This window comes from Coregonus lavaretus (assembly GCF_964263955.1).
Source record: "Coregonus lavaretus genome assembly, chromosome: 1".
Taxonomy (NCBI): Eukaryota; Metazoa; Chordata; class Actinopteri; order Salmoniformes; family Salmonidae; genus Coregonus; species Coregonus lavaretus.
Window position 1 is genome coordinate 9,931,713 of NC_139988.1, and position 142,327 is coordinate 10,074,039.

The window sequence follows — 142,327 nt, forward strand, 5'->3', positions numbered from 1 at the left end:
AAAAAACAGAAGGTGATATTGATATGAAAAATGGTATGACTTGAATCTCTTGAAAACAATCATGTTTAAAGCAAATTCATAAAGGTTTGCGTGTCCAAAACGGAATAAGCCTGTAATAAAATCACTTCTCCATCACCATGCCCTTTGACAACCCACGGGGTCACCCAACCATAATAATATGTACGGATTTACTCCCACACTTTAAACCAGTCCTTGTGGCATGCTCAAGGACATGGACAGCTTTTTATGGTTAATTTATTTTTCCCAAGTACGGCTTTATGGTGTCTAAGAGCTTATGCATTCAAATGAGTCTGTCTCCTCTTTCTCTAACTCTGGCCACAGGCAGCTGGGTAGTGGACAAACTGGGTGCTGAGTCTGTCTCCTCTTTCTCTAACTCTGGCCACAGGCAGCTGGCTAGTGGACAAACTGGGTGCTCTAGCTATTCATCTTTGTTTTATAGCTATTTCAGCCCAGGCAACGGTTGTTTAGGCTTCAATAAGGAGGTGATGGGACACTAGGACTCTTGTATCAGTTTGAGGGAGCATTCAAAAACACATGACCAACATCAATCACTGATGAATTGTAGGCCTGCTACAACAATGAAGGATTGTCACTGGTGCTGTGAAATTCTGTATGTTTCATTATCTTATTCAATCCATGTTATTTCCCTCATCAACAGGATCTTTCAGTCCACAACAAGGACGCCATATTGCCAGAGGGACATCCATCATTGCGTGGAAAGGTGGCTTTTATTTTAGTGTGGCACTTAAAATTCTGCTTGATTCTTCTGGTTCAGCTCCTCACGTGCAGACAGTCGTTCTTTCTAGGCGACTGCTGAGGTCATACTGTCCTGGGAAATTTAAGTTATCCATTTAAATCAACAAATGATCGCGACCTCTTCTGAGTATATGAATGTGCCCGGTGGCAGATGGCAGCGTTCCATAACCCATAGACTTAGAGCACTAACCCCCAAGGGGGATCATGCATCCCCGGGTCATCAGTTGGTCACACCAAGGAAGAGGGAGAGAGTGAGAGAGAAAGGAAGGGGAGGGTGGAAGAATGAGATAGAGGTGACTCTTGTTCGCCCTTAATCCCCCAAATTGAGCAAATACATTTTAGAGTTCTGCATATGCAAACAGGGGGATTTAAGACTCTCCCCAACCCTAATTAGGCCTCTATCTTATCAGCTGCCGGGGATAGGGATTCTCATGAATAATTACGGACAGCCAAGTAGACTTATTTTACCCACTTGTCTTTTTGACAGCTGCCGGCAGTATTTTGTATTTAAATTTGACCAGGCAAGTCAATTAAGACGGCTCTTTGGAAGATTATCCCAAAAAATCAAGACAGCTAAGTCTATCCTATCCCAAATAAACAAGATAGCTAAATCTATCCTATCCCAAATAAACAAGACAGCTAAATCTATCCTATCCCAAATAAACAAGACAGCTAAATCTATTCTATCCCAAATAAACAAGACAGCTAAATCTATCATATCCCAAATAAACAAGACAGCTAAGTCTATCCTATCCCAAATAAACAAGACAGCTAAGTCTATCCTATCCCAAATAAACAAGACAGCTAAATCTATCCTATCCCAAATAAACAAGACAGCTAAATCTATCCTATCCCAAATAAACAAGACAGCTAAATATATCCTATCCCAAATTAACAAGATAGCTAAGTCTATCCTATCCCAAATAAACAAGACAGCTAATTCTATCCTATCCCAAATAAACAAGACAGCTAATTCTATCCTATCCCAAATAAACAAGACAGCTAAGTCTATCCTATCCCAAATAAACAAGACAGCTAAATCAAGGCAACCAATAGTGGTGCATCAATGTCATCATTTTAAACAGATTGTCACACTCCATTTATGGCTTCTTTTCCCATGGAGGTGGCACATTGTTGTCTGACACTCGTAACATGTAGGAGCCAGTGGTGTAATGGGGGGTTAATGCAAGTAAACACATTTTACCCACACATTTTTTACCCACCTTTTGGGGGAAAATGCATTACTTTATTCACTCTGACCGGCGATCAGAGTTTACCCAGCTATTCCTTTACCACTACATCACTGGTAGGAGCCGTGTGTGTGTTGATACACATCAGCTGCTGTCTCAATTCAATCCAGATATCTGAGAGAGAGAGAGAGAGAGAGAGAGAGAGAGAGAGAGAGAGAGAGAGAGAGAGAGAGAGAGAGAGAGAGAGAGAGGGAGAGAGAGAGAGAGAGAGAGAGAGAGAGAGAGAGAGAGAGAGAGAGAGAGAGAGAGGAGAGAGAGAGAGAGAGAGAGAGAGAGAGGAGAGAGAGGAGAGAGAGAAGAGAGGAGAGAGAGAGAGAGAGAGATGAGAGAGAGGATGAGAGAGAGGAGAGAGAGGAGAGAGAGAGAGAGAGGAGAGAGAGAGGAGAGACACTAATCAACAAAAACACAGAGCAAACTAGAATGCTATTTGGCCCTAAACAGAGAGTACACCAGTGGCAGAATACCTGACCACTGTGACTGTATCCAAAATTAAGGAAAGCTTTGACTATGTACAGACTCAGTGAGCATAGCCTTGCTATTGAGAGAGGCCGCCGTAGGCAGACCTGGCTCTCAAGAGAAGACAGGCTATGTGCACACTGCCCACAAAATGGAGGTGGAAAACTGAGCTGCACTTCCTAACCTCTTGCCAAATGTATGACCATGTTAGAGACACATTTCCCTCAGATTACACAGACCCATAAAGAATTTGAAAAACAAACCCAATTTTGATAAACTCCCATATCTAATGGGTGAAATACCACAGTGTTCAATCACAGCAGCAAAATGTGTGACCTGTTGCCACAAGAAAAGGGTAACCAGTGAAGAACAAACACCATTGTAAATACAACCCATATTTATGTTTATTTATTTTCCCTTTTGTACTTTAACTATTTGCACATCGTTACAACACAATATATACAGTGGTGTGAAAAAGTGTTTGCCCCCTTCCTGATTTCTTATTTGTTTGCATGTTTGTCACACTTAAATGTTTCAGATCAAACAAATTTAAATATTAGTCAAAGAGAACACAAGTAAACACAAAATGCAGTTTTGAAATGAAGGTTGTTATTATTAAGGGAAAACAAAATCCAAACCCACATGGCCCTGTGTGAAAAAGTGATTGCCCCCTACAACCTAATAACTGGTTGGGCCACCCTTAGCAGCAACAACTGCAATCAAGCGTTTGCGATAACTTGCAATGAGTCTTTTACAGCGCTGTGGAGGAATTTTGGCCCACTCATCTTTGCAGAATTGTTGTAATTCATCCACATTGGAGGGTTTTCGAGCATGAACTGCCTTTTTAAGGTCATGCCACAGCATCTCAATAGGATTCAGGTCAGGACTTTGACTAGGCCACTCCAAAGTCTTCATTTTGTTTTTCTTCAGCCATTCAAGTTAGCTAGCTGAATAAACTAAGTTAGTCTATTCCTAGAAAACATTGAACCGCTGTAGTTTACAACAATTATAGTTTCTGAGGTGGAAGTTGGGAGAGTTATATTTGGGTGTTTCAGTGAAACGTAAGTGAGGGAGGCCCCGCTCTCTCGCTTTCCCAAATGTTTAGTTCATTTCATTCCGATCTCCTTTGCATTATTGTAGCCATTTTCTGTAGCCTGTCAACTATGCGTCTGTCTATCCCTGTTCTCTCCTCTCCGCACAGGCTATACAAACTCCTCACACCACGTGGCTGCTGCCACTCTAACCTGGTGGTCCCTGCACGCATGACCCACGTGGAGTTCCAGGTCTCCGGCAGCCTCTGGAACTGCCTTTCTGCGGCCAACAAGGCAGAGTTCATCTCAGCCTATGCTACCCTCCAGTCCCTCGACTTCTTGGCGCTGACGGAAACATGGATTACCACTGAAAACACTGCTACTCCTACTGCTCTCTCCTCGTCTGACCATGTGTTCTCGCATACCCCGAGAGCATCTGGTCAGCGGGGTGGTGGCACAGGAATCCTCATCTCTCCCAAGTGGACATTCTCTCTTTTTCCCCTGACCCATCTATCTATCTCCTCATTTGAATTCCATGCTGTCACAGTCACTAGCCCATTCAAGCTTAACATCCTTATCATTTATCGCCCTCCAGGTTCCCTTGGAGAGTTCATCAATGAGCTTGACAAGTTCCTTTCCTGAGGATGGCTCACCCCTCACAGTTCTGGGTGACTTTAACCTCCCTACGTCTACCTTTGACTAATTTCTCTCTGCCTCCTTCTTTCCACTCCTCTCCTCTTTTGACCTCACCCTCTCACCGTCCCCCCCTACTCACAAGGCAGGCAATACGCTTGACCTCATCTTTACTAGTTGCTGTTCTTCTACTAATCTCACTGCAACTCCCCTCCATGTCTCCGACCACTACTTTGTATCCTTTTCTCTCTCACTCTCCTCCAACACTACTCACTCTGCCCCTACTCAGATGGTAATGCGCCGTCGCAACCTTCGCTCTCTCTCTCCCGCTACTCTCTCCTCTTCCATCCTATCATCTCTTCCCTCTGCTCAATCCTTCTCCCTCCAATCTCCTGATTCTGCCTCCTCAACCCTCCTCTCCTCCTTTTCTGCATCCTTTGACTCTCTATGTCCACTATCCTCCCCTCCTGCTCCGTTGCTTGACGACTCATTGTGAGCTCACAGAACAGGGCTCCGGGCAGCCAAGCGGAAATGGAGGAAAACTAGACTCCCTGCGGACCTGGCATCTTTTCACTCCCTCCTCTCTTTCTTCCTCTGTTTCTGCTGCTAAAGCCACTTTCTACCACTCTAAATTCCAAACATCTGCCTCTAACCCTAGGAAGCTCTTTGCCACCTTCTCCTCCCTGCTGAATCAGGGCAGCAGGGAGGAGAGTGCCCAGTGACACAAGCCTACCAGACGAGCTAAACCACTTCTATGCTCGCTTCGAGGCAAGCAACACTGAAGCATGCATGAGAGCACCAGCTGTTCCGGACGACTATGTGATCACGCTCTCCGTAGCCGATGTGAGTAAGACTTTTAAGCAGGTCAACATTCACAAGGCCGCAGGGCCAGACGGATTACCAGGACGTGTACTCCGAGCATGTGCTGACCAACTGGCAAGTGTCTTCACTGACATTTTCAACATGTCCCTGACTGAGTCTGTAATACCAACATGTTTCAAGCAGACCACCATAGTCCCCGTGCCCAAGAACTCTAAGATAACCTGCCTAAATGACTACCGACCCGTGGCACTGACGTCTGTAGCCATGAAGTGCTTTGAAAGACTGGTCATGGCTCACATCAACAGCATAATCCCAGAAACCCTAGACCCACTCCAATTTGCATACCGCCCCAACAGATCCACAGATGATGCAATCTCTATCGCACTCCACACTGCCCTTTCCCACCTGGACAAGAGGAACACCTACGTGAGAATGCTATTCATTGACTACAGCTCAGCATTCAACACCATAGTGCCCTCAAAGCTCATCACTAAGCTAAGGATCCTGGGACTAAACACCTCCCTCTGCAACTGGATCCTGGACTTCCTGACGGGCCGCCCCCAGGTGGTAAGGGTAGGTAACAACACATCTGCCACACTGATCCTCAACACGGGGGCCCCTCAGGGGTGCGTGCTCAGTCCCCTCCTGTACTCTCTGTTCACCCATGACTGCATGGCCAGGCACGACTCCAACACCATCATTAAGTTTGCCGACGACACAACAGTGGTAGGCCTGATCACCGACAACGATGAGACAGCCTATAGGGAGGAGGTCAGAGATCTGGCCGTGTGGTGCCAGGACAACAACCTCTCCCTCAACGTGACCAAGACAAAGGAGATGATTGTGGACTACAGGAAAAAAAAGAGGACTGAGCACGCCCCCATTCTCATCGACGGGGCTGTAGTGGAACAAGTTGAGAGCTTCAAGTTCCTTGGTGTCCACATCACCAACGAACTATCATGGTCCAAACACACCAAGACAGTCGTGAAGAGGGCACGACAAAGCCTATTCCCCCTCAGGAGACTAAAAAGATTTGGCATGGGTCCTCAGATCCTCAAAAAATTCTACAGCTGCACCATCGAGAGCATCCTGACTGGTTGCATCACCGCCTGGTATGGCAACTGCTTGGCCTCTGACCGCAAGGCACTACAGAGGGTAGTGCGTACGGCCCAGTACATCACTGGGGCAAAGCTCCCTGCCATCCAGGACCTCTATACCAGGCGGTGTCAGAGGAAGGCCCTCAAAATTGTCAAAGACTCCAGTCACCCTAGTCATAGACTGTTCTCTCTGCTACCGCACGGCAAGCGGTACCGGAGTGCCAAGTCTAGGTCCAAAAGACTTCTCAACAGCTTCTACCCCCAAGCCATAAGACTCCTGAACAGCTAATCATGGCTACCCGGACTATTTGCACTGCCCCCCCACCCCATCCTTTTTACGCTGCTGCTACTCTGTTAAGTATTTATGCATAGTCACTTTAACTCTACCCACATGTACATATTACCTCAACTAGCCGGTGCCCCCGCACATTGACTATGCAACGGTACCCCCCTGTATATATAGCCTCCCTACTGTCACTTTATTCTATTGTATATATAGCCTCCCTACTGTCACTTTATTTTTTACTTCTGCTCTTTTTTTTCTCAACACTTTTTTGTTGTTGTTTTATTCTTACTTTTTTTGTTTAAAATAAATGCACTGTTGGTTAAGGGCTGTAAGTAAGCATTTCACTGTAATGTCTGCACCTGTTGTATTCGGCGCATGTGACCAATAAAATTTGATTTGATTTGATTTGATTTGATTTGAATCAACCCCCTATCTCTCTCAGAATGAGCTTCTTGATCCAAACCAGTCAGGTTTCAAGACTGGTCATTCAACTGAGACTGCTCTTCTCTGTGTCACGAAGGCTCTCCGCACTGCTAAAGCTAACTCTCTCTCCTCTGCTCTTGTCCTTCTAGACCTGTCTGCTGCCTTTGATACTGTGAACCATCAGATCCTCCTCTCCACCCTCTCAGAGTTGGGCATCTCCGGCGCGGCTCACTCTTGGATTGCGTCCTACCTGACCGGTAACTCCTACCAAGTGGCGTGGCGAGAATCTGTCTCCGCACCACGTGCTCTCACCACTGGTGTCCCCCAGGGCTCAGTTCTAGGCCCTCTCCTATTCTCGCTATACACCAAGTCACTTGGCTCTGTCATATCCTCACATGGCCTCTCCTATCATTGCTACGCAGACGACACACAACTAATCTTCTCCTTTCCCCCTTCTGATAACCAGGTGGCAAATCACATCTCTGCATGTCTGGCAGACATATCAGTGTGGATGACGGATCACCACCTCAAGCTGAACCTTGGCAAGACGGAGCTGCTCTTCCTCCCGGGGAAGGACTGCCCGTTCCATGATCTCGCCATCAAGATTGACAACTCCGTTGTGTCCTCCTCCCAGAGTGCAAAGAGCCTTGGCATGACCCTGGACAACACCCTGTCGTTCTCCGCTAACATCAAGGCGGTGACCCAATCCTGTAGGTTCATGCTCTACAACATTCGGAGAGTACGACCCTGCCTTACACAGGAAGCGGCACAGGTCCTAATCCAGGCACTTGTCATCTCCCGTCTGGATTACTGCAACTTGCTGTTGGCTGGGATCCCTGCCTGTGCCATTAAACCCCTACAACTCGTCCAGAATGCCGCAGCCCGTCTGGTGTTCAACCTTCCCAAGTTCTCTCACGTCACCCCGCTCCTCCGCACACTCCACTGGCTTCCAGTTGAAGCTCGCATCTGCTACAAGACCATGGTGCTTGCCTACAGAGCTGTGAGGGGAACGGCACCTCCGTACCTTCAGGCTCTGATCAGTCCCTACACCCAAACGAGGGCATTGTGTTCATCCACCTCTGGCCTGCTGGCCCCCCTACCTCTGTAGAAGCACAGTTCCCGCTCAGCCCAGTCAAAACTGTTCGTTGCTCTGGCACCCCAATGGTGGAACAAGCTCCCTCACGACGCCAGGACAGCGGAGTCACTCACCACCTTCCGGAGACACTTGAAACCCCACCTCTTTAAGGAATACCTGGGATAGGATAAAGTAATCCTTCTACCCCCCCTTACCCCACCCCAAATAAAAAAATATACATATATTAATAACAATATATATATATATACATATTGTAAAGTGGTTATCCCACTGGCTATAAGGTGAATGCACCAATTTGTAAGTCGCTCTGGATAAGAGCGTCTGCTAAATGACGTAAATGTAATTCAGAGGTGGACTTGCTGGTTTGTTTTGGATCATTGTCCTGCTGCAGAACCCAAGTTTGCTTCAGCTTGAGGTCACAAACAGATGGCCGGACATTCTCCTTCAGGATTTTTTGGTAGACAGCAGAATTCATGGTTTCATTTATCACAGCAAGTCTTCCAGGTCCTGAAGCAGCAAAACAGGCCCAGACCATCACACTACCACCACCATATTTTACTGTTGGTATGATGTTCTTTTTCTGAAATGCGGTGTTACTTTTACGCCAGATGTAATGGGACACACACCTTCCAAAAAAGTTCAACTTTTGTCTCGTCAGTCCACAGAGTATTTTCCCAAAGGTCTTAGGGATCATCAAGATGTTTTCTGGCAAAAATGAGACAAGCCTTAATGTTCTTTAGCTCAGCAGTGGTTTTCGTCTTGGAACTCTGCCATGCAGGCCATTTTTGCCCAGTCTCTTTCTTATGGTGGAGTCATGAACACTGACCTTAACTGAGGCAAGTGAGGCCTGCAGCTCTTTGGATGTTGTTGTGGGGTCTTTTATGACCTCTTGGATGAGTCGTCGCTGCGCTCTTGGGGTAATTTTGGTCGGCCGGCCACTCCTGGGAAGGTTCACCACTGTTCCATGTTTTCGCCATTTGTGGATAATGGCTCTCACTGTGGTTCGCTGGAGTCCCAAAGCTTTAGAAATGGCTTTATAACCTTTTCCAGACTGATGGATATCAATTACTTTCTTTCTCATTTGTTCCTGAATTTCTTTGGATCTCGGCATGATGTCTAGCTTTTGAGGATCTTTTGGTCTACTTCACTTTGTCAGGCAGGTCCTATTTAAGTGATTCCTTGATTGAGAACAGGTGTGGCAGTAATCAGGCCTGGGTGTGGTTAGAGGAATTGAACTCAGGTGTGATAAACCACAGTTGAGTTGTGTTATAATGTTACGCCCCTGAAAAAGGGGAGAAATAATCACAAGAGTGATGCAGTTATGTTTCCTCACTGAGAACTTTAGTGTAATGAGGAAAAGACCGCAATTTCCCCGGGAACTTGGGTGGAGACCAGAGCAATCGATCTCAGGCTCATAGATTAAGAGCATTTAGTAGATCACAGATGAACACTTTTACCCTTAAATTAGGCACCACAAAATAAAGGAGTCAATATAACGTTTACACATTCCGCAGAGGTCAAAGGTCACAGTTCAAATAGAACCAACAAGTTATATTCACAGTCCATATATGTTGACCAGCTGAATAAACAGTCCATAAGCAGTCTTTTCTCATACTATTGTCAACAGTCCATCAGTTTTAATGATCTATATGCATAGTCTGCTAATTGTCTCTTGTGACAGTCTGTGAAATCAGTCAGTAGTCCATGGTCAAACATGTCAACTCTGTAGCCTCATGTTTGCTGAAGTCCATACATGTAGGGTGGCTGAAGGTAATATCGCTGTAGTGATGGCAGCCATGGAACCAGTCCTGGTGCAGGGTAGACAGGGAACAACTGTGGCTGTGGCTGGATACTGTAGCAGGAAGGGATACCAAGCTGATCATAGGTGATACGTCTTGGAGGGTGTCTCTCTCTTTGTGGCAGCTGGTAGGCTGGTTCCTCAGGTTCAGCAGCAGCAGTTAATGAAGGAAAGGCACTTAGTGGATGATCATCAGGCACATTTTCAGCAGGCAAGTTAATCTCCTCAGCAGGCAGGTCTTTAACTGTTGTTGTCTCCTCCAGTTGCTTTTCAACAAGAGGCTGTGCTGGTAGCGTATCAGGAACTGGCACCGCAACTGTCTGTTTCACTGGTGGGGGCCTGTGTTCCGACTCTCTCGCTGGTTCAGCATACCTCTCCTCAGGTACTGTAGGAGATGTGGGGACCTGTAGCGGTTCATGATGAAGGTCATATTCATCCCCGCTGCCTTCATCAGAATCTAGAGGCTGTGATGCAGGCTGATGTCTCTTTTTTTTCTTACTTTTGTCATCTTTAGTCATTTCTGGTTGTGTCTCAAAGGGTAAGTGGTCACAGGACATGAGCAGGTTTCTGTGCAGGACCCGGGAGCGTCCCCTACCCTTTTCTGGTCTCAACTCATAAATTGGCAGGTCTGAACCCATTTGTCTCACTACTGTGTGAATCTGATCTTCCCAATAGTTACGGAGTTTGCCTGGTCCTCCTCTTGGTGTCAGGTTTTTAATCAGAACTCGCTCGCCAGGCTGTAGCACTGAAATCCTAACTTTAGTGTCATAGTACTTCTTACTTCTTTTAGCAGCTTTCTGAGCATTTTCATTTGCAATGGCGTATGCTTCTTCCATTCCTCGTTTCCAGTTCTCCACGTAGTCTCGCTGGTTACTAGAATCTGCCTCTGTGCACAATCCAAAGAGCATATCAACTGGAAGCCTGGGTGATCTCCCAAACAGAAGATAAAATGGTGAATAGCCAGCGCCGGAGAAGATGGCTGCCGTTTTACAGCCCTCTAACCAATTGTACTATTATGTGTGTTTTTCCGCGTTATTTGTAATTTATTTTGTACATAATGTTTCTGCCATCGTCTCTGTTACGAACCCCGTGGCTTTAAACGTCTAGGGTGATGGACATGAGACCCGTAACATAATTCATGCAAATTATAAGTGTGACATGGAACAGTGAGAACGAAAAACTACACGACAACCATAAACTACCGTCAAACATAAAAGGTTTATTGCTGAACACACGGTAAAGGTTTGGGAAAAAGGGCTGAGCAGGACCCAAGAAATGAAACAATCGTGTAAAACACCCCTAAACTGATCTTGCCTGCCTCAAGAACCGCTAAGCTACTGCTAGTCATACAAAAGTACAGTGGGTGGTCCGCTCAGGTCTAACTAGTGTTTTTAGACAGATTTCTTCCTACGGGTAATGTACGCCCAAGGGCAACTTGCTTAAACTCCCCTTTTCCCAGAAACACACAAAGTTACCAAACAGAGTAATCAGCAAATTAGTGAGTACACAATACACAGGATACCACAGTATCCATACTCACATACGGAAATAGTCTCTAACAAAATTACCAAACAGAGTAACCAAACTTAGTGAGTACACAATACACAGGATACCACAGTATCCATACTCACATACGGAAACAGTCTTTCTCTCTACAAACACAACGGACTGGTTTTTATACAAAGGGATGTGTGATTGAAAAACCAGCAACAGGTGGTGCCATGCCGAGGAATGTTCACTGATTGGTCCACCTTAGCAATCAGCAGACATCTCAACGACCACCAATCAGGAACATACAGGACACCTGTGATTAGGGCAGAACGAGAGGAAAAACACAGGACACAGGATACCTGTATCCGTAACAGTCTCTTATAACCAAAAAGAGCTTCTGGATATCAGGACAGCGATTACTCAACTCGTATTGGACGAAGATTTTTTCTTCAACGAGGCGGCCGCGAAGGATATCATACAGACACCCGACAAGGCCCAAATCCCCGTCATTCGCGTGAGGAAGAGACAGAGATATCGTGGACGTAGATCGGGGTGCCTTGTAAGGATCCGACGGCGAGCGAGTAAACTGCCTCTTCCATCAATCCTATTAGCCAACGTTCAATCATTTGAAAATAAATTGGATGACCTAAGATTACGGTTATCCTACCAACGGGACATTAAAAACTGTAATATCTTATGTTTCACCGAGTCGTGGCTGAACGACGACATGGATAACATACAGCTAGCGGGCTATACGCTACATCGGCAGGATAGAACGGCTGACTCCGGTAAGACAAGGGGTGGCGGTCTGTGTATATTTGTAAACAACAGCTGGTGCACAAAATCAAATACTAAGGAAGTCTCGAGGTTTTGCTCGCCTGAGGTAGAGTATCTTATGATGAGCTGTAGACTACACTATTTACCAAGAGAGTTTTCATCTATATTTTTCATAGCTGTCTATTTACCACCACAAACCAATGCTGGCATTAAGATTGCACTGAATGAGTTGTACAAGGCCATAAATCAACAGGAAAACGCTCATCCAGATGCAGCGCTCCTAGTGGCCGGGGACTTTAATGCAGGGAAACTTAAATCCGTTCTACCTAATTTCTACCAGCATGTTAAATGTGCAACCAGAGGAAAAAAAACTCTAGACCACCTTTACTCCACACACAGAGACGCATACAAAGCTCTCCCTCGCCCTCCATTTGGCAAATCTGACCATAACTCTATCCTCCTGATTCCTGGTTATAAGCAAAAACTAAAGCAGGAAGCACCAGTGACTCGGTTAATAAAAAAGTGGTCAGATCACGCAGATGCTAAGCTACAGGACTGTTTTGCTAGCACAGACTGGAACATGTTCCGGGATTCTTCAGACAGCATTGAGGAGTACACCACATCAGTCACTGGCTTCATCAATAAGTGCATCGATGATGTCGTCCCCACAGTGACCGTACGTACATACCCCAACCAGAAGCCATGGATTACAGGAAACATCCGCACTGAGCTAAAGGGTAGAGCTGCCGCTTTCAAGGAACGGGACTCTAACCCGGACGCTTATAAGAAATCCCGCTATGCCCTCCGACGAACCATCAAACAGGCAAAGAGTCAATACAGGACTAAGATTGAATCGTACTACACTGGCTCTGACGCTCGTCGGATGTGGCAGGGCTTGAAAACTATTACAGACTACAAAGGGAAACACAGCCGCGAGCTTCCCAGTGACACAAGCCTACCAGACGAGCTAAACCACTTCTATGCTCGCTTCGAGGCAAGCAACACTGAAGCATGCATGAGAGCACCAGCTGTTCCGGATGACTATGTGATCACGCTCTCCGTAGCCGATGTGAGTAAGACTTTTAAGCAGGTCAACATTCACAAGGCCGCAGGGCCAGACAGATTACCAGGACGTGTACTCCGAGCATGTGCTGACCAACTGGCAAGTGTCTTCACTGACATTTTCAACATGTCCCTGACTGAGTCTGTAATACCAACATGTTTCAAGCAGACCACCATAGTCCCCGTGCCCAAGGACTCTAAGATAACCTGCCTAAATGACTACCGACCCGTAGCACTGACGTCTGTAGCCATGAAGTGCTTTGAAAGGCTGGTCATGGCTCACATCAACAGCATTATCCCAGAAACCCTAGACCCACTCCAATTTGCATACCGCCCCAACAGATCTACAGATGATGCAATCTCTATTGCACTCCACACTGCCCTTTCCCACCTGGACAAGAGGAACACCTACGTGAGAATGCTATTCATTGACTACAGCTCAGCATTCAACACCATAGTGCCCTCTAAGCTCATCACTAAGCTAAGGATCCTGGGACTAAACACCTCCCTCTGCAACTGGATCCTGGACTTCCTGACGGGCCGCCCCCAGGTGGTAAGGGTAGGTAACAACACATCTGCCACACTGATCCTCAACACGGGGGCCCCTCAGGGGTGCGTGCTCAGTCCCCTCCTGTACTCTCTGTTCACCCATGACTGCATGGCCAGGCACGACTCCAACACCATCATTAAGTTTGCCGACGACACAACAGTGGTAGGCCTGATCACCTACAACGATGAGACAGCCTATAGGGAGGAGGTCAGAGACCTGGCCGTGTGGTGCCAGGACAACAACCTCTCCCTCAACGTGACCAAGACCAAGGAGATGATTGTGGACTACAGGAAAAAAAAGAGGACTGAGCACGCCCCCATTCTCATCGACGGGGCTGTAGTGGAACAGGTTGAGAGCTTCAAGTTCCTTGGTGTCCACATCACCAACAAACTATCATGGTCCAAACACACCAAGACAGTCGTGAAGAGGGCACGACAAAGCCTATTCCCCCTCAGGAGACTGAAAAGATTTGGCATGGGTCCTCAGATCCTCAAAAAATTCTACAGCTGCACCATCGAGAGCATCCTGACTGGTTGCATCACCGCCTGGTATGGCAACTGCTTGGCCTCCGACCACAAGGCACTACAGAGGGTAGTGCGTACGGCCCAGTACATCACTGGGGCCAAGCTTCCTGCCATCCAGGACCTCTATACCAGGCGGTGTCAGAGGAAGGCCCTCAAAATTGTCAAAGACTCCAGCCACCCTAGTCATAGACTGTTCTCTCTGCTACCGCACGGCAAACGGTACCGGAGTGCCAAGTCTAGGTCCAAAATACTTCTCAACAGCTTCTACCCCCAAGCCATAAGACTCCTGAACAGCTAATCATGGCTACCCGGACTATTTGCACTGCCCCCCCACCCAATCCTTTTTACGCTGCTGCTACTCTGTTAATTATTTATGCATAGTCACTTTAACTCTACCCACATGTACATATTACCTCAACTACCTCAACTAGCCGGTGCCCCCGCACATTGACTCTGCAACGGTACCCCCCTGTATATACAGTGGGGAGAACAAGTATTTGATACACTGCCGATTTTGCAGGTTTTCCTACTTACAAAGCATGTAGAGGTCTGTTATTTTTATCATAGGTACACTTCAACTGTGAGAGACGGAATCTAAAACAAAAATCCAAAAAATCACATTGTATGATTTTTAAGTAATTAATTTGCATTTTATTGCATGACATAAGTATTTGATCACCTACCAACCAGTAAGAATTCCGTCTCTCACAGACCTGTTAGTTTTTCTTTAAGAAGCCCTCCTGTTCTCCACTCATTACCTGTATTAACTGCACCTGTTTGAACTCGTTACCTGTATAAAAGACACCTGTCCACACACTCAATCAAACAGACTCCAATCTCTCCACAATGGCCAAGACCAGAGAGCTATGTAAGGACATCAGGGATAAAATTGTAGACCTGCACAAGGCTGGGATGGGCTACAGGACAATAGGCAAGCAACTTGGTGAGAAGACAACAAATGAAAGAAGTTCAAGATGACGGTCAATCACCCTCGGTCTGGGGCTCCATGCAAGATCTCACCTCGTGGGGCATCAATGATCATGAGGAAGGTGAGGGATCAGCCCAGAACTACACGGCAGGACCTGGTCAATGACCTGAAGAGAGCTGGGACCACAGTCTCAAAGAAAACCATTAGTAACACACTACGCCGTCATGGATTAAAATCCTGCAGCGCACGCAAGGTCCCCCTGCTCAAGCCAGCGCATGTCCAGGCCCGCCTGAAGTTTGCCAATGACCATCTGGATGATCCAGAGGAGGAATGGGAGAAGGTCATGTGGTCTGATGAGACAAAAATAGAGCTTTTTGGTCTAAACTCCACTCGCCGTGTTTGGAGGAAGAAGAAGGATGAGTACAACCCCAAGAACACCATCCCAACCGAGAAGCATGGAGTTGGAAACATCATTCTTTAGTGATGCTTTTCTGCAAAGGGGACAGGACGACTGCACCGTATTGAGGGGAGGATGGATGGGGCCATGTATCGCGAGATCTTGGCCAACAACCTCCTTCCCTCAGTAAGAGCATTGAAGATGGGTCGTGGCTGGGTCTTCCAGCATGACAACGACCCGAAACACACAACCAGGGCAACTAAGGAGTGGCTCCGTAAGAAGCATCTCAAGGTCCTGGAGTGGCCTAGCCAGTCTCCAGACCTGAACCCAATAGAAAATCTTTGGAGGGAGCTGAAAGTCCGTATTGCCGAGCGACAGCCCCGAAACCTGAAGGTCTGTATGGAGGAGTGGGCCAAAATCCCTGCTGCAGTGTGTGCAAACCTGGTCAAGACCTACAGGAAACGTATGATCTCTGTAATTGCAAACAAAGGTTTCTGTACCAAATATTAAGTTCTGCTTTTCTGATGTATCAAATACACATCAGTGTGTACAACAAATGGCTGAGTGAAGTCAGGGAAACCTAAGACTGGTGGGTGAAGCAAACACTCAGTCAGCTGTTCAAGTGCCTGTTGATGCTGGTTAGTCCACAGGATTGACTTGTTTGAGGGCACCACATGACTTACTTTCTTTGTTTTTGCTTTCCGTGGGTGGTCAGGTAATTTCTCTGAATCTGCTTTCAGGAGGTCATACAGACAGCTGGCCCTCCTAGAAAAGTCTTTGATGTACTGTCTGTAGTAAGTGAGTAAACCAAGCATTTTTCTGAGCTGGCCCACAGTCTGTGGTCTGATTTCTTTCAATGCTCTTACTGCTTCAAAATTGTCTGGGTCAACTCTGCTGCCCTCTGCAGACACTATTCTGCCCAAATAACGGACCTGAGACGCTGCAAAACTTTTACATGGCTGTCGAAAGTTTTACTGAAAACTAGCGTGCCGTCCAGATAAGGAATGCAGATCCCGGAGCCCTTCCAAACATTCCTCCATACAACGCTGAAAAGCTGCAGGAGCGTTCATGCGGCCGAATGGCATACGTATCCACTCATAGAGTCCCCACGGGGTCACAAATGCTGTCAGTGATCTGCTTTCTTCAGAGATGAACCCCTGGTGATATGCTTTTCCCTGATCTAAAAGGGAGAACCAGGAATTACCACCTAAACTGTCCATGATGTCCTGGACCCGAGGGATGGGCTGGCGGTCAGGATGTGTCTTTCTGTTCAGGTCTCTGTAATCTATACACAACCGGAGGGTCCCGTCCTTCTTTCTAATGCACACGACAGGTGAAGAATATGAAGAGTTTGACTTCCTAACCCAGCCCTGGGCTATGAGGTCATGAAGGTAACCCTTCATCTCCTGATACAGTGGCCTGGGCACTGACATGTATGTGCACTTGACTGGTTCAGAGTCCTTTAGAGAAATAGTCATTTTCAATCGTTCAATGCAGCAAATGTCATTGTCTGATCTGGAGAAGGAGTGACACTCTTCTCTAAGCATTTGCCTAACAACCTCTCTCTGCTCTTCGGTTAGGTGACTTAAACCTACTGGTGGATCCCACTGTTCAGTAGCAGTACATGGGGTTCGAACGCTGGTGTGATTCACTGTGGCTGGGGTGACAGCTTTTTCACAGACTTGGGCAGGTAACACAGTCATAATGGTTTGTACTGTACCGATTATTGTGCGTCCTAGCAGGGCAATGTCGTGGTCAGTGGGGTTAGAGACATCAAGCATGATAACTGGAAAACACCTTTCCTGACTCTGACTAGTGTGTCAAAGAACTCAAGTTAATCTGGCCACTGCGGGTTCAGGTCTGGCTGGAAAAGCATTGTCATGTCCTCTTTGAAAGGCTGGGAAGCTACACAGCACTCAATCTGAATGCTACTGTGTTTTGGTACAGCAACCTTCTCTTTCTTGGTTTTCACTGCGTATTCATCTGTCTGTTCTGCGCAAACAGCCTGTATAAAAGCTCTCACCTTGTTTCTTTTGAGGTTTGGGAAAGCTTTTTCACTGTACTGTACCGTTTAGTCTTTTCGGTCATTGTCAGGATGTGCTCAATAACATTGAAACCTATGATGGGATGAGATAGGTGACAGCCTTTCATTACCAGCACTGGGATGATCAGTTCCTTTGTTTGGTCAGTTTGAGAGGCTAGCCGAAAAGTTGTTTCAATCCATCCCAGGTACGGCATTTCAGTCCCATTTGCTACCGTCAATCTTAGATCATCAGGTGAGTCCAGAATTTCTGAAACATCCCTCAGCCTTGCGTTTGGGAGAGATTCCTCTTTCCATCGTTCATCAATGACCGATACCTGAGAGCCTGTGTCCCATAGGGCTTGGAGGTGGTGGCGATTCAGGTTACACTCAACAAGGCACTGTCTGCCGACTAGCGAGGTGACCTTATGGGGGTGGCAAACTTGAGCTAGGGATGGTAAAGAGTGGGCATTTTCCTCTGTACAGGAAAGCTTTTCACTGGTAGAGTCAATTTTCAGGTGAGTGCATTTTTCCTTATGTTTAGTCCAATGTTGGTTTTGACATCCTTTGGAACAGTACAGTGTCTCTTTACATGATGAACATTGTTTCAAGTTCTCAAATGAATCTTCTCTGGCACAATTTGCACATTTACAACACTCGTCCCTCAGCGGTAACCCTTCCCCGTTTAAAAGGGGCCTCTTTTGATGGTCTGACTCCCCGGATTTTACATCCAGCTTGAAAATGTTCTCCACTCCCACATCGGAAGCAGTGTGTGCAGCGTGCATCTGTTCTGGCCTGCTGGCAGACAAAACACCTCCTTGGAGCTTGAGCAGAGCGGTTGGTATACAGGTTAGGTGCATATTGATGCTGCGCAGGGTCAGGTGCTTGGGGCTGACTGTAGTTGCTGTAATACTGCTGCTGGGAAACAGGTGGCTGGGGGTCCATATCTGGCCTCCTAACTGGAGGTGGGGCATAGGCGTAAGGCGGTGACTGAAACATAGGCTGCTGTAATGTCTCCTTAATCTGAGCAATCTCTGCACTGAGACCTTTTAGGGAAGCTACACCTGTCTTAAGTTCAGCTAACTCTGTTAACAGTTCTGCGGGTATCTTAGCTTTTGCTTCCTTCACAGGACACTTTGCAGATGGCGTATCTTCTAACTGGACTACATTTACAGTTGTAGCAGGCTGTGGGGTATTAAACCGCTTTTTGTTTCGTCTTTCGTCTTTCATTAGCACAAGCAATGTTAAGCTTCTCTAGCAAAACCTCATCTGATGTTTCGCTATCTAGCAGGAGAGGCTGCATGTCTATCCTGATACTGTCACTCTGGAGACCTGTAAGGACTGTGTGTAAACACATGCACTGGACTAGAGCAGGGTCATACTTAAGCCCTGATTCTGACTCCTGGGACGCAAATAGCACTTTCTGCCTGAAATCTAAGACGCGCATCAGGAAGCTTTGAGGGGTCTCCTTGCTATGCTGTGCTTCTAAGCTAGCTGTTTGTAAAGCTCTGTTGCACTCTTCTCTTGGAAGTGGGAATGCAGGATGCATCTAAGTGTGGGAAGAGTTAGCTGGGGTTTACCTTCCAAGTAGCTGCGTAGCTGTGAGCCTGGAGAAATAGCCCTGATTACTGCGTCTACTATTTCTACCTCAGGATAGCCTCTGTTAAGTCCATTCTCAATCTGATGGGCAAGGCTGGAAAATGTCAGTTTATCTCTCTGGCCCAGTTCACCTATCTGACCAGAAATGTTATACTCTTTGCGCCAGTATGTGCCGGGCTGTGCACTGGGTGAGAGCTGCGTGCTCCCCTGAAGATGGGCAGGGGGTTGGGGCTAGCGCAGAGAATCACTGGCATTGGCTGCAGTACTCTGCTCAGTTCCCACCCCTTGTTGTGAGGTTACAGTTCTCAGTTCCTCTATTCTGTGATGTGTTCCGGCTGTTTCAATATCATTGTCAGTTTGCCCTGTTTTGTTATCTATGCCACTGATCATCTCTGTCATTTTGTCTTTAAGTAGCAACAATTCCGACATGCCGCCATCTTCTAACTCTGCAACTTCCTCTCTTTCAAGGAACATCATAATGTGAGTCATCAATGATATGCGGGATTTGTCTTGAACATCTCTTCTCTGTTCACCTGTTATGTCAAGGAAATCACTTATGTCTAGTAACTTGTCTTTAGTCAGGGTGTGCAATTCTCCTACTACCTCTTCCTGTAGTTCTTCCAAGGCAGTTGTCATGTTGACAGGAGGAACTTTTACTGTGCAGGAGTTGACTCTGAATTAGATGGTCCTTACTGTCTCTGATGGTCTCTCAATGGCCTCAGTTGACAGGTACTTAACCACAAACTTCCAGCTCCCCTCGAACAGCAACACTTTCCTCACTGCAGCCTGCCTGGGTTGTTATGTGGGGATTTAGCTGGCTCGGAATTCAGCGACCAGGATGTGGAAACCGGACATCTGAGCAGCAATCTCAGCGGAGCCTCCAAAATGTTACGCGCCTGAAAAGAGAGTGATGTAGTTATGTTTCCTCACTGAGAACTTTTGTGTAATGAGGAAAATACCACAATTTCCCCGGGAACTTGGGTGGAGACCAGAGCAATCGATCTCAGGCTCATAGATTAAGAGCATTTAGTAGATCACAGATTAACACTTTTACCCTTAAATTAGGCACCACAAAATAAAGTAGTCAATATAACGTTTACACATTCCTCTTACAATTTTTACCCTTTGTACGCTTGACGGATTTTAACTTTCTAACACAATTATATACATTTTTATCAATCTCTATGAACTAGTAGTGAATGCATGATCTTTTTAACCTTAGATATTTTAAGATCCTCACATACCATAAACGTACTAATACTTTTTAGTGTATAACAAGCTATGAGTATTTCCTTTAACCTGTCACAATAACAGGGGGGGGGCAAACACTTTTTCACACAGGGCCATGTAGGTTTGGATTTTGTTTTCCCTTAATAATAACAACCTTCATTTCAAAACTGAATTTTGTGTTTACTTGTGTTATCTTTGACTAATATTTACATTTGTTTGATGATCTGAAACATTTAAGTGTGACAAACATGCAAACAAATAAGAAATCAGGAAGGGGGCAAACACTTTTTCACACCACTGTAGCAAAGGTAACTGAACTAAATGACTATCGCCCAGTAGCACTCACCTCTGTCATCATGAAGTGCTTTGAGAGACTAGTCAAGGATCATATCACCTCTACCTTACCTGTCACCCTAGACCCACTTCAATTTGCTTACCACCCCAATAGATCCACAGACGATGCAATCGCCATCACACTGCACACTGCCCTATCCCATCTGGACAAGAGGAATACCTATGTAAGAATGCTGTTCATTGACTATAGCTCAGCATTCAACATCATAGTACCCTCCAACCTCATCATTAAGCTCGAGGCCCTGGGTCTGAACCCCGCCCTGTGCAACTGGGTCCTGGACTTCCTGACGGGCCACCCCCAGGTGGTGAAGATAGGAAACAACATCTACACTTCGCTGATCCTCAACACTGGGGCCCCACAAAGGTGCGTGCTCAGCCCCCTCCTGTACTCCCTGTTCACCCATGACTGTGTGGCCAAGCACGCCTCCAACTCATCATCAAGTTTGTAGACGACACAACAGTAGAAGGCTTGATTACCAACAATGACGAGACCACCTACAAGGAGGAGGTGAGGGCTCTGGGAGTGTGGTGCCAGGAAAATAACCTCTCACTCAACGTCAACAAAACAAAGGAGATGATCGTGGACTTCAGGAAACAGCAGAGGGTGCATCCCTCTATCCACATCGACAGGACCGCAGTGGAGAAGGTGGAAAGCTTCAAGTTCCTTGGCATACACATCACTGACAAACTGAAGGTCCACCCACGCAGACAGTGTGGTGAAGAAGGCACAACAGAGCCTCTTCAACCTCAGGAGGCTGAAGAAATTTGGCTTGGCACCTAAAACCCTCACAAACTACATACATATATACATATCCTTTAAAAATATATATTTCCCTTTATTACTTTCCAACCCCACCACCCCTTCCCTAATTGGAGTAATCTGGTGAACAACAATGCTTAGGCCTCTACTTCCAGTTTATACATACTATATACATTTTATGGACACAGTCAATTTTACAATCATTCTATTTTGTTTGATTTTACTCCTGAACTTCCTCTACCCTCAACCTCTCCGATCATTTTCATGATGTCCATCCGGTTTGCTTCTATATGCCATATCTTTCTAACTGTGCTCTTTCACAAAAGCTCTCAACCTATAACCTATATACTTATTATGGAGACAGTATGCTTTACATTAGTTATCTTATTGTTATTAGTTGTTGTTAGTTGTTATTAGTCCCATCCTTCAATTCCATTCAACACCACCCATCTATCTCTTAACACCATCCATATTGGATTTCTATTTGCCATATATTTTTCAACTGTACTGTGATGTTTTACAAAAGTTCTGAACCCTTCTATTCTCATTGTTTCTACAGATTGTAAATTGAAAATAAACATTTTTGCTAAAAGTATTATTATATTATTGATCGATTGACTATGACTTTTCAGATCACCCAGTAGTTCTATCTGCAGGGTTAGCTCCAGGTAAATATTGCAGTCCTTTAGCCATTCCTGGATCTGTGTCCAAAAACAAGCTACAAATGGACAGTACCAAAACAAATGATCTAATGATTCTGTCTCTTCGCAGCAAAGTCTGCAGAGCTGGGAAGATTGTATCCCCAATATAAATAATATTTTATTGGTAGCAAGAATTTTATATAATATTTTAAATTGAAAAATTCTAAGTTTTGAATCCGGCGTCGTTTTGCGCATCAGTTCATAAACACTATGCCAGGGAATCGGTACGTCAAAAATCTCTTCCCAACTATTTTGCAATCTATATGGGACAGCTGTCAATCCTTTGGTACTTAAATGAAACTGGTATACTTTTTTATTTATCACAATTTACTTTAACCAATTATGTTCTTTAATGCAGGGCCGACAGACAAGTTCCTTACTTTTCCCCCTTCCACTTTCCTCTTCCATTTTTGCGGTAATGCTGTAATTATTTGGTTGTAAATTTGGGTAGAGCAGACATTTCCATATGTTTTTGTTAGCTGCATGTGCGACATAACTCCACCAGTCCTACCTATGATATAATTTACAAAGATTATACCTTTTTAAAACATTTTTTCAAAAAATAATGGTTTTTTATCAAAAGGCCATTCTTGAACATTGGGTGAGACAATCTTACTAATTTGCTAGAGAACCAGTTCGGATTTAAGTATAACTTTTGTATGACTGAAGCTTTTAGTGATAGGTCTAATGCTTTAATATTTAATCATTTATGTCCTCCGAATTCATATTCATTATATAAATAGGCCTGTTTAATGTTGTCTGGCTTACCGTTCCAAATAAAATGGAATCTTTTTTTCTCATATAATTTAAAAAACTGTTCACTAGGTGTAGGCAAGACCTTAAGCAAATAGGTAAATTTGGATAATACTAAAGAGTTAATCAGGGTGATTTTTCCACAAATTGACAGGTATTTACCTTTCCATGGTAGCAAGATCTTATCTATTTTTGCTAACTTTCAATTAAAATGTATTGGAGTGAGATTATTTATTTATTTAATTTGGGATATGTATTCCGAGTATATCCACATCACCATCAGACCATTTTATTGGTAAACTACATGGTAATGTAAAAATTGTATTTTTTAGTGATCCAATACGTAATATAGTACATTTATCATAATTTGGTTGTAATCCAGAGAGGTTCGAAAATGTATCTAGATCCTCTATTAGGCTGTGGAGGGATTCAAGTTGTGGATTTAAAAGAAAACATGAATCATCAGCGTACAATGACACCTTTGTTTTTAAGCCCTGAATCTCTTGATATTATTGTTGGATCTGATTTTAATAGCTAACATTTCGATGGCCATAATAAATAGATATGCTGATAGTGGACAACCTTGTTTCACTCCTCTTGACAGTTTAAAACTTTCTGAGAAATAGCCATTATTTACTATTTTACACCTAGGGTTACTATACATGATTTTAACCCAATTCATAAGAGATTGTCCAAAATTGAAATGCTCCAGGCATTTATATATAAACCCCAGTCATATTTTATCAAATGCCTTTTCAAAGTCTGCTATGAATAGCAGGCCTGGTTTCCCAGATTTTTCATAGTGTTCTATTGTTTCCAGTACTTGCCTTATATTATCTCCAATGTATCGTCCATGTAAAAAACCTGTCCGATTAGAATGAATAATGTCCGACATTAGATATTACTTGTTAGATATTACGGCACTGTCGGAGCTAGAAGCACAAGCATTTCGCTACACCCGCAATAACATCTGCTAAACACGTGTATGTGACAAATAAAATTTGATTTGATTTGATATGATAGACATAATATGACATTTGAAATGTCTTATTTATTTTGTGAGTGTAATGTTTATTGTTAATTTGTTATTGTTTATTTCACTTTTGTTTATTATCTATTTCACTTGCTTTGGCAATGTAAACATATGTTTCCCATGCCAATAAAACCCTTAAATTGAAATTGAGAGAGAGAGACAGAGAATTGAAATTGAATTGAGAGCGAGAGAGAGAGAAGAAAGTGGTGTTGGGGGAAAAACATACAACATTATAAAATCCATGTACACAAACAACAAGTGTGCGGTTAAAATTGCCAAAAAAACACACATTTCTTTCCACAGGGCCGTGGGGTGAGACAGGGATGCAGTTTAAGCCCCATCCTCTTCAACATACAGTGGGGAGAACAAGTATTTGATACACTGCCGATTTTGCAGGTTTTCCTACTTACAAAGCATGTAGAGGTCTGTTATTTTTTATCATAGGTACACTTCAACGGTGAGAGATGGAATCTAAAACAAAAATCCAGAAAATCACATTGTATGATTTTTAAGTAATTAATTTGCATTTTATTGCATGACATAAGTATTTGATCACCTACCAACCAGTAAGAATTCCGGCTCTCACAGACCTGTTCGTTTTTCTTTAAGAAGCCCTCCTGTTCTCCACTCATTACCTGTATTAACTGCACCTGTTTGAACTCGTTACCTGTATAAAAGACACCTGTCCACACACTCAATCAAACAGACTCCAACCTCTCCACAATGGCCAAGACCAGAGAGCTGTGTAAGGACATCAGGGATAAAATTGTAGACCTGCACAAGGCTGGGATGGGCTACAGGACAATAGGCAAGCAGCTTGGTGAGAAGGCAACAACTGTTGGCGCAATTATTAGAAAATGGAAGAAGTTCAAGATGACGGTCAATCACCCTCGGTCTGGGGCTCCATGCAAGATCTCACCTCGTGGGGCATCAATGATCATGAGGAAGGTGAGGGATCAGCCCAGAACTACACGGCAGGACCTGGTCAATGACCTGAAGAAAGCTGGGACCACAGTCTCAAAGAAAACCATTAGTAACACACTACGCCGTCATGGATTAAAATCCTGCAGCGCACGCAAGGTCCCCCTGCTCAAGCCAGCGCATGTCCAGCCCCATCTGAAGTTTGCCAATGACCATCTGGATGATCCAGAGGGGGAATGGGAGAAGGTCATGTGGTCTGATGAGACAAAAATATAGCTTTTTGGTCTAAACTCCACTCGCTGCGTTTGGAGGAAGAAGAAGGATGAGTACAACCCCAAGAACACCATCCCAACCGTGAAGAATGGAGGTGGAAACATCATTCTTTGGGGAGGCTTTTCTGCAAAGGGGACAGGACGACTGCACCGTATTGAGGGGAGGATTGATGGGCCCATGTATCGCGAGATCTTGGCCAACAACCTCCTTCCCTCAGTAAAAGCATTGAAGATGGGTCGTGGCTGGGTCTTCCAACATGACAACGACCCGAAACACACAGCAAGGGCAACTAAGGAGTGGCTCCGTAAGAAGCATCTCAAGGTCCTGGAGTGGCCTAGCCAGTCTCCAGACCTGAACCCAATAGAACATCTTTGGAGGGAGCTGAAAGTCCGTATTGCCCAGCGACAGACCCGAAACCTGAAGGATCTGGAGAAGGTCTGTATGGAGGAGTGGGCCAAAATCCCTGCAGCAGTGTGTGCAAACCTGGTCAATACCTACAGGAAACGTATGATCTCTGTAATTGCAAACAAAGGTTTCTGTACCAAATATTAAGTTCTGCTTTTCTGATGTATCAAATACTTATGTCATGCAATAAAATGCAAATTAATTATTTAAAAATCATACAATGTGATTTTCTGGATTTTTGATTTTAGATTCTGTCTCTCACAGTTGAAGTGTACCTATGATAAAAATTACAGACCTCTACATGCTTTGTAAGTAGGAAAACCTGCAAAATCGGCAGTGTATCAAATACTTGTTCTCCCCACTGTATATATCAACAAATTGGCGAGGGCACTAGAACAGTCTGCAGCACCTACTAGAATCTGAAGTCGAGAGAGAGAGAGAGAGAGAGAGAGAGAGAGAGAGAGAGAGAGAGAGAGAGAGAGAGAGAGAGAGAGAGAGAGAGAGAGAGAGAGAGAGAATCACACCTCTCCATCTGGACAGGTCCCTTTCCAAATCTCAATCACAACAGGGACCCCCATTTTTCAACCTACATCAGGGACAACCCTCTTTAGAACATTTTGGGGGTAAACAACTGCTGTTTTTTGTTTTGTTTTTTTGGTCCTCACTGTCTATATTCACTTTCTAGGATGTCAATCGTCAACTGTCAATCGTCAACAACAATTTCCACATTACAAGTTACACTGTGTCAAAACTAAAGGACAATTAGTATACTTCACAGAACCATTTATAAGACTATATAAGTACTTTTATACTTTGTGTTTAAACACCTATGCTAAAATTTGACCCATGATAAAGCACACTGGGTCCTGATCAACTCAGCTTTTTCTGTGTAAATCTGTGAGTTATATGTGCAACCTGCTACAGTATATCGATCAATGATAATGTTAAGGGCATAGGCCTACAGAGACCCATCAACTCTATTTTACCATAAGATTCAACCTGTTCAATATAGTCAGATTGGCTTGACTCTGCCTAATGTATGTAATATGAAGTGCCTGTAGCCTGTCAGAATCAGTATCAGACTTTGAACATGAGAATCAGATCAATGTGACCACACATTCACTTTAGGATTTGATATTCAGACATATATGGGGGTAGTTAGAATAAACAATAGGAGCAATACCAACAGCACAGGACAAGACAGTGGAACTAAAAATCTACTTTGTTTTTTCCCACCTACTGTTATGTATGCTTGGGTACAGTGGAGAAGTGGGTATACTCTAATTTTGCTAAACATTTCCCAAACGGCCCGCCCGACGAAGGAAAGGTGCCCTGTGTGAAAAATTATATGAGACACAGTGACATACACTCTGAATGACCTAAAATTATAAATCCCATATTGGTCTTTCACAGTCAGGCCAACCCAAGCTGTAGGCTAAAAGTAGGCTTACTATTGAAACAGATAAATGAGGCTGTCAACTGAGTCAAAAATGTAAAAAATCACAATAAAAGTCACAAAAAATAAGATTTGATGTTCTAAGTCCATAACAATGTTTAAACCACATCAGGAGACCACTTTTGAGGTCTGGGAAAAATCCAAGAATGTTTTTTTGTTGTTCTGGTTACCCTTCAATTCAAGTGGGCAAGCACCTAGCACTGTTGTTTGGTTAGCAGTGTTTCTGTAGCACATGAGATGGAGTTTGCAAAACAAATGGCCACTGGATTGAGGCAGATAATCATGATATCATTCTGCCAGATAGGCATAGGCTACTTTGTAGCTAGTTAACATTTAATTGAGAAGGTTTTTGGGAAAGCCTTTCCATCTACCAGAAGACAGTTTGGTCTATCATTAGCATCACTATATTTGTCCTGTTCCTCAATTGTTTGAAACCTGAACGTTTTACTTGTCTTACCTTGCTTCAAAGTAGCATATAGCCAAAATCCCACCATAGAAACTTGGAGGCAATTATTTTATAAAGACTTCCTAATATGCGTTCTGTTCTATTGGATTTCTTTCAACTTTCTTTCATTGTCTAGCAACCGACGTCATTTTTTTTATTTTTTATTTCACCTTTATTTAACCAGGTAAGCCAGTTGAGAACAAGTTCTCATTTACAACTGCGACCTGGCCAAGATAAAGCATAGCAGTGCGATAAAAACAACAACACAGAGTTACATATGGGGTAAAAAAACAAAGTCAAAAAATACAACAGAAAATATATATACAGTGTGTGCAAATGTAGCAAGTTATGGAGGTAAGGCAATAAATAGGCTATAGTGCAAAATAATTACAATTATCCCCTCTGTCTAAATTTCTAATGGATATTTCCATCTCTGTCCATGAAACCGCTCACATGTATGGTGCGCATTGTATAACATGTTTTCCCGCAAATTGCATTACCGGTCACTGGTGCTTTGTTAGATGCTTTTTTGCCCTCCCGCGTAAACATAGAAACACATGGTTTATCCCTCGCTATTTGACCACTGATAACTTCAAAGCAAAGTTGACAAACACACACAACATTGCCAATATCTTTGCAATTGATACAAACAAGCCACATGTAAAAATATGCTTCAAATGAAAATCAAGATGATTGCATTAAAATATAAACAGTACCCTAGGCTATAGGCAGTGGCGGCTCCTGAAAAAATTCTCAGGAGGGGCAATTTTTCTGATGATTTAGGTGACCTACACACATTTAAAAAAAGATATGTCCAGCAACAACATGAAGACAGGGGCAGCATATAAGTCAATACCAGAAGCATTTATTGACTGATCTCAAAAGTGTTGGCTTACCAGGGTTGGTGGAGCCCTCAGTTTCATCTTTGCCTCGCAAAGCTAACTAAAACACTCCGCAAAACTTCACACACTGGATTAGCCGGCTGAGGATGTGGCGGTTCTTGCTAATGTCGTAGTAAATATATTTGTTATAGTGAATATGGAATATGATATGTTGAGTAAAATGTTGTGCTAAGATCTATTTAGGTCAGGAGCTGGTTATAAGTTCTGTTCCTATCCAATAACAATGGACAAAAGGGTCCTATCTTGTCAGCCTTGTCAGCAGGTGGCCAAGGACAACACCCACGCCATAGGCCTCTCAGTTCTTCCAACTCACGAGTTCTTGCTCTGAGGACACACACACACACAAACACACACACACACACATCATCACTGTTAAACACACACACACACACACACATCATCACTGTTAAACACACACACACACACACAAAAATCCCCTCTCTTAGGCTGAACATTTGAAGACAGAGAACCCGACTCAGAGCCAATGCAACAGTGACAGTAGCCTGCAGGGGACCTCGCCCAACTCATCAGGACCAATCAGAAGATCAGAACTACTAGATTGAACCTACTTCATTTATTGCATAAAATGTCTGCACACAATGTTTCGGGGCTCTCTTCAGATAATAATAATAATAATAATAATAATATGCCATTTAGCAGACGCTTTTATCCAAAGCGACTTACAGTCATGCGTGCATACATTTTTGTGTATGGGTGGTCCCGGGGATCGAACCCACTACCTTGGCGTTACAAGCACCATGCTCTACCAGCTGAGCTACAGAAAGTGGATACTCATGGATGCGCATTGCAATTGTAAAATGTCAACACAATTGGAGACACCACGTCATTTTTGGAGACATGTTATTGACAGTAAACTATTGTAGATGCGACTGCTAACTAACTAAAACATTTTAGCTGGCTAGCTAATCATCTTAGCTAAATGTGGGGCAAACAATTCAGTTATTTACCGTTAATTTGAGGGATTGGGGTGAAAGAAATCGAGTTACATAGTGATACTTTACGATATACTGTATTGACAATATCGCAATATTTTAGCGCTAGTTGGCTGTACCTGCACCAAAACACCATTATTGTTCCTTCATAGCTTGTTCTCAATCTTTTCACATTGGGAGCCAATTTGTTTTCAGCACTTTTATTTCCATGACTGATCAAAACTCGTTCTCATGGCTTTCTGATCCCTCTGCAACAGACATATGGTGCGCAATAAAATCACAGTATCGAATCGCAATACGTATAGAATCATGAGACTCGCAATGCTGATGCATATATCTTATCGTGAGGTTCCTGGCAATTCCCAGCCCAAGTTCATTTGCCACAACAAATCTCTTCGCTAGCAAACGCGATGTCTTCTCCAAAACGGCAATGTGTCTCCAGCAATGTTTACTTTTTTGACGTTCTATGGCATCTCCACTTTCCAAGCATATATGACCACATGTAATATTTTGGTAAGTGATGCAAATAGTGAACTATGTAGGGCCAGGATGTAAAATATATGTAGCTGCAGCAATTTCTCTTATCTGATATGGTAAGTAATGGGGCTTAATTTATAGCTCCCTAAGAGTTTGACGAACGGGTCCGTGAACGCGATTCCAGATATATTTACCTCTGAATAAACTGCCTTTATTACACCATATCCACATCCAGTAAACTTGTGATTATCAACACTAACCTCATCGTTGTGGCGGCGGACAGCTAGCCTGTATCCCTCGTCATCCAGTTGAGTGAGTGGCAATGTCTTTTTTCGTTCGTACCAATTTTTGGAAAATCCTCGGGTGTAGGACTTTCCGCCTTTAGTAGAAACCTGTTGAATTATTAAATTTGGTCTGGGAGGTCCTAATTGTTTCGTTGCCAATTTATCTTCATTTGTTCGCCGACAAAAAGGAATTTCTTTCAAACAATCCACTCTTTTCTCAGTTATGTTCATGGTTACGTAACGTATGACGAAAGCGCGTAAGTGCAAGCCCACAGACACCCATTGAGATTGTATTGAAGGCTCTGAAATTTGAAAAAAAATAGATTTTACATGGGAGTCTATGACAGAAGTTCTGGGCGATTTTCAATCTGACTGAAATCGCCCCAAAAGGGGGTGGAGCCATTTGAAGCACGACTTTAGCCTGATTCGACATTTAGTGGCAGTGTGGCACTGTGGCAGATCAGACGTATAGATTACAACACTGATAACTACTGTTGCCGTGATATAATTGATTAGAAAAAAAATCCCTTCCTTTTCCCGTTTGGCAGTGCGTCGCCCATATCGCCCTATTGAACAGGCCGTCCCTGGCTATAGGCCTATTTAAATCATATTGAAATACATGTCATGTTCAGTCAGTTGAGTTATATTTTCTACTTGTAGGCTAATATCTGAAATTTGTCTCAATATATTTCATGACGTGTAGCCTAACATGTGCGCAATGATTTGTCAAATCAGTGATTTTGTACATTTTCATTGGATAAGCATTATAATAAGCAGCCTCAGTATTTGCAGCTATAGGTGGTAATATCTCTCTAGGAGCTGATCCGTCGTCAGTATTGTGAAATAATTATAATGTTAAGGTAAGATTTTAATGGAGAAATCTGATCTGAGAGCCTTTCTTTCGATCCTGTCAGTAGGCCTATCGACACATGCTCCAACTACGCACTTAGCAAACTTTGTTTTTGTGTGGTGTTTTGGGAAATGCATGTCAGGGCTACATCTTCGGCTGTTGTAGGAAATATGTAGCGTTAACACTCGTAAGCCTAAATTCCATACTATCGAGACACCGGGCACTGACTGATTAATTAATATGGCGTATAGCCTACATCCACTACACTACTTTGATATGCATCATGGGGATAAAGAAGTGAGTAGGCCTATACACAATGCCCACTGAAAAATACTACACCACTGATTGGGTATTTAGCCTCTCTTTCATGTCTACTGATTAAATAACTTTTACGTTAAAAGGAAAAGAGATGTGGAAAGGAAATAGGGATCCACTGCAACGTTTGTTGGCCACACTAGAATCGGTGGCTTTGGCGACACCTCATGGACATCCACGTTCATTGCATCTAAAGTTTTGGCGCACTTTCTGAACGGACTCTTTCTGAACGCCCCTGCTCACAAATAGGCATGCGTACTTCTCAATCGTCACAGCGTTTCCGCTTCCTTTATGTCTCCGGTTCTTTTTGAGAGGTATGCTCATAGCTGGCTAGCTATGTTGTTAATGTTTGCAGTTACACGTGCTGTTATTTTCCCGTAAAATGTTATTATTGGGACTCACTTTTAGGCCAGAACTGCTTTGATAGCAACTATACTATTCCGGTTGATGGTGTTTGAAGGTTCCCATTTGCCTTCTCTTTAAAGGAAATGGCTAGTTTGCGAGTAAGAACTGTAGCTAGCTATGTTCGTTTGTTAGCTAACGTTGGCTAGGCTATCAATAAACAGTCTAGGTAGGAAGCCTTTTGCCACAAAATTGCAATGTTTATACTACACTGCATGAGATATAAGGAACTGTAAGGTGAAGTTGGAGCATATGTGTAATTTAATTTATCACCTTGTTTTTGTCCTGCTAACGTTAAATCGGATTTTCCAACACCAACCAGATTGAAACCCACTGTTTGTTGGTATCTACATCATGGGAGCTTACCTGTCGCAACCCAACACAGTGAAGTCCTCTTCCAATGGTGGAAACCAAAAGATGAGCTACGGCTTTGCGGCCATGCAGGGCTGGCGTGTCTCTATGGAGGTAAGATGATCTAAAAAATATTGCTCGTTGGATTGGATTCAGCAGTAATTATTTGCCAATGTTGTCTAATTACCACCTAACAAGAATGCTAAGGATATGGTTTGGTTTAGACATCAATAAAAAGCTGTAAGGGCTGGGTAGTCGTTATAACTTTATAAAATGTGTCATCTTAGCAAACTAGCTATATGATTCCAACCATTAATGTGGCATAGTTATTTAAGTCAACACTAAGTTAACTTTGTTGCGCAGGGAGACTTTGTTTGTAGCTAACGTTAGCTGGGTAGGTAAATTGTTAGCTAGCTTCGAAGTTAACTAGCTAGCTATGTAGCTAACTTTCCTACATGTACTGTTATGGAGATTCCAAGCAACATGAGGTTTTTTACGTTACCCTTTAAAGCCACAATCTGTAAAATGTGCATACAATTTAGACGGTGCCATCCAAAACGCAAATGCATCCCATTACATTTTCACATTCAAATGGCACTTGTCTAATTAGTGATTTATTAGATGTAGCTACTGTATGGGGCGGCAGGTAGCTTAGTGGTTAAGAGCGTTGTGCCAGTAACCGAAAGGTTGCTGGTTCTAATCCCCGAGCCAACTAGGTGAAAAATCTGTAGATGTGCCCTTGATCAATTGCTCCTGTAAGTCGCTCTGGATAAGAGCGTCTGCTAAATGACCAATTTATTTATTTAGTGGAAGGCTCAAAGAAATGGCATTCCATGAGAGTAACATGTCTTTGTTTCTTGCGACAGGATGCTCACAACTGCATTCCAGAACTGGATGATGAAACGGCCATGTTTGCTGTGTATGATGGACATGGAGGTACTGTGTATTCTTATTATCCCTAAGATTAACTTTTTTGAGAATACCTTGAACTTGTTTTTTTTGTTAATACTGGAGACTATTAAGCTAGTTGCTTTAATTTAAGTAATCAAGACTTTAAATGCTTTTGTCATCACAGGTGAGGAAGTTGCATTGTATTGTTCCAAGTACCTTCCTGATATCATTAAAGAACAAAAGGCTTACAAAGATAGCAAACTGCAAAAGGTGAGTGGAAGAATGCATATGGGCTAGGGAAAGGAATCCTTTTGACATGGGTAGTTGGACTTGTTGCATATGTAAGATAATTAAACAGGCCTACCAGTAAGTAATGGCTACTGGGCACCCTTAAAGCTACTATGTACCTTTTATATGGTATATTTACATTTACGTCATTTAGCAGACGCTCTTATCCAGAGCGACTTACAGTTAGTGCATACATTTTGTATTTATTTTTTATACTGGCCCCCCGTGGGAATCGAACCCACAACCCTGGCGTTGCAAACGCCATGCTCTAACAACTGAGGTACCTCCCTGCCGGCCATTCCCTACCCTAGACGACGCTGGGCCAATTGTGCGCTGCCCCATTGGTCTCCCGGTTGTGGCCGGCTACGACAGAGCCTGGATTCGAACCAGGATCTCTAGTGGCACAGCTAGCACTGCGATGCAGTGCCTTAGACCACTGTGCCACTCGGGAGACACATATGTTCTATGTGAGCTATTTCTATGCTTCCCGTTATCTTTAGTTTTTGCTTCTTGTCCACCAGCTGAAAATACAATATGTTTGGTTATGGAAAATATATTTCACAGCGGTTTAGATGGTACAATGATTCTCTACACAATGACTGCTTGTTTTGTCACAAACTGAAATTAGGCAAACTATTAGAATTTAAGCAACTAAGAAATGGTGGAGCAAGTTCTGCATATTGCATCTTTTAAATGATATTAGAAGTGAGTACCTACCAACTTTGGTTGTAGATCTTGTGGTCTTTGTCAAACTCTCCTCCGTAGGAGCATACATTATCTTACGTGGGTGGATGCATGTCGATGTGTTTCAGGCTTTGGAGGATGCATTTCTGGCCATTGATAGCAGGGTGACCACAGAGGAAGTGATCAAAGAGCTTGTTCAGATAGCTGGCCGCCCACAAGAGGAAGCACCGACTGAAAAAGTGGCTGAAGAAGATGATTGTGAGTAGACTCCAGCAACTGCCCAAGTTTCATATGTAGTTGACATTCCTGTGGCTTGAATCATAAACCATTATTCAAAACAAATCATTTCTGATTCAAACCCATGTTCCTTTCCCTCTGTTAGTGGACAATGAGGAGGCAGAACTTTTGCACGAAGAGGCCACTTTGACCATTGAAGAGCTGCTCGTCCGCTACGGACAGAACCTCAATGCACTCAAACACAAGAAGCTCTGTCCGGAGGGCAACAAAGAGTCTGTGGAAGGTGAACCACATTCCTATGGGGAGAAGGGCATCAATGGAGAAGTGGAGGGTGAGATGGACAGCAATGGAAAGGCCAAGGCTGATAGTGCAGCTGGTAGTGCTGGATTCTCCAAGCTGCGGACCTGCAGGAGAGCAGGAGGGGACAGCTCTTCAGCGGCAGGAGCAGCAGGGTCCTGTGAAGGAGAGAAGGACACCGGGCCCTCCTGCTCCTCCTCAGCGGCTCCGGCTCCGGGAGACACCAGCTCCAAGTTCTTTGAGGACAGTGACGAGTCGGGGGAAGAGGAAGATGAGGGCAGTGAAGAGGAGGTGAGGTGGAAGCCTTCAGGAATTACTGTAACTGGTGGCCAACCCTCCGCTTGAAGAGCTACTGGGTGTGTAGGCTTTTGCCAACACAGTTCTCACTCACCTGGTTAAGATGAGGTGTTTTGCCAACACAGTTCTTACTCACCTGGTTAAGATAATCATTGTCCTGGTGAGCAGCTATTGGTAGAATCAGGTGTGAGATTCTGATTGGAGCAAAAGCCTGCAGAAGGACTGCTCTCCGGGAAGAGCGTTGGCCACCTCTGCTGGATCAGATTTCCCCCACTGGATTTGAACAATTAAAGTCTAAAAGCTGTAATTTTTTTTTTTAAAGAATGGTATGTGGGTTAATGATGTAATTCTGCAGGATGGCAGTGAGGAAGATGAAGGTGAAAGCAGTGACGAAGAGGAAGACACTGAAGAAGGAGAGGATGATGAGGAGGAGGAGATGTGCTACCCTGGAATGGATGGAAAAGAAGAGGTAGATACACAGCTTAATTTAGATCCTGCCATAACCCTAAGGGAAACCTAAACCTGAATGGAGAGCCCTTTATTAAAATAATTTCTGAGTAGCCCTGGTTGTTGAAAGGTTGTAATGGGGCTATTCATGTCTAGCTGGAGTAGTGATAACTTTTTATGCCTCACTAAATGTATCCTGCCTTTGTTATGACCTGGATTAAACAGAAGGTGGCTATTCTCCAATAAGAGCTCACTGTTTCTCTACCCCCCACAGCCTGGCTCAGACAGTGGCACTACAGCGGTGGTGGCTCTGATCAGAGGGAAACAGCTGATCGTGGCAAATGCCGGGGACTCCCGCTGTGTGGTGTCTGAGAAGGGCAAGGCCATAGACATGTCCTACGACCACAAGCCAGAGGATGAGCTGGAGCTGGCCAGGATAAAGAATGCTGGGGGAAAGGTCACCATGGACGGCCGTGTCAACGGAGGACTCAACCTCTCCAGGGCCATCGGTAAATGGATCCTCCTCCTGCATATCCAAGCCCTGGCATTGGTGTTTCGATTGAAGTATCAGGCATAGTTTCTAGTAAAGAATCGCCTTGCTGTTGAAGAATGGGCATCAGATTCAAAGGATATAACAGAATGGCCTTTTGTGTTTTCAGGCGATCACTTTTACAAACGAAACAAGGCCCTTGGCCCAGAGGAGCAGATGATCTCCTCAATGCCCGACGTCAAAGTACTCACCCTCAACCCGGAGCACGACTTCATGGTCATTGCATGCGACGGAATCTGGTACAGCTTGTTTGATAGTAGCGTTTTCTCTTAAATTAGGCCATACCTCAATCAATTTGTGAAATGGAGCCAATGCTGAATTCCTCCTTAATGAGTGTCATCCACAGGAACGTCATGAGCAGTCAGGATGTTGTGGACTTTGTCAGTCAGAAAATAAAGCCTAATGCCAGTGGTGTTGCCAGGCGTCTGTCCTCCATTGTTGAAGAGGTAAGATTTTTTTATCCATCACTCTCCTGTAAGCATGACATTTCTCATTCTTTAACAATGAACTAGCTCTAACTGTTTATTTGGTCTCTGTAGCTACTTGACCATTGCCTGGCACCTGATACATCTGGAGATGGTACAGGCTGTGACAACATGACCTGCATCATCATCACATTCGGCGCTCACCCTGGCAACAGCATGGCCGACGGCACCAATAAGAGAAAGCCTGAAGAGATTGTCCCAGAGAAGAACGGGAATGACAGCAAGAAGTTAAAAAGCGAATAGAACTGCCAACAAGTAGAATAGAGCAAGTCCTTTTCACAAACCAGGACTTTCTCTCTGGAAACTTTTAAAGACAGTGGTCTCTGGAATAGGATGAGTTTTAGTTTCATGTCCCAAGACAAAAGTATAAATGGAAAACAAACGTTTTCTTTTTGTGTAATTGATTGACTCCTAGTGTGCTGTTTGTCACCACGCCCATGTTTATGTATATACTTGTTAATTGAATACATTCATTTTGTTTGTAATTATGGATCAATGTGACATTTGGTGCATACTCTTGACACCATTGTAATTACAAATACATTTAAAATGTGATGAGTGACATCTTGTCTACTTATTTTACCAGGACAATCCCTGTTTGCTTTGGGCACATGTTCCCTGACAGAACACTGAGAAACAACTCAGCAGTTAAATAGATTTAATCACAAAATGATTCAATTCATGTAACATTTTATACTAGCTGTATTTAATGAATACATTTTACATTCCTTGCACTCACTGATTCCCAGAAATTAGCCAACCTGCTGAGTTAAGGCCACTTGCTATTTATGTCTCTCCTACCTTGGTTTGCACATCCTAACTTGGTTTCACTAACAACGCCTTGAATTTTGCATTACTCAATTATAGTCCAGGTTTAGCAAATGCTTTTGTTAGTGAATTTTTATTTGTCATTTTCTTTTTATTTAATCAGTAATGGAGATGGCAAGGTTGCACAATCATGTAGCAAAGCAATAAAGCATCGTGCCAATAGCTTCATACCTAAAGAATAACTGCTTTGGAACTAGCCTGTTTGTGCTATCATTCTACGCCATGTCAAGGAGTGGAATGATAGCACAAACAGACTGGTACCCAGGCTAGTTAAAACTACTGTTCCCAAAATACTAATAAGATCAGTTTATTTTACTTGGTGAACAAAGCTTTGACGTTGGTGGAGAAGGGTCCAATGTTATACCAAGTATATCCAAAAGCAAATAGAATTTCCATACCATTCAAACTTTCTTCATCTTACATTTTCAAGATATGCTACAGATAAAACAATGTCATAATAGGTATACATTAACCAGATTCCCATTACCATTATTTATCTACTCCTACATCTGCTCATCTGGCTATGGAAAAGTTGATAGTATAAACAAATGGAAAGTTACTAAAAATATGTTGGGCCAAGGTGTTTTCTTCTACCACATAGGTGTTCTGATGAACATCCCCAACCAGCTGTGAGAATCAGCCATCTAAAACACAATTACATCTATATAAAACACAATCTGAATGTAACATAGCCAGTAGACTGTTTGTGGTACACACCTCTTAGTGTTCGATTCAAGTAAACCCTCATCTTGTATGCAGTAACAGAAAATCAACATACATTTTTTTATCTGAAAGTCACGCTGCCCATATTTGTCATCAGCAATGATTACCTGTATTATTTTATGAATAAACTATTTCCTATCAAAGAAATAATAATTCAGCCGACATGGATTTATATGTATGATAATACTGTAATTAAATTATAATGGATTCTTATGATGTACCTGATCAATTTTCTCATGACATCTTAATTTAATCTGAGGAAACAGTTCAAGTCTCACTATCTGAAATACACACACATATACACTGCTCAAAAAAATTAAGGGAACACTAAAATAACACATCCTAGATCTGAATGAATGAAATAATCTTATTAAATACTTTTTTCTTTACATAGTTGAATGTGCTGACAACAAAATCACACAAAAATTATCAATGGAAATCAAATGTATCAACCCATGGAGGTCTGGATTTGGAGTCACCCTCAAAATTAAAGTGGAAAACCACACTACAGGCTGATCCAACTTTGATGTAATGTCCTTAAAACAAGTCAAAATGAGGCTCAGTAGTGTGTGTGGCCTCCACGTGCCTGTATGACCTCCCTACAATGCCTGGGCATGCTCCTGATGAGGTGGCGGATGGTCTCCTGATGGATCTCCTCCCAGTCCTGGACTAAAGCATCCGCCAACTCCTGGACAGTCTGTGGTGCAACGTGGCGTTGGTGGATGGAGTGAGACATGATGTCCCAGATGTGCTCAATTGGATTCAGGTCTGGGGAATGGGCGGGCCAGTCCATAGCATCAATGCCTTCCTCTTGCAGGAACTGCTGACACACTCCAGCCACATGAGGTCTAGCATTGTCTTGCATTAGGAGGAACCCAGGGCCAACCGCACCAGCATATGGTCTCACAAGGGGTCTGAGGATCTCATCTCGGTACCTAATGGCAGTCAGGCTACCTCTGGCGAGCACATGGAGGGCTGTGCGGCCCCCCAAAGAAATGCCACCCCACACCATGACTGACCCACCACCAAACCGGTCATGCTGGAGGATGTTGCAGGCAGCAGAACGTTCTCCACGGCGTCTCCAGACTCTGTCACGTCTGTCACATGTGCTCAGTGTGAACCTGCTTTCATCTGTGAAGAGCACAGGGCGCCAGTGGCGAATTTGCCAATCTTGGTGTTCTCTGGCAAATGCCAAACGTCCTGCACGGTGTTGGGCTGTAAGCACAACCCCCACCTGTGGACGTCGGGCCCTCATACCACCTTCATGGAGTCTGTTTCTGACCGTTTGAGCAGACACATGCACATTTGTGGCCTGCTGGAGGTCATTTTGCAGGGCTCTGGCAGTGCTCCTCCTGCTCCTCCTTGCACAAAGGCGGCGGTAGCAGTCCTGCTGCTGGGTTGTTGCCCTCCTACGGCCTCCTCCACGTCTCCCGATGTACTGGCCTGTCTCCTGGTAGCGCCTCCATGCTCTGGACACTACGCTGACAGACACAGCAAACCTTCTTGCCACAGCTCGCATTGATGTGCCATACTGGATGAGCTGCACTACCTGAGCCACTTGTGTGGGTTGTAGACTCCGTCTCATGCTACCACTAGAGTGAAAGCACCGCCAGCATTCAAAAGTGACCAAAACATCAGCCAGGAAGCATAGGAACTGAGAAGTGGTCTGTGGTCACCAACTGCAAAACCACTCCTTTATTGGGGGTGTCTTGCTAATTGCCTATATTTTCCACCTGTTGTATATTCCATTTGCACAACAGCATGTGACATTTATTGTCAATCAGTGTTGCTTCCTAAGTGGACAGTTTGATTTCACAGAAGTGTGATTGACTTGGAGTTACATTGTGTTGTTTAATTGTTCCCTTTATTTTTTTGAGCAGTGTATATACAGTGCCTTGCAAAAGTAATCATCCCCCTTGGCGTTTTTCCTATTTTGTTGCATTACAACCTGTAATTTAAATTGATTTTTATTTGGATTTCATGTAATGGACATAGACAAAATAGTCTTGAAATAAATTACTTGTTTCAAAAAAATTAATAACGGAAAAAATGGAAAGAATATGGCACCACAACAAACCTGCCAAGAGAGGGCCGCCCACCACAACTCACGGACCAGGCAAGGAGGGCATTAGTCAGAGAGGAAACAAAGAGACCAAAGATAACCCTGAAGGAGCTGCAAAGCTCCACAGCGGAGATTGGAGTATCTGTCCATAGGACCACTTTAAGCCATACACTCCACAGAGCTGGGCTTTACGGAAGAGAAAAAAGCCATTGCTTAAAGAAAAAAATAAGCAAACACGTTTGGTGTTCGCCAAAAGGCATGTGGGAGACTCCCCAAACATATGGAAGAAGGCACTCTGGTCAGATGAGACTAAAATTGAGCTTTTTGGCCATCAAGGAAAACGCTATGTCTGGCGCAAACCCAACACCTCTCATCACCCCGAGAACACGATCCCCACAATGAAGCATGGTGGTGGCAGCATCATGCTGTGGGGATGTTTTTCACTGGCAGGGACTGGGAAACTGGTCAGAAATGAAGGAATAATGGATGGTGCTAAATACAGGGAAATTCTTGAGGGAAACCAGTTTCAGTCTTCCAGAGATTTGAGACTGGGACAGAGGTTCACCTTCCAGCAGGACAATGACCCTAAGCATACTGCTAAAGCAACACTCGAGTGGTTTAAGGGGAAACATTTAAATGTCTTGGAATGGCCTAGTCAAAGGCCAGACCTCAATCCAATTGAGAATCTGTGGTATGACTTAAAGATTGCTGTATACCAGCGGAACCCATCCAACTTAAAGGAGCTGGAGCAGTTTTGCCTTGAAGAATGGGCAAAAATCCCAGTGGCTAGATGTGGCAAGTTTATAGAGACATACCCCAAGAGACTTGCAGCTGTAATTGCTGCAAAAGGTGGCTCTACAAAGTATTGACTATGAGGGGGTGAATAGTTATGCACGCTCCAGTTTTCTGTTTTTCTGTGTTATTTCTTGTTTGTTTCACACAAAGAAATATTTTGCATCTTCAAAGTGGTAGGCATGTTGTGTAAATCAAATGATACAGACCCCCCCCCAAAATCTATTTTAATTCCATGTTGTAAGGCAACAAAATAGGAAAAATGCCAAGGGGGGTGAATACTTTGGCAAGCCACTGTACATACACACTCTTCTTCACATACTTGCATTGATCAGTGTCATGGCAGTGGTTTTGGAATGACTGAGAATAAACATATACACCACACAACATTAATCACGCATTCTAACAATAAGGGAAACAATGTATAAATTATATACAGTGCATTCAGCAAGTATTCAGACACCTTGACTTTTTCCACAATTTGTTACGTTACAGCCTTATTCTAAAATTGATTAAATAGTTTTTCCCCTCATCAATCTACTACCAATACCCCATAATGACAAAGCAAAAACAGCTTTTTTGGAAATTTTAGCAAATGTATTAAAAATTTAAAACAGAAATATCACATTTACATAAGTATTCAGACCCTTTACTCAGTACTTTGTTGAATCACCTTTGGCAGCGATGACAGCTTTGAGTCTTCTTGGGTATGACGCTACAAGCTTGGGACACCTGTATTTGGGGAGTTTCTCCAATTCTTCTCTGTAGGTCCTCTCAAGCTCTGTCAGGTTGGATGGGGTGCGTCGCTGCACAGGTCTCTCCATGCCGGGCTCTGGCTGGGCCACTCAAGGACATTTAGAGACTTATCCCGAAGCCACTCCTACGTTGTGTTGGCTGTGGGCTTAGGGTCGTTGTCCTGTTGGAAGGTGAACCTTCGCCCCAGTCTGAGGTCCTGAGCGCTCTGGAGCAGATCTCTCTGTACTTTGCGCCGTTCAGCTTTCCCTCGATCCTGACTAGTCTCCCAGTCCCTGCCGCTGAAAAACATCCCCACAGCATGATGCTGCCACCACCATGCTTCACCGTAGGGATGGTGCCAGGTTTCCTCCAGACGTGGCGCTTGGCATTCAGGCCAAAGAGTTCAATCTTGGTTTCATCAGACCAGACAATCATGTTTCTCATGGTCTGAGAGTCTTTAGGTGCCTGTTGGCAAACTCCAGGCGGGCTGTCATGTGCCTTTTACTGAGGAGTGGCTTCTGTCTGGCCACTCTACCATAAATGCCTGATTGGGGTGGAGTGCTGCAGAGATGGTTGTCCTTCTGGAAGGTTCTCCCATCTCCACAGAGGAACTCTGGAGCTCTGTCAGAGTGACCATCAGGTTCTTGGTCACCTCCCTGACCAAGGCCCTTCTCTCACGATTTCTCAGTTTAGCCGGGCAGCCAGCTCTAGGAAGAATCTTGGTTGTTCCAACCTTCTTCCATTTATGAATGATGGAGGCCACTGTGTTCTTGGGGACCTTCAATGCTGCAGAAATGTTTTGGTACCCTTCCCCAGATCTGTGCCTCGACACAATCCTGTCTCGGAGCTCTACGGACAATTCCTTCGACCTCATGGCTTGGTTTTTGCTCTGACATGCACTGTCAACTGTGGGACCTTATATAGACAGGTGTGTGCCTTTCTAAATCATGTCCAATCAATTGGATTTACCACAGGTGGACTCCAATCAAGTTGTAGAAACGTCTCAAGGATGATCGATGGAAGCAGGATGCACCTGAGCTCAATTTCGAGTCTCATAGCAAAGGGTCTGAATACTTATGTAAATAAGGTATTTTTAATAAATTTGCAAAAATGTCTAAAAACCTGTTTTCGCTTTGTTATTATAGGGTATTGATGGCGAATTGATGAGGATGTATTTATTTATTTGATTACTGTTTTTTGTGTAATTTCTACCCCCTTTTTCTCCCCAATTTCGTGATTACGATCTTGTCTCATCGCTACAACTCCCCAACGGGCCGGTAATGACACAGCTTGAGATCGAACCCCAGGCTGTAGTGACGCCGCAACACTGTGATGCAGTGCCTTAGACCGCTGCACCACTCGGGAAGCAGATGTTTTATTTTTTTAAATCCATTTTAGAATAAGGCTGTAACAGAATGTGGAAAAAGTGAATACTTTCCGAATGCACTGTGTGTGTGTGTGTGTGTGTGTGTGCTATCCTAAACGAGGCATGTGGGACACAACATTACGAGCTAGCATGACTGGCTAACATCTTGGCTATCAGGCTAGAAGCAGCATGACTCACATGAAAAAGGAATAACTCTATAAACCTTATGAATATGGTAAATACTCAACTGCCTTAGAAACACCCAACTAAAACCCCAATGACATGTTGGACAGTTCTTACAATTATATGCACACACTAAACACAGGTCAAATAAAAGAAACATGAGGAATAGTCCAGCGAGTCCATTCTTCTTTGACCTCGATCTCACTCTGACGGAAGGAGCTGGGTTGAGTGAGGTGCACGGGGAATGGCGAACTATGGCCAATACAAGTGGTGTGACTTGCAGGTACACCAATAAGATATAAGGGGTGTTGGGTAATTCCAACAAACTAATGGTTCAGGGGTGCTAAAACTGCTCAATAAGAGGCCAGTGTCTCCAGTCCTCCAGTATTCCCAACAACACACATTTGTGTTGTTGCCCCTGACAAACTCACCTGATTGAACTCAAGGGCTTGATGATTATTTGACAAGTTGAATCAGGTGTGCTAGTCTGGGGCTACAACAACAACGTGTGCTGTTGGGAAACACTGTTATAGAGAATGGGTGAGGCATGGGTTTACTGTACACTTGAATGACTTGCTTTACTTTAGAGAGCAGAGGAAAATGTTATGAGGCTAAAAGGATGTGTTTCCTAACAAAACCAAGATTGGAAATAATCTTGATACCAGTGTTTGCTTCCCCTTTTTGGTCAACTGCCATGTAATGCTAAACCAGCAGAAACCCTCACTGGCATGTAGGTTAGAGGGTATTTATTGACAACACTTATTGACAATTACTGTGTCCCAAACAGCACCTTATTCCCTATACAGTGCATTACTTTTGACCAGGGCCCATAGGAGACGCACATATATTTGTTTGTAATTGATCAATTTCACAGGGGTGTTAGCCTATAACTAGAGAATATTCCCCCCAGTAATGGTCCGTTTGGTCACAGACTCCTAGGAAACCAGATGATGTTTCATGAGGGACTGAATATAACTATATATTGAGTCAATCCCATTTTTCATAGCTCTCTTTGTGTGTGTCCCTGTCCCCCAGTCTCCATGCTCTCAGTGTTGTTCCTATACACAGTCAGTAGAACAGGAAATGATACAGAGGCAGTTAGGCAAGTCAAAACCTGTGCGCGCACACACAGAGCGCCGTGGTAGACTACTAGGCTTTATAACCGACACTACAGGAGCTCAAAACATTATTAAACAAGTGAACTGTAATGTGATGGAAAATAGATGCTGAAAGAGAAAGATTTACCAGGTTTAATATGATGGGAATTAATGCAAATGGTATATTTATTAAACTCACTCTAACGTCTGCGAGCAACTGAACATTCAGAGAGAAGAGGACAGAGTTGGTACAAGTCTTCTGGCTGTATGCCCACCTCCAGGTATGAATACCTACTGTATTGTCAAGCCTTGAATTACATTGGTTTTATTGTAAAAGTTTGATGTACTGTTAGTGTGCATTATTATTGTAACATGGGATTCTCTTTGAAAAACACTTCTGCTAGTCCCCATTAGTGGGGATTAAATCATGTTTAATTTCTGCTAGACCCCCTTTAGTGTGGATTAAATCATGTTTAACTTCTGCTAGACCCCCTTTAGTGTGGATTAAATCATGTTTAACTTCTGCTAGTCCCCTTTAGTGTGGATTAAATCATGTTTAACTTCTGCTAGTCCCCTTTAGTGGGGATTAAATCATGTTTTGACTAAATAGCCTTGGTTTCTCAAATGACTGCCTCGCCTGGTTCACCAACTACTTCTCAGATAGAGTTCAGTGTGTCAAATCGGAGGGCCTGTTGTCTGGACCTATGGCAGTCTCTATGGGGGTGCCACAGGGTTCAATTCTTGGGCCGACACTTTTCTCCGTGTATATCAATGATGTCGCTCTTGCTGCTGGTGACTCTCAGATCCACCTCTACGCAGACGACACCATTTTGTATACATCTGGCCCTTCATTGGACACTGTGTTAACAAACCTCCAAACGAGCTTCAATGCCATACAACACTCCTTCAGTAGCCTCCAACTGCTCTTAAACACTAGTAAAACTAAATGCATGCTTTTCAATCGAACGCTGCTGGCACCCGCCCACCCAACTAGAATCACCACTCTCGACGGGTCTGACCTAGAGTATGTGGACAACTACAAATACCTAGGTGTCTGGTTAGACTGTAAACTCTCCTTCCAGACTCACATTAAGAATCTCCAATCCAAAGTTAAATCTAGAATCGGCTTCCTATTTCGCAACAAAGCCTCCTTCACTCATGCTGCCAAACATGCCCTCGTAAAACTGACTATCCTACCGATCCTTGACTTCGGCGATGTCATTTACAAAATAGCCTCCAACACTCTACTCAGCAAACTGGATGTAGTCTATCACAGTGCCATCCGTTTTGTCTCCAAAGCCCCATACACTACCCACCACTGTGACCTGTACGCTCTTGTTGGCTGGTCCTCACTACATGTTCGTCGTCAAACCCACTGGCTCCAGGCCATCTATAAATCACTGCTAGGCAAATCCCCGCTCATTGGTCACCATAGCAGCACCCACCCGTAGTCTGCGCTCCAGCAGGTATATCTCACTGGTCATTCCCAAAGCCAACACCTCCTTTGGCCGCCATTCCTTCCAGTTCTCTGCTGCCAATGACTGGAACGAATTGCAAAAATCTCTGAAGCTGGAGACTCTTATCTCCCTCACTAACTTTAAGCATCAGTTGTCAGAGCACCTTACCGATCACTGCACCTGTACACAGCCCATCTGAAATTAGCCCACCCAACTACCTCATCCCTATATTGTTATTTATTTTGCTCTTTTGCACCCCAGTATCTCTATTTGCACATAATCTCTTGCACATCTAGCATTCCAGTGTTAATACTATTGTAATTATTTTGCACTATAGCCTATTTATTGCTTTACCTCCATAACTTGCTACATTTGCACCACTGTATATATATTTTCTGTTGTATTTTTGACTTTATGTTTTTTTACCCCATATGTAACTCTGTGTTGTTTTTATCGCACTGCTTTGCTTTATCTTGGCCAGGTCGCAGTTGTAAATGAGAACTTGTTCTCAACTGGCTTACCTGGTTAAATAAAGGTGAAATTTAAAAATTTTAAAAATAGTGTGGATTAAATCATGTTTAACTTCTGCTAGTCCCCTTTAGTGGGGATTAAATCATGTTTAACTTCTGCTAGTCCCCTTTAGTGGGGATTAAATCATGTTTAACTTCTACTAGTCCCCTTTAGTGGGGATTAAATCATGTTTAACTTCTGCTAGTCCCCTTTAGTGGGGATTAAATCATGTTTAACTTCTGCTAGTCCCCTTTAGTGGGGATTAAATCATGTTTAACTTCTACTAGTCCCCTTTAGTGGGGATTAAATCATGTTTAACTTCTGCTAGTCCCCTTTAGTGGGGATTAAATCATGTTTAACTTCTGCTAGTCCCCTTTAGTGGGGATTAAATCATGTTTAACTTCTGCTAGACCCCCTTAGTGGGGATTAAATCATGTTTAACTCCTGCGAGTCCCCTTTAGTGGGGATTAAATCATGTTTAACTTCTGCTAGTCCCCTTTAGTGGGGATTAAATCATGTTTAACTCCTGCGAGTCCCCTTTAGTGGGGATTAAATCATGTTTAACTCCTGCGAGTCCCCTTTAGTGGGGATTAAATCATGTTTAACTCCTGCGAGTCCCCTTTAGTGGGGATTAAATCATGTTTAACTTCTGCTAGTCCCCTTTAGTGGGGATTAAATCATGTTTAACTCCTGCTAGTCCCCTTTAGTGGGGATTAAATCATGTTTAACTCCTGCGAGTCCCCTTTAGTGGGGATTAAATCATGTTTAACTCCTGCGGGTCCCCCTTAGTGGGGATTAAATCATGTTTAACTCCTGCGAGTCCCCCTTAGTGGGGATTAAATCATGTTTAACTCCTGCGAGTCCCCTTTAGTGGGGATTAAATCATGTTTAACTCCTGAGAGTCCCCTTTAGTGGGGATTAAATCATGTTTAACTTCTGCTAGACCCCCTTAGTGGGGATTAAATCATGTTTAACTCCTGCGAGTCCCCCATTAGTATAGATTAAATGATGTTTAACTTCTGCTTTACATACACTATTTGACTCCTTATAACGTAGGGTTGGATTTTTACTGTAGGCTATATCAAGTTCAAAACTTTTCAAAAAAGTTACCCTTCCTCAAATAAAATATTTAAAATGCACTCTTACTAGAACACTTGATCTAAGTATTATGTCAGTTGACATCAAAAAACATCTGTCATGTTGACATAGATCAAATGGTCCACTCACTTTGAATGGGTTAGTATGGAGAGGGAATACTCCTGAGTGGCGCAGTGGTCTAAGGCACTGCATCGCAGTGCTAACTGTGACACTAGAGATCCTGGTTCGAATCCAGGCTCTGTCGCAGCCGGCCGCGACCGGGAGACTCATGGGCGGCGCACAATTGGCCCAGCGTCGTCCAGGGTAGGGGAGGGAATGGCCGGCAGGGATGTACCTCAGTTGATAGAGCATGGCGTTTGCAACGCCAGGGTTGTGGGTTCGATTCCCACGGGGGCCAGTATAAAAAAATATATATATGTGTTCACTAACTGTAAGTCGCTCTGGATAAGAGCGTCTGCTAAATGACTAAAATGTAAATGTAAAATGGAATAGCCTTGGACTTTGACTTCTGACCAGTAATTGGTCCTGGTTGTCAATGTCACTACTGAAATTAGAAGAAGGAATTGAGTCCTGTGTTTTCTGAAGTTCTCCCCGTGTCTCTGGAGGCCTTATTTGAGAAACTGAGGTTGCAGCTTGACGAGTGAGTTGAGCATCGTCAACCCAGGGTGGTGCTGTGCTACAGGCTTCCTGTTCTGTGGGCTCTGTTTGAGCACGTGAGTCTATAGTGCTCTTTAAGTTTGGGGTTAGGGCATTCTGAACGGCAGTGACTGCTGGCAGCAACTTCCTGTAGCAGTATTGTTATGCACATCGATGGGAGACAACCTTTACTGATGTCTGCCTGCCCATTGTTCAGGTTAAAATCATGAAACAGAAACAGCCATACTGGTCAGTCTGCATTCTTTATGAGGTTAATCTGTTAGGCAGAAGTGCATCATGTTGATAGAGGACAACTATGACATTAGTAACTGAGTACTCCCACCTCAGAGATCCTATTAAAATACATGTATGTCATTCAATGACTCCCACAATGTTGAGGTTTCCAAATGTCTACTACTGTATGGCCGGTGTAGCAGAGTGCTATCTCAGTTTACTGGATCTAAATTTGTTTTCATCATGTTTGTAATGCGTGTATGTCCCAAATGGCACCCTATTCCCTATGGGCCCTGGTCAAAAGTAGTGCACTAGAAAGGGAATAGGGTGCCATTTGAGACACAGCAAGTCAGATATGCCCATTTTAAATGTACTGTTTTGACTGTTTCCATCTCCAAGATGAACTCTTTTGAAACGTGACTGTCTGCACTTCAACACGGAGGCCCCAGCCAGCAGAGCGGCTAACTAGACCTAACTACAGTTACTGTAGACCTAACTACAGTAACTGTAGACCTAACTACAGTAACATGGAGATGGTGCAGGTGGAGTTTGAGTATGATTACACAGCCAAGGACGGGGCTCTGGTCTCCATCAAGCCCAACGAGAGGTAATTGAATTGAAAATATTTATTGTCCAGAATATATTTCACAAAATGAAAATGAGTCTTTAGCTCATAGTTAAAAAAGTAAAATTACAAAGGAACAGATCAAACAACATGATATAGATGATAGAACTTAACAATACATGAACAGTACACGCGTCATTGCTCAGCCCAAACACAGTGTTCACATTACCTCTCTGGACCTCTAATGTTCACAGGTACATGCTGGTCTCCAGGACCAACGACTACTGGTGGCACGTCCGGAAGGACCAGGGGACCAAACCCTTCTATATCCCTGCCAAGTATGTGAGGGAGCTCTCTGTAGAGACCCAGGGACCACTGGACCTCACCAGTTCTGGGACTCAGAGTTGCACATCCTTGCAGGCAACGACTGACAGAGAGCCACCGAACATGTCTAACAAAGGTCAAAGGTCAGGCGCTGTGACGAAGGTCCGCGCGTCCACGGATCACTCTGCGAGAGCCACCACTCACAGGATGTCCACGTTCGGGGTCTCACAAGACATTGATGATATCAAGCAGTATGAGCGCATGAAGACAATGGTGGGACTGCAGACCTCCAATAACGAGACTACAGATTTCCCGCCACGTGATCTGAAGAGGCGAAGTTTAGCTCCAGGTTTCTCATTCACCTCAGCCTCAGACGCTCCAGGTCTTGGAGATATGCTGCAGCACCGTTCTCTAAAACTCCTTGTCCCACCCGAGCCCACAAGTGGACTTCCCCAGTTGCAGTCAGGCCCTCCTTCGCTTATCAAGGATCCAGTTGAACAGCAGAACTCAGACGGCCGGATGATGAAAACACTGCCAGAGGATCCTAGTGGGCAATCTCATTTATCTCATGACTCAGATATATATGAGACTATGTCAGATACCCAGCACTCAGAGTTGACAGACTTAGTGGGAACAGAACTGGCTGGATCTTTGGGTTCAACTGAAACACCAGCAGAACAACAGCAGAGCCTGGATCAAACTTCTGGTCTGATTGATGTTACAGCCCCTCCTCCTACAGCTCAGGTAAGATTAAGTTTCACTGTAGACATGCATAACATCCTACATACATTTATAATTTGCAAGTATTTTATTTGACTTTATAATGATTGACATGAAGCCATTTGTAAAGCATGTGAGTTGCATGGGAACGTCAGTGATAATAACTGGTATTACTAACTTCTGACACCAGAGGGTGCTGTTCAGTCATGGTAGAACTGGCACCCAGACAAGCATTCAAGGTCTGATGGATAAGCGCAGACGTAATCAAGCGTTGCAATGCTCTGTCAATGCTTTATTTTCTCTGCTTTTTGAGGTAATGATTACTGAGGTTGGGAATCACTATGTTCACTATTTGGTTCGTTCATTGTAGTTACCCTGTTGTGTTTATCTTAAGAAAATGAGAGATTTTATCCATGATTCACAGAGGAATTATTACTATACTCAATGTTGGCGTCCCAAACGGCACCCTATTCCTTATATAGGGCATTACTTTTGACCAGAGGCCATAGTTAAAAGTAGTGCCCTGTATAGGGCCCTCAAACTCAACTCTGGACCTCGAAGACAGTGCCACTACATTTTTTCATAGTTCCTCTCTAATCAGGGACTGATTTAGACCGTGGACACCAGGTGTGTGCAATTAGTTATCAGGTAGAACATAAAAGCCTCATAGGGTAAGAGTTGAGTACCACTGAATAGGGTGCCATTTGGGACGTGGACAACGAATCACAAACACAGATGAGAACTAGGCATATGACTTATTCTGTCAGAATTCCCAAAAGGTCATGTAGTCAACAGGACTCAGCGCATGAATCACAAACTGTATTACATTCAGGGAAATAGTTATACCATCTGGGATCCAAAAACATGAGTCAAAAGATGCTTTCAGTAAGTGAGCCTTGTGATCTGCATTAAATATACATGGTGAGTTTATGGTTAACAGACTGCAGTGAGTTTGATTGAAAGTTGTGCTGTTAACTTGTACATGTCTGTACAAGACATCCATGAGATGGTCAAATCCCTGCTAATGTATGGAAAGATTCCTTGCATAGCATAGCAGATATTTGCTATAGTAGACTCCATTTGTTATTCTATGGCAGCTCATCTACACACGCCCCTTTGTTTTTGTATGCCAGTCCAATGGGGTAAGGAGTGCCACTGCCCCTAGAATACAACTGTACGGTCCGGACCAGCTGATTCAAGTGCTCTATCCGGTCCGGTCGGTACAACTGTCTGGAATACGATATGCAGGACCCAAACACTGTTAGGTGTATGGACTTATGCAATTTGATTGGAACATTTGATTATCTGAGATTTCCGGGAATCTTCATTCTACCTTTTCTTTCCTCTTTTAACTTTCGTGAATGTGGGTTGGGAATAGGGAATAGTTGGTGGGGCAACCACAGAACAGGTTAGAAACCGGTTAGTTCGGCTGGTTCGAATACATACCTACTCTAACCAGAAAGGAAAGAGTTAATCAGAAACTTTGGCTACCAACAAACCACTCCCAAACGGCTGGCTGTAGTTGCTTCCAGCTGCTACCTGTTGCCAGAGCACCGGTGACGTTGACGAGAATTATACCGCCGTAAAAAATATGAACATTTGGCGAATGCATATTACATTAAATAGAGTTGGTTGTTTGACAACGTCACAGGGAAGGAACATCGTTTTTTGGAGAAACCTGAAACATTCCGCGAGTCTGCCGCAATCGTTGGTTCACCTGTTCCGAGGTAAAGTGACATAGGCCGCTCCTAGTATAAGGATGTAGTCAAGCATGGAACAGTCTATATCAATCTCACTGCCGAGTATTCATTTGTTAACGTTACATTGTTGCGCTTGCGCGTGGCAATGTGAAAACATTCAGATTTCTGACTAAACTAGTGTGCAAAGTTTGAGAATAGGAAAGTAGTCTGTAAAGTAGGCCTACATTGTTGTTACATTTGCTATAACAGAACTTGAACTAGTTTGCAAACTGAAACTTCCAGAGAGCTGGTTTGTGGCTCTCAACAATCCTCCTCAGTGGAATGAATGACCCCCTCACTCTCCCCTGTCTGTTGGGACACTGAAATACATCCCAAATGGCACCCTATTCCCTATGTAGTGCACTACATTTGACCAGGGCCCATAGGGCTCTGGTCAAAAGCAGTGCACTGTATAGGAAATAGGGTGCCATTTGGGATGGAGACAAAGCTGTTACTCATGTGGACGTGCCAGGACCTCTCAAGTGGAGCCCAACTGTCCCACAATGGAGGTCCCGTCTCCATGGTGATGTGTGGGGTTTAGAGTTGAACTCAGGAGATGCAGCTAGCCAGGGCTTAGGTTAGGTGGCAGTGCCAACCATGCCATGCAGTGTTGTGTATAGGCTGTTGAGCTAACATAATTGATCATGCTAATCTCTACTCAAATGTTAAATGTAAAATGTAACCTTCAGGCTCTGATCAGTCCCTACACCCAAACGAGGGCATTGCGTTCTTCCACCTCTGGCCTGCTGGTCCCCCTACCTCTGCGGAAGCACAGTTCCCGCTCAGCCCAGTCAAAACTGTTCGCTGCCCTGGCACCCCAATGGTGGAACAAGCTCCCTCACGACACCAGGACAGCGGAGTCACTGACCACCTTCCGGAGACACTTGAAACCCTACCTCTTTAAGGAATACCTGGGATAGGATAAAAGTAATAATTCGTTCCAAATGGCACCCTATTCCCTATTTAGTCAAAAGTAGTGCACTTAGTCCTTTCTGGCATGGGGATCCATCCACAGTTGATGTGTTAGTGCCAGCTATTTGCACATTCTGTACATTTCCTCTCCCAGCTATGTCATTATTTTCATGCATCCAAATCATCATATGCTAAAAAAAACATTTGTAGCATTTAAGTTGTATACAATACAGGATAATGCATTCTAAATTCTGATGAAGAGGCTTTAATCAAACAGAATGTACATAGACCCTCCAACCTGTATTCACTGTGTTCTAGAGCTGTAATTATGTAATGTGCTACAGATTCCTGACATAAGTAGCATTTTTGGGGCAGCTAGATATCAGTCCTGTAGGCTTTACAGGAGTGAATGACAAGGGGTTTTACGCTTTGACTCAGTTTTTTTTTTTTCACTTTAAAATGTATGCCAAACAAAAACCATTGATTTCAAAGTTTAACAAACCATACAACTCTATGCACAAGGACTACTTTTAACAATTTTCACAGAAACATTTTCACAAATAAATTTAGTGGAAGAACTGTGCAGATTCAAACATTGGTAACGAAATTACAGTATAATCATGCAACCACGTTTTCCAAAAACTGTTAAACATCTGCTCCAAATGAAGATTGAAAGATGTCAGCTATGACATGGCAACTTGAGTTTGAAAAAATCTCTTATGGTTATTGAACTACAGTAAGTGAAGTGGATTTACATCCGGTAATGGAATTACGGTAACATAATTGCATCATGGGTCCCTGATCTGTACTACACATAAATGCATGATTGTGGATATGAATGTCATTCTTCTCATGTTTCACAAGTTTGGACATTACAACGCAGTACAGTACAGTACAGCAGAGTAGAGTACAGTACAGCAGAGTAGAGTACAGTACAGCAGAGTAGAGTACAGTACAGCAGGGTAGAGTACAGCAGGGTAGAGTAGAGTAGAGTACAGTACAGCAGGGTAGAGTAGAGTACAGTAGAGTAGAGTACAGTACAGCAGGGTAGAGTAGAGTAGAGTAGAGTACAGTACAGCAGGGTAGAGTACAGCAGGGTAGAGTAGAGTACAGTACAGCAGGGTAGAGTACAGTAGAGTAGAGTAGAGTACAGTACAGCAGGGTAGAGTACAGCAGGGTAGAGTAGAGTACAGTACAGTACAGCAGGGTAGAGTACAGTACAGTACAGTAGAGTACAGTAGAGTACAGTACAGCAGAGTACAGTACAGCAGGGTAGAGTAGAGTACAACACAGCAGAGTACAGTAGAGTAGAGTAGAGTAGAGTACAGTACAGCAGAGTACAGTACAGCAGGGTAGAGTAGAGTACAACACAGCAGAGTACAGTACAGTACAGCAGGGTAGAGTACAGTACAGCAGGGTAGAGTACAGTACAGCAGGGTAGAGTACAGTACAGCAGGGTAGAGTACAGCAGGGTAGAGTACAGTACAGTACAGCAGGGTAGAGTAGAGTACAGTAGAGTAGAGTACAGTACAGCAGGGTAGAGTAGAGTACAGCAGAGTAGAGTACAGTACAGCAGGGTAGAGTAGAATACATGCTGTTCCATGCTTGACTACATCCTTACTGTGCTCTACTCACTGTTCTTTACTGTGCTCTACTCACTGTACTCTACTCACTGCTTTACTGTGCTCTACTCACGATACTTTACTGTGCTCTACTCACTGTACTCTACTGTGCTCTACTGTGCTCTACTCACTGTACTGTACTGTGCTCTACTCACTGTACTTTACTGTGCTCTACTCACTGTACAGTACTGTACTGTGCTCTACTCACTGTACTCTACTTCACTCTACTCACTGTACTGTGCTCTACTCACTGTTCTCTGCTCTACTGTACTCTACTATGCTCTACTCACTGTACTGTGCTCTACTTCGCTCTACTCACTGTACTGTTCTCTGCTCTACTGTACTCTACTCTGCTCTACTCACTGTACACTGCTCTACTCACTGTACTGTGATCTACCTACTGTGCTCTACTCACTGTACTCTACTGTGCTCTACTCACTGTACTGTGCTCTACTGTGCTTTACTTACTGTGCTCTACTCACTGTGCTCTACTCACTGTGCTCTACTGTACTCTACTGTGCTCTACTCACTGTAATGTGCTCTACTGTGCTCTACTCTACTGTGCTCTACTCACTGTACTCTACTGTGCTCTACTCACTGTACTCTACTGTGCTCGACTCTACTGTGCTCTACTCACTGTACTGTACTGTGCTCTACTCACTGTGCTCTACTCTACTGTGCTCTACTCTACTGTGCTCTTCTCACTGTACTCTACTGTGCTTTACTGTGCTCTACTCTACTGTGCTCTACTCAATGTACTCTGCTGTGCTCTACTTACTGTGCTCTACCCACTGTACTGTGCTCTACTCACTGTGCTCTACTCACTGTGCTCTACTGTACCCGACTGTGCTCTACTCACTGTACTGTGCTCTACTGTGCTCTACTGTGCTCTACTCACTGTGCTCTACTCTACTCTGCTCTACTCTACTGTGCTCTACTCTACTGTGCTCTACTCACTGTACTGGACTGTGCTATACTCACTGTGCTCTACTCTACTGTGCTCTACTCTACTGTGCTCTTCTCACTGTACTCTACTCACTGTACTGGACTGTGCTCTACTCACTGTGCTCTACTCTACTGTGCTCTACTCTACTGTGCTCTTCTCACTGTACTCTACTGTGCTTTACTGTGCTCTACTCTACTGTGCTCTACTCAATGTACTCTGCTGTGCTCTACTTACTGTGCTCTACTCACTGTTCTCCTACTGTGCTCTACTCACTGTGGTCTACTCACTGTGCTCTACTCACGGTGCTCTACTCTACTGGGCTCTACTTACTGTACTGTACTCTACTGTGCTCTACTTACTGTACTGTACTCTGCTGTGCTCTACCTACTGTACTGTACTCTACTCACTGTATTCTACTTTGCTCTACTCATTGTACACTACTGTACTATACTGTGCTCTACTCACTGTACTCAACTGTGCTCTGCTGTGCTCTACTCACTGTACTTTACTGTGCTCTACTCACTGTACAGTACTGTGTTCTATTCACTCTACCGTGCTCTACTCACTGTGCTCTACTCACTGTACTTTACTGTGCTCTACTCACTGTACTGTGCTCAACTCACTGTACTGTGCTCAACTCACTGTACTCTACTCACTCTACTGTACTGTACTCTACTTACTGTACTGTACTCTACTTACTGTACTCACACTATTCACTCTACTGTACTCAACTCACTGTACTGTACTGTGCTCTACTAACTGTACTGTGCTCTACTCACTGTACTGTGAGTAGAGTACACAGTACAGTGCTCTACTCACTGTACTCTACTGTGCTCTACTAACTGTACTCTACTGTGCTCTACTGTGCTCTACTCACTACTGTGCTCTACTCACTGTACTCTACTCACTCTACTGTACTCTACTCACTGTACTATACTCACTCTACTGTACTCTACTCACTGTACTCTACTCACTCTATTGTACTCTACTCACTGTACTCTACTCATTCTACTGTACTTTACTCTACTCACTGTACTCTACTGTGCTCTACTGTGCTATACTCACTGTACTGTGCTCTACTCACTGTACTCTACTGTGCTCTACTCACTGTACTGTGCTGTACTCACTGTACTTTACTTTGCTCTACTCACTGTACAGTACTGTACTGTGCTCTACTCACTGTACTCTACTTCGCTCTACTCACTGTACTGTGCTCTACTCACTGTTCTCTGCTCTACTGTACTCTATGCTCTACTCACTGTACTGTGCTCTACTCACTGTACTCTACTTCGCTCTACTCACTGTACTGTGCTCTGCTCACTGTTCTCTGCTCTACTGTACTCTACTCTGCTCTACTCACTCTACTCTGCTCTACTCACTGTACTCTGCTCTACTCACGGTACACTGCTCTACTCACTTTACTGTGCTGTACCTACTGTGCTCTACTCACTGTACTCAACTGTGCTCTACTCACTGTACTGTGCTCTACTGTGCTCTACTTACTGTGCTCTACTCACTGTGCTCTACTGTACTCTACTGTGCACTACTCACTGTACTGTGCTCTACTGTGCTCTACTCACTGTGCTCTACTCTACTGTGCTCTACTCTACTGTGCTCTACTGTGCTCGACTCTACTGTGCTCTACTCACTGTACTGTACTGTGCTCTACTCACTGTGCTCTACTCTACTGTGCTCTTCTCACTGTACTCTACTGTGCTTTACTGTACTCTACTGTGCTCTACTCAATGTACTCTGCTGTGCTCTACTTACTGTGCTCTGCTCTACTCACTATACTGTACTCTACTGTGCTCTACTCACTGTGCTCTACTCACTGTGCTCTACTCACGGTGCTCTACTCACGGTGCTCTACTCTACTGGGCTCTACTTACTGTACTGTACTCTACTGTGCTCTACTTACTTTACTGTACTCTACTGTTCTCTACCTACTGTACTGTACTCTACTCACTGTATTCTACTTTGCTCTACTCACTGTATTCTACTTTGCTCTACTCACTGTACTCTACTGTGCTCTACTCACTGTACTCTACTGTGCTCTACTCACTGTACTCTACTGTGCTCTACTCACTGTACTCTACTGTGCTCTACTCACTGTACTCTACTGTGCTCTACTCACTGTACTTTACTGTGCTCTACTCACTGTACAGTACTGTGTTCTACTCACTGTACTGTGCTCTACTCACTGTACTCTACCGTGCTCTACTCACTGTACTCTGCTCTACTCAACTGTGCTCTACTGTGCTCTACTCACTGTACTTTACTGTGCTCTACTCACTTTACTGTACTGTGCTCAACTCACTGTACTTTGCTCAACTCACTGTACTGTACTCTACTCACTGTACTGTACTGTGCTCTACTCACTGTACTGTGCTGTACTCACTGTACTCTACTGTGCTCTACTCACTGTACTCTACTGTGCTCTACTGTGCTCTACTCACTGTACTGTGCTCTACTCACTGTACTCTACTCACTCTACTGTACATTACTCACTCTACTGTACTGTACTCTACTCATTGTACTCTACTCACTGTACTCTACTCATTCTACTGTACTGTACTCTACTCACTGTACTCTACTGTGCTCTACTCACTGTATTCTACTATGCTCTACTGTGCTATACTCACTGTACTGTGCTCTACTCACTGTACTCTACTGTGCTCTACTCACTGTACTGTACTGTGCTCTACTGTGCTCTACTCACTGTACTGTACTGTGCTCTACTCACTGTTCTCTGCTCTACTGTACTCTACTATGCTCTACTCACTGTACTGTGCTCTACTCACTGTACTCTACTTCGCTCTACTCACTGTACTGTGCTCTGCTCACTGTTCTCTGCTCTACTGTGCTCTACTCACTCTACTCTGCTCTACTCACTGTACTGTGCTCTACTGTGCTCTACTCACTGTGCTCTACTGTGCTCTACTGTTCTCTACTGTGCTCTACTCTACTGTGCTCTACTCTCTGTCCTCTACTCTACTGTGCTCTACTCACTGTACTGTGCTCAACTCACGGTACTCTACTCACTCTACTGTACTGTACTCTACTTACTGTACTGTACTCTACTTACTGTACTCACACTATACACTATACTGTACTCAACTCACTGTACTGTACTGTGCTCTACTAACTGTACTGTGCTCTACTCACTGTACTGTGAGTAGAGTACACAGTACAGTGCTCTACTCACTGTACTCTACTGTGCTCTACTCACTGTACTCTACTGTGATCTACTGTGCTCTACTCACTACTGTGCTCTACTCACTGTACTCTACTCACTCTACTGTACTCTACTCACTGTACTATACTCACTCTACTGTACTGTACTCTACTCACTGTACTCTACTCACTCTATTGTACTATACTCACTGTACTCTACTCATTATACTGTACTTTACTCTACTCACCGTACTCTACTGTGCTCTACTGTGCTATACTCACTGTGGTCTACTCACTGTGCTCTACTCACGGTGCTCTACTCTACTGGGCTCTACTTACTGTACTGTACTCTACTGTGCTCTACTCACTGTGCTCTCACTGTGCTCTAATGTACTCTACTGTGCTCTACTCACTGTACTGTACTCTACTGTGCTCTACTCTACTGTGCTCTACTCACTGTACTGTGCTCTACTCACTGTACTCTACTGTGCTCTACTCACTGTACTCTATTGTACTTTACTGTGCTCTACTCACTGTACAGTACTCTACTGTGCTCTACTCACTGTACTCTACTTCGCTCTACTCACTGTACTGTACTCTACTATGCTCTACTCACTGTACTGTGCTCTACTCACTGTACTCTACTTCGCTCTACTCACTGTACTGTGCTCTGCTCACTGTTCTCTGCTCTACTGTACTCTACTCTGCTCTACTCACTGTACTCTGCTCTACTCACTGTACTCTGCTCTACTCACTGTACGTGCTCTACTCACTGTACTCTGCTCTACCTACTGTGCTCTACTCACTGTACTCTACTGTGCTCTACTCACTGTACTGTGCTCTACTTACTGTGCTCTACTCACTGTGCTCTACTCACTGTGCTCTACTGTTCTCTACTGTGCTCTACTCTACTGTGCTCTACTCTCTGTCCTCTACTCTACTGTGCTCTACTCACTGTACTGTGCTCTACTCACTGTACTCTACTTCGCTCTACTCACTGTACTGTGCTCTGCTCACTGTTCTCTGCTCTACTGTACTCTACTCTGCTCTACTCACTGTACTCTGCTCTACTCACTGTACTCTGCTCTACTCACTGTACGTGCTCTACTCACTGTACTCTGCTCTACCTACTGTGCTCTACTCACTGTACTCTACTGTGCTCTACTCACTGTACTGTGCTCTACTTACTGTGCTCTACTCACTGTGCTCTACTCACTGTGCTCTACTGTTCTCTACTGTGCTCTACTCTACTGTGCTCTACTCTCTGTCCTCTACTCTACTGTGCTCTACTCACTGTACTGTGCTCAACTCACGGTACTCTACTCACTCTACTGTACTGTACTCTACTTACTGTACTGTACTCTACTTACTGTACTCACACTATACACTATACTGTACTCAACTCACTGTACTGTGCTCTACTAACTGTACTGTGCTCTACTCACTGTACTGTGAGTAGAGTACACAGTACAGTGCTCTACTCACTGTACTCTACTGTGCTCTACTCACTGTACTCTACTGTGATCTACTGTGCTCTACTCACTACTGTGCTCTACTCACTGTACTATACTCACTCTACTGTACTGTACTCTACTCACTGTACTCTACTCACTCTATTGTACTCTACTCACTGTACTCTACTCATTCTACTGTACTTTACTCTACTCACCGTACTCTACTGTGCTCTACTGTGCTCGACTCTACTGTGCTCTACTCACTGTACTGTACTGTGCTCTACTCACTGTGCTCTACTCTACTGTGCTCTTCTCACTGTACTCTACTGTGCTTTACTGTACTCTACTGTGCTCTACTCAATGTACTCTGCTGTGCTCTACTTACTGTGCTCTGCTCTACTCACTATACTGTACTCTACTGTGCTCTACTCACTGTGCTCTACTCACTGTGCTCTACTCACGGTGCTCTACTCACGGTGCTCTACTCTACTGGGCTCTACTTACTGTACTGTACTCTACTGTGCTCTACTTACTTTACTGTACTCTACTGTTCTCTACCTACTGTACTGTACTCTACTCACTGTATTCTACTTTGCTCTACTCACTGTATTCTACTTTGCTCTACTCACTGTACTCTACTGTGCTCTACTCACTGTACTCTACTGTGCTCTACTTACTGTACTCTACTGTGCTCTACTCACTGTACTCTACTGTGCTCTACTCACTGTACTTTACTGTGCTCTACTCACTGTACAGTACTGTGTTCTACTCACTGTACTGTGCTCTACTCACTGTACTCTACCGTGCTCTACTCACTGTACTCTGCTCTACTCAACTGTGCTCTACTGTGCTCTACTCACTGTACTTTACTGTGCTCTACTCACTTTACTGTACTGTGCTCAACTCACTGTACTTTGCTCAACTCACTGTACTGTACTCTACTCACTGTACTGTACTGTGCTCTACTCACTGTACTGTGCTGTACTCACTGTACTCTACTGTGCTCTACTCACTGTACTCTACTGTGCTCTACTGTGCTCTACTCACTGTACTGTGCTCTACTCACTGTACTCTACTCACTCTACTGTACATTACTCACTCTACTGTACTGTACTCTACTCATTGTACTCTACTCACTGTACTCTACTCATTCTACTGTACTGTACTCTACTCACTGTACTCTACTGTGCTCTACTCACTGTATTCTACTATGCTCTACTGTGCTATACTCACTGTACTGTGCTCTACTCACTGTACTCTACTGTGCTCTACTCACTGTACTGTACTGTGCTCTACTGTGCTCTACTCACTGTACTGTACTGTGCTCTACTCACTGTTCTCTGCTCTACTGTACTCTACTATGCTCTACTCACTGTACTGTGCTCTACTCACTGTACTCTACTTCGCTCTACTCACTGTACTGTGCTCTGCTCACTGTTCTCTGCTCTACTGTGCTCTACTCACTCTACTCTGCTCTACTCACTGTACTGTGCTCTACTGTGCTCTACTCACTGTGCTCTCACTGTGCTCTAATGTTCTCTACTGTGCTCTACTCTACTGTGCTCTACTCTCTGTCCTCTACTCTACTGTGCTCTACTCACTGTACTGTGCTCAACTCACGGTACTCTACTCACTCTACTGTACTGTACTCTACTTACTGTACTGTACTCTACTTACTGTACTCACACTATACACTATACTGTACTCAACTCACTGTACTGTACTGTGCTCTACTAACTGTACTGTGCTCTACTCACTGTACTGTGAGTAGAGTACACAGTACAGTGCTCTACTCACTGTACTCTACTGTGCTCTACTCACTGTACTCTACTGTGATCTACTGTGCTCTACTCACTACTGTGCTCTACTCACTGTACTCTACTCACTCTACTGTACTCTACTCACTGTACTATACTCACTCTACTGTACTGTACTCTACTCACTGTACTCTACTCACTCTATTGTACTATACTCACTGTACTCTACTCATTATACTGTACTTTACTCTACTCACCGTACTCTACTGTGCTCTACTGTGCTATACTCACTGTGGTCTACTCATTGTGCTCTACTCACGGTGCTCTACTCTACTGGGCTCTACTTACTGTACTGTACTCTACTGTGCTCTACTCACTGTGCTCTCACTGTGCTCTAATGTACTCTACTGTGCTCTACTCACTGTACTGTACTCTACTGTGCTCTACTCTACTGTGCTCTACTCACTGTACTGTGCTCTACTCACTGTACTCTACTGTGCTCTACTCACTGTACTCTATTGTACTTTACTGTGTTCTACTCACTGTACAGTACTCTACTCTGCTCTACTCACTGTACTCTACTTCGCTCTACTCACTGTACTGTACTCTACTATGCTCTACTCACTGTACTGTGCTCTACTCACTGTACTCTACTTCGCTCTACTCACTGTACTGTGCTCTGCTCACTGTTCTCTGCTCTACTGTACTCTACTCTGCTCTACTCACTGTACTCTGCTCTACTCACTGTACTCTGCTCTACTCACTGTACGTGCTCTACTCACTGTACTCTGCTCTACCTACTGTGCTCTACTCACTGTACTCTACTGTGCTCTACTCACTGTACTGTGCTCTACTTACTGTGCTCTACTCACTGTGCTCTACTCACTGTGCTCTACTGTTCTCTACTGTGCTCTACTCTACTGTGCTCTACTCTCTGTCCTCTACTCTACTGTGCTCTACTCACTGTACTGTGCTCAACTCACGGTACTCTACTCACTCTACTGTACTGTACTCTACTTACTGTACTGTACTCTACTTACTGTACTCACACTATACACTATACTGTACTCAACTCACTGTACTGTGCTCTACTAACTGTACTGTGCTCTACTCACTGTACTGTGAGTAGAGTACACAGTACAGTGCTCTACTCACTGTACTCTACTGTGCTCTACTCACTGTACTCTACTGTGATCTACTGTGCTCTACTCACTACTGTGCTCTACTCACTGTACTATACTCACTCTACTGTACTGTACTCTACTCACTGTACTCTACTCACTCTATTGTACTCTACTCACTGTACTCTACTCATTCTACTGTACTTTACTCTACTCACCGTACTCTACTGTGCTCTACTGTGCTATACTCACTGTACTGTGCTCTACTCACTGTGCTCTACTGTGCTATACTCACTCTACTGTGCTCTACTCACTGTACTCTACTTCGCTCTACTCACTGTACTGTGCTCTACTCACTGTTCACTGCTCTACTGTACTCTATGCTCTACTCACTGTACTGTGCTCTACTCACTGTACTCTACTTCGCTCTACTTACTGTACTGTGCTCTGCTCACTGTTCTCTGCTCTACTGTACTGTACTCTGCTCTACTCACTCTACTCTGCTCTACTCACTGTACACTGCTCTACTCACTTTACTGTGCTCTACCTACTGTGCTCTACTCACTGTACTCAACTGTGCTCTACTCACTGTACTGTGCTCTACTGTGGTCTACTTACTGTGCTCTACTCACTGTGCTCTACTGTACTCTACTGTGCGCTACTCACTGTACTGTGCTCTACTGTGCTCTACTCACTGTGCTCTACTCTACTGTGCTCTACTCTACTGTGCTCTACTGTGCTCGACTCTACTGTGCTCTACTCACTGTACTGTGCTCTACTCACTGTGCTCTACTCTACTGTGCTCTTCTCACTGTACTCTACTGTGCTTTATTGTACTCTACTGTGCTCTACTCAATGTACTCTGCTGTGCTCTACTTACTGTGCTCTACTCACTGTGCTCCTACTGTGCTCTACTCACTATACTGTACTCTACTGTGCTCTACTCACTGTGCTCTACTCACTGTGGTCTACTCACTGTGCTCTACTCACTGTGCTCTACTCTACTGTGCTCTACTTACTGTACTGTACTCTACTGTGCTCTACCTACTGTACTGTACTATACTCACTGTATTCTACTTTGCTCTACTCACTGTATTTTACTGTGCTCTACTCACTGTACTTTACTGTGCTCTACTCACTGTATAGTACTGTGTTCTACTCACTGTACTGTGCTCTACTCACTGTACTCCACTGTGCTCTACTCACTGTACTGTACTGTGCTCAACTCACTGTACTGTGCTCAACTCACTGTACTGTGCTCAACTCACTGTACTCTACCCACTGTACTGTACTCTACTTACTGTACTGTACTCTACTTACTGTACTCACTCTATTCACTCTACTGTACTCAACTCACTGTACTGTGCTCTACTAACTCTACTGTGCTCTACTCACTGTACTTTACTGTGCTCTACTCACTGTACTCTACTCACTGTACTCTACTCATTCTACTGTACTGTACTCTACTCACTGTACTCTACTCACTCTACTGTACTGTACTGTACTCACTGTACTGTACTCTACTCAATGTACTCTACTCACTCTACTGTACTCTTCTCTACTCACTGTGCTCTACTCTGCTCTACTCACTGTACAGTGCTCAATGCCAAGCATTGGCTGGAGTGGTGTATACAACTAGTAAAAGGGATCTGAAAACTAATTGAAACTAAACTGAATTTCAAATATATATCTTAAAAGTAATAGAAATAAAACCAAATATAAAAACATGGACGTCCGGTGTTGGTCGGGCCTAGCCCGAACCATGAAAAATAGCCTCAGACAATTATTCCTCATCCACCAAACTTTACAGTTGGCACAATGCATTTGGGCAGGTAGCGTTCTCCTGGCATCCGCCAAACCCAGATTCGTCCATCGGACTACCAGATAGTGAAGCGTGATTCATCACTACAATGATCGTGTTTCCACTGCTCCAGATTCCAATGGCGGCGAGCTTTACACAACTCTAGCCGACGCTTGGCATTGCGCATGGGGATCTTAGGCTTGTGTGCGGCTGCTCGGCCATGGAAACCCATTTCATGAAGCTCCCGACTAACAGTTATTGTGCTGACGTTGCTTCCAGAGGCAATTTTTTGAATGGAAAATAGTGCATTCTATGCCTTCATTTCCCAAATAGATAGACTCTTAGTTTTCATTTGACACCAATTTGATATGCTCCTATTCGATGGAAATGCCCATCACCTTTACATGTCTTGTAACTGTAGCCTTCACTTACGCTGTACCATAGGGCTCTGGTCTTACACTTTATCATAGGGCTCTGGTCAAAAGTAGTGCACTATGTAGGGAATAGGGTGCCATTTGGGCCTTGGATTCAATCACTTTCTGACAGCACCCCTTTTGATTTGAACAAAACCTTCTATACATCTTTGCCCATGGTAGAAGTGGTCAGAATGTGACTTTTTAGACCTGAATGCCAAAACATTCAGGAGATAGAGGTGCCCAAAGTTGACCCATTTTGCCTACCATGAGACATTAATGTCTTCATCACTGGAAAAGATAAACGGTTGAGTTTGATATCATTTGAAAGCTTACGAACAGTGTTGTCAAACTATTCTATGATTTCTTTAACATTAATTATGGTGGGGTATGCAAAATCTGTCAGCTTTGGAATGACCCAGGTTTAAAATAAGCATTGTCAGTTTCTAATTACATTTACTGGCAAAAAGAATGCATGCATTTGATCAGAGTTCCTTTGTGGGAAAGCCCTCGGGCCTTCCCTGAAAGTTTTGATTGAATATTGACCACTGCCTACCAAAATCAAATGTTAGGAAACTGCTCCAACAGATTGTGTGTGTGTGAGAGAGACCTAGCTATCCAATCCTGCTCTCTGACAGAATAGAACACTGGGTGGATAGCGTCTTGGAAAGACAAGTCAATATGTCTGTTTGTTCTCCTCCTCAACAGCAACACTGGCCCAAATGGTACCCTATTCCCTATATGGTGCACCTTATTGGTCTGTTCCAAATGGCACCATATTCCCTATATGGTGCACCTTATTTGTCTGTTCCAAATGGCACCCTATTCCCTATATGGTGCATCTTATTGGTCTGTTCCAAATGGTACCCTATTCCCTATATGGTGCATCTTATTGGTCTGTTCCAAATGGCTCTCTATTCCCTATATGGTGCATCTTATTGGTATGTTCCAAATGGCTCTCTATTCCCTATATGGTGCATCTTATTGGTCTGTTCCAAATGGCTCTCTATTCCCTATATGGTGCATCTTATTGGTATGTTCCAAATGGCTCTCTATTCCCTATATGGTGCATCTTATTGGTCTGTTCCAAATGGCTCTCTATTCCCTATATGGTGCATCTTATTGGTCTGTTCCAAATGGTACCCTATTCCCTATATGGTGCATCTTATTGGTCTGTTCCAAATGGCTCTCTATTCCCTATATGGTGCATCTTATTGGTCTGTTCCAAATGGTACCCTATTCCCTATATGGTGCATCTTATTGGTATGTTCCAAATGGCTCTCTATTCCCTATATGGTGCATCTTATTGGTCTGTTCCAAATGGCTCTCTATTCCCTATATGGTGCATCTTATTGGTCTGTTCCAAATGGCACCCTATTCCCTATATGGTGCATCTTATTGGTCTGTTCCAAATGGCACCCTATTCCCTATATGGTGCATCTTTTTAGTCTGTTCCAAATGGTACCCTATTCCCTATATATGGTGCATATTATTGGTCTGTTCCAAATGGCTCTCTATTCCCTATATGGTGCATCTTATTGGTCTGTTCCAAATGGTACCCTATTCCCTATATGGTGCATTTTATTGGTCTGTTCCAAATGGCTCTCTATTCCCTATATGGTGCATCTTATTGGTCTGTTCCAAATGGCACCCTATTCCCTATATGGTGCACCTTATTGGTCTGTTCCAAATGGCACCCTATTCCCTATATGGTGCATCTTATTGGTCTGTTCCAAATGGTACCCTATTCCCTATATGGTGCATCTTATTGGTCTGTTCCAAATGGCTCTCTATTCCCTATATGGTGCATCTTATTGGTCTGTTCCAAATGGTACCCTATTCCCTATATGGTGCACTTGACTTACTACTTTTGACCAGAGCCCTATGGGCCATTCCCTATGGGCCCCGTTCAAAAGTAGTGCACTATATAGATAGTCATTTGGGACACATGCTAGGCTTGGCTTCCCACTGGGCACAGACATCAATTCAACATCTATTCCTCATTGATTCAACCAACATTGATTCAACCAGTGTGTGCCCAGTGGGTTCTTACTGAAATCCTTGGGAGGTTATTTGAGAGTAAGGATGGGTGAATACATTTAGATGAATCCAACATTTAGGGTAACACCGGATGTCATGATCCCAAGACTCTGTGGAAATAGTGATGGTTAGACTATCGAGTGGAGTGGACTATCCTAGTTAAATGAACTCAATTGACATGAAAGTGAATGTAGGAATGCATTTCTTATAATTTAAATTAACCATACATTCCTTAACTATTGTTGTAAACTAAATATGAATGTGAAAAGGGGTTGTGATCGTGTTATTATCATGTTCACGCATACTTCACTAGATTATTTGCATTAGTAAACACACACACACCATTTGAGAGGGAAATGGAAATTCAGCATTTTTCTCTGTGCTTGTGTAAATCTCCTCTAGAGGCTCCCATTGACTGCTCCTCAGCTGTAATGAGTCCATTTAATGGCTGCGTTTACACAGGCAGCCCAATTCTGATATTTATTTCACTAATTGGTCTTTTGACTAATCATATCAGCTCTGAAAAATAACTGATGTGATTGGTCAAAAGGCCAATTAGTGTGAAAAAAGATCAGAATTTGGCTGCCTGTGTAAACGCAGCCTAGGGCCACGTTCCTCTGTCTAGGTGCTGCTGATGCCTGCCAGATCTTACAACGCCTGGATAGGTATTTTATGTATCAGCTAACCACATCATATGTTATAGCAATCTGTCAGTCGATGACGTGACACGCAATCATTGGTTGATGCATGCAACATCTGAGCAGGGGAACTCGACCATTGTCTAAAGTATCTTGTCTCCTTAGTCATAGAATCATATTAGATCCGGAATGTCTTTAATTTCATCTTGATGCATGGTTCTTTTTTATGTACTCTATGTTTGTAATGATAGGGTTAACTGCTTGGAACTTCGCTATCAAAGCTCGTGAGATCTCGTGAGATCTGCCCTTACAGAAAAAACACATTAGTTCACATGTGAAATGTGTTTTTGGAACACTTCACATGTAATCACGTTTCCATGTGTAGTTACATGTTGTCACATGTTATTACATTAACTTCACATAAAATCACATGAAAACATGGGTTTTTGGAACACTTCACATGTGAAATGTATGTTTTTTCCATAAGGGTGTGTACATTACTGCAGGCATTCTTGGACAGCAGTTGTTACCCAACACCTAAGTCACTTTCAGTATCTTATAATGTTTCAGAACACCACAGTATGTTCAGAGATTTCTTCTCTTTTTCCTCTGTAGAATGTATACATCTCTGTGTTCATCTATGTTCTAGAATCTCTGTGTTCATCTATGTTCTAGAATCTCTGTGTTCATCTATGTTCTAGAATCTATGTGTTCATCTGTGTTCTAGAATCTCTGTGTCCATCTATGTTCTAGAATCTCTGTGTTCTCCTGCTTCATATGAGAGCAGGGTCTCTGCCTCAGGGGGCAGTCAGAAGAGACGTGTCATTAAAGCGTCAGTCAGCCTGGCCTGAGGTGAAGTGAGGAGATAGGTAGGGAAGTGATAAGGTTGCTGTGCTGTATGTAGATTGTAGAAGGAGGTAGAACTAGAATTCCACACTGCCATCTCTGGGGTAATCCAGGATTCTGGGCCATGAGGAGTGATGTAACGGGGGAGGAGTCAGTCTCAATTAATAGGCCGACAGTGTTTTTGTGGCCTGATTTGCTCCCCCATTGTTTGATTAGATGATTGCTAAAGCAGTGAATAATCAGGCAGATTGCTGCTTTGTAGCATTGCTCAAGGCTATGAGAGAAAGTTCTGATTTTTCTCCTTTTGGGCGATTAGAGACTATACAAAATATGGCAATCATCTCCTTCTTCAGGAGCTAGTTCAACATCATAACAATGTTTCCTCTTCCGCAGTACTTCACTTTCACTCTTTTAGTCAACGTTATTCATTAAGAAGGGATGATATTTTAATTTGAAACACTAATTTGAAATACTATTAGTTGGGCCGTTGTTATGATACTATTGGTTGTGGTGGTGGATGTTATGATACTATTGGTTGAGGTGTTATTATGATACTATTGGTTGGGGTGTTATGATACTATTGGTTGGGCTGTTGTTATGATACTATTGGTTGAGATGTTATGATACTATTGGTTGAGGTGGTGGATGTTATGATACTATTGGTTGAGGTGTTATTATGATACTATTGGTTAGGTGTTATTATGATACTATTGGTTGAGGTGTTATTATGATACTATTGGTTGAGGTGTTATTATGATACTATTGGTTGAGGTGTTGTTATGAGACTATTGGTTGAGTTGGTGGATGTTATGATACTTAATGTGGGCCAAAGGCGTCAGACAATCAGCATATACAACAGTCTGATCCTGTCTGGAAGGAAATGATGGTTAAACAACTGTCCCTTCAGTAACGTTTCCTGTGTCAAGTCAAGCACTCACCAACTCTGCAGTCTGAGCTTCAGATAATCTGGGTTCATCCTTGTGTACTTTTACAGAGATGTTTTCCCTTGAAATGTGTAAATTTCACCTCTCCCCAGTGCACAGTTGTGTTTTGCTCTGTACATTTCAGATTTATTGTAATTGATTTGGAAACCATACTTTAGTATTAGTCAGATGTTATTGTTACTTTCAGGCTGGTTACAGACATTGTAATGTTCAAAGACTGCTTGACAAAGAGAAGATGTAACCCAAACCAGAGTTATAGCAGTGAAAACATGAGCTGTGAGGACAGTGGACTAGATCAAGTTCTTTCTTTTTTGGGAAAGAAGATAAACCCAGAGAGGTTTTCTTTCTCACTATTATCTTAGCTTTCTCTCTCTCTCTGAACCCCCTCCCCCTGTCATTGTAACAGAAAAGGCAGTTCTTCTTTTCGAGGCATCTCTAACTGTCATTGGTCACCAGCAGACACAGCTGGTCTGAGAGGATGTGTGTGTGCTTGCTCGCCCGCCTCAGCTCAGTCCTGCGGTAGCAAGTGTAGCTGTGGTGTAGCTGTGCTCTAGTCAGCTGTAGTGCTCAATGGCTCTACTCATTGGGATTACATAAACATGGTGGATCTTTATGCAAAGCCCCGGCATGGGTACCGGGCCCGGGGGGGCTTGGCTCTCCCAATACCAGCCCAGGTAGGTCCAGAACTAACTGTACACTATACTGTATATCTAGATCCAACAGTACAGCCTCAGTAAAACTCAGTGACCTGGGTTTAATGGATCTATGGCTAAATTAGGCTGTTCAGAATAGAGATCAGAGTGTATTGGGTTTGATTAGGCTGTTCAGAATAGAGATCAGAGTGTATTGGGTTTGATTAGGCTGTTCAGAATAGAGATCAGAGTGTATTGGGTTTGATTAGGCTGTTTAGAATAGAGATCAGAGTGTATTGGGTTTGATTAGGCTGTTCAGAATAGAGATCAGAGTGTATTGGGTTTGATTAGGCTGTTTAGAATAGAGATCAGAGTGTATTGGGTTAGATTAGGCTGTTTAGAATAGAGATCAGAGTGTATTGGGTTTAATTAGGCTGTTTAGAATAGAGATCAGAGTGTGTTGGGTTTGTTGCGAATAATCGCACCAACTGTTGTCACCTTCTCACCAAGCTGCTTGGCGATGGTCTTGTAGCCCATCCCAGCCTTGTGTAGGTCTACAATCTTGTCCCTGACATCCTTGGAGAGCTCTTTGGTCTTGGCCATTTTGGAGAGTTTGGAATCTGATTGATTGATTGCTTCTGTGGACAGGTGTCTTTTATACAGGTAACAAGCTGAGATTAGGAGCACTCCCTTTAAGAGCCAGAAATCTTTCTGATTGAGAGGGGGTCAAATACTTATTTCCCTCATTAAAATGCAAATCAATTTATAACATTTTTGACATGCGTTTTTCTGGATTTTTGTTGTTGTTATTCTGTCTCTCACTGTTCAGATAAACCTACCATTAAAATTATAGACTGATCATGTCTTTGTCAGTGGGCAAACGTACAAAATCAGCAGGGGATCAAATACTTTTTTCCCTCACAGTAAATAGGTTTCCGACCTGTCACCATTCCTCAAACCAGTGGTTGGTTTGGCAGAGCTGAGCAGAGAGAGAATTAACAAAGAAACTGAGCAAACAAAAATGCTATTTGGCCCTAAGCAGAGAGTACACAGTGGCAAAATACCTGACCACTGTGACTGACCCAAAATTAAGGAAAGCTTTGACTATGTACAGACTAAGTGAGCATAGCTTTGCTATTGAGAAAGGCTGCCGTAGGCAGACCTGGCTCTCAAGCGATTACAGCCTCGAGTCTTCTTGAGTATGACGCTACAAGCTTGGCACACCTGTATTTGGGGAGTTTCTCCCATTCTTCTCTGCAGATCCTCTCAAGCTCTGTCAGGTTGGATGGGGAGCGTCGCTGCACAGCTATTTTCAGGTCTCTCCAGAGATGTTCGATCGGGTTCAAGTCCGGGCTCTTGCTGGTCCACTCAAGGACATTCAGAGACTTGTCCCGAAGCCACTCCTGCGTTGTCTTGGCTGTGTGCTTAGGGCTGTTGTCCTCTTGGAAGGTGAACCTTCGCCCCAGTCTGAGGTCCTGAGTACTCTGGAGCAGGTTTTCATCAAGGATCTCTCTGTACTTTGCTCCATTCATCTTTCCCTCGATCCTGACTAGTCTCCTAGTCCCTGCCGCTGAAAAACATCCCCACAGCATTACATTTTTTACATTTTAGTCATTTAGCAGATGCTCTTATCCAGAGCGACTTACAGTTAGTGAGTGCATACATGTTTTTTAGTTTTTGTTGTTCATAGTGGCCCCCCATGGGAAACGAACCCACAACCCTGGCGTTACAAACGCCATGCTCTACACACTGAGCTACACGGGACAGGATGATGCTGCCACCACCATGCTTCACTGTAAGGATGGTGCCAGGTTTCCTTCAGAAGTGACGCTTGGCATTCAGGCCAAAGAGTTCAATCTACGGACAATTCCTTCAACCTCATGGCCTGGTTTTTGCTCTGACATGCACTGTCAACTGTGGGACCTTATATAGACAGGTGTGTGCCTTTCCAAATCATGTCCAATCAATTGAATTTACCACAGGTTGGCTCCAATCAAGTTGTAGAAACATCTCAAGGATGATCAATGGAAACAGGATGCACCTGAGCTCAATTTCGAGTCTCATAGCAAAGGTTCTGAATACTTATGTAAATAAAGTATTTCTGTTTTTGATTTTTAATACATTTGCAAAATTTTCAAAAAACCTGTTTCCGCTTTGTCGTTATAGGGTATTGTGTGTAGATTGATGAGGAAACATTTTCACTTCGTCCATTTCAGAATAAGGCTGTAACGTAACAAAATGTGGAAAAAGTCAAGGGGTCTGAATACTTTCCGAATGCCTGCACTGTATTTCCCTCAGATTACACAGACCCACAAAGAATTTGAAAACAAACCCAGTTTTGATAAACTCCCCTATCTACTGGATGAAAAACCACAGTGTGCCATCACAGCAGCAAGATTTGTGACCTGTTGCTGCAAGAAAAGGGAAACCAGTGAAGATCAAACAACATTGTAAATACAACCTATATTTATGTTAATTCTTTTTCATACTTCAACTATTTGAACATTGTTACAACATTGTACATCGCAATAATATAACATTTTAAATTATTTTGGTGTGTAATGTTTACTGTTCATTTGTTTTTTTCACTTGGTTATTTCCATTCTTGTTTCTTGCCTATTCCACTTGCTCTGTCAATGTAAACACATGTTTCCCATGCCAATAAAGCCCTTTGAATTGGAGGGAGGGAAATGGAGAGAGAGAGCTCTCACAGTGCCGTGATGAGGACATCATAGGCAGCAGTGTTCCAAGAGGAACCTCCCAGGAGTCAGAAAGTCAGGCAGAGACCTCTCATAGGATACAGCAGGTGAGACTCTGGCCTCTGGAACAGATGAGACTCCAGGTGAGACTCTGGCCTCTGGAACAGATGAGACTCCAGGTGAGACTCTGGCCTCTGGAACAGATGAGCCTCCAGGTGAGACTCTGGCCTATGGAACAGATGAGCCTCCAGGTGAGACTCTGGCCTCTGGGACAGATGAGACTCCAGGTGAGACTCTGGCCTCTGGGACAGATGAGACTCCGGGTGAGACGCTGGCCTTTGGGACAGATGAGACTCCGGGTGAGACTCTGGCCTCTGGGACAGATGAGACTCCGGGTGAGACTCTTGATCCAAACTGTTACAGACCTACAGTGGGGAAAAAAAGTATTTAGTCAGCCACCAATTGTGCAAGTTCTCCCACTTAAAAAGATGAGAGAGGCCTGTAATTTTCATCATAGGTACACGTCAACTATGACAGACAAATTGAGAAAAAAAAATCCAGAAAATCACATTGTAGGATTTTTAATGAATTTATTTGCAAATTATGGTGGAAAATAAGTATTTGGTCAATAACAAAAGTTTCTCAATACTTTGTTATATACCCTTTGTTGGCAATGACACAGGTCAAACGTTTTCTGTAAGTCTTCACAAGGTTTTCACACACTGTTGCTGGTATTTTGGCCCATTCCTCCATGCAGATCTCCTCTAGAGCAGTGATGTTTTGGGGCTGTCGCTGGGCAACACAGACTTTCAACTCCCTCCAAAGATTTTCTATGGGGTTGAGATCTGGAGACTGGCTAGGCCACTCCAGGACCTTGAAATGCTTCTTACGAAGCCACTCCTTCGTTGCCCGGGCGGTGTGTTTGGGATCATTGTCATGCTGAAATACCCAGCCACGTTTCATCTTCAATGCCCTTGCTGATGGAAGGAGGTTTTCACTCAAAATCTCACGATACATGGCCCCATTCATTCTTTCCTTTACACGGATCAGTCGTCCTGGTCCCTTTGCAGAAAAACAGCCCCAAAGCATGATGTTTCCACCCCCATGCTTCACAGTAGGTATGGTGTTCTTTGGATGCAACTCAGCATTCTTTGTCCTCCAAACACGACGAGTTGAGTTTTTACCAAAAAGTTATATTTTGGTTTCATCTGACATTCTCCCAATCCTCTTCTGGATCATCCAAATGCACTCTAGCAAACTTTAGACGGGCCTGGACATGTACTGGCTTAAGCAGGGGGACACGTCTGGCACTGCAGGATTTGAGTCCCTGGCGGCGTAGTGTGTTACTGATGGTAGGCTTTGTTACTTTGGTCCCAGCTCTCTGCAGGTCATTCAGTAGGTCCCCCCAGTGTGGTTCTGGGATTTTTGCTCACCGTTCTTGTGATCATTTTGACCCCACAGGGTGAGATCTTGCGTGGAGCCCCAGATCGAGGGAGATTATCAGTGGTCTTGTATGTCTTCCATTTCCTAATAATAGCTCCCACAGTTGATTTCTTCAAACCAAGCTGCTTACCTATTGCAGATTCAGTCTTCCCAGCCTGGTGCAGGTCTACAATTTTGTTTCTGGTGTCTGTCACGATCGTCTACTAATGAGGAAGCGGACCAAAGCGCAGCGTTGCGAGTGAACATGATTTTTAATAAAGAAGCACGTAACTACAAAACAAAAGACGAATCGTGAAGTCCAACAAACACCGACTGACACGGAAACAATGGAAACAAAAACCCACAAACACAAGGTGAAAACTGACAGTTTAAATATGGCTCCCAATCAGAGATAACGAGCCGACAGCTGACACTCGTTACCTCCGATTGGGAGTCATTGACTACAACACACAACCTAGAAATATAACCCATAGACCTGCAAACATAGAAACACACCCAACAGAACTACCAACATAGAAAAACACCCAAATCCCCAACAAAACAACATACACTCTAGCTCACATACAAAAGTCCTAGAGCCAGAGTGTCACAGTACCCCCCCCTAAAGGTGCGAACTCCGGGCGCACCAACCCACAGTCTAGGGGAGGGTCTGGGTGGGCGTCTGTCCACGGTGGCGGTTCTGCCCCTGGTCGTGGTCCCCACCCCACCTTAGTCACCAGCCTCCCTAGCCTCCTCCACATTACCACCCCCCAACTAAACCCCACTGGGTTAAGGGGCGGCACCGGACTAAGGGGCAGCACCGGACTAAGGGGCAGTACCGGACTAAGGGGCAGTACCGGACTAAGGGGCAGTACCAGGCTAAGGGGCAGCACCGGACTAAGGAGCAGCACCAGGATAAGGGACAGCACCAGGATAAGGGACAGCACCAGGATACGGAGCAACACCGAGCTAAGGGGCAGCACCGGACTAAATGGCGGATCCTGGCTGGCTGGCTCTGGCGGATCCTGGCTGGCTGGCTCTGGCGGATCCCGGCTGGACGGCTCTGGCGGATCCCGGCTGGACGGCTCTGGCGGATCCCGGCTGGACGGCTCTGGCGGATCCCGGCTGGACGGCTCTGGCGGATCCCGGCTGGACGGCTCTGGCGGATCCCGGCTGGACGGCACTGGCGGATCCCGGCTGGACGGCTCTGGCGGATCCCGGCTGGACGGCTCTGGCGGATCCCGGCTGGACGGCTCTGGCGGATCCCGGCTGGACGGCTCTGGCGGATCCCGGCTGGACGGCTCTGGCGGATCCCGGCTGGACGGCTCATGGCTGGCTGACGGATCTGGCTGCTCATGGCTGGCTGACGGATCTGGCTGCTCATGGCTGGTTGACGGATCTGGCTGCTCATGGCTGGCTGACGGATATGGCTGCTCATGGCTGGCTGACGGATCTGGCTGCTCATGGCTGGCTGACGGATCTGGCTGCTCATGGCTGGCTGACGGATCTGGCTGCTCATGGCTGGCTGACGGATCTGGCTGCTCATGGCTGGCTGACGGATCTGGCTGCTCATGGCTGGCTGACGGATCTGGCTGCTCATGGCTGGCTGACGGATCTGGCTGCTCATGGCTGGCGGAAGGCTCTGGCTGACCCTGTCTGGCGGAAGGCTCTGGCTGATCCTGTCTCGCAGAAGGCTCTGGCTGATCCTGTCTGGCGGAAGGCTCTGGCTGATCCTGTCTGGCGGAAGGCTCATGCAGCGCTTGGCAGACGGACAGTTCAGACGGCGTTGGGCAGACAGGCAGTTCAGGCGCCGTTGGGTAGACGGGCAGTTCAGGTGCCGTTGGGCAGACGGGCAGTACAGGCGCCGTTGGGCAGATGGCAGACTCTGGCCATCTGAGGCGCACCATAGGCCTGATGCGTGGTACCGGAACTGGAGGTACCGGGCTGAGGACACGCATCTCAGGGCTAGTGCGGGGAGAAGCAACAGGACGCACAGGACTCTGGGGACACACAGGAGGCTTAGTACGTGGCGCAGGGACAGGCCGGGCTGGGCTGACGACGCACACCGTAGGCTTCCTACGTGGCACAGGAACAGGCCGGGCTGGGCTGGCGACGCACACCGTAGGCATCCTACGTGGCGCAGGGACAGGCCGGGCTGGGCTGGCGACGCACACCGTAGGCATCCTACGTGGCGCAGGGACAGGCCGAACCGGGCTGGCGACGCGCACCGTACACTTAGTGCGAGGGGCCGGAACAGGCCGGGCTGGGCTGGCGACGCGCACCGTACACTTGGTGCGGGAGGCAGGATCAGGTCGAACCGGGCTGGCGACGCGCACCGTACACTTAGTGCGAGGGACTGGAACAGGCCGTACCGTACGGGGAACACACACTACTGGCTGCACCTCGGGACTAGGAACGGGCCGGACCGAACTGGTTACACACCCCAGTACCTCACGCCGTGCCTCAACACTTTCCTTCCCTGCTTTACCCAGTAGCCCCCTTGACCTGGTAGCCCACTGAATCCGTCCCTTCTCTGCCTCCGTCAGCCCCCTTAACCTGGCAGCCTTCTGACTCTGCCTTGTGGCAGCCTCCTGCTGCTCAGTCGCCCAAGCCATGTGCCCCCCCCAAAAAATTTCTTGGGGTTGCCTCTCGTCCTTCCAACGTTGGCTCTGCCGACGCCGTTGCTCCTCTCGCCGTCGCCTCTCCACCGTCTCGTTCCATGGTCGGCGATCCATACCATCTAGGATCTCCTCCCAAGTCCAGGACCCTTTACCGTCCAACAGTTCCTCCCATGTCCAGACCCTTTGCTCCTGGACGCGCTGCTTGGTCCTTTGATGGTGGGTTTTTCTGTCACGATCGTCTACTAATGAGGAAGCGGACCAAAGCGCAGCGTTGCGAGTGAACATGATTTTTAATAAAGAAGCACGTAACTACAAAACAAAAGACGAATCGTGAAGTCCAACAAACACCGACTGACACGGAAACAATGGAAACAAAAACCCACAAACACAAGGTGAAAACTGACAGTTTAAATATGGCTCCCAATCAGAGATAACGAGCCGACAGCTGACACTCGTTACCTCCGATTGGGAGTCATTGACTACAACACACAACCTAGAAATATAACCCATAGACCTGCAAACATAGAAACACACCCAACAGAACTACCAACATAGAAAAACACCCAAATCCCCAACAAAACAACATACACTCTAGCTCACATACAAAAGTCCTAGAGCCAGAGTGTCACAGTGTCCTTTGACAGCTCTTTGGTTTTGGCCATAGTGGAGTTTGGAGTGTGACTGTTTGAGGTTGTGGACAGGTGTCTTTTATACTGATAACAAGTTCAAACAGGTGCCATTAATACAGGTAACGAGTGGAGGATAGAGGAGCCTCTTAAAGAAGAAGTTACAGGTCTGTGAGAGCCAGAAATCTTGCCTGTTTGTAGGTGACCAAATACTTATTTTCCACCATAATTTGCAAATAAATTCATAAAAAATCCTACAATGTGATTTTCTGGAATTTTTTTTCTCAATTTGTCTGTCATAGTTGACATGTACCTATGATGAAAATTACAGGCCTCTCATCTTTTTAAGTGGGAGAACTTGCACAATTGGGTGGCTGACTAAATACTTTTTTTCCCCACTGTATATCAATCTGGCCTCTGGAACAGATGAGCCTCCAGGTGAGACTCTGGCCTCTGGAACAGATGAGACTCCAGGTGAGACTCTGGCCTCTTGAACAGATGAGACTCCAGGTGAGACTCTGGCCGTTGGAACAGATGAGACTCCAGGTGAGACTCTGGCCGTTGGAACAGATGAGACTCCAGGTGAGACTCTGGCCTCTGGGACAGATGAGACTCCAGGTGAGACTCTGGCCTCTGGAACAGATGAGACTCCAGGTGAGACTCTGGCCTCTGGAACAGATGAGTCTCCAGGTGAGCCTCTGGCCTCTGGAACAGATGAGACTCCGGGTGAGACTCTGGCCTCTGGGACAGATGAGACTCCAGGTGAGACTCTGGTCTCTGGAACAGATGAGACTCCAGGTGAGACTCTGGCCTCTGGAACAGATGAGACTCCAGGTGAGACTCTGGCCTCTGGAACAGATGAGACTCCAGGTGAGACTCTGGCCTCTTGAACAGATGAGACTCCAGGTGAGACTCTGGCCGTTGGAACAGATGAGACTCCAGGTGAGACTCTGGCCGTTGGAACAGATGAGACTCCAGGTGAGACTCTGGCCTCTGGGACAGATGAGACTCCAGGTGAGACTCTGGCCTCTGGAACAGATGAGACTCCAGGTGAGACTCTGGCCTCTGGAACAGATGAGTCTCCAGGTGAGCCTCTGGCCTCTGGAACAGATGAGACTCCGGGTGAGACTCTGGCCTCTGGGACAGATGAGACTCCAGGTGAGACTCTGGTCTCTGGAACAGATGAGACTCCAGGTGAGACTCTGGCCTCTGGAACAGATGAGACTCCAGGTGAGACTCTGGCCTCTGGAACAGATGAGACTCCAGGTGAGACTCTGGCCTTTGGAACAGATGAGACTCCAGGTGAGACTCTGATGTAGGATCAGTGAGTGAGTGTGCCAATATTTTCTGGAAGGATGGACACCGACGTAGTCAACGGTGCCATTTACTTCTCTCATTTATTAAATTAAATTAAAACAACTTTATTTATCCCAGAGGAGCAATTACTTAAGGCAGCTGCAACAACAAGATTAACAAAAAAAAATGTATTCACCTTTATTTAACCAGGTAAGCCAGTTGAGAACAAGTTCTCATTTACAACTGCGACCTGGCCAAGAGAAAGCAAAGCAGTGCGATTAAAAACAACACAGAGTTACATATGGGGTAAAACAAAACATAAAGTCAAAAATACAACAGAAAATATATATACAGTGTGTGCAAATGTAGCAAGTTATGGAGGTAAGGCAATAAATAGGCTATAGTGCAAAATAATTACAATTAGTATTAACACTGGAATGATAGATGTGCAAGAGATGATGTGCAAATAGAGATACTGGGGTGCAAATGAGCAAAATAAATAACAATATGGGGATGAGGTAGTTGGGTGGGCTAATTTCAGATGGGCTGTGTACAGGTGCAGTGATCGGTAAGGTGCTCTGACAACTGATGCTTAAAGTTAGTGAGGGAGATAAGAGTCTCCAGCTTCAGAGATTTTTGCAATTTGTTCCAGTCATTGGCAGCAGAGAACTGGAAGGAATGGCGGCCAAAGGAGGTGTTGGCTTTGGGGATGACCAGTGAGATATACCTGCTGGAGCGCATACTACGGGTGGGTGTTGCTATGGTGACCAATGAGCTAAGATAAGGCGGGGATTTGCCTAGCAGTGATTTATAGATGGCCTGGAGCCAGTGGGTTTGGCGACGAATACGTAGTGAGGACCAGCCAACAAGAGCGTACAGGTCACAGTGGTGGGTAGTATATGGGGCTTTGGTGACAAAACGGATGGCACTGTGATAGACTACATCCAATTTGCTGAGTAGAGTGTTGGAGGCTATTTTGTAAATGACATCGCCGAAGTCAAGGATCGGTAGGATAGTCAGTTTTACGAGGGCATGTTTGGCAGCATGAGTGAAGGAGGCTTTGTTGCGAAATAGGAAGCTGATTCTAGATTTAACTTTGGATTGGAGATTCTTAATGTGAGTCTGGAAGGAGAGTTTACAGTCTAACCAGACACCTAGGTATTTGTAGTTGTCCACATACTCTAGGTCAGACCCGTCGAGAGTAGTAATTCTAGTCGGGTGGGCGGGTGCCAGCAGCGTTCGATTGAAGAGCATGCATTTAGTTTAAGAGCAGTTGGAGGCTACTGAAGGAGTGTTGTATGGCATTGAAGCTCGTTTGGAGGTTTGTTAACACAGTGTCCAATGAAGGGCCAGATGTATACAAAATGGTGTCGTCTGCGTAGAGGTGGATCTGAGAGTCACCAGCAGCAAGAGCGACATCATTGATATACACTGAGAAAAGAGTCGGCCCAAGAATTGAACCCTGTGGCACCCCCATAGAGACTGCCATAGGTCCAGACAACAGGCCCTCCGATTTGACACATTGAACTCTATCTGAGAAGTAGTTGGTGAACTAGGCGAGGCAGTCATTTGAGAAACCAAAGCTATTTAGTCTGCCAATAAGAATGCGGTGGTTGACAGAGTCGAAAGGCTTGGCCAGGTCGATGAAGACTGCTGCACAGTACTGTCTATTATTGATCGCGGTTATAATATCGTTTAGGACCTTGAGCGTGGCTGAGGTGCACCCATGACCAGCTCGGAAACCGGAATGCATAGCGGAGAAGGTACGGTGGGATTCGAAATGGTCGGTGATCTGTTTGTTAACTTGGCTTTCAAAAACTTTCGAAAGGCAGGGCAGGATGGATATAGGTCTGTAACAGTTTGGATCTAGAGTGTCACCCCCTTTGAAGAGGGGGATGACCGTGGAAGCTTTCCAATCTCTGGGGATCACAGACATTACGAAAGAGAGGTTGAACAGGCTAGTAATAGGGGTTGCGACAATTTCGGCGGCTAGTTTTAGAAAGAAAGGGTCCAGATTGTCTAGCCCAGATGATTTGTAGGGGTCCAGATTTTGCAGCTCTTTCAGAACATCAGCTGTCTGAATTTGTGTGAAGGAGAAGCAGGGGGGGCATGGGCAAGTTGCAGCGGAGGGTGCAGAGCTGGTGGCCGGGGTAGTGGTAGCCAGGTGGAAAGCATGGCCAGCCGTAGCAAAATGCTTGTTGAAATTCTCGATTATTGTAGATTTATCGGTGGTGATAGTGTTTCTTAGCCTCAGTGCAGTGGGCAGCTGGGAGGAAGTGCTCTTATTCTCCATGGACTTTACAGTGTCCCAAAACTTTTTGGAGTTAGTGCTACAGGATGCAAATTTCTGTTTGAAAAAGTTAGCCTTTGCTTTCCTAACTGCTTGTGTATATTGGTTCCTAACTTCCCTGAAAAGTTGCATATCGCTGGGGCTATTTGATGCTAATGCAGTACGCCACAGGATGTTTTTGTGCTGGTCAAGGGTAGTCAAGTCTGAGGAGAACCAGGGGCTATATCTGTTCTTTGTTCTGTATTTTTTGAATGGGGCATGTTTATTTAAGATTGAGAGGAAATTACTTTTAAAGAACAACCAGGCATCCTCTACTGACGGAATGAGATCTATATCCATCCAGGATACCTGGGCCAGGTCAATTAGGAAGGCCTGCTCGCTAAAGTGTTTTAGGGAGCATTTGACAGTGATGAGGGGTGGTTGTTTGACCGCGGATCCGTTACGGACGCAGGCAATAAGGCAGTGATCGCCGAGATCCTGGTTGAAGACAGCGGAGGTGTATTTAGAGGGTAAGTTAGTCAGGATGATATCTATGAGGGTACCCATGTTTACGGATTTAGGGTTGTACCTGGTAGGTTCGTTGATAATTTGTGTGAGATTGAGGGCATCTAGTTTGGATTGTAGGATGGCCGGGGTGTTAAGCATATCCCAATTTAGGTCACCAAGCAGTACGAACTCTGAGGATAAATGGGGGGCAATCAATTCACATATGGTGTCCAGGGCACAGCTGGGGGCTGAGGGGGGTCTGTAGCAAGCGGCAACAGTGAGAGACTTATTTCTGGAAAGGTGGATTTTTAGAAGTAGAAGCTCAAACTGTTTGGGCACAGACCTGGATAGTATGATAGAGCTCTGCAGGCTATCTCTACAGTAGATTGCAACTCCGCCCCCTTTGGCAGTTCTATCTAGACGGAAAATGTTGTAGTTGGGGATGGACATTTCAGAATTTTTGGTGGCCTTCCTAAGCCAGGATTCAGACACTGCTAGAACATTAGGGTTGGCGGAGTGTGCTAACGCAGTGAATAACTCAAACTTAGGAAGGAGGCTTCTGATATTAACGTGCAGAAAAGGCTTTTACGGTTACAGAAGTCAACAAATGATAGCTCCTGGGGAGTAGGAGTGATACTGGGGGCTGCAGGGCCTGGGTTACCCTCTACATCACCAGAGGAACAGAGGAGGACTAGAATAAGGATACGGCTAAAGGCTTTAAGAACTGGTCTTCTGGTGCGTTGGGTACAGAGAATAAAGGGGGCAGATTTCCGGGCGTTGTAGAAAAGATTCAGGGCATTATGTACAGACAAGGATATGGAAGGATATGAGTACAGTGGAGGTAAACCTAAGCGTTGGGTAACAATGAGAGATAGCATCACTGGAGGCACCGATTGAGCCGGTCTCGGCGTGTATGGGGGGTGGAACAAAGGAACTATTTGAGGCAGTTTGAGAGGGACTTGGGGTTCTACAGTGAAATTGTATAATAACAACTAACTGGAACAGCAATAGGCAAGGCATATTTACATGGGAGAGAGGCATAAAGCAATCACAGGTGTTATTAGAGAGAGCTAAGACAACAACTGGTAATGGCGATAAAGTTTGGGCTGAGGCTAAACAGAATAAACAGGACAGGGTACCGTGTAAAGGAACAGTCCAGCAGGCATCAGCTGTGCAGCTGAGTGATCATAAGGTCCAGTGAACAGCAATATGTGAGTCCGAGAGCAGTTCAAATTGGTGCTTCAGCACAGCGAGCAGGAAGCATGGTTGTAGTTTGCGTGTGCTAGCGGGCCGGGGATAGCAGATGGATCTTCGTGGTCGTCGCAACGGGAAGCCTGTTGAAACCACAGACGATTACGTCGGCAGACCAGTCGTGATGGATCGGCAGGGCTCCGTGTAAACTCTAGGAGGTCCCGTCCGGTTGACAGAGAGGTAGATAGCCGGGAGATGTGCCTGACTCAAGGCTAGCTCAAGGCTGATTAGCCAACAACAACGTTAATTTAGTTGCAGCTAGCTAGTTGCGATTATCCAGTGTTAATGGTCCAGTGATTCCGGCAGAAAATCCGATATGTTCTGGGTTCGATAACTCGCTGTGCAGACAGTGCAGACTGGCCGATAATAGTTGAGGCTAGAGCTGGCTGGTAGGTAGTGCAGGCCACGGACAACGGAGAAAAGCCGCTTACGGTGGCTAATAGCAAGTAGCTAGTTAGCTGGCTACTCCCGTCCGGTAGACAGAGAGGTAGATAGCCGGGGCTAGCTCAAGGCTCAAGGCTAACTGATGCTACGGGGGCAGTGGTGATTAGCCTACAGCAACATCCATTCGACATCCATTCGGTTGCGGCTAGCTAGATCCGGTGTTATGGTCCAGTGATTCAGTTATTCCGGCAGAAAATCTGATGTTCTGTGTGAAAACCGCTAACGGCGGCTAATAGCAAGTAGCTAGTTAGCTAGTTAGCTGGCTGGCTAGTTTCAACTGGAGATTCTAGATAAAGGTGAGTAAATAATAGAATCCGTTCCGCATTGAGTGAGGCGGGTTGCAGGAAAGTATATTTAGTAGAAGGATGAAAAGTGTGATAGGGAAATATATACGTAAAATAAAATAAAAAAAACAGGCTATTTACATGGACACACAAGAGAACACGACCGCACTGCTACGCTATCTTGGAATGATCTTCTAGGCTAACTCGACAAACCCTGCCATGTGTATTGGCCTTGACTAGGTCTATATTTACATACATGAATTTACATACATGGTAAAATACTGGAACTTTCTATAGCTGTGTTTCCCTGATAAGAAGAAGGATAAAAGGTATTTTTAAGTTATATTCAGTCTACTTTTGAAATGGATTCTAGTCAATCAAAGTTTGAGTCATGTAAGCATTTTTGACAATTCTACATTTTGTAGAACTAAGCCTACTGTAATTGATGGTTTTTTTGACTGGCTTCAATTAGTAACCATTGTGTCAGTAACCATTGTGTCAGGAACCATTGTGAAACTGTTGCATGAAACCTGAATATTGGCCTTGCGTACAGGGTTGGGGAGTAACTGATTACATGTCATCTGATTACAAAGAAAATGAATCAGTTAACTTACCAGCAAAACTATTGTAATCAGATTAGATACTTTTGAAAAACTACATGATTATTTATTGGATTACATTTACATTCAGAAAGGATGTTTGAGAAAAATACATTATGACACCTTTCTGTTTTCTCAATGACATTCAAATCAGCATTGAACAAAGCCGCAAGTTTAAGTTTATTCCACCTGAGCGAGTCGACCACCAGTCAGAGAGCACTATGATAACACACAAAATGCTTTTGATGGATCCATTTTGTCTTCTTCTAATGCCTCTTAAGGGGAAAGTCATCAGATTACGTTACTGAGTTTGGGTAATCCGAAAATTATGTTACTGATTACAAATTTGGACAAGTAACTATTAACTGTAACAGATTTTTTTTTTAAGTAACCTACCCAACCCTGCTTGCATATTTCTTTATGTGGACAGCTGTCATTGTTCTTTCTTGCAACTGGAACACCACCTCTAAATGGAAGACAATTTCACACATGAATGCCTCGGCGGTCTGTGAAGAAGTACAGTTTCAGTTTTTTGAGTGGTGAACTTTGTACATCCCTGTTGCACCTCCAGTTTTGGCAATGCAGAGTCAGTGTCTGTGGGTAACTGGGTAATCAATCAAATCACATTTTATCTGTCACATGCGCTGAATACAACAGGTGTAGCCCTTACCGTGAAATGCTTACAAGCCCTTAACCAACAATGCATATTTTTTTTATATGTAAGAAAATATTTGCTAAAAAAATAAATAAACTAAAGTAAGAAAAAAAGTAACACAATAAAATATCAAAAACGAGGCTATATACAGGAAGTACCAGGTAGTAATGAGGCTATATACAGGAAGTACCAGGTAGTATTGAGGCTATATACAGGGGGTACCAGGTAGCAATGAGGCTATGTACAGGGGGTATCAGGTAGCAATGAGGTTATGTACAGGGGGTACCAGGTAGCAATGAGTCTATGTACAGGGGGTACCAGGTAGCAACGAGGCTATGTACAGGGGGTACCAGGTAGCAATGAGGCTATGTACAGGGGGTACCAGGTAGCAACGAGGCTATATACAGGGGGTACCAGGTAGCAATTTTTTATTTTTATTTTTTATTTTTATTTCACCTTTATTTAACCAGGTAAACCAGTTGAGAACAAGTTCTCATTTACAACTGTGACCTGGCCAAGATAAAGCAATGAGGCTATGTACAGGGGGTACCGGTACCGAATCAATGTGCGGGGGTACAGGTTAATCGAGGTAATTGAGGTAATATGTACATGTAGGTAGGGTTAAAGTGACTATGCATAGATAATAAACAGCGAGTAGCAGCAGTGTAAAAAAGGGGGTCATTGCAAATAGTCCGGGTAGCCATTTGATTAACTGTTTAGTAGTCTAATGGCTTGAGGTTAGAAGCTGTCGGATGCCGAGCAGTTGCCATACCAAGCGGTGATGCAACCAGTCAGGATGCTCTCGATGGTGCAGCTGTCTCCTGAGTCTCCTGAGGGGGAATAGGTGTTGTAATAGTGGGTGTCTGTAAATTTAGACAAAAACAAGGTGTTGGTTTGTGGTCTGGAGCTTGATGCTCTCTCTTCTTTTAGAATGTACTTCCTGAGCTGACTGCTCCGGAAGACCGCCTCTGTTCTGCTCTGTCACCCTCTTACTGAGTGCTATAAGTGAGAGCTCCTCTTGTCCCTCTAGAAATAAAGCAACTACTTTTATCTACACAAAACCTGATAGACTAAAGTTAATGTTGGTTATGTTGTTCACTGGCTTGGCTCTCTGTTGCATGTCTAGAGTGATTCAGTGTCATTTAGCCTCAGCCTGGTCCCAGATCAGTTTGTGTTCCTACTGTATGTTTATTGTCAAGATAGCACATACCGATCTGGGATCAGATAGTGTTCTACCTACTTGTCGTCACACTGTAGTTCTAAACTTTTCCAGCTGACCTCTGACCACATATTATCTGCTCGTCCCATAGGTCAAGGAGAGTGCCCAGAACGCTGTGTATGTCAATGTAGCAGAGCTCGGCAGAAACATCTCTGAGTCCCCTCCCTGCTCTCCTCCATACCTGGCCTCTGAGGGATGGGAGGTGCACACTGACCAGGAGAGTGGACGGGAGTACTTCTACCACCCCGAATCAGGGCAGACCACCTGGGACAACCCCACCGAGGTGTCTGTGTGTTCGCCCTCCTCTCAGTCCCCCTCCCTGTCCCCCATCTCCGCCTCCCCCCCTGCATGGACCTCTGACTGGGAGCAGTGTTTGGATGTGACCAGCGGCTGCCAGTACTTCTATAACCCAGTATCGGGGGAGACGTCTTGGGAGCCCCCAGAGCCACAGTGCCCCTATCCCCCTCTGATGGAGCCTCTGAGTGGGCTCAGCTCCCTGGAGGAAGGGCCGGTAAGGCCTGCTCCACTTAGACACTCACTTAGTCTATTTTAGTTTCACCATGGGAGGTCTACAAATAATACGCTCATCTTTTTAAAGAAGTTATCCTCCTGCTAAGTCCGACACCTACAGTACATAGCAGACAGTTGGTTTTCATAGATGTACAGTGGGGGGGAAAAGTATTTAGTCAGCCACCAATTGTGCAAGTTCTCCCACTTAAAAAGATGAGAGAGGCCTGTAATTTTCATCATAAGTACACGTCAACTATGACAGACAAATTGAGAAAAAAAATCCAGAAAATCACATTGTAGGATTTTTAATGAATTTATTTGCAAATTATGGTGGAAAATAAGTATTTGGTCACCTACAAACAAGCAAGATTTCTGGCTCTCACAGACCTGTAACTTCTTCTTTAAGAGGCTCCTCTGTCCTCCACTCGTTACCTGTATTAATGGCACCTGTTTGAACTTGTTATCAGTATAAAAAACACCTGTCCACAACCTCAAACAGTCACACTCCAAACTCCACTATGGCCAAGACCAAAGAGCTGTCAAAGGACACCAGAAACAAAATTGTAGACCTGCACCAGGCTGGGAAGACTGAATCTGCAATAGGTAAGCAGCTTGGTTTGAAGAAATCAACTGTGGGAGCAATTATTAGGAAATGGAAGACATACAAGACCACTGATAATCTCCCTTGATCTGGGGCTCCACACAAGATCTCACCCCGTGGGGTCAAAATGATCACAAGAACGGTGAGCAAAAATCCCAGAAACACATGGGGGGACCTAGTGAATGACCTGCAGAGAGCTGGGACCAAAGTAACAAAGCCTACCATCAGTAACACACTACGCCGCCAGGGACTCAAATCCTGCAGTGCAAGACGTGTCCCCCTGCTTAAGCCAGTACATGTCCAGGCCCGTCTGAAGTTTGCTAGAGTGCATTTGGATGATCCAGAAGAGGATTGGGAGAATGTCAGATGAAACCAAAATATAACTTTTTGGTAAAAACTCAACTCGTCGTGTTTGGAGGACAAAGAATGCTGAGTTGCATCCAAAGAACACCATACCTACTGTGAAGCATGGGGGTGGAAACATCATGCTTTGGGGCTGTTTTTCTGCAAAGGGACCAGGACGACTGATCCGTGTAAAGGAAAGAATGAATGGGGCCATGTATCGTGAGATTTTGAGTGAAAACCTCCTTCCATCAGCAAGGGCATTGAAGATGAAACGTGGCTGGGTCTTTCAGCATGACAATGATCCCAAACACACCGCCCGGGCAACGAAGGAGTGGCTTCGTAAGAAGCATTTCAAGGTCCTGGAGTGGCCTAGCCAGTCTCCAGATCTCAACCCCATAGAAAATCTTTGGAGGGAGTTGAAAGTCCGTGTTGCCCAGCGACAGCCCCAAAACATCACTGCTCTAGAGGAGATCTGCATGGAGGAATGGGCCAAAATACCAGCAACAGTGTGTGAAAACCTTGTGAAGACTTACAGAAAACGTTTGACCTGTGTCATTGCCAACAAAGGGTATATAACAAAGTATTGAGAAACTTTTGTTATTGACCAAATACTTATTTTCCACCATAATTTGCTAATAAATTCATTAAAAATCCTACAATGTGATTTTCTGGATTTTTTTTCTCATTTTGTCTGTCATAGTTGACGTGTACCTATGATGAAAATTACAGGCCTCTCTCGTATTTTTAAGTGGGAGAACTTGCACAATTGGTGGCTGACTAAATACTTTTTCCCCCCACTGTAATTATCCTCCTGCTAAGTCCTATACCTACAGTACATAGCAGACAGTTGGTTTTCGTAGATGTAATTATCCTCCTGCAAATTACCACACCTACAGTACATAGCAGACAGTTGGTTTTCATGGATTATGTAATTCTCCTCAAACTAGTAGGCATTCTGTACATTCTCACATTGACCTCATTGTGAACTTTCTGCAAATGGCATTGTTGCGTTTTCACCATTCTAAAGAGGCTTGTGAAAGAAAAAGCTGAAAACTGTCTAAACTGTTGAGTTGAAATGAGGATCTTTGAAAAGGTCAAAGGAAGCTTGAGGGAAAGTTATCCATTGTCCTGGTCTCGATCTGTTTTGAAGCAGAACACTGAATGTAACATTCTCACAACGTGTGTGTGTGTGTGTCTGTCTGTGTACATGTGTATGGGTGTGTGCGTGTGTGTCTGTACACACCTGTGTGTGCGTGATGTGTGTGCAATGCATAATATGTGTGTGTGTCCAGCCTCCCCTGCCTGAGGAGGACTACCCAGACCCAGCCGAGGCTGACCTACCAGAAGAGGAGTTGTTGGCTGTGTCCCCTGTGACCCCTCACTCCTTCCCTAAGGACCCCAGCCTTGTGATCCAGGCGGTCATCCCCAGGGCCAGCCTGGACAGGAGCGCCCCGACGGGCTGGAACCTCAACATAGACCCTGATGGGACCTGGGTGTTCTCCAGCAGACACTCACCTGATCAGGTACACAGAACCTTTATTTAGATGATGTTTATTCTGGTTAGTCTCATTGACCCGTTATTTAGACTATATTTATTCAGGTTAGTCTCATTGACACTTTATTTAGACTTTATTTATTCAGGTTAGTCTCATTTGAGATAAAATCTACTTTTCAATAGACAGCTGTCCAGGAATGCAGTCTAGGGGAAAACCATGCCACTCAGCTTGAAGGAATATTACAGCTAAATGCACCGTTATGCTACTAGACTAGAAGATGTCATAGGTGGTGTTCAGTGTATATACAGTCAGGTCCATAAATATTTGGACATTGACCAAGTTATTATTATTTTAGCTGTCTACCACAGCATATTGGAGTTGAAATTAAATAATTTGAGGGTATTTACATCCAAATGGGGTGAACGGTGTAGGAATTACAGCACTTTTTGTATGTGGTCCCCCCCTTTTTAAGGGACCAAAAGTAATTGGACAATTGGCTGCTCAGCTGTTCCATGGCCAGGTGTGTGTTATTCCCTCATTAGTTAATTTACAAGTAAGCAGATAAAAGGTCTAGAGTTGATTTCAACCGTGGTATTTGCATTTGGATTTTGCTGTTAACCCTCAATATGAAGTCCAAAGAGCTGTCACTGCCAGTGAAGCAAGCCATCATTAAGCTGAAAAATCTAAAGAAACCCATCAGAGAGAAAGCAAAAACATTAGTTGTGGCCAAATCAACTATTTGGTACATTCTTAAAAAGAAAGAACACACTTGTGAGCTCAGGAACACCAAAAGGCCCGGAAGACCATGGAAAACAACTGTGGTGGATGACAGAATCATTATTTCCCTGGTGAAGAAAAGACCCTTCACAACAGTTGGCCAGATCAAGAACACCCTCCAGGAGGTAGGCGTATCTGTGTCAAAGTCAACAATCAAGAGAAGACTTCACCAGAGTAAATACAGAGGGTTTACCACAAGATGTAAACCATTGGTAAGCCTCAAAAACAGGAAGACCAGATTAGAGTTTGCCAAAAAAACATCTAAGAAAGCCTGTACAGTTCTGGAACAACATCCTACGGACAGATGAGACAAAGATCAACTTGTACCAGAATGATGGGAAGAGAAGAGTATGGAGAAGGGAAGAAACTGCTCATGATCCGAAGCATACCACCTCATCTGGGAAGCATGGTGGAGGTAGTGTTATGGCGTGGGCATGTATGGCTGCCAATGGAACTGGTTCCCTTGTATTTATTGATGATGTGACTGCTGACAAAAGCAGCAGGATGAATTCTGAAGTGTTTAGGGCTATATTATCTGCGCAGATTCAGCCAAATGCTTCAAAACTCATTAGACGGCGCTTCACAGTGCAGATGGACAATGACCCGAAGCATACTGCGAAAGCAACCCAATACTTTTTTAAGGCAAAGAAGTGGATTGTTCTGCAATGTCCAAGTCAATCACCTGACCTGAATCCAATTGAGCATGCATTTCACTTTCTGAAGGCAAAACACCCCAAGAACAAGCAGGAACTGAAGACAGCTGCAGTAAAGGCCTGGCAGAGCATCACCAGGGAAGAAACCAACATCTAGTGATGTCTATGGGTTCCAGACTTCAGGCAGTCATTGACTGCACAGGATTTGCAACCAACTATTACAATTCACAATTTAATTTATGATTATGTTATTTTGTCCAATTACTTTTGAGCCCATAAAATTGGGGGGCTATGTATAAAGATGGTTGTAATTCCTACACGGTTCATACAATAATTTTGTCAAAACCCTTAAATCAAAGATGAAAGTCTACACTTAAAGCACATCTTGATTGTTTCCTTTCAAATCCATTGTGGTGGCGTACAGAGCCAAAATGATGCAAATTGTGTCACTGTCCAAATACTTAGGGACCTGACCGTATATGCCGTTCGTTTTCTCCATAAAGGTTCAGTATAGTAAATATTTAACCAGAGGTCTTTGTCATTGTGTGTGTGGTAACAGTGGATCAAATCGTTGGACGACAGAGGACAGACGTACTACTACCTGAGAGATGGCTCTAGATCCCAGTGGAACCTGCCTGAGGTAGAGATCAAGATTAGAAAACACCCATAGCGAGTATGAAATGAAAGATCTTTCACGTGAACAGATTGAACTAAATTTGCCTATAGCAAAGAGAACATTCTGTTAATATTACTCCTCTTCATTCCCATTGGAACACAGGGCCACAGTGAGCTCCTCCCATTCTTCCTGTCCTTAGCAACATGTTGTGCATGGCTTAATGAGAGGTTCATCTTGGCCTGCTCGTCCACATGGTTTAGATCAGTATTTTCCTCATGTAGATGTGAAAGGTTTCTCCAGTGTGAACATGCATTTCTCCATTATCATTTGACCAACCCAGGCCCCTGTAGTGTCACGCCAGTCCAAGATGGGGAACGGTTTTGAGCTGGAAGGGGTCTCTTTATCGGTCATGAAGAACTGGAGACACACCGTGGGTGCAGCTTATGTCAGCTCAGCCCTGGAGGAGGGGGTGAGGACTAATAACACAGGAACATTAACACACCTCACGTCCCCCAAACCAGAGCCCACCAAGGTAGAGCTATGAGGTACAGTCGGCGTGTCAGCTGGCTCTGACCACAGTGTTCATTAAGGCAGAGTGAAGTGACTGAGCGCCATATGAAACCCCTGACCCTCAGCTCTCATACTGAGCCCCCCTGACACCGTTTCCCAAAAGAGAGAGCGCCAAGCACCTGGGACAACTTCTATTACATTTCACTTGTAGTCTTCTGTGTGTTCAGTATTTTATACTGCATATATAACAGAGTAGACAGTGTACCACAACAGAGTAGACAGTGTACTATGACAGAGTAGACAGTGTACTATGACAGAGTAGACAGTGTACTGTAACAGAGTAGACAGTGTACTATGACAGAGTAGACAGTGTACTATGACAGAGAGTAGACAGTGTACTATGACAGAGTAGACAGTGTACTATGACAGAGTAGACAGTGTACTATGACAGAGTAGACAGTGTACTATGACAGAGTAGACAGTGTACTGTAACAGAGTAGACAGTGTACTATGACAGTGTACTATGACAGAGTAGACAGTGTACTATGACAGAGTAGACAGTGTACTATGACAGAGTAGACAGTGTACCACAACAGAATAGTTTCTGTACTATAACAGAGTAGACAGTGTACCACAACAGAGTAGATTATGTACTATAACTGAGTAGGTTGTGTACTAAAACAGAGCAGACAGTGTACCACATTAGAGCAGACAGTGTACCACATCAGAGTAGACAGTGTACCACATCAGAGTAGACAGTGTACCACATCAGAATAGACAGTGTACCACATCAGAGTAGACAGTGTCCCACATCAGAGTAGACAGTGTCCCACATCAGAGTAGACAGTGTACCACATCAGAGTAGACAGTGTACCACATCAGAGTAGACAGTGTACCACATCAGAGTAGACAGTGTACCACATCAGAGTAGACTGTGTACCACAGCAGAGTAGACTGTACTAGAAAAGATTAGACAGTGTACTATAACAGAGTAGGTTGTGTGCTATAGCAGAGTAGACAGTGTACCACAACAGAGTAGACAGTGTCCTATAACAGAGTAGACAGTGTACCTCAACAGAGTAGACAGTGTACCACAACAGAGTAGACAGTGTACCACATCAGAATAGACAGTGTACCACATCAGAGTAGACAGTGTCCCACATCAGAGTAGACAGTGTCCCACATCAGAGTAGACAGTGTCCCACATCAGAGTAGACAGTGTCCCACATCAGAGTAGACAGTGTCCCACATCAGAATAGACAGTGTCCCACATCAGAGTAGACAGTGTCCCACATCAGAGTAGACAGTGTACCACATCAGAGTAGACAGTGTACCACATCAGAGTAGACTGTGTACCACAGCAGAGTAGACTGTACTAGAAAAGATTAGACAGTGTACTATAACAGAGTAGGTTGTGTGCTATAGCAGAGTAGACAGTGTACTATAACAGAGTAGGGTGTGTGCTATAGCAGAGTAGACAGTGTACCACAACAGAGTAGACAGTGTCCTATAACAGAGTAGACAGTGTACCTCAACAGAGTAGACAGTGTACCACAACAGAGTAGATTCTGTACTATAACAGAGTAGATGGTGTACTAGAAAAGATTAGACAGTGTACTATAACAGAGTAGGTTGTGTACCTCAACAGAGTAGACCGTGTACTCTGTGGTAAGATTAAGTGATTGCAGACGCAAGGAAGTTAGGAACTATGCAGGGGTTTTTTCTATGTAGATTTTAGTCACATTGCAACAAATTAAAGCATCCATTATTCTTCTCCTGTTGGGCAAAAGTTCTTCCCGACTCACAGAATAAACGCCTCGGACTACGACTCCAGTGCTGACAACTCTCCGGAGATGGGGCAGCACCACGTGAGTTCTCGTCCTCCTGTCCTGTCGTCCTGTCCTCCTCACCTGTCCTCCCCAGTCTGCTGATCCTCATCAGGTTAGATCAGCCCTGGGTCAATTGAAATGACAGTTCTGTTCTAACTCAAATGACAGTTCTGTTCTAACTCAAATGACAGTTCTGTGATGCCCCAGCTAGAGCACTGTTTTGTCTTTTCCTGAAGGCTGATTGGTTTAGACTCCGAAGAAGCCCCTCCAATCAGAGCCCAGAGCCTCAGCGGCACAATGTGTTTTTTTTAAATATCTAACCACTGCCTTGATAGATACTATATAATACATGCATGCTATCTATCTAAGGGCTAATGGTGTGATGTACTAATGGTGTGATGTACTGGTAGAATAGTAGTTGCTTGGGACTATCATGCTATGGCATAGCTACCCCTGAGAGAGTGGGAAACAGATGTCACTTGGGAAATTGTATATTTCTTGGTATATTAATAGATTTCCCTTTTGTAGCTGATGTTACATCACCTTTGGCAAACTGTCAGCCAAAACCACCAACTGCCACACCACGACATCACACCTCACTACACCCTGAAAGAAAGCAGGCAATAGTCGAAAATGTCTGTGCTTTCATCCCATCCATGCTGTTCATTATAAAACATAGAGGTAGAGTTGTCTGTTCACGAGCCTTGACAAAGTAGCTTGTTGTGAGAGTTTAGCCACAGTTGTCAAATCCACCTGTTGCTTTTTTGTGCATTTCTGTAAGTAGAGCCTAAGGTTAGTATCAATGCACCTATAATGATGTCTCACTTGAACACTTGGCTTCACATACATAAAAGCATGTTATGTTTGGATCCTTTTTCAGGTGCAGAGTTTAGAAAAAGCTGGAATTCTCAACAAAACTAAAGTATCAGAGAACGGGAAAAGAGTAAGGTAATTCTGACCTCATCCAAAGTCTTGGCATAATTGCTCACATGAAAGACATGGAAACAAGTGATGGAATTATCAGCCATGAACTTGAATCATCCATTACATTACCAAATGATTTTCTACACTGCAACATTCCCTGAAGTACAGTAAAGCTCACACTCAGTGACCTTCCTGTAGGAAAAACTGGGCCCAGTCATGGACGGTTCTTCACGGAGGGGTTCTGACCTTCCATAAAGAGCCCAAGTCTGCAGCCATGGGAGCCTCTGTGAGTGAGAGGTGTACATGTGTTACCTGCACAGATAAATAACTCTAACATCACCTTGGTTACACATTCCCTCAACTGACTGTGTGGGAACTCTACATTCCTGTTCTGGCATATTCAGTACTTTTCTGATGGAGGGAGGGAACTAACAGCTTTGAGACATAAGCACCGAGCTGAACACCTAGACATGGTCTCAGAAACATCTACAGTAAAATGTTTGACTGTGTCTTATTAGAAGGAATGAAAGAAAATGCTGTGAACATCTTAGATTATAACATGCAGGATGTTGTGTTGAAGCTATGACAGAGGGACGGCTCAGCACAGACAAGCCCTGAAGGCTCTATGAGGCACGACAGTCAGAGCTTTGTTCAACTGTCTGATTTCATGGAATGCAGTGCTGTCAGTTTTCATCAACTGGTCCTCCATGATGTCTTTATCTCTTCACAGATCAAGACCAATCAGATCGTTCCAGAGGTCACGGTGGATCTACGAGGGGCAACGATTGGCTGGGCTCCCAGGGATAAATCCAGCAAAAAGAATGTTGTAGAGGTGAGTTGACAGTTGGTTGCTATGGAATCATAATAGGAGTTGTACTAAATACAGCAAAGACAATCCTGACAGGATTGACTTCATTCAAGCATACCAATTTCCTGCCCATTGTGATAAGTGATTCTAGGAAGCAACATCATGTGAGAATAAATGTGCCATTAATCCAAGACTGTTACCCTCTGTATAAATCTATAAAGCAAATGTTTAACGTCATAATAAACTCTGTTGTATGTTGTCTTCAGTTGAAAGACAAAAATGGCCTTGAGTTTCTACTACAGTACGACACTGAGAGTATCATCAACGACTGGCACAAAGTTCTAATGGACACCATTCGACAGCTGGTAAGTTTCTTGAATGTTTGGAAGTAAATGAACTCGCACACCTTAACATGCTACCAGGTGCATGGAGACAAATATGTACTGGATAAAAAGAAAAACTCCTTGATGAAGGTAAATTTAGGTCGGTTAACCTAATGGCTGCTGGTTCAAACATCATGCATGTTAGCCAATGACATTGCAGGGCCAGGAACACCACCAATCTGAGGAGGAGGATGGGGACGTCAGTGAGAAGTCCTCCAGTACAGATAGAGATGACAGGTCACCAGGCACCATGGACAGAAGGAGGAGTTGTAAGTTATCCCTGCTCCAAATACTCTGTAGCAGACGTTTCATCTGCAATAGCCTCCGCCAGGTCAAATTGCTCATGTTTCGTGACTGTGTGTAACCCCCCCCCCTCTTCCTCCTCCTTGTCTTCCTTCTCCTCATCCTCCCTCTCCTCCCCCTCCTCCTCCCCAGCTTCCAGACCGACCACGGCCACCTTCTCTGGGGGAGAGACGGATCAGAAGAAGGTTCGTACCAAGCTGATCAAGTTCCTCCTGAAACGACCCACGCTGCAGTCCGTCAAGGAGAAGGGTTACATCCGAGGTGGGCTCATAGGGTCTTCATTCCTGCAATGCAGCACATGCCTAACTGGCTCCAAATCAGGCTACATTACATTTACTGTTAGGATTTGTCACGACTATGTTACTAATCCAGAGAGAGAGAGATATGATTTGAATGAGTCAATAAAGTTTGTTCAAATCTTCTGTTGTGGTTGTGATATGGGTCAGGATTGGGGTTAAGAGAATTGAAGCATTGAACGAATTGGAATTTCAGTGTACTTCCTGAATTGACTGGAATTGAAATGGAATTGACCCCAACCCTGATACGGGTCAACATCATATATACTATACACACTAACCTCCATCATCCTTTCCCTCAGACAATGTGTTTGGCTGTCATCTGGCTGCACTGTGTGCCCAGGAGAAAACTACAATCCCCAGCTTTGTGAAGAAATGTATCCGAGCAGTGGAAAAGAGAGGTAATGATTAGTAATCACACTGATGATGATTATGTTATATGCCAGCAATAACATTGTAATAGCAGTGTATTATTCAGCACAGTGTATACGGTAATAGAAAAAAAGTTACCACAGTAATTGATTGACCCCGATGCTGATGTGTGTGTGGCTTCACAGGTCTGGACATGGATGGACTCTACAGAGTCAGTGGGAACCTAGCTGTCATTCAGAAACTACGCTTCAAGGCAGATCATGGTAATGCCTTCACATTTACCGTGTGTGTGTGTGTGAGATTAGGGCTGTTACGGTGACCGTATTACCGCCTCACCGACAGTCACAAGTCATTATGGCAGTCAAATTCCATGTGACCGTTTAGTTTAACTAGGCTTCTCCAAGCTCTGATGCTGCTGATGGTCATTAGTAGCCTACCAAACTTGCTAACTGCCTGGTACTCAGCACTCTATTGTCCCTCTAATCACTCTGACATCAATGCAAATGTCATCGAAAATAAAATCAAACACTTCATAAGAGCCCATGAGCTCATGTTGTGCAACATTTCTATAGGCTATGCAATTGCGTGAGAAAACAGAGTGATGTCCTCTACTAAAAAGAGGAGGATCCCATCAGCTTTCTATAGGCTAGGCCTACTATATTTATTTCTCAACTTTCCTAATATTAAGCACATTGTTTCGCTTTACAACAGGAGTATAGCCTACCTGGCTGGCATGAACATGAACCACTGGAAAAGCATCCTCCATTCTCTATTTAAGTGCATAGACGACATGTATTTTTTTCCCCGCTGCCCCTGTTTTGAGACAGGTGCATGATAATGTTCCATTCTAAATCAAAACAAATTTCAGATATATTATTTAGTATATGTAAAGACAATAATTAAATCAAGAATAGTGTGATGGGTGACAATATTAGCCTATCACTTGTGAATGATATATTATCACTTGTGAATGATGCCCAGCTTAAGGCAAACAGCGCATGCTTTTTTCCCCGACTATTTCAAATCAGTCGCACACCTCATGTAGCCTAGCCCATAGGCCTATATGTTTTGATAAGGTTTGTATCACAACTAAAGTGGCCAAATAACTTCTTAAAATGTCGCACAGAATATAATAGGTTAACTTTTGTACTATGGGGGATAGTAGATTGACATAGGCTAGTGCTTTTGCTGTTCGTTAGGACTACTCATTTTGTTGGCTGACGAAAAGTAAATGTGGACAGTTCTTCCAATATCTTCAATATGCGCCTCGGAATTGGATAAGGACGCGTGCAGTTGATTCCCGGATGTGTCCGTATTCACTTGTAGCCTGTGAGAAAGACCCGATGATCACGCAGAGCTCATGCCTTTCATGCAACTTTTTTCAAATCATCATTTGAAAAAAGTCGCACCATGCAGCCTTACAATGTAAAAAAATCGAAACATATTGCCCAACATTTGTATCACAACTAAAGTTACATAATAACTCTAAATTAAGCATATAGGAGTACCTGTTTCTTTGTTAACTTATCAACACAGAATAGCCGCATGTACACACTCCCTCAAACCGTTTGAAAATATCCTTTCTATTTTATTCAGCTATGTTCAATTGTATTCTTCATACTATAAAATAATATAAAATAATGCTACGGAATTCTAAGCAAATCTTGTCTGTTAAATGAAGTAGTTTAGCCCACAGCTATTTGGCATAGCCAGATCAGGGCCTAACATAAGGACAACTCAGCGTATGCTATTCTGTTCTTCTGAAATAGACTAACATTTTCTTTAGACCTGTCTAAAATAAATAATGGATTTATTGTGAAGGTGTAGGCTATATTACATGGATTTCTTAGACTTTTTTAAATGTAGATGTTCCAAAGGTCTGCATCAGTGGCTTGTAGGCTATGTGTGAAAGACGGGAGATACTAAAAGTGTTTATGTTAATTAATGGTTAATTATCGTGAGACCGGCAGTTATTTGCTTGACAATCACCGGCTGACAAAATGTCATGACCGCCACAGCTCTACTCCTACCAGCCACAGCTCTACTCCTACCAGCCACAGCTCTACTCCTACCAGCCACAGCTCTACTCCTACCAGCCACAGCCCTACTCCTACCAGCCACAGCTCTACTCCTACCAGCCACAGCCCTACTCCTACCAGCCACAGCCCTACTCCTACCAGCCACAGCTCTACTCCTACCAGCCACAGCCCTACTCCTACCAGCCACAGCCCTACTCCTACCAGCCACAGCCCTACTCCTACCAGCCACAGCTCTACTCCTACCAGCCACAGCCCTACTCCTACCAGCCACAGCCCTACTCCTACCAGCCACAGCCCTACTCCTATCAGCCACAGCTCTACTCCTACCAGCCACAGCTCTACTCCTACCAGCCACAGCCCTACTCCTACCAGCCACAGCCCTACTCCTACCAGCCACAGCTCTACTCCTACCAGCCACAGCCCTACTCCTACCAGCCACAGCCCTACTCCTACCAGCCACAGCCCTACTCCTACCAGCCACAGCTCTACTCCTACCAGCCACAGCCCTACTCCTACCAGCCACAGCTCTACTCCTACCAGCCACAGCCCTACTCCTACCAGCCACAGCCCTACTCCTACCAGCCACAGCTCTACTCCTACCAGCCACAGCCCTACTCCTACCAGCCACAGCCCTACTCCTACCAGCCACAGCCCTACTCCTACCAGCCACAGCCCTATGTGTGGTTGTGTGTCTTTCTATTTCTGTTCCGTGACGTCCAGAGGGTGGTTATACGTTTTGTGAAAACTGTTTTGTGTTATCTTCCATATTGTTTTATGTGTTCCACTGGTGTGGCTGAATATTGTTTTATGTGTTCCACTGGTGTGGCTGAATATTGTTTTATGTGTTCCACTGGTGTGGCTGAATATTGTTTTATGTGTTCCACTGGTGTGGCTGAATATTGTTTTATGTGTTCCACTGGTGTGGCTGAATATTGTTTTATATGTTCCACTGGTGTGGCTGAATATTTTTTTATGTGTTCCACTGGTGTGGCTGAATATTGTTTTATGTGTTCCACTGGTGTGGCTGAATATTGTTTTATGTGTTCCACTGGTGTGGCTGAATATTTTTTTATGTGTTCCACTGGTGTGGCTGAATATTGTTTTATGTGTTCCACTGGTGTGGCTGAATATTGTTTTATGTGTTCCACTGGTGTGGCTGAATATTGTTTTATGTGTTCCACTGGTGTGGCTGAATATTGTTTTATGTGTTCCACTGGTGTGGCTGAATATTTTTTTATGTGTTCCACTGGTGTGGCTGAATATTGTTTTATGTGTTCCACTGGTGTGGCTGAATATTGTTTTATGTGTTCCACTGGTGTGGCTGAATATTGTTTTATGTGTTCCACTGGTGTGGCTGAATATTGTTTTATGTGTTCCACTGGTGTGACTGAATATTGTTTTATGGGTTCCACTGGTGTGGCTGAATATTGTTTTTAAATGTACAAATAAAACATATAAAATCAAAAAGTAATTGTGTTCCACAGAGGAGCTGGACCTGGAGGACGGCCAGTGGGAGGACATCCACGTCATCACAGGCGCTCTGAAGCTGTTCTTCAGGGAGCTTCCTGAACCCCTTTTCCCCTTCAGTCACTTCAGCCGCTTCATCCAGGCCATCAGTAAGCAGCAGGCCGAACACTGTGCTGTGGCTCCCTAATGCAACCTCCATTTCCTCATTCAGTGTAGTGTAGTCGGAAACCGTGTTAAGCATTAGCCCCACAAGGCCACCTCAGTTTCCTCACACTGTTAAGCTATTACTTCACTATCAAGGAAGGACTAATCATGTTTACCACCTCACTTTCCTGTTTAATAAGCATTGGAGATATACATTGTAACACACTTGTGCCCTTGAATCTATACATTAGTGTAACGTTTATTGTTCTATCCTGTCTTGTTTACAGGAACTGTTGATTACCACCTCAAAGTGTCTTACATGCGAGAGCTGATCGAGTCTCTCCCTCGGCCAAACCATGATACCATGGAACTCCTCTTCAGCCATTTACACAAGTATGTCTTTCACACTCACATTTTGCATGTGTCTCAAATGGCACCCTATCTGCTATGTAGAGCACTATTTTAAACCAGAGCCCTATTGTATTGATGATATAATGATAACTGATTGTATTCTGCTTCTCTCTCTCTCTCTCCCACTCCCTCTCTCCCTCTCCCTCTCTCTCCCCTCTCTCTCCCCCTCCCTCTCTCCCCCTCCCTCACTCTCTCTCCCCCTCCCTCCCTCCCTCCCTCCCTCCCTCTCCCTCCCTCCCTCCCTCCCTCCCTCTCTCACCCTCCCTCCCTCTCTCTCTCCCCCTCCCTCCCTCTCTCCCCCTCCCTCCCTCTCTCTCTCCCACTCCCTCCCTCTCTCTCTCTCCCCCTCACTCCCTCTCTCTCTCCCCCTCACTCCCTCTCTCTCTCTCCCCCTCACTCTCTCTGCCCCTCCCTCTCTCTCTCCCCCTCCCTCTCTCTCTCCCCCTCCCTCCCTCCCCTTCCCTCTCTCTCTCCCCCTCCCTCCCTCCCCTCTCTCTCCCCCTCCCTCTCTATCTCTCTCTCCCCCTCCCTCTCTCTCCCCCTCCCTCTCTCTCTCCCCCTCCCTCTCCCCCTCCCCCTCTCTCTCCCCCTCCCTCTCTCTCTCCCCCTCCCTCTCTCTCCTCCCTCCCTCTCTCTCCTCCCTCTCTCTCTCCCTCCCTCTCTCTCTCCCCCTCACTCCCTCTCTCTCTCCCCCTCACTCCCTCTCTCTCCCCCTCCCTCTTTCTTTCTCTCTCGCTCTCTCTTTTTCTCTCCCGCCTCTTTCTTTCGCTCTCTTCCCACCCTCTCTCTCTCCCCTCCCCCCTCTCTCAGAGTGATAGAGTATGGACAGGAGAACCGTATGACTGTGCAGAACGTTGCTATTGTCTTTGGTCCGACGCTGCTCCGGCCAGAGATGGAGTCAGCCAATATCACCATGCACATGGTTTTCCCGAACCAGATAGTGGAGCTAGTCCTCAACCAATACGAATACATCTTCCATTCCAGTTGAACCAATCATAAGCCTCTGTCAGTCAGGGGTCAAATTAAGCAATATTGCAGGAGGGGGAAAAAACACACACTCATTACCGTCAAATATTTGCACTGCATTTATTCTAATATCTTTGTTGGATAATCATTAACCAATTCAGATTGTTCTCTGAATTTCTGCCCTCACTGCATTCCACATTGTGAAATAGCACGCCCGCTCATGGCATCACTTACGTACAATAAAAAAAAAAATGTGGGTTGCTATAGGCCTATTTTGAAATCTTCCTTTCATGTAGAAATGTAACATCACTATAACATGGTTTTATCTTAACACCCCAATCCCCAAGGCAACCTGGAAAGATACTTTGTTTTTACCACAGATCAAACAAACCCTTTTAGATGCATTTTAAAGATTACATTGAAATGTTTAAAGGTGGATCTGATGTTGCTGTATATCATGTTTCTGAATAGCTAAGAAGTCCTGTGTTATGAATGTGTCTTATTCAGTCAATGTATAAAACTAATATAGAATTGTATTAAATATATGCTGTGAATTAGACACTGACTTCCCTTGTACAGCCTCTCTAGATTTTGTACTGGATAATCAGATGACACCTTTTTAAAATACAATTAGTGTTAATTAAACAAATTCTCATTGTAAGTTAACACAATGATAATGACTTATGGCTGTACTATTTAATTACGTATGTTAGCCCTAATAGAGTCGAGAAAGACCAAAATGAATAGACAGGTGTGATAAGCATGAAATTAGGTTTTTGTTCTGTACATAGAAATAAATAGCATATTTATGCTGTAAATTACTAAAATGCACAATGTGTTCCTTTAAAATAACTCTAAAAACGTGTCAAGTAACATGACTCACTGCTTTCTCTATGTCTTGTAATATTTAATGACATAAAGTAACTTATCCACTGATGATATATAGCCGATTATATAGATACCGGCCGCCAGATGGCACTATTATTCCTTTTACGTCGTTTGTCATCGGATGAGTCAAAAGGAATAATATCATCCGATGACAAACGAAGGTCTGGTTTGACACTCGAATGACATGGGCGGAGCATATTAGCAGAGTAGTTGTCAAAGGAAAGAAAATATTGAATGTGATGCGTTGCTTGTCAAGAATGGAGTGGGGGGCAGATAGAATGGCGTTGAAAATGATATACAGTACCAGTCAAAAGTTTGGACACACCTACTCATTCAAGGGTTGTTCTTTATTTGTACTATTTTCTACATTGTAGAATAAAAACATCAAAACTATGAAATAACACATATGGAATCATGTAGTAACCAAAAAAGTGTTAAACAAATCAAAATATATTTTATATTTGAGATTCTTCAAATAGCCACCCTTTGGCTGCTTTTCCTTCACTCTGCGGTCCGACTCATCCCAAACCATCCCAATTGGGTTGAGGTCGGGAGATTGTGGAGGCCAGGTCATCTGATGCAGCACTCCATCACTGTCCTTCTTGGTCAAATAGCCCTTACACAGCCTGGAGGTGTGTTGGGTCATTGTCCTGTTGAAAAACAATTGATAGTCCCGCTAAGCCCAAACCAGATGGGATGGCGTATCTCTGCAGAATGCTGTGGTAGCCATGCTGGTTAAGTGTGCCTTGAATTCTAAATAATTCACAGACAGTGTCACCAGCAAAGCACCCCCACACCATAACACCACCTCCTCCATGCTTTACGGTGGGGACTACACATGCGGAGATCATCCGTTCACCGACATCGCGTCTCACAAAGACACGGTGGTTGGAACCAACAATCTCCAATTTGGACTCCAGACCAAAGGACACATTTCCACCGGTCTAGTGTCCATTGGTCGTGTTTCTTGGCCCAAGCAGGTCTCTTCTTATTATTGGCGTCCTTTTAGTAGTGGTTTCTTTGCAGCAATTCGACCATGAAGGCCTGATTCACACAGTTCCCTCTGAACAGTTGATGTTGAGATGTGTCTGTGATTTAAACTCTGTGAAGCATTTATTTGGGCTGCAATTTCTGAGGGTGGTAACTCTAATGAACTTATCCTCTGCAGCAGAGGTAACTCTGGGTCTTCCATTCCTGTGGCAGTCCTCATGAGAGCCAGTTTCATCATAGAGCTTGATGGTTTTTGCGACTGCACTTGAAGAAAGTTCTGGAAATGTTCTGTATTGACTGACATTCATGTTTTGAATCAAATATTTTTATCTGCCACAATGCAAATAGTCCGGGTAGCCATGATTAACTGTCATGGCCTTATGGCTTGGGGGTAGAATCTGTTAAGAAGCCTTTTGGACCTAGACTTGGTGCTCCAGTACCGCTTGCTGTGCGGTAGCAGATAGAACAGTATATAACTAGGGTGGCTGGAGTCTTTGACAATTCTTAGGGCCTTCCCATGACACCGCCTGGTATAGAGGTCCTGGATGGCAGGAAGCTTGGCCCCAGTGATGTACTGGGCCGTACGCACTACCCTCTGTAGTGCCTTGCGGTCGAAGGATGAGCATTTGCCATACCAGGAGGTGATGCAACCAGTCAGGATGCTCTCGATGGTGCAGCTGTATAACTTTTTGAGGATCTGAGGACCCATGCCAAATCTTTTCAGTCTCCTGAGGGGAATAGGCTTTGTCGTGCCCTCTTTACGACAAATGATTGTTTGTTGGTGATGTGGACACCAAGGAACTTGAAGCTCTCAACCTGTTCCACTACAGCCCCGTTGATGAGAATGGGGGCGTACTTGTGCCTGGCCATGCAGTCATGGGTGAACAGGGAGTACAGGAGGGGACTGAGCACGTACCCCTGAGGGGACCCTGTGTTGATCAGCGTGGCAGATGTGTTGTTACCTACCCTTACCACATGGGGGCGGCCCGTCAGGAAGTCCAGGATCCAGTTGCAGAGGGAGGTGTTTAGTCCCAGGGTCCTTAGCTTAGTGATGAGCTTTGAGGGCACTATGGTTTTGAACGCTGAGCTGTAGTCAATGAATAGCATTCTCACGTAGGTGTTCCTCTTGTCCAGGTGGGGAAGGGCAGTGTGGAGTACAATAGAGATTGCATCATCTGTGGATCTATTGGGGCGGTATGCAATGTGAGCAATGACCAGCCTTTCAAAGCACTTCATGGCTACAGACGTGAGTGCTATGGGTCGGAAGTCATTTAGGCAGGTTATCTTGGGCACAGGGACTATGGTGGTCTGCTTGAAACATGTTGGTATTACAGACTCAGTCAGGGACATGTTGAAAATGTCAGTGAAGACACTTGCCAGTTGGTCAGCGCATGCTCAGAGTACACGTCCTGGTAATCCATCTAACCCTGCGGCCTTGTGAATGTTGACCTGCTTAAAAGTCTTACTCACATCGGCTACGGAGAGCGTGATCACATAGTCATCCAGAACAGCTGATGCTCTCATGCATGCTTCAGCGTTGCTTGCCTTGAAGCGAGCATAGAAGTGCTTTAGCTTGTCGGGTAGGCTTGTGTCACTGGGCAGCTCGCGGCTGTGCTTCCCTTTGTAGTCTGTAATAGTTTTCAAGCCCTGCCACATCTGATGAGGGTCGGAGCCGATGTAGTACGATTCAATCTCAGTCCTGTATTAACTCTTTGCCTGTTTGATGGTTCGTCGGAGGGCATAGCGGGATTTCTTAGAGGCGTCCAGGTTAGAGTCCCGCTCCTTGAAAGCAGCTGCTCTACCATTTAGCTCAGTGCGGATGTTTCCTGTAATCCATGGCTTCTGGTTGGGTTATGTACGTACGGTCACTGTGGGGACGCCGTCATCGATGAACTTATTGATGAAGCCAGTGACTGATATGGTGTACTTCTCAATGCTATCGGAAGAATGCCGGAACATATCCCAGTCTGTGCTAGCAAAACAGTCCTGTAGCTTAGCATCTGCGTCATCTGACCACTTCCTTAATAACTGAGTCAATGGTGCTTCCTGCTTTAGTTTTTGCTTATAAGCATGAATCAGGAGGATAGAGTTATGGTCAGATTTGCCAAATGGAGGGTGAGGGAGAGTTTTATACGCATCTCTGTGTGTGGAGTATAGGTGGTCTACAGCTTATCATGAGATACTATACCTCAGGCGAGCAAAACCTCGAGACTTCCTTAATTTTAGATTTTATGCAAGAGCTGTTGTTTACAAATATACACAGACCGCCACCCCTTGTCTTACCGGAGTCAGCCGTTCTATCCTGCCGATGTAGCGTATATCCCACCAGCTGTATGTTATCCATGTCGTCGTTCAGCCACAACTTGTTGAAACATAAGATATTACAGTTTTTAATGTCCCGTTGGTAAGATAACCTGAATCTTAGGTGTTCCAATTTATTTTCAAATGATTGAACATTGGCTAATAGGATTAATGGAAGAGGCAGTTTACTCGCTCGCCGTCGGATCCTTACAAGGCACCCCGACCTACGTCCACGATATCTCGGGGATTTGGGCCTTGTCGGGTGTCTGTAGAATATCCTTTGCATCCGACTCGTTGAAGAAAAAATCTTCGTCCAATACGAGGTGAGTAATCGCTGTCCTGATATCCAGAAGCTCTTTTTGGTCATAAGAGACGGTGGCAGAATAAATTATGTACAGAATAAATTACAAATAACGCAAAAAAACACATAATAGTACAATTGGTTAGAGGGCTGTAAAACGGTAGCTATCTTCTCCGGCACCATTTTTTTTTTTTTTATATACTTTGTTTATTGAATTTTCAGTACCAGCATTTAGTAAATAATTGCACTTGAAAGTTATTTGGTATGAATATGGAACAACAATTTGAAGACAACGATACAGCAAAACATGGAGAGACAGACATGAAAGAAAAAATAGACATTAAGTACATAAATAAGATAAAACACAAAAAAAATAAAAAAATAATAAAAAAAATAAAAAATAAATAAAAGGAAGAATATCTGTTTTGATCCAGTTGTTATAGGTCAGCTAGCACAGTTATTACCGTCCTTAACATCCGAGATGTCGTATATGCACATACCAGGCTTCTTACATCACCAATATATAAATATACATCACTCTGGAACTGCAGGGAAATGTATTCTTTTAACATAAGAAAAGAAGGGAGCCCACTTTGCATAAAATTTGTCTACAGACCCATTGAGTGTCTGTTTTATTTTCTCCAACTTTATGCAATTCAAAATAGATTTAATCCAAAGAGCATGAGAAGGGGCTGCAGAGGATTTCCATCTAAGTAAAATTAATCGTCTCGCTAACAACGTGACAAAGGCAATTACATCCTTATTCATTTTGGTCAATTGTATTGCGGGTAAGGAAACTCCAAATAATGCAATGAGAGGGTCTGGCTCGATCTGTGTGCCGCTTAATTCTGAGAGTGTGTTAAAGATGTCTTTCCAGAAACCAACAAGAGATGGGCAGCACCAAAACATGTGCACATGATTAGCAGGGGACTGGTTACATCGAACACAATTAGGGTTCACATCCTTGTAAATTTTTGATAGTCTTGCTTTGGTCCAGTGGGCCCTATGAATGAGTTTGCATTGGATGAGGCCGTGTCGAGCGCAAATAGAAGAGCTATGTACCCTTTTGAGTGCCCCTTCCCATAGTTCATCAGATATTTCCTCACCCAGTTCCTCCTCCCAAGAGGATTTGATATTGTTTAATGAGATGGCTTGTAGTGAGCAAATTTGACTATAGATTATTGACAATGTGCCTTTCTGATTAGGAAGTGGGGTGAGAAATGTGTCGAACTGTGTTCCACTAGAAACGTTGGGGAATCCTGGATCTATGCTGCGGATGTAACTCCGGACTTGTAAGAACCTAAAAAAATGATGTCTGGGGAGACCAAATTTAGCTGATAGTTGTTGAAACGTACTAAATGTATTGTTAGTATACAGATCTCTGAATCTTTTAATACCGAGATTAGACCATGTTGAGAAAGCACCATCAATCATAGATGGGGGAAAAGCTGGGTTTGAGGCTACCGGAGCCAAGGAAGAGGTTGTTTGAAACCCAAAGTGGCGCCTAAATTGATTCCAGATCTTCAATGTTGTTTTGACACATGTATTATTGGTGAAGGAGGAGTAAGGGCCTGTAATAGAGGAGTGAGCGAGGGAAGACAGTGATGCCGGTGTGGACGAGGCAGCCTCCATCTCCAGCCAAGTTGGGGGTGGGAATATTACTCTGCTCTGCAACCAGTACTGAATGATCCTAAGGTTAGCGGCCCAATAATAGAATCTGAAATCTGGTAGAGCTAGACCGCCGTCTGGTTTGGGCCTCTGCAAGAGCTGTTTTCGCATCCTAGGAGGCTTTTTGTCCCATATAAAGGGTAGAATTAGGCCGTCGATCTTTTTGAAAAATGTATTGGGTAAAAATATTGGAAGGCACTGATAGAGGTATAAGAATTTAGGGAGAGTATTCATTTTAATAGAGTTAATTCTAGCAACTAAGGAGAGGTGTAGCAAAGACCACCGTTCCAAATCGTCCTTAGTACGGGTTAAGAGAGGAGCAAAGTTGGCTTGAAAAAGGTTTTCAAACCTAATTGTGACATGTACCCCGAGATAAATAAAACTACTGTGAGCTATTTTAAATGGCAAGTTATGTAAAGGGGATTTTTTTGCAGCCATGTTAAGTGGCATCAATTCACTTTTACTGAGATTTAGTTTATACCCTGATATGTGACCGAAGGATGCGAAAGTGGCAAGGGCAGCAGGGACAGAGACAGAAAGATTGGATGTGTATATTAATAAATCATCTGCATATAAAGACAGTTTGTGTTCGTGCCCGTATCTGACTATGCCTTTGATGAGGGGGTTGGAGCGAAGTGCTATTGCAAGTGGCTCTATGGCGAGGGCAAACAGTAAGGGACTTAAAGGGCAACCCTGACGTGTCGATCTTTGCAAAGGGAAGCGATCTGATTGAGTGTTATTAGTCCTGACAGAGGCTTGGGGGGATGAGTACAGAAGTTTTATCCAGGTCATGAATTTGGAGCCAAAGCCAAATTTATTTAGAGTGTAAAAAAGGTATTTCCATTCCACCCGATCAAACGCTTTCTCCGCGTCCAGGGATATAATGGCTTCAGAGGTATTGTCGACAGAAGGATTGTATATAATATTAAATAATCTTCGGAGATTGAAGAATGAGTGTCTATTTTTTATAAATCCTGTTTGATCCGGAGAGATAATTGATGGGAGGACTGTTTCTAGCCGCGTTGCCAGAATTTTGGCTAGAATTTTATAGTCCACATTTAGCAGGCTAATTGGACGGTATGATGCACAGTCAAGAGGGTCTTTGTTTTTTTTAAGAATAACACAAATGGTTGCTTGAGTGAAAGTATGTGGGAGAGCACCATTTACAAATGCATCATTGTACATTTCAATTAGAATAGGGGCTATTTTGGTGATACACTTTTTATAAAACTCTGTCGGGTAGCCATCAGGTCCTGGGCTTCTCCCAGATTGAAGGGATTTGACAGCGTTAGACAGTTCTTCAACAGTGATCGGCTGCTCTAATTTTTTTACCAAGTCCCGGCCGACCGAAGGCACAGATAGTGAGTGGAAGAAATTATCCAATTCCAGTGTATCCGCTTTACTTTCAGAGGTATATAGAGACTGGTAAAATTAAATTAAATTAATTTTTAAATTAAAATTTAAATTAATCTCTTGAACTCCTCATTGATCCCCCCAGGATCTAATGATATCCCAGATGATGTACGAATTTTTGTAATCTGAGATGATGATGATTGTTGACGTAACTTGTGAGCTAATAATTTACTGGCTTTCTCTCCTTGTTCATAGTAAGTGCTCCTAGACTTGACAAGCATTTCAGTAACCTGGTCTGTTAATAGTGTGTCAAATTCTGCTTGCAGAGTTAAACGTTCCTTATAAATATCCGGGGATGGTGAAACGGCATAAATGTCATCTAATTGGGCAATACAGCGTGTTAGCATAGATAACCTATTCCTTTTCAATTTGTTCTCATGTGCGGTGTAGGAGATAATTTCACCTCTGATATAAGCTTTCAAAGTTTCCCAGAGAGTAGACGCAGAGATGTTTGGGGTTCTATTTGTAATCATGAAAAAGTCGATTTGACTCAAAACAAAATTGACAAAGTGTTCATTACTGAGCAGTTGAGTTTTTAGTCGCCAAGGCGGTCGCTGATTGTCAACATTTTGAAAAGCTACTTCCATAGTAACAGGGGCGTGGTCAGATACAACAATTGGGTTATATGAACATGAAGTTATGGAGTGGAGGAGCCGGTCATCAACAAGGAAGTAGTCTATGCGCGTAAAAGTGTGGTGAACCGATGAGAAAAAAGAGTATGCTTTCCCAGCTGGATTAACCATTCTCCAAGGATCTGAGACTGCGAATTCAGACATAAAGGTTCGAACAACTCTAGCTGAGGTTGATAGGGTGGTAGGTTTAGTGGAGGATCGATCCAATTGTGGGTCTAACCAACAGTTAAAGTCACCTCCTAAAATCAACATATGGGTGGACATATCTGGGAGTGTAGAGAAAACCGATTTGAAAAAATCACCATTGTCCCAATTAGGAGCATAGATATTAACAAGAAGAACCTTTGTATTGAGCAGCCTACCACTGACAATTATATATCTACCATGGGGATCTGCGATCACCTTAGAACATGTAAAAGGTACCGATCTGTGAAGTAAAATAGCCACCCCTCTCGCCTTACTCTGAAATGAGGAATGGAACACCTGACCCACCCATCTGCACCTAAGACTTGAGTGTTGTGATACCTTCAGATGAGTTTCTTGGAGAAAGATGATGTGAGCTTTCAAATGATGAAGATGGTGTAGCACCTTACTACGTTTAACTGGGTTATTTATGCCCCTGCAGTTCCAAGTAAGAAAATTAAAGCCATTCCCTCCAGCAGTATGGGCTACACTAGGCTGAGTCATATCTTAAGAGAGAGAGAGGATGTGTAAAGGACAAGGTACAATGTAAACTGAAGATCTTAGTTGAACCTAAAAACGCAAATGTAAAAAACAAAGACAAACGAAGAGGCACAAAAAACATATACAAACTATATACAAATAGAGAGTGAACAAACCCTTCCCTCACACCCGCCTTTGCCGAAGCATGCAAGCAAAACCCTAAATACGAAGAAAGTTTAGAGCTAAGCATGATAACTCTTACTCTGTGCTACCTAAGATTAGTGACCATTTAACTAGAGTAAGCCAAACATGAATAGAATGGTCCCCAATAGAGTCTAAGGAAAACTATCCTCGATTAAGAGAGGTTTAACCTCGACGCAGATGATAAATGTGGCTGTGTGTGTGTGTGTGTGTGGCTGATAAATGATCAGACTGAAACAGCCATGCAGACCCCCAGATATTGGCATTAGAGGCGGCAAACCTGGGCTGGAAATAAAGAGATAAAGAAGAGAATGACATTCATATGTCGATGAACCCAGCAGAGATGGCTTCGTTAGTCACCCATTCGGCCTGCTAACTAGCCTGCTAGGAAGACCAGCTAGCCAACCATTTGTTTCACGTTCTTGTTGATGAAATCTGCCGCTATAGCCGGGTCCTCGAATCTGTGCATGGAGCCGTCCGGTAAAGTCAGTCTCAAAACCGCAGGGTAGATGAGGCCGAACTTCACGCCCGGGCAGGTGTGTAGTTGGCGTTTCACAGCTCCAAAGCTAGCCCGCCTCTTAGCCACAGCTGTTGTGTAGTCCGCAAATATCGAGACTCTTTTACCCTTATGTAGAAGAGGGGATGCTTCTCCCGATCTTCTCAGTATGTCGTTGCGGACGTGAAAGAAATGCACCCTGATGACAAATGGTCGTGGGGGTTCTCCATCCCTGGGTCGGCTACGCAGAGTGCGGTGAGCCCGGTCTAGCAGTGGCTTCTCCTCTAGCCCGAGCAGCTCCTGAAGTAGCTGGGCCATGTACTCCGTGGGTCTTGGGCCCTCCACTCCCTCCGGTATTCCCAGTAGACGAATGTTGTTCCTCCGCATTCTACTTTCCATATCTTCGCATCTATTATCGAGGAATGCCACCCTAGTTGTCAATGAGCCGACGTTAGCCTCTAGCTCGCTAATGCGAGTGCTGTGGTCTGTAGCCCCTCGCTCCAAATCCGATAAAGTCACCCCATGTGCGTCGAGCTTATTCTGTATACTCTCAATAGATTTTTTAAGCTCGTCTTTGATCGTTGATATCTCTGACCTGAGGTTGGTAGAGAGACAGTCAATTTTTCCGAAAATGTCGGCTTTGAGGGTGCCTATCACGGATTGTAGCATCTCCACAGTCAGTGTTTCCGTGGGGCCGGCATTGGTAGCGTTCGGTGGCGGGGGTGAGTCGGGAGAAGTTGCAGGCTTGTTGCGGCCTGCTCTTGCAGACTCTGTTTTTGGTCGGGTTGATGTCATTACGAATTTAAATTTGTTAAACTTGAACTGAGTTGTTTATGGGTCTCTTCAGACGCCTGGGCAAACAGAAATGTATGCAGTTTTGCAAAGTTAAATATATACATTTGGTCACTAACTCAGGAGCGATAGGGAGACGCGTGCTACATCCTTGGCTTCCAACAGCGCCCCCTCCGGCACCATTTTTGATGGACTGTCGTTTCTCTTTGCTTATTTGAGCTGTTCTTGCCATAATATGGACTTGGTCTTTTACCAAATATGGTTATCTTCTGTATACCCCCCCTACCTTGCCACAACACAACTGATTGGCTCAAATGCATTAAGAAGGAAAGAAAATCCACAAATGAACTTTTAAGAAGGCACACCTGTTAATTGAAAAGCATTCCAGGTGGCTACATCATGAAGCTGGTTGAGAGAATGCCAAGAGTGTGCAAAGCTGTCATCAAGGCAAAGGGTGGCTATTTGAAGAATCTCAAATATAAAATATATTTTGATTTGTTTAACACTTTTTTGGTTACTACATGATTCCATATGTGTTATTTCATAGTTTTGATATGTAGTGTTGAGATAACGATGCTGAGATGCTGTGATGACAAGAAATCCGCTGACACTGTCCTTGATTATAATAGTTTTATTACATCAAAGATTTCAGCGTCAATTTACAGACTCCTGCAGACATCTGGAGAACAACTGACCCAATCTCTAATATGTTGTTCCTCTCCGTCCTTTGTTTCCACCATGGTATTTATAATCTGTAACATGATATGGGTGGTTTCCCCATAAAACAATCCCAGGATGCCACATAACAGACTTCCTCTGTTTTAGGGGGCCCCTATAGTAATGCTTTCCAGATGCTTCCGCAAGCTGAGTCAACTTCCTCTAACACACCATTTGCAAACGTCAGCAAAGTCATAAACTGTTTAGACACTACATATTTCCCCCCTTCGAGACTAATTAAGTCTCGAAAACAAAAAGAATAGGATTATGACAAATAACAATTGTTCTTATTGAGTAACTTTAGCAATAAACCAAAATGTATGGAGAGTAAATACATTTTTCTATGGAGTGTAAATACATTTCTATGAAATATGAACAAATCTTTATGGAGTGTAAATACATTTCCATGAAATATGAACAAATCTTTATGGAGTGTAAGAGCGAAAAACCTGTCTGGCAGCTTTCTTTCCAAATATCCATCAATCAATCAAGACAGTAAAATTCTCTCACGGCCCGTCTATCCCAGGCAACCACCTAAGTACTCCAGATCAATTCATAAATCTTTATCAATGCATTTTAAACTATGATGCAATTGAATACACATGAAAGCCTCAGAAAACAAAATACAATCAAAAATGTCCACATTCAGGCTGGTCGACCCATCGGACCCTCCTGTGGATTCTCTCTGTCCCTGCCTAGACCCAATATCCCTAAGCATCCACGAAATAAACAAAAACATCTGAGGTCCCCATATGTACCCAACAACAGAAAATATCATTCTTCAAAAATTAATACAGAAAGAATATGACACAAATTATGTATTACACATGCAAATATGTCTATATATCATTGCAGACACTGGAATGTAGTCCACTACACTTCATCTCCTCAGCAGTGTCGACTTTCAATGAAACGTTGATGATGGAATCTGAACATTTCCACACCTTCCTTGTTCCACTTCCTCCAGTCCATTCATATTGTCCATGTTTGAGTATTTGAATCCCCTCTACACATTCCCACATATGCTTCTGGAAGAAAAGAAAAGACCAAACAGTATCTTTTGCAAAACAACACGTGCAAATTAAAACATCAATATCAACAATAATATAAAAAATGATATATAAAATGAATCACATTCCATTTCCCCCCTTTGATTCATAACAAAATACTAAATATCACAATAATATGTAAAAACATGAAAAATGATCGGATATTCAAAATGGATATCTATCCATCAATACTCCTTTGAGTATTTGACAGAAGGTTAAACCCTCTTATCGTTTCATTTTGTAAAACCCTGCAAAGTATAGGTAATATTATCAATGTGATCTGCCAAAAATATTACACCATACCATGGAAAAAGTCCAAGTCCCCACTTCTCTCCTAGACTTATCCTCCAATGGTAGGCTTCAAGACTATGACATTTCTTCATTTCCCTTTTCACCCTATTTCCAGACCTAGAATCAGATTTATCTGTATCCGGTGCTTCCCCTCTTTGAATGGTAAAAACCTCATATGGAAGCTTCAACGTCGACATGTAACAACATCCTGTCCATCCATAGGGTAAGAATACATATGCTTTATCACCACAAACCCACCAAATATCTCTAAAAATCCAAATAGTCACATTTCCAGGCAAAAGCTGATCTTTCACCATCAAAGTCCTGCTCTTCTTACTAAATAGAACATAAAAAGTTACATTATATTTCTCATTACTAACCTTACGTTCATGCTTACCCAAAGTCATCATATAATCATCACAATCTGATATTCCCATAAACTTACCCTGTCCATCATATGTTTTATTTTAACAAAAACAGCTTTTAGCCCTCACGGGTTTCACCTCCAATGCTTCAGGAATCGCTGTTAACTGATTTTCCTTCCAATCTAACAAATTCTCATAGGGTAATTCATTTAACCAAGAACACTTCAACCTTGGCCTAAACAAATGCTTCAACAACGACATTATTATATCTGTTAATGATTGTTGCTGATACAACAGCCATGATAAAGCATAAGATTGACACGTACTTGAGAGGTTGAGCCACCGTCTCTAAGATTCAACCCCATGTGCCTCCTGCTGGAATTCTCAACAGACATGGACCCTCAAGATTCCTCACTGATCTTACAGAATTAGTTAACTGCTGGAACCATAGATTCCTACCTGCCCATCCATCTTTAATTTGCAAAACAGAAGAATCAAATCCATATGCCTTCCATTTAATTTCTCTCTTCCCTAACGAGCGGTATTGATCAGATATATCTTCTGGTCTTCCATCAAAATCTAAGAACTCATCCTTTACCTCCAGGATAGTATTCTTCTAAAATTGGTGTTGGAGCGATTTTCTGAGGCGCCATTGTAATCAAATGTGATACATTTATAGCTTTAATAACTGTCAATGTTGAAAGAGTTGAATTGCTTCTCACTGTTGTTGTAATAGGCTGAAGTGTTGATGTCATTGTTGTTGATTCATCTATTTTCCCTACAGCTTTGAGCTCTTTACTTATATTTCCATCTATCACCACTAGTCTCACTACATTAACTCTCAGTCCCAACTCTAATCCCTCACTTTCAAACTGTGGATTATAAAAAATACATTTATAATCACCTTGATCCTCCTGCTGGGAATTGTACACATAGAGACTGCAATCACCCTCAATCTTCAGTCTTCTCTTATCATTCATCAACGCATACTTTCTCAATTCAACTGCTCCTAACAGATCTAAACTCCTGCCATAGCTATCTTCCCACTGAACTCTAAATTTCCCTTCACCACTGTTCTCTCTCATGCACTGACATTGAAGCTGAGCTGACTGTCCTAGAGTTACTTCAACCCTAGTTTTCGTAACTTTTTAAATCTGACTTTTCTCCTAACTTTTTCAAAAACCATTTCACTGATTTATCCACAAATTCCTTTCCACTAATTTGAGGATATTTCGACCGGGTAGTCCCCATCTGCTTATGACTTCTTTACACAAGAACTTGGCAAACGATTGAGCATCTTTTCGCTTAGTTGGACATCCTATGCACCTCTTGGTGTAGGAATGTAACCAAGAATAACAGTCACACCCCTGCAAACATTATTTTTCAGACAGATTGTGCACCTGCCTATGACATAGTCAACCTGTTCAAGCAAATATGGTGCCCAAAAACCATACTCCTTTGTGATCTTTCTCCTAACCTCCCCCCTTGCAACATTAGCTAACCCATAGCTTCCTAAATCATCAGACCTAATAGGTCTAGAGGCGCTACTATCAACCCCTCATGGTTTCTCCAAAGACAACAAAGGATTGTTACTCTGAGGATTTTTTTTGTTGTCTTCAAAACACCTGCTTTCGAAAGTCCTTCAATTTGTGATTCAATCCCTTGGATTGCTTCATCTTTTACTGGATACTGATTCCTCCAAGGAGGTCTGGCTCCTGGTCGAAGTTCAACTTTCACCTCAATTGGGCTGATTTCACAAGTCCAATATTGGTACTGTGTTGAGACCACAAACATTCTAGAACTTGTTGCAACATCTCCTCTTTCATAGGGTCTGAATCCATCTTCACACTGCAAATAGATTCATGTGTCATCCGTACAGCTTATGGCTTTCCTTGTCCTTGAGCCAAAATCATTATTTTGAGAAATCGCTGATCTTCACTCCTCCAAATCCCCAAATTCTCTTTCATCAGTACGAAAACAGCTTTCTCTGCTTCTGTCATCATTTCTCCTATTTGCTTCTGCTCATAGCCTTCAGAAACTAACAAGGTCACATGTGGCACACTCTTCTCAATCTCCAATTCTTTATCCAGATAATCGTCTGTGTTTATCTTCATAGCTGCTCCTTGTGATCCTAAAATTATTCAACATGAGCTGAGTTGAACTTTCTTTGGTTGATGACTCAACCATTCCTCTGAGTTTGATTGGGCAGCATTCTTGAAATACTTGAGCGTACAATGAAATGGATATTCCAGAAGCCTCGCATCTGGCATATTTGCCACAATGAATTTCTCCCATATCTTAGCCTGCTTCAAAAAATCTTCACTGAGATTTCCAATCCAGAATACTGTAGAAGAATCCACCTCTGTCATCATCAACAATTGGTAAACCTTTTCCTTTGGCACTTCTACCAGACAGCCGTCTGGTGTACATTTTATTGTACAGTTCAACTTACACAATGCATCTCTTCCCAACAATGCAATAGGTGTATGTTCTGATACCAGTATGGGTATTGTAATTTTCTGATTTTTCATAGCAGAGCTCAATTGGTTCCGTAAGAGGAATCAACTGTTTCACTCGCTCAAATCCCTGTCCTAATTAGTTGATTGGACATAGTGAGATGTGTAACATCTTCAAGCTGAACACAGATAAAAGCAGCTCCGCTATCCGCCATCACTTCCAATGGTCGGTTGTTTATTTTCACCTCAATTGTTGGATCTTTTTCCGGTCCTGATGCTACCAGCTGACACCCCCCTTTCGGATCTTCTCGGCACCCCTAGAATCCTTGCTCCAGTCCCCTATAAGGGTTCACCTGTCCTCCAGATGATCTTGACTGGCCCCTGTATCTTCCTCTGAAATTCCCTCTGGTGTTTCCTCCTTGCCCATTACACTCACAGCAAAGTCACCAACCTGTCCACAATCATAACACACTTCTGAAGATTGCTGGAAGTATGGCTTAAATCTTCCTCCTCTTCCTCTTCCTAAGCATTCTCGCCCTCTTCCTCTCCAATTCTGTGTCTGTCTAGAGACTGGCTATGGATATGAAACAACTGGTACCGCTATTGGTGGCTGGTACAATTGCGGTTGGAACTGGTCCAGTTGAAGCTGTGGCAGTGATTGTTGATTTGGTGCACACTGATTCTTCATAACCAAAGCTTATTTCTTCTCCTTCTTATTCTCCACCAGTTGTATTTCATTGAGTTTTCTGAGAGTTTCTTGGTCCTGTTCTTTCTGGTTGTGTTCCTTTTTCCTGTACAGATCCACTTGATGGGCTATATGATCTATATCTCTTTCTATTTCTTCTGTGCTAATCATTGTATAATAAAATCCTCTTGAATATGAAGCACCTTTAATCTCCAAATCTTCATCGCTTTCTCCATCTTCACTTTCATCAGAGATCGAATCTCTTACTTCTTCTTCCAACTTCCATCACCCCTTCTTTCCTCTCTGGCCAACCTCCATCTGATCACAGGGTCATATCCACCCATGATCTCTTCTGAATCACTCTGATCATCATCAGCATCATCTTCAAGTTCCATCCTCCTGAACCTCACTCCACCATTAGTTTCCAGACATCTCATTTTCTTCTTACTTTTGGAGTTTTGGATTCATCTTTATTGTAGTTTCTGCTTTTCCTCTCTCTATTATACAATCACTTTCATTATGTTGATGACGTCTGGGTTAAGAGTCCCTTCCACTAGCCATGGTTGTTCAATGTCAGGCCAACGTTTATTCAATTTTCCAGATAACCTTGCAATACCATTAACTAGATGATTACTATTTTCTACTACATCAACAGGAGTAATTACTTTAATAGTTTTTATGTCATTTTTCCCCATTGTAACAACTCTTCTACAGTGGGGAAAAAAAGTATTTAGTCAGCCACCAATTGTGCAAGTTCTCCCACTTAAAAAGATGAGAGAGGCCTGTAATTTTCATCATAGGTACACGTCAACTATGACAGACAAAATGAGGAAAAAAAATCCATAAAATCACATTGTAGGATTTTTTATGAATTTATTTGCTAATTATGGTGGAAAATAAGTATTTGGTCAATAACAAAAGTTTCTCAATACTTTGTTATATACCCTTTGTTGGCAATGACACAGGTCAAACGTTTCCTGTAAGTCTTCACAAGATTTTCACACACTGTTGCTGGTATTTTGGCCCATTCCTCCATGCAGATCTCCTCTAGAGCAGTGAAGTTTTGGGGCTGTTGCTGGGCAACACGGACTTTCAACTCCCTCCAAAGATCTTCTATGGGGTTGAGATCTGGAGACTGGCTAGGCCACTCCAGGACCTTGAAATGCTTCTTACGAAGCCACTCCTTCGTTGCCCGGGCGGTGTGTTTGGGATCATTGTCATGCTGAAAGACCCAGCCACGTTTCATCTTCAATGCCCTTGCTGATGGAAGGAGGTTTTCACTCAAAATCTCACGATACATGGCCCCATTCATTCTTTCCTTTACACAGATCAGTCGTCCTTGTCCCTTTGCAGAAAAACAGCCCCAAAGCATGATGTTTCCACCCCCATGCTTCACAGTAGGTATGGTGTTCCTTGGATGCAACTCAGCATTCTTTGTCCTCCAAACACGACGAGTTGAGTTTTTACCAAAAAGTTCTATTTTGGTTTCATCTGACCATATGACATTCTCCCAATCCTCTTCTGGATCATCCAAATGCACTCTAGCAAACTTCAGACGGGCCTGGACATGTTCTGGCTTAAGCAGGGGGACACGTCTGGCACTGCAGGATTTGAGTCCCTGGCGGCGTAGTGTGTTACTGATGGTAGGCTTTGTTACTTTGGTCCCAGCTCTCTGCAGGTCATTCACTAGGTCCCCCCATGTGGTTCTGGGATTTTTGCTCACCGTTCTTGAGATCATTTTGACCCCACTGGGTGAGATCTTGCGTGGAGCCCCAGATCGAGGGAGATTATCAGTGGTCTTGTATGTCTTCCATTTCCTAATAATTGCTCCCACAGTTGATTTCTTCAAACCAAGCTGCTTACCTATTGCAGATTCAGTCTTCCCAGCCTGGTGCAGGTCTACAATTTTGTTTCTGGTGTCCTTTGACAGCTCTTTGGTCTTGGCCATAGTGGAGTTTGGAGTGTGACTGTTTGAGGTTGTGGACAGGTGTCTTTTATACTGATAACAAGTTCAAACAGGTGCCATTAATACAGGTAACGAGTGGAGGACAAAGGAGCCTCTTAAAGAAGTTGTTAGAGGTCTGTGAGAGCCAGAAATCTTGCTTGTTTGTAGGTGACCAAATACTTATTTTCCACCATAATTTGCAAATAAATTCATTAAAAATCCTACAATGTGATTTTCTGGATTTTTTTTCTCCTCAATTTGTCTGTCATAGTTGACGTGTACCTATGATGAAAATTACAGGCCTCTCTCATCTTTTTAAGTGGGAGAACTTGCACAATTGGTGGCTGACTAAATACTTTTTTTCCCCACTCCTTTATTATGAATTATTATTATTATTATTTTAAACCAATTAATTTGTAAACCAAAAAATACTTTAGACTATGTAGCTTATGTTTCCCTCCTTTTTTTTTCTTTTTCCCCAAATTAATTAATTAATTAATCCATGTATTTATTTATTTATTCATCAATTTATTTATTTATTCATTTTTATTTTATTTTATTTTATTTTACCAAATTATTGATTGGTGGCAATCTTACCACATCCGATCAGGAAAAGTAAATGAAAGTAGTCAACTTCAGAGCAATCCAAAAAAGAAAGACCTGTAATCCAGCAACACTACAGCACTCACAAACCAATTACTTAATAAGCACCCAAATACCTTAATTTTACAGAATAATGTCAGTGCTGGATTTCCAACTCAACTCTAATCAAACCAACTCATGCACAAAAAACTCCAATTTGCAATTCTTAATTACATCAATTGATCAGTCTGTTGCCAAGTCCCTGTCAAATTGTCACAACATGAAATATGCTAGGCACACACAATATCCTCTATGGGAAGGTACATTTTGTGAACAGAACAGTACTAGCCTTGATTGGACTTGATCCGTTGCAGCACACACTGTCGCGTGATGCACTCGTCAGCACCTTCTCTCTCTCTCTGTCTCCTCCTTCTCGTCTCTCATATCACAGGAGAACAAAGAACACAGACAATCATTTAGTATTTTATGCACTCACTGGGTTATTTCAACCGTACAATACCCTTTTAGTCATACCTATGTTCACACTCGCGCTAAGAAATAAGCAAACAGTTTAACTCAGGAATATTATAAATAGCTCAATAACATTTTTTATTTATTTTTTATTTTTTTATTTTTTTAAATCCGTCCACATATCTCTCATTTATAAATTCAATAGATCTCAATCAAATAGTTTCATCGTTAAGCAACAGCCGATTTAACAAACAGAATACTTTATTCGTGTGTAAGTCTCCCCCTCCTCTTTCAGCTCTGAGTCTGCGTCTCCCAGCAGCTCAGTGCAGGCAGGGGAGTGGCATATTTGCTCTACGTAACTCTAAACTCATAAAATCTCACACATGCGCAGTTCATTCACCAGTGCGATTTCAGAGTGAGAAGAGCTCCCAAGCAGCTCTCTCCAAGCTAAACAACAGAAAGTAGACAGACCAGCTGTCCCTCCGTTATTTCCCAACACAGACAAACAGTAACACTTAACAGAACTCACAAACCAACACAAAACATAGAACACAAATCCTACTTCGAAGTTTCTTATCTTTACTTATCCTAATCTGCAGATTTATAGTTATTTTCTTATCCATTACAAAACATCTCTATACACTCTTAAAAATCCTCCCTGTAGGCTCCTAATCTTTTAACAGTTATTAAACGTTCTCTTTTTATAGAGACTCATAAGATTTTAACCTTAACTAACATATTTCCTTACAAAAAACTAAAACCCCCTGTTGTCATAGCCTTAGTTGACACACAGCAGAGACCTCCCCTTTATTTTTCACACACGCACAGGCTCTCTTTCACACACACACAATTCAAGAGGAATGTATCCATTCCTACGGTCCTCTAAAGCATGCTACCGTCGTTCCTTATTTCTCATTGTTCCTAAATTTCTGCTACCTTGAGTTTGCAGATATTCAATGAGAGGTTACTTCGAACATATACCTCGTCAACTATAAGTTGAGGGGTAACTTGCAACCGAATGTATCTACCACAAATTCCAGTCCCCAGAACTGACCTTAAAAATCAACCTAGTGAGTTTTCAGGATTTTCGGCCCATCCTAATGATCGCCTCGTTTGAGGGCTTCCATAGATCAACGACGTCCTAATTAGTATACATTTTCCTTAGTTCCTGGCCTTATTCCTTATTCAATCCAAATATCCCTGTGCCAAGTGTTATCAATTCCTATAGACACTCCCCCCTGTTTGCGTTGCTTTCAACGCAAACAAATTTAGAAATTTAGAACGGATTCTCATCACACAGCAAATAACAGCAAAGCGCACACATAAGTCCTTTGACGGTGCAGTCTTTCAACGCACACACACACACAAGCACATGAACTGACCAGCACCCAAAGTTTGTGAGAAAGCTCACCGTATCTGCATGCCTCTTGAGCGGGAGTCAGCTCGGCGCCCATGAATGGAACGCTGAGAAAAGACGCAACACGGCCCAAATTCCTCGTCGCCATTAATGTAGTCAATCAATCAATCAATCAATTTTATTTTATATAGCCCTTCGTACATCAGCTAATATCTCGAAGTGCTGTACAGAAACCCAGCCTAAAACCCCAAACAGCTAGTAATGCAGGTGTAGAAGCACGGTGGCTAGGAAAAACTCCCTAGAAAGGCCAAAACCTAGGAAGAAACCTAGAGAGGAACCAGGCTATGAGGGGTGGCCAGTCCTCTTCTGGCTGTGCCGAGTGGAGATTATAACAGAACCATGCTAAGATGTTCAAAAATGTTCATAAGTGACAAGCATGGTCAAATAATAATCAGGAATAAATCTCAGTTGGCTTTTCATAGCCGATCATTAAGAGTTGAAAACAGCAGGTCTGGGACAGGTAGGGGTTCCATAACCGCAGGCAGAACAGTTGAAACTGGAATAGCAGCAAGGCAAGGCGGACTGGGGACAGCAAGGAGTCACCACGGCCGGTAGTCCCGACGTATGGTCCTAGGGCTCAGGTCTCTCAGTTGGCTTTTCATAGCCGATCATTAAGAGTTGAAAACAGCAGGTCTGGGACAGGTAGGGGTTTCGTAACCGCAGGCAGAACAGTTGAAACTGGAATAGCAGCAAGGCCAGGCGGACTGGGGACAGCAAGGTGTCAGCATGCCCGGTAGTCCTGACGTATGGTCCTAGGGCTCAGGTTCTCAGAGAGAAAGAGAGAACGAGAGAATTAGAGAGAGCATACTTAAATTCACACAGGACACTGGATAAGACAGGAGAAGTACTCCAGGTATAACCAACTAACCCCAGCCCCCCGACACATAAACTACTGCAGCATAAATACTGGAGGCTGAGACAGGAGCGGTCCGGAGACACTGTGGCCCCATCCGAAGAAACCCCCGGACAGGGCCAAACAGGAAGGATATAACCCCACCCACTCTGCCAAAGCACAGCCCCCGCACCACTAGAGGGATATCCTCAACCACCAACTTACAATCCTGAGACAAGGCCGAGTATAGCCCACAGAGGTCTCCACCACAGCACAAACCAAGGGGGGGCGCCAACCCAGACAGGAAGATCACGTCAGTAACTCAACCCACTCAAGTGACGCACCCCTCCTAGGGACGGCATGAAAGAGCACCAGCAAGCCAGTGACTCAGCCCCTGTAACAGGGTTAGAGGCAGAGAACCCCAGTGGAGAGAGGGGAACCGGCCTGGCAGAGACAGCAAGGGCTGTTCGTTGCTCCAGAGCCTTTCCGTTCACCTTCACACTCCTGGGCCAGACTACACTCAATCATAAGACCTACTGAAGAGATAAGTCTTCAGTAAAGACTTAAAGGTTGAGACCGAGTCTGCGTCTCTCACATGGGTAGGCAAACTGTTCCATAAAAATTGAGATCTATAGGAGAAAGCCCTGCCTCCCGCTGTTTGCTTAGAAATTCTAGGGACAATTAGGAGGCCTGCGTCTTGTGACCGTAGCGTACGTATTGGTATGTACGGCAGGACCAACTCGGAAAGATAGGTAGGAGCAAGCCCATGTAACGCTTTATAGGTTAACAGTAAAACCTTGAAATCAGCCCTTGCCTTAACAGGAAGCCAGTGTAGGGAAGCTAGCACTGGAGTAATATGATCAAATTTCTTGGTTCTAGTCAGGATTCTAGCAGCCGTATTTAGCACTAACTGAAGTTTATTTAGTGCTTTATCCGGGTAGCCGGAAAGTAGAGCATTGCAGTAGTCTAACCTAGAAGTAACAAATGCATGGATTAATTTTTCTGCATCATTTTTGGACAGAAAATTTCTGATTTTTGCAATGTTACGTAGATGGAAAAAAGCTGTCCTTGAAACAGTCTTGATATGTTCGTCAAAAGAGAGATCAGGGTCAAGAGTAACGCCGAGGTCCTTCACAGTTTTATTTGAGACGACTTTACAACCATCAAGATGAATTGTCAGATTTAACAGAAGATCTCTTTGTTTCTTGGGACCTAGAACAAGCATCTCTGTTTTGTCCGAGTTTAAAAGTAGAAAGTTTTCAGCCATCCACTTCCTTATGTCTGAAACACAGGCTTCTAGCGAGGGCAATTTTGGGGCTTCACCATGTTTCATTGAAATGTACAGCTGTGTGTCATCCGCATAGCAGTGAAAGTTAACATTATGTTTTCGAATAACATCCCCAAGATGTAAAATATATAGTGAAAACAATAGTGGTCCTAAAATGGAACCTTGAGGAACACCGAAATGTACAGTTGATTTGTCGGAGGACAGACCATTCACAGAGACAAACTGATATCTTTCCGACAGGTAAGATCTAAACCAGGCCAGAACTTGTCCGTGTAGACCAATTTGGGTTTCCAGTCTCTCCAAAAGAATGTGGTGATCGATGGTGTCAAAGGCAGCACTAAGGTCTAGTAGCACGAGGACAGATGCAGAGCCTCGGTCTGACGCCATTAAAAGGTCATTTACCACCTTCACAAGTGCAGTCTCAGTGCTATGATGGGGTCTAAAACCAGACTGAAGCATTTCGTATACATTGTTTGTCTTCAGAAAGGCAGTGAGTAGCTGCGCAACAGCTTTTTCTAAAATATTTGAGAGGAATGGAAGATTCGATATAGGCCGATAGTTTTTTATATTTTCCGGGTCAAGGTTTGGCTTTTTCAAGAGAGGCTTTATCACTGCCACTTTTAGTGAGTTTGGTACACATCCGGTGGATAGAGAGCTGTTTATTATGTTCAACATAGGAGGGCCAAGCACAGGAAGCAGCTCCTTCAGCAGTTTAGTAGGAATAGGATCCAGTATGCAGCTTGAAGGTTTAGAGGCCATGATTATTTTCATCATTGTGTCAAGAGATATAGTACTAAAACACTTAAGTGTCTCTCCCGATCCCAGGCCCTCGCAGAGCTGTGCAGATCCAGGACAGCTAAGCCCTGGAGGAATACGCAGATTCAAAGAGGAGTCCGTAATTTGCTTTCTAATGGTCATGATCTTTTCCTCAAAGAAGTTCATGAATTTATTACTGCTGAAGTGAAAGCCATCCTCTCTTGGGGAATGCTGCTTTTTAGTTAGCTTTGCAACAGTATCAAAAATAAATTTTGGATTGTTCTTATTTTCCTCGATTAAGTTGGAAAAGTAGGATGATCGAGCAGCAGTGAGGGCTCTTCGGTACTGCACGGTACTGTCTTTCCAAGCTAGTCGGAAGACTTCCAGTTTGGTGTGGCGCCATTTCCGTTCCAATTTCCTGGAAGCTTGCTTCAAAGCTCGGGTATTTTCTGTATACCAGGGAGCTAGTTTCTTATGACAAATGTTTTTTGTTTTTAGGGGTGCAACTGCATCTAGGGTATTGCGCAAGGTTAAATTGAGTTCCTCAGTTAAGTGGTTAACTGATTTTTGTCCTCTGACGTCCTTGGGTAGGCAGAAGGAGTCTGGAAGGGCATCAAGGAATTTTTGTGTTGTCTGAGAATTTATAGCACGACTTTTGATGCTCCTTGGTTGGGGTCTGAGCAGATTATTTGTTGCGATTGCAAACGTAATAAAATGGTGGTCCGATAGTCCAGGATTTTGTGGAAAAACATTAAGATCTACAACATTTATTCCATGGGACAAAACTAGGTCCAGAGTATGACTGTGGCAGTGAGTAGGTCCAGAGACATGTTGGACAAAACCCACTGAGTCGATGATGGCTCCGAAAGACTTTTGGAGTGGGTCTGTGGACTTCTCCATGTGAATATTAAAATCACCAAAAATTAGAATATGATCTGCTATGACTACAAGGTCTGATAGGAATTCAGGAAACTCAGAGAGGAACGCTGTATATGGCCCAGGAGGCCTGTAAACAGTAGCTATAAAAAGTGATTGAGTAGGCTGCATAGATTTCATGACTAGAAGCTCAAAAGACGAAAACGCCATATTTGTTTTTGTAAATTGAAATTTGCTATCGTAAATGTTAGCAACACCTCCGCCTTTGCGGGATGCACGGGGAATATGGTCACTAGTGTAACCAGGAGGTGAGGCCTCATTTAACACAGCAAATTCATCAGGCTTAAGCCATGTTTCAGTCAGGCCAATCACATCAAGATTATGATCAGTGATTAGTTCATTGACTATGACTGCCTTTGAAGTGAGGGATCTAACATTAAGTAACCCTATTTTGAGATGTGAGGTATCACGATCTCTTTCAATAATGGCAGGAATGGAGGAGGTCTTTATCCTAATAAGATTGCTAAGGCGAACACCGCCATGTTTAGTTTTGCCCAACCTAGGTCGAGGCACAGACACAGTCTCAATGGGTATGGCTGAGCTGACTACACTGACTATGCTATTGGCAGACTCCACTAAGCTGGCAGGTTGGCTAACAGCCTGCTGCCTGGCCTGCACCCTATTTCACTGTGGGGCTAGAGGAGTTAGAGCCCTATCTATGTTGGTAGATAAGATGAGAGCACCCCTCCAGCTAGGATGGAGTCCGTCACTCCTCAGCAGGTCAGGCTTGGTCCTGTTTGTGGGTGAGTCCCATAAAGAGGGCCAATTATCTACAAATTCTATCTTTTGGGAGGGGCAGAAAACAGTTTTCAACCAGCGATTGAGTGCTGAGACTCTGCTGTAGAGCTCGTCACTCCCCCTAACTGGGAGGGGGCCAGAGACAATTACTCGATGCCGACACATCTTTCTAGCTGATTTACACGCTGAAGCTATGTTGCACTTGGTGACCTCTGACTGTTTCATCCTAACATCGTTGGTGCCGACGTGGATAACAATATCTCTATACTCTCTACACTCGCCAGTTTTAGCTTTAGCCAGCACCATCTTTAGATTAGCCTTAACGTCGGTAGCCCTGCCCCCTGGTAAACAGTGTATGATCGCTGGGTGATTCGTTTTAAGTCTAATACTGCGGGTAATGGAGTCGCCAATGACTAGGGTTTTCAATTTGTCAGAGCTAATGGTGGGAGCCTTCGGCGTCTCAGACCCCGTAACGGGAGGAGTAGAGACAAGAGAAGACTCAGACTCAGACTCCGACTCGCTACATAATGGGGAAAACCGGTTGAAAGTTTCTGTCGGCTGAATGAGCGACACCGGTTGAGCATTCCGACAGTATTTCCCTCCAGAAGCCATGAGAAAGTTGTCCGGCTGCGGGGACTGTGCGGGGGGATTTATACTAACGTTACTATCTGTACTTACTGGTGGCACAGACGCTGTTTCTTCCTTTCCTACACTGAAATTACCCTTGCCTAACGATTGCGTCTGAAGCTGGGCTTGTAGCATAGCTATTCTCGCCGTAAGGCGATCGTTCTCCTGTATATTATGAGTACAGCGACTGCAATTAGAAGACATCATGTTAATGTTACTACTTAGCTTCGGCTGTTGAAGATGTTGACGAACCATGTCCAGATAAAGCGTCCGGAGTGAAAAAGTTGAATGAGGGAAAAAAGTTGCGATGGAAAAAAGGAAAATAAAGTAAAGTTGGCAGCAAAAACGCACAGGAAAATGACTCTTCTGTCTCGGGATAAAACGTCCGGGGTGAAAAAGTTTAACGAAAAAAGATGAGTGAGGACAAAACTAAAAAGTTGGTAAATTTGTTGAACACAGAGATTGATTAAACGTTTATTAAAAGTAAAACGTGAATAGTTTGGCAGGTAGCCAAGTAGCAACAAACAGCACAGCAGCACGGAGACAATGCGGAAGTGTCAAGATAACGATGCTGAGATGCTGTGATGACAAGAAATCCGCTGACACTGTCCTTGATTATAATAGTTTTATTACATTAAAGATTTCAGCGTCAATTTACAGACTCCTGCAGACATCTGGAGAACAACTGACACAATCTCTAATATGTTGTTCCTCCCCGTCCTTTGTTTCCACCATGGTATTTATAATCTGTAACATGATATGGGTGGTTTCCCCATAAACCAATCCCAGGACGCCACATAACAGACTTTCTCTGTTTTAGGGGTCCCCTATAGTAATGCTTTCCAGATGCTTCCGCAAGCTGAGTCAACTTCCTCTAACACACCATTTGCAAACGTCAGCAAAGTCATAAACTGTTTAGACACTACAGATGTCTTCACTATTATTCTACAATGTAAAAATAAAGAAAAACCCTTGAATGAGTAGGTGTGTCCAAACTTATCACTGGTAGTGTATATTTAGCGTTGTTAAGGTCATCAATGGATTATGGAAGTATAGCATATGGATCAGCAGCTCCGATACCTTAAAAAAGCTAGATGTTATCCAGGCCCAAACCCTAAGAATATGTGGAGCACTCAGGACCTCTCCAGTGGCAGCAATGCAGGTAGAGTTGTGAGAGATACCGTTAAAAAGTTAAGAATGCAACAGCTAGCCATGACATATGTCATTTACCCAATAAGGTTAAACATCCTGCAAAAAAGGTGCTCCTAGAGTGCTGGGGACATGAAAAAAAAATCTGAATACATGCTTTGGTTGGATAGGCAATTGCATGGTGAGAGAGATGTGGTTGTTTGGGATGGAGTTTAGCCCCTCTGTGGTTCTTCTTGCTATCCCACCTTGGTTTCTCCCTCAGCCAGGGATAGAGCTAAGGTTGCTTGAGAGGGTAAGAGATGTTGAGGAAGGAGTAGATTCAGTTGTAAGTGAACATTTAAGAACACAATACTATGCTTTCTTGAATATATTCACAGATGGATCTAAGGACCCTAAAACAGGGAGGACAGGAGCAGCTTTTAGTGTGCCTGAGTTTAAGGTGGCAGTGACGAAAAGAGCAACAGATCATTTATCTGTTTACACAATGGCGTTGTTGGCCATACTATTGGCTGCAGAGTGGGTGGAGGAGGTGTGGCCAGACAGGGTAGTCATCTGCTCTGACTCCTGTGCAGCACTGATGAGCTTAAATTCATGTGTGTCTCAGGGCAGACAGGATGTATTGTATGAGGTTTGCAGTGTTTGTATAGGGTGAAACAGATATTTGTGGTATTTGTGATGTTCCTCTGGGTACCAGCTCATGTGGGAGTAGAGGGGAATGAGGAAGTGGATATTATTGCCAAGCAGGCTCTTAAACATCCTAATGTTGAGATGGAATCAGTAAAGCAGAAGCCAAGGGATTAATAAGAACAGTGGTTAAAAATAAGTGGCAAGAGTTGTGGAACAGGGAGAATAAGGGAAGACATCTGTATAAGATCCAGGAAAAGGTGGGGGCAGGGAGGTCCTCAGGCCGAGAGAGAAGGAAGGAAAGTGTAGTCACCAGGGTGAGACTGGGACACACAAGGCTCAATAGTACATTGAAAGTCGTGGGGAAACATCCGACTGGGTGGTGTGATCATTGTCAGGAGGAGATGGAGACAGTGGAACATGTTCTATTTCAGTGCCAGAAATATGTGAGAGAAAGGGAGTGATTATTATTAGATTTGAGGAGTAATGGGGTTGAAGAGCCAGGATTAAGTGAACTGCTGGGGAAATCTTCAGGGGATGTAGTATTTAATTATGTATTTAGTTTCCTTAGGTAGACGAGATTATTGGGTAGGATTTAGACCTTCACTGTCTCTGGTCAACACTCCAGTCCAGTTGGTGGCGGGAATGCACCTCTACCCACATGTACATATTACTTCAATTACCTCGACTAACCGGTGCCCCCGCACATTGACTCTGTACCGGCACCCACTGTATATAGCCTCCCTACTGTTATTTTATTTTACTGCTGCTCTTTAATTATTTGCTATTAAAAAATTTTACTTATCTATTTTATACTTAACACTTTTTTTATTTTCTTACAACTGCATTGTTGGTTAAGGGCTTGTAAGTAAGAATTTCACTGTAAAGTCTACACCTGTTGTATTCGGTGCATGTGGCAAATAAAATTAGATTAGATTTGATTAGTTGGTTGCCAACCGCCATATAAAATCCACAGAAGAAGAAGAAGAAGATGACAAACGACTTAAAATGAAGAATAGTGTCATCTGGGGGCCGGTTGGGCTAGTATATGATTTTTTAGTAGAGTTCAGTAGGGAACGACACAGATGGTTCAAAAGATCCAAGGACAGGACGTACTGGGTCAGCATTTGTAGTGCAGGAATGTGGGGTGGAAGTCAGGAAACGTATTACAGATCATCTGGCTGTATATACGGCGGAGCTGATGGCCATACTGTTGGCCTTGCAGTTTGTGGAGGAAGTCAAGAAAGACGGAGTAATTATTTGCTCTGAATCATGTGCAGTGTTAATGAGTCTCCAGTCCTTTAGCTCACGTAGCAGACAATACCTGCTTTATGAGGTGCTACAAATCCATGGCAGGATTAAACAGATGGGTATTCAGATAAGATTTACTTGGGTCCCAGCCCATGTGGGGGAGGAGGGGAACGAGGCAGTAGATGAACAGGCTAAACAAGCACTTAGTAGTGGTGATGTTGATGTTGAAGTTTCAATGAGCAAGTATCGTATCTGAAGATTATGCCTTTGTTAAATGTTTTTCATGACGAAATGGAATGTTGGTTGTTCAGGCCAAAGGGGGGATGTTTTATGATGTTATTTGAAATGTGCCGCTTGGAGGGTGACGCCCGAGGGGAGACTGGTGATTGGCCAGAAGAGGGAGTAGCCCCTCCCTTTGCATTGTTTATAAATAGGAGTTAAACGATGAGACGACAGAACGACCATAACAATCTGGGAGGCGTTCTCCAGGCAACGCGTGTCTGTGAATTTATGCTGTAACCTCGTGGTATGAATAAAAACTTCTGACACGATGCAGCATAACGGACTTTTTGTTCATCAGCAATATTACCACCATTCATCATATACGACATAATGGCGCCCAACGTGGGGCATGGGTTTGCGTCTCCTCCCTGTTTCAGTCAACCGCCGGCCTAACTCTCTCTGAAGCATGGCTGAAAAAGGGTGAGTGTGTTCTTACCGCTTCGGAGTTTGTTAGATTGGATATGACTTGTGTACATTGAGGGGATGTTCCATATGACCTGGCCCCAGGTGGTGTTTGTTGCTGGTCGACTGAAGTCTGCTAAATTTATTTCATCGGAAACGACAGTTAATTGGAATTTAGAGCATTAAACGGTAGGATTTAAGTATTGAACGTGTATAATTCATTGGTAACGGGTGACAATGGATTGGTAGAGAATATATGTTGGGAGATATCTGCATAATTAGGGCACCGGGAATACGGAAAAGACCTCGAAACGAGGCGACTTGTAATAATAATTATTATTATTATTAAGTGGGCTACAAATCCTGGGCTTAGTTAGACTGAATCAGGTTGATTTCTTAAGCGGGAATTATGAAGTGAATTGGTGTATTTATGTTATACTCCGCCTCTGGTCGACGGGAAATTGGTTTGGGGATAACCGCTTGATATGAGATTCATCTTTCAAGGCAACAAAAAGTTAGACGGGGAGAGAATTGGACGATTATTTATTTGGCCACGGTGCAGGGTGTTCATTGGTATAGCTAGTAGGCCACAGTTGGCTAGAGGCTGAAGCTAAGGCTTGATTGTTCCTTAGGCTAAGCTAAAGGCTAATGCTACAGGTTAATTGTGTTGTGTGCTACATGCTAACGGATATCCTTAGAGATTCCGTTGCGACGGGTGAAAGTCTCTTAAACTTGTTTATGTGTTTGTAAGTCAGGTTATATTTTTTGTGAGCGCTGGTAAATGTTGTTTGATTATAAGGGGAAATGGGAAGTTACAGCTGGCTGTTATTCTTTCTGTTTGGGGAGAGAGAAGAGAGAATCTTTCTTCCACGGTGAAATTGTATTGAGGAATGGGTATGCGCATGCGTTTAATTTTGCGACACTACAGTACCAAACGTGGGAGTTGGAGTTTATGGCACGAGATTAGGGAACGTTTTGTTTTACGGCACCATGAGGGGATGCTGAGACTCAAGTATGAGGTTAAAATGATATTTGCGCATGCGTGATTTTACGGGGTTAAAAACTACAACATGTGGTTATGTGCTAAGCCTACAAAGCACGGCATTATGGGTAAGGGTCATAGGTCCCATGTGACGCGGCAAGGGATAATAGTCACAGAATAAGAGAGATTTTGGGGAAAAATCTCTTAGGTGTTAAACGGTTGTTGTTCGAACGGGAAACTATTTGGCGAGATGTGGTAAAGTTATAAATCAAATATATGTTGACGGAGTATAATTAATTAAATTAAAAGACGATTAAAATCAAATGAAATGGTTTGGAGCGATCTATTTAGTAAATGATATTTGCGCATGCGTGGGATTCTGCAAAACAACACATTGGTTAAACTGCAGGGGGAGACAGAGGAACCCAGACGACGGAACAAATAGGCCCAGGGAGAGTTTAACACGAATCTTATAAGTTTATAAACGGCGGTGGGTTAAGATGAAACTTGTTTTGGGACCTATTAAATTTATAAATTAAATATATGTTGACGAAGTATAATGCATTGAATGTGGATAACTTGATTAATTGCATAAACTGCTGAAATCTTGTGTGTTTCTATGTTTTTTGAAATATGAGAGGAACATGGAATGGCGAGACGAGAGAGAGGAGGGGTGACGTCACATGACGTGACATCACATGATGCAGGAGAGGATCGGATCAGGCTAGTACACAAAATCATCCTAACCAGATATGTGATGTTATGACAATTTTACATCGGCTTGGCAAATACTATTTCATTAAAAATTGCATTTTGGAGGCTATGTGCATCACTGGGGTTTAATTACAGATGTGTTGGGAATCCAGGATGGATTGAGGATTCTTCTGTAAATTTATGATAATTAGAGCTAATGGAGCAAGGGGTTATGGGAATTGGAGTATTGTAGTATTGAAGGTTAGGCTTTGTTTATGGGTATTTTAGTCTGAAGATTACTAACTTGCATTTACTTGCATTTGATGGGTTGTGGTAATATACTCAACACTAATTGATAAATTGGTGATATAGGAATAAAAAATTGGTTTTAAATTATTCATAATTTTTAATTGAGTTTTTAATGGGTTTTTATTTTTAATTAAAGGGTTTTTGAATAAGGCATTTAATTGAATGTTTTTAATATTCATATTTTATTTTATTTAATTTTTTTGGGAGGAGGGAAAAAAAAAAAAAAAAAAAAAAAAAAAATTTTTTTTTTTTTGAAGGTTGTTAGGGTTATATTAATAATTTAAGGGGGGAAGCCTATATAACTTATACAGTCTAGAATAAGATAGTTCACAATAAAGGAATATAAAAGGGTGTTACAATGGGGAAAAAGATATCAGGACTATGAGAGTCATTTCACGGGTGGAAATAGGGGTAATCCTTTAATTAAAGTGTTGCTAGGTTATCCGGCAAGTGAAACAAAAGTTGCCCTTCATTCTCAAACAAAAATTGATAAAATATGTCAGCGATAAGATAGGTTTAAAAAGTAGAGCTTAGGGATGTTTATTCTCAGCTTACAATGATCATCTAGCAGGGTGATTATGGCATCAGAGATGAAGATGAATACGAGCAGAAACAACGATGAAGATGAATTCAGAAGACTGAAGAAAATGGGATGTCTGGGAACTTAAGGAGATGAGGAGGATGAAGATGAGTGATTGAGAGAGGTCATGGGTGGATATGACTCTGATCAGAAGTTGAAGGGGCAAGAGAGGAAAGAAGGATACTGGAGACTTGATCTCTGATGAAAGTTGAACGAAGGAGACAAGAGATTCGAGTTCTGATGAAGAAAGTGATGAAGATTTGGAGATTAAAGGTGTTGTATGTTCAAGAGGATTTTATCCTACAATGACTGGCAAAGAAGAAATAGGAGATATAGACCGAGGCGTATCAGGCCTGGAGGAAGAGACGACTTTGGGAGAGGTAAGGGAGCTAGAGGAACAGCTCGAGACGCTGAAGATATAGAAGAGACAAGGAGAAAACCTGCGGAGAACATTTTTAATCCCAAGAATTGAAGAAGAACACATTGAGGTCAAGAAGAGCCCACTAGTAAGAAGATGATGGAAGATGATATTTCGAGGACAGAACTTGGAACTAAGGTTGAAGAATACTGATATGTCAACGATGAGAAGAACCGGACGAAGAAAACTCAAGCAAATACAACTTATAACTGGTGGTGGAGAAGAAGAAAATAAGTGTTGGTTATGAAGAATCAGAGTGAATCAAATCAACAATCACTGTTACAGCTTCAACTGAACAATATCAAAGGCAATTGTACCAGCCAAGGGGGGACCAGATGTTCCATATCGATCGCCAGTTTCTGGACAGACAAAGAATTTGAGAGGGAGAAGAACAAAGAAGGAGGAATATTTCAGCTACACTTTCAGCAACTTTCAGAAGACTAGTATAATTATGGACAGATTGGGTACTTTACCTGTTCATGCAACAAGTTAGGAGGAAGAACGGAGAACATTTTTAAGGAAGATGAAGGAGAAAGTGAAGATCACCTGTTCTAGAAGAGATGAAGGGGGGTGCATTGCTGAGAGCATCGATTAGAGAAGAAGAGGAAATAGCTAACAGTTGAAACAACTGACCATTAGAAGTGATAGTGAATAGGGGAAAAACTTATCGGGGTTCAGTCTAAAAAGGTTAAACATATCACTCTGTAAAATAAACTAATTAGGTTAGGATAGGGATTGGAAGTAGTAAAATAGTTTAATTACTCTTAGGGAATCAATTGAGCTCTGCTATAAAAGTCAAAGAGGAAGTAAAAGAGACATACTAATATTAGAAGATGCTGTTATGGCAGTGTTGGGAAGAGATGCATGGTGTAAATTGAAGTATTCAATCAGAGGCACAATAGACGACTGACTGTCTGGGAGACTATTTTAAGAAGTAGGGTTTTTGGGGAGTCATTTGCTTAAAAGATAAATATCATAGGAAGGATGATAATGTATTAGATTGCCTGTTAGACAATCTGTCTGGGAAAAAACTTAATAGGGGTGACTGTTATTTTGGGTTACATTCTTACACTAAGAGATTTGAGGTTAGGCTAAAAGGTGTTTAGTCGGTTTTGCCAAGTCTGTGTGTAATGAGTCAGAAGCAGGTGGGGAACTTTCCCAATCACATATTCTAAAAATTTGGTGGTAAGAGATTTTGTCAATAGATCAGGGGAAAAGGTTTTAAATGTTATGAGAGAAAAGATTAGATTAAAATAAGTTAGGGGTAGGCTAGGTTGAAGGGACTCTGAGACAGTAAGCTAAGTTTCAAAGTTAGTAGTAAGACAGAGAGAGAACAGTAATGAATGACACTGTCCAGTAGGGAGATCAAGGTCATTATAGGTGTATTTTGTTATAATCAGGAGGTTTAAAGTTTAGAGGTAGAACTGAAAGGGGGAAAAAGTGACACTAGGGGTGATAGATGGAAGTACAAGGAAGGAGTTCAAAGTCTTATGGGAAACTAGGAGTAAATAAGGACATTAACACTTCAGTTTATTAGAACAACAGGGAGAAGCAATTTAACTCTTTCAACATTGATAGGTATTAAAGTCATAAACATATTGCATTTGATTATAAGGGAACCAGTACAGCACCAATTTTAGGGGGAAAAATACTTATTAGGGTTTAAGATGGGGACGTTTCTCTCATATGGAGAGATAAATATGGAGAATAAGTATTGTTATCAGGACCAGGAGTAGAAGGAGGTATAGTTTGGAATAGGGTTAGGAGTGACTGTTCACTTATGTTGCGTAATATTATAGAGAAAGGTTAGGGAGAATATATGTGTACTTATTTAGGGCAAGCATTAGAATTTGTTTCGGTTAGGAATTATTGGTTAAAGGGCAATGTAATTCATAAAGTAACGCTTATAATGGAAGATTTGAAGTCTGTGGAAGTTTTCACAGTCATTGAGGGAGTTCAGGAGGAGTAGAACTGAATGGACAGTAGTCACTCCAACAGTAGATAATACACAGAGGATAATGGGAAATTTTGCACTAGAAGTAATTAGGGTTGATACAGCAGCTAAATCAACTACTTTAAGGGTAACTTTGGAAGGGATTAATGATACTATGGCAATAGCAAATATAGGAGTAGGATACTGACAACAATTGTTCTGAAATTAAAGAGGTAGCAAGAGGGACTCAGGAGGTTATGGTACGAATGGGGTTAAAATAGAGCAGATAGAAACAATATAGATTAATCTGAAATGGAGAATAGAGATTCATCATGGAAGCTGCAGTATGGGGTCTTTTGATTTTGATGACAGAGGGGGGGGGCATCTGATCAGTGCTGCTCGTTCCTCTGTTGTGAAAATTAGAGATAGATTAACTCATTCTGTAGGGTCAGTGAGGAATCTTGAGGGTTGATGTCTGTTGGGGATGCCAGCCCAAGACGTGTTAGACGGTCGCGCGGCCTCTGACGGGTGTGGGTAAATGTTATGCTTTGTCATGACTGTGGTATCGGCAACAGTCATTGACCGATAAAATAATGTAGTTGTCAGACCAGTAGGGTTTAAGTGTTCTTGGGTGAAAAGATTACCCTATGAGCATTGGTTAGAGGGAAAGTAAAATCAGGTAATTGCAAACCCTGAAGTATTCAGGTGAAATATTGAGGGCTAAAAGTTGTGTTTGTTCTAATAAAACATATGAGGTAAGGGGTATGTTTATGGAAAGATCAGATTGGGATGTTAGATGATAACTTTGGATAAGCATGACCTTAAGGGTAGTAATGACAAATAATAGGTTACTTTTTATATATCAGGTAGTAAGAAGAGCAGGACTTTGATGGTTAAAAGATTAGCTTTTGACTGACAATGTGACTATGGGAATTTTAGAGGATAAGGGGAAATTATGATAGAGTATATTCTTACCCTATGGGGGATAGGATGTTGTTACAGGTCAACGTTGAAGATTCCATATGAGGTTTTACCATTATAAGAGGGATAGCATTGGACACAGCTAAATCTAGGGTTAAAAGGGTGACATTACATTTACATCTCAGTCATTTAGCAGACACATGGCGACATGTCATAGTCTTCAAGCCTATCATTGAAGAATAAGTTTAAGGGAGAAGGGGGGACTTCATTCATGGTATGGTGTAACATTTGGGAAGATAATATTGATAAATATTAGTGTATTCCTGTGAGTCCAGATAGTTTAGATAATATAAGGGAAGCATTTGAAAGGATTTGGTTGCAAGATTAATTAGGCCAGTAGGGGCAGTGATGGGTCAGATTCTAGTAGTTTAAGCTTTGATAACACTGTGTGATGTTTGTACTGACTTTTGAGAAAGTTATGAGATTGAGATAGGTTGGAGAAGTGGTGCCTGGAGACAACACTCAGATGCCGGTGTTGACTGTTCCGGATCTGGACGAAGACGGACGAGGGGGTCTAGATGGACTACTGAATGGATAAATATCATTTTGGATTATTTTATGATTTTTCAAATTGGTTTTTCAATATTAGTATGATTTTTAGTGTGATTTATGAATCAAAGGGGGGAATGGATAATGTGATTCATGCATCATTTATGTATCATTTTTTAAAATTCTTAGGTGAAATGGAGGTTTAATTTGAAAGTGGTTGTTTTGCAAAGGATACTGTTTGGTCGTTTATTTTCTTGTCATTCCAGAAGCATGTGGGAGAAGCATGTGGAGATTGGAATACTCAAACAAAGACAATATGACTGGAGGAGAGGAAACAAGGATGGTGTGGCTGATTCCATCATCAACAAGTCCATTGGAAGAGGACACTACAGGAAGAGGAAGTGTAGTGGACTACATTCCAGTGTCTGCAATGAAATATAGACATATTTGATGTGTAATACATAATTGTGTCATATTCTTAGGTATTGATTTTAGTAGAATTATGTTTGATGTTATTGAATGCAGATGAGGATCGTAGATGCTTTTGTTTATTTCGATGGGGTTAGGGACAGAATGTTTAAGCAGGGAGAGATTCCCTTTCAGGTCCTATGGGTTGACCAGCCTGAGAGTGGATATTTATGGATAGGATTTTGTTTACATGGGTATTTAATTACATCATAGTTTCAAATGCATTTACATGAGTTATGAGGTTATCTGGAGTACCGACGGTGGTTGCCTGGGGCAGAGGGACGGTGAGAGAATTTTACTGTCTTGATTGATATGGATGGATGGCTGCTGGACAGTTTTTCGCTCTCACACTCCATAGAGATTTATTCATAATTCATAGTAATGTGTTCATACTTCATAAACAGGTATTTCATAGAAAGGTATTTACACTCTAGAGGAGAATGTTTTTGGGTTTAAGGTTAAGAATATTCAATGAGATAAATGGTTAATAGTCATAATCTTATTCTGTTTGTTTTCGAGACGTTTATTTCGTCTCGAAAGGGGGGAATATCGTATCTGAAGATTATGCCTTTGTTAAATGTTTTTCATGACGAAATGGAATGTTGGTTGTTCAGGCCAAAGGGGGGATGTTTTATGATGTTATTTGAAATGTGCCGCTTGGAGGGTGACGCCCGAGGGGAGACTGGTGATTGGCCAGAAGAGGGAGTAGCCCCTCCCTTTGCATTGTTTATAAATAGGAGTTAAACGATGAGACGACAGAACGACCATAACAATCTGGGAGGCGTTCTCCAGGCAACGCGTGTCTGTGAATTTATGCTGTAACCTCGTGGTATGAATAAAAACTTCTGACACGATGCAGCATAACGGACTTTTTGTTCATCAGCAATATTACCACCATTCATCATATACGACACAAGGCAGAGGCAAAAATACTGATATATACAGTGATAGAGATAATAATGGAAGGCATTTATTTCAAGTACAGAGGAAAGTCGGGGAGGACGGCAGGAAGGGACAGAAGAGAGGAGGCTATTTTTACAAGATTAAGGGTGGGACACAGCCAGTTGAATAAGACATTAAATGTGATAGGAAAGCATCCAACAGGAAAGTGTGATTATTGTCAGGAAACAGAGACGGTGGAGCATGTATTGCTACAGTGTGGGCAGTATCAGAGGGAAAGAGAAAGGATGAGATCTAGTATGAGGGAGAAAGGGATACAGGAAATTAGTTTAAAGAGTATATTGAGTAGAACGTCATTAGATATAGTCTCAAATATTTTGTGATCTTTTTTAAGAGCAACGGGGCTGGCTGGTAGGTTTGAGTTTCTCCCTGTCTCTGGCCCACACTCCAGTACAGTAGGCGGCGGTAATGCACCATAAAGTTGGATGCCAACCGCCGATAAACCCCACTGAAGAAGAAGAAGAAGACCAGAAGGGAACGATTTAGAGGCTACACTTACTTTCCGGTGTCAGCTGTTCGTACATATTTTTGCAATGAGTTTTGAGTGGCCCTGGCAATATAATTTCCCTCCGTTTTTTACGTAAGTTAACACATTTCACAACTAAACTGTGATTCCAGGTATAAATAAGTATTGTATTGGCGAATCAAATTGTTGACCTGCTTTTAAAATAATGCTAGCTAGCTAGGGAAGTTAGCTTTAGCCATATTTTTTGTTAGAAAAAATCGAAACAAGGTTTCGATGCAATGAATGATTGCAGTGTTTTTCTCAACATGTAGCTAGCTAGATTGCCGTGCTTCTTGATGTTATAACTACTTAGTTTGTCATTATAGTTAGCTATCTACGGATTGCAATAAATCATAGGTAGCTATCTGGATAGTAAAGCTTGTTAGCTAAGATGGTAAATTGTCTTGAGCATTGCATTCAATTTGCTAATTTGCAACACATAATGTATGAGGTGGTTGTGTTCCCAGCAAACGTTTGATTATTATTCACCACTCAAACTTAATCAAACTTGCATAACTGTTAGTGAGTGATTAGCTAGGTACTTCTGTCTCTTAATTTAGCTACATGCCAATATAAATTGATGCAATGGTTGCTTTTGGTTGTTCACAGGTTACAGCCCAATGTTGACACCAGACAGAAACAGCTTGCAGCATGGCGCTCCCTCGCTCTGTCCTATTGCCGCCATCACAAGCTCTACACATTGGACGTCATGGAAGCCCAAGAGTGCCCTGTGTTCAACCACAAGAATATCGATAGTATCCTTTTATTTACCTTGTGCTAAGTTTCACTTACTGACATACGTCATAGGTCTAACCAACCCAAAGAAACCACAGGAGGCCATCTCTGGATCTACTGTCCTGTTATTTGTTGTTGGATAGTGACTTTGAGGCTAGGGAAAGGTAATAACTTAGAAACTTTATAAGGATGTTCTCTGAATGTTTCCCCTCATATCTGCTAGAAACCTTAACTGATCTTGCAGGAAAACTATCAACAGAGGCCATACTAATTGTTTTTGAGGAATTGAGGAAAAAAGGTAACAGGACTGCTTTCATTGAAAGATGGATTAGGACACTTATTCTGACACTAACAATAATTTAACTGGATGTTGCTTGCAGGGAACCTGGAATGGTTAGACAAGAACAAGACACGGTGTCTAGTCATGTGGAGGAGGCCAGAGGAATGGGGCAAACTGATTTACCAGTGGGTGAGTGATCTGCTATGGGCCCCGGTCTAAAGGAATACACTAAATAGGGAGTAGGGTGCTTTTCTGGACGCAGCCTTGATCTCCTTTTACATTGTTGGAAGAATACTGTAATGTAGCATCAGTATAGAAGATATGCTGGGGTCTAGTAGATTTCCTAGTAATAGTCTAAATCCTGGTGTTGTCGTCCGTACGCTGTTGTTGATACTTCTTGATGGAGTTCATGTTTCCTCTCCCTATAATTTCAGGTCTCTAAAAACGGTATGGTCAATTCAGTGTTTACACTCTACGAGCTCGCCAACGGTGACGACACAGAAAGCGAAGGTAAAGCAACAGAAATGTGCATTTCTGACATACAGTGCATTCGGAAAGTATTCAGACCCCTTGACTTTTTCCACATTTTGTTACGTTACAGCCTAGTTTTTTCCCTCATCAATCTACACACAATTCCCAATAATGACAAAGCGAAAACAGGTTTTTCAAAATTTTTGCAAATTTATAAAAAATTAAAAACAGAAATACCATATTTACATAAGTATTCAGACCCTTTGCTATGAGACTTGAAATTGAGCTCAGGCGCATCCTGTTTCCATTGATCATCCTTGAGATGTTTCTACAACTTGATTGGAGTCCACCTGTGGTAAATTCAATTGATTAGACATGATTTGGAAAGGCACACACCTGTCTGTATAAGGTCCCACAGTTGACAGTGCATGTCAGAGCAAAACCAAGCCATGAGGTCGAAGGAATTGTCCGTAGAGCTCCGAGACAGGATTGTGTCGAGGAACAGATCTGGGGAAGGGTACCGAAAACTGTCTGCAGCATTGAAGGTACCCAAGAACACAGTGGCCTCCATCATTCTTAAATGGAAGAAGTTTGGAACCACCAAGACTCTTCCTAGAGCTGGCCGCCTGACCAAACTGAGCAATCGGGGGGAAAAGGGCCTTGGTCAGGGAGGTGACCAAGAACCCGATGGTCACTCTGACAGAGCTCCAGAGTTCCTCTGTGGAGATGGGAGAACCTTCCAGAAGGACAACCATCTCTGCAGCACTCCACCCCAATCAGGCCTTTATGGTAGAGTGGCCAGACAAAAGCCACTCTTCAGTAAAAGGCACATGACAGCCCGCTTGGAGTTTGCCAAAAGGCACCTAAAGGACTCTCAGACCATGAGAAACAAGATTCTCTGGTCTGATGAAACCAAGATAGAACTCTTTGGCCTGAGTACTGAGTAAAGGGTCGGAATACTTATGTAAATATAATGTGTTCTGTTTTTTATTTTTTAATACATTTGCTTTAAAAAAAATAATTAAGAACTGATTTTGCTTTGTCATTATGGAGTATTGTGTGTTGATTGATGAGGGGGAAAAAAACAATTTAATCCATTTTAGAATAGGGCTGTAACGTAACAAAATGTGGAAAAGGTCAAGGGGTCTGAATACTTTACGAATGCACTGTATTTCCTTCTGTTCATCCATACCAAAATACATTTGGACTATTTTATACAATCTGTTAAGCTGTACAGCAAAAGTAATTAGCTATAAAACATTTCCCCCAGAATTCCATGGGCTGGAGGAGTGGATGCTGATTCGCTCGCTGCTGGCCCTGCAGACGGACGGCAAGGCAGAGGTCATCACCATGGACGACGGGAAGGGGGTCAAGTTCTTCTGAAGAGGCATTGCATTGTGGGATTGCTCAAGTGCTCAACTCAGACTGGGAACCTTTATCCTTAAAGGCTGTGAGAGTGCTGATAGCCTGTTCCCAGATCTGTTTGTGTTGTCCTGCTAACTCTTGTGGTCATTGGTGTGACACAGGATGTGCAAGACAGTGCAAACAGATCTGGGACCATGTTGATGAGGGTTCTGCTGTTTAAAAGGCTATTATTTTCACCTCGGAACCCAATCCACATGGTTGATGAGAACAATAGTCCTCATTTGGTTTTTAGGAAGTTGCCTTTTTTGGTTCACATAAGTTGAATGCATTTTCTTATTAGAAGAAAACGAATCTAGCTAGTAAATTTACATTTTAGTCATTTAGCAGATGCTCTTATCCATTTGTAGGAGCAGTTTAGGAGGTTACTTTTATTTTGACTTCTGTGGTAGTTACCTGGGATGTTTGATGTGGGCAGGTGTTGTCCGACAGACATGCATCAAGTAATTCAGGGCAGCCAGTCCGATACATGTGTTTAGGTATTCTTGGAGAGAGACTTTCCCCACAATCTTTATCTTCCCTTTACTGTTTCTTCTGTTTTGTATTTAGAACTCATTTTTATTCTCACCTTCCTGGTTAATAACCAATATACTTGCAGCGATGTGGTGCGGCGGCAGTGCTGTAGCGGTTGGGACTTCTGCCCTCCTGTTTTATTGCTGTTCCTCTTTACCAGAAATCCCTGTCAAGACACCCTAGAGACATTTGGGGAGTTTGAAAACCCCCCGGAAGAGGAAACACTTGGGAGTAATGGAATCTTTGTTTAGTTCAGCTGTTATAATGGTGCTGGATGTCTCATGTACAGACTGACTGCTGTAAACCCTTAGGACAGAACATGACACTCCTGTACACTCTCTGTGTTCTATTCAACCTCCTTTTTTTTAACCAATGGAATCCTGTAAGAAAATAAATTGAATAGATATTGAGTCCTACTTGCAGTTGTGATTGAGGACAATTTTGTACGTCAAGGTCTGATTTGAGAGCCAATCAATTTTGTATATAGGAATATGTCTGGTGTCAACATGTATTACCTTATCTCTGCTCAGGGGAGGTCGGATGGATTTGTTGTATTATAGTGCCCCCTAGTGTCAAGATAAATACCTTTTCTGTATTACACTTTTAATACA

General features: G+C 43.5%; 3 protein-coding genes across 6 annotated transcripts; all 3 read left to right on the top strand.

Annotated features, from left to right (window-relative positions):
• The first annotated feature begins 31,393 nt into the window (after positions 1-31,393).
• Positions 31,394-37,048, top strand: LOC311136627 (protein phosphatase 1G-like). 4 transcript variants are annotated; one of them, XM_084170817.1, is made up of 11 exons: positions 31,394-31,443; positions 31,854-31,996; positions 32,749-32,818; positions 32,958-33,043; positions 33,874-34,003; positions 34,128-34,570; positions 34,932-35,045; positions 35,298-35,532; positions 35,683-35,812; positions 35,920-36,019; positions 36,113-37,048. In XM_084170817.1, exons 2-11 carry the CDS (start codon positions 31,886-31,888, stop codon positions 36,299-36,301), a joined length of 1,608 nt encoding a protein of 535 aa, XP_084026943.1. In that variant the 5' UTR covers positions 31,394-31,443; positions 31,854-31,885; the 3' UTR covers positions 36,302-37,048. The 4 variants fall into 4 exon arrangements, with proteins under 4 accessions (XP_084026943.1, XP_084026944.1, XP_084026945.1 ...); XM_084170818.1 differs by having other exon boundaries at positions 31,433-31,700; XM_084170819.1 differs by lacking the exon at positions 31,394-31,443 and adding an exon at positions 31,448-31,632.
• Positions 37,049-43,871: 6,823 nt separating this feature from the next.
• On the top strand, positions 43,872-101,703 carry LOC311127571 (rho GTPase-activating protein 27-like). The gene is made up of 19 exons (XM_084159388.1): positions 43,872-44,125; positions 48,179-48,386; positions 48,599-49,412; positions 85,411-85,830; positions 88,068-88,298; positions 90,261-90,341; positions 90,658-90,786; positions 92,618-92,695; positions 93,537-93,604; positions 93,779-93,866; positions 94,311-94,412; positions 94,655-94,753; positions 94,932-95,040; positions 95,207-95,335; positions 95,673-95,771; positions 95,928-96,005; positions 99,266-99,397; positions 99,680-99,785; positions 100,614-101,703. The coding sequence occupies exons 2-19, from the start codon at positions 48,307-48,309 to the stop codon at positions 100,789-100,791; spliced, it is 3,021 nt and encodes a 1,006-aa protein (XP_084015514.1). The 5' UTR covers positions 43,872-44,125; positions 48,179-48,306; the 3' UTR covers positions 100,792-101,703.
• A 36,540-nt stretch (positions 101,704-138,243) lies between these two features.
• LOC311132041 (vacuolar protein-sorting-associated protein 25-like) lies at positions 138,244-142,126 on the top strand. The gene is made up of 6 exons (XM_084165207.1): positions 138,244-138,370; positions 138,905-139,050; positions 139,275-139,328; positions 139,411-139,499; positions 139,745-139,820; positions 141,052-142,126. The coding sequence occupies exons 1-6, from the start codon at positions 138,324-138,326 to the stop codon at positions 141,162-141,164; spliced, it is 525 nt and encodes a 174-aa protein (XP_084021333.1). The 5' UTR covers positions 138,244-138,323; the 3' UTR covers positions 141,165-142,126.
• Positions 142,127-142,327: the final 201 nt, after the last annotated feature.

Excerpts from the sequence above, each read along its gene's own strand:
- LOC311127571 (XM_084159388.1), top strand. The coding sequence starts at position 48,307 with ATGGAGATGGTGCAGGTGGAGTTTGAGTATGATTACACAGCCAAGGAC. Across the intron at positions 95,041-95,206 it reads CATGGACAGAAGGAGGAGTT|CTTCCAGACCGACCACGGCC; the intron begins GTAAGTTATCCC and ends CCTCCTCCCCAG. Across the intron at positions 99,786-100,613 it reads CTCTTCAGCCATTTACACAA|AGTGATAGAGTATGGACAGG; the intron begins GTATGTCTTTCA and ends CCCCTCTCTCAG.
- LOC311136627 (XM_084170817.1), top strand. The coding sequence starts at position 31,886 with ATGGGAGCTTACCTGTCGCAACCCAACACAGTGAAGTCCTCTTCCAAT. Across the intron at positions 32,819-32,957 it reads TGTGTATGATGGACATGGAG|GTGAGGAAGTTGCATTGTAT; the intron begins GTACTGTGTATT and ends TTGTCATCACAG. Across the intron at positions 35,813-35,919 it reads ATTGCATGCGACGGAATCTG|GAACGTCATGAGCAGTCAGG; the intron begins GTACAGCTTGTT and ends TGTCATCCACAG.
- LOC311132041 (XM_084165207.1), top strand. The coding sequence starts at position 138,324 with ATGAGTTTTGAGTGGCCCTGGCAATATAATTTCCCTCCGTTTTTTAC. Across the intron at positions 139,329-139,410 it reads TGAGGAATTGAGGAAAAAAG|GGAACCTGGAATGGTTAGAC; the intron begins GTAACAGGACTG and ends TGTTGCTTGCAG. Across the intron at positions 139,500-139,744 it reads GCAAACTGATTTACCAGTGG|GTCTCTAAAAACGGTATGGT; the intron begins GTGAGTGATCTG and ends CTATAATTTCAG.